Consider the following 133,251-nt stretch of genomic DNA (forward strand, 5'->3'; position numbering starts at 1 on the left):
GGTGAATGATGGGTGACATCAGGAGTTAGTATGTCCATTGTGTATTTGGGGCACCCCACTCCCCCTTAATATTGTCAGGGATTATTAATGACGACAGAGGGTCAGGTCCTAAGAAGGCCTGGAATGTGAACCAGATGGGATGAGTTATTTTCCTTTTACTTTACCACAATGAATCACCCTGAAATTCAGGTTTTAGGTCCCTTCGTTTGTCAGTTGTCATCGGAATCCCCGGACTTCCTGTCATCAGCAAATGGAAACCAGGGGCTTTTTGGCGCCAGGGTTTGGGGGGAGAGGGAGGGCAGGTTTCACTCCCCTCGGCCATGCATGCGCGGTGGGAAAAGAAAACACTGGAGGAGCGAGGCGTTTTCATAACGTCATTTATTTAGTCTAGGTAAGGAATGGTGCTCTTGAACTACAGGAAAGTTATAGATTCCCAACAGCCGAGAATCCCACCACAGTTCTCGTGCCAGCCAGCAGGAAGTAAATCACCTTCAGTTTATGTCTAAGGCGAGGAAGGAGGAAGGTGGAAGCCCCGACGTGACCGACTTTCTCCGTTGCAGCGTCCCAGGAAGGTCCCTGGGCAGGACAGCGGAGGCGATTTCCTCTCCTGTCCTCTTCTAATCTCCAGGAAGCTTTCGGGTCCCCCGGAGGGTGAGCGTGCGTGTGCCTGTGTGTGTCTGTGTATGTGTGTTAAGGCTGGTGGCAGGAGGTCCTCGGGCATGGAGAAGTGAGGGGCTGGCGGGAAGAGGCAGGAAGAGGCGGGATTCCTGTCTTTTGTCTCCCGGTTCTTGGTCCCCGTGCGGGCTGCAAGCAGCCGCCCGCCAGTGGCCCAGCGTGCTGGGAATCCGCTGGGCGAGGCGGGAGGTGGGCGTGGCCTATATAAGCCACGCCCCTCGAGGGGCTTTAAAAGGCTCCCGCCAGCGGCTGCTGGGCTCCGGGACTCTTCGCGCGTTCCTCCCTCTGGTCCAGCTTTCGCCGGCCCTGCGCTCCCGCCTCCGACTCGAGTAAGTGGCGGGGGGAGTGGGGAGAACCGGGGACGGGACTGTGAGGGGAGGATGTCTGCATCCCGAGCCCACTTTGCGGCTTGGGGTGAAGGTCCCGCCGGCTCCTGGGTCTTCGCTGCTGGTAGTCTCTGACTCCCCCCCCGCCCCCCCCCCCCCGCCACCAAAAAAGCAATCGGGCCCCCATTGTGTTCCCACCCAACCTCCTTCCTTGCGTCCCAAGTCTCTCCCTCCCTTCCCCGACACCCCAACACACCTGCTGCACTCCCCGCGGCCTCCCAGGTCTAGCCCGCGGGGCAGGTAAATAATCCTGCGTGACCTTTAATTTCTCCACCCTGTTTCATCCAGAGAGAGGCGGGGCCGGGAGTTTTTCGTTGCTGCTAAGCTGCGGTTTTGAGGCTTTTGGGCTCCCTTCCTCATGGCGTGGGTGCTCTCGGACTGAGGCCGAGGGGGTTCCGAGGTTCGCACCCCCTACCCCCGAAGTCAGGTGTGTGTGCGCGCCGAAGCCCACCTAAACACGGGCTGGATCAGTGCCATGAAGATTTAGGGGTTCCTCCAATCACCGATCCGGTGATCAGGACTGAGTTCCTGTTATCCCCATTGTTTGGTCTCTGCCCACGGTGCATTAAACCGTAAATGTTGAACAGAACAGCAGTGAAGTGTCAGTGGATCGCTTCCAGCTTTTGCCCGAACTTTCCACAAGGGCGCAAGAGTATTTGCTTATGAGATTCTGCAACAGGTTCTGGAAGTTGTTACCTGGGATCTGAGCTGGTTTCTGGAGCTCCACCTAGGTTTCTCCCCCTTGCGCCCCACCTGCCCCGCCCCGGAGGGGAGGGAAGAGGAGGGCTCTAAACCAGTGGTTCCCCTCCTCTTCCAGAACTTTTTTGAACTGTATTTGTCTAAATGGTCACTCAAAGGTTTATTTTGGGTAACCATTTATTTTATTTGCAGACGCATGCATCTTTTCCTTATACTTTCTCAGTAATCTATTCTGGGTAGTAATCTTTAAATTTAGGTAGTGAAAATAGTATCGTTATGGCCTTTATTACTGTTTCAGAGCTCTCCTTACTCCTCCCCCCTAACCCCATACAGCCAGCAAGAATAAGTTTCAAGAGGAATTCAAAACGAATTCAATTACAATATATACTCTGGCCCAACTTTTTCAAGGGAGGTTGGATGATAAATTTTAAGAAGGAGAATCACATAATCTCAAAACTACATACCAAAGTATAGACGATTTTGTAAAGTACTCCCTAGCTGCCGCCGTTGTCAACGCTTATCTTTTCATCACTGAATTCTCATCAGCATTTCCCATGATGTTTTCTCCTCTGCCTTCTAGTTAGAGCCTTGCTATCATAGGGGTACATATTCCCTGGTGTTTGCTTGGTTGCCTTGAATGTGGTTGGACCACATTTGGTAACTGAATGAGAGTGAATTGAGAAAATAAGACGTAATAAAGATTTGACTCCAGCAATTGATATTTTTTTTAGCAGTTTAGATTTAAAATTTGTATTGTACATTTTTAATGGCTTCCTCTTAATGCATTCAAAAGTTACCGTTCAGAAAATAATGTAGATTGAAGGCCTTTTCTGGTGAAGTTTGGTTAGGGGAAATTGTATTTCATCTGAAATCAGCAGGAATGTACAGAGAAAGTGGAAAGCTGTAAAGGAGCTTTCAAAAATGAATCGAGAGAGACAGCACTCTAAGGAGAAGGCATGGAATGGCAGAGAACTGAAGCCAGTCAGGTCCCAGTTGATATCCCACCTCCAGCCCCCATGGGTTTGGTAACGCCCTTGGGCAGGTTAATGTTACCTGTGGCTTACCTGTTACCTGGTAAGGTAAGTGATCTAGAAGACACTTTGCAACACCATTAGAAGGAATTCTTGTACAAAGTGAAGCCTGCCTGGAAGAAATTCAGGCAGTTGGGTGATATTCTGCACTTTTATGGATATATGGGGTAATGGCTATCAGTGAGAGTCTCTAGGAGAGTTCTGACTCAGACTTGAGCAATGTCTTTCAAACTTTGCCTCAAGGCCTGCTTTCTTCCTTGTGCAGATGTTCACAGCTTTTCTCCCAGCACTGTCATTAGCTGGGCTGGTGTCTGCAGGGCCCTCCCTTGACTTCTACCTGCAAAAGGATCAAGAGCTTCCCTTGGGGCCTGAATCACCAGGATGGAGATTTCTCTCCATCCTCTGTGTGTGTGTGTGTGTGTGTGTGTGTGTGTGTGTGTGTGTGTGTGTGTGACAGAGCTCTCACTAGTCTTGTGAAACCTCTGGATTCCTTCTCAAAGGTTCTCCCTCCCCTATTCTTCAGTTCTGGGAATCAAACCTATGGCCTCGTTCGTACAAGGAAAGATCTCCACCACTGAGCTACCTCCCCAGCCCTGTTGATTTTTCGTTTTGAGACAAGGTCTTGCGACTTTTCCCAGACTGGACTCAAAACTTGTGATGAGTCATTTGCAAAGTATGTTAGGTCCTGTATGTTTCTAGGGCCAAGGGACTTGAAAGATTACTAAAAGGAAAGGTTCTGTGGTGGCATCACAAGAGAAAGATGGAGAGTTGAATCCTTGTCAAGCACATACCAATGTAGGAAATACCTACTTTAAAAATGACTTTGGGGCTGGGAATATGGCCTAGTGGTAAAGTGCTCACCTCGTATACATGAAGCCCTAAGTTCGATTCCTCAGCACCACATAAAAGAAAACAACCAGAAGTGGCGCTGTGGCTCAAGTGGTAGAGTGCTAGCCTTGAGCAAAAGGAAGCCAGGGACAGTGCTCAGGCCCTGAGTTCAAGCCCCAGGACTGGCAAAAAAAAAAAAAAAAAAAGACCTTGGGTGATACTGTCCAAAAAGAAATATTCTCATTACTTAACTTTTCTAACTGTGACCCCTTTGTATATCACCTTTATAACAACAATTTAAAAAATATGACCTGTGTCACAAACAAAACGGGGGGAATACACTGGTTTCCTCTTAGCAGAACATTAGACAAATAACGTTGAATTTGAACTTTATCGGTATTTTTAAAGTTGATGATATGCAGTTATAAGGGGTTAAGATCTATGTCTCAGGTTCTCCATGCATAATATGAAAATAATAGTGTCCCCTCTTAGCTGAGCACTGGTAGCTCATGCCTGTAATTCTAGCTATTCAGGAGATTGAGATCTGAGGATCATGATTTGAAGCCAGCCTGGGCAGGAAAGTTCAAGTAGTAGGACCAACACCAACAACAAACAATGCCTCCTCTGTTGTTAAGAGAATTAAATCAATAAGAAAACTATTTAACAAAAATAAGGATAAACTTGATAGAAGTATTTGTAATTATTACCACCTGTCATGAGGCAAACACTATATTCTAAATGGCCACTTTAAAAATAATCATTTTTTTCTGTTAAAAAAAAAACTTAGCAGATCAAATAACCAGCCTATGATCATTTGGCAAATGGAGAGGAGTCTTGGCATTTGAATCAAGTTCTGGCTCTGTAAAATCATACATATGTGAAATGGTTTGAAGAAGTGGGTATTTTGTAGTTTGCACAGATTGTGGATTGCCATGGCAGGTGTTGGAGGCCAGGATTGCCAAGTTTATAGGATAGTTGCATTTTTATTTCAATATGTGATCTGGTGGGTAGTGATCCAAATCTGTGTCAAGGATTTTGCTAGAATCCATGTTGAAGACCTAAGTGGTAACATATAGAAACAGTTAAGATGGTGAGCCTGAAGGACAGTTTACTAGATTGGAGACTGTTCTCTGTAGTGAGAGCAGGCTTAGCAGAGACCAGTGGTAGAGACATTTCCGGTGGAGAGTAGCTGTTTGGGCGAGAGATTGACTAGTTTAGGACCCTTGCTAACTGCTTGCTTAGATAGATGAAGACTGTATGAAGAGGAAGGCATTCCTTGGAACCTGCCTGGATAACTCAAGGATTGATCATTCTCAGGGATGTGGATGGTCCCATCTCCTCGTTTTCTTACAGAAAATCAGATATGGTATGGTGGTTTTGGAATCAAAACATAAACATGATTTTCTGCTTTGGAGACCAGTGAACTCCATGTGCCTGTCACCTAACACATGAAGTTGGAGCCATGTTTGGCTGAGTGGTGTGTCCTGAAGGAAAAGGAAGCCAGCACTGTGGAGTACTGGCATTTCCCCAGGTACTTTACACATGCAGTCCCATTAAATTCTTTACTGTAAAACAGTTCTCATCCATTTCCAAATTACAGCTGAGGAAATGAAGGCCCAGAGGTCAAGGTACAAGTCTTGGCCAGGATGACAGGAATGATAGCTGTCTTTCAAACTGGAGTCCATCTAGTTCCAAATCCTCTCGTGCATTGCAGTTTCCATGTCAGACACTGTTAATCACGGCAATCTTCAGTGCAGAACCTGGAATGGAACTTTACAGTTTTTCTCAACATAGTTCCAGGAATCCTCTGCCAGTAGTTCTGCAGGATAAATCTGTTGGACCATCCCTGAAACATTTAACTCATGCAGAATGTAAAGCCCTACTATATGCTTCTTCATATTGTTGATTATGTTGTATTTTTCCTCTAAAATAAGCTCTCTAGAAAAGAGATCAAACCCAAGAGATCAAACCCATGGCCTCCTACATGCTAAGCAAGCACTCTACCACTAAGCTACATCTCTGGGCCCCAGGAGATAATTGTTGGATTACATTTATATATGAGAACTTCTTAAACAGTAAAGCATTATTATGTGTTTATATGCTGCCCCAATGTAGAAGAATTACTTGAGATTCAGAAAGTGCTCAGGAGTTTGCTGAGCGAGGAAGGGAGATTTGGCGAGTTGCCTAGATGGGGAATGAGAGAATGGATATGTTATGGGAGATGGAGAGGGGAAATGAGTGTTTCTTGGTTATGAAGGCTGAATGATGCAAAATACTGATGACAAATACTATTATTTAGTAGGGGCCTGCTGTGTAAGCATCTCACCCAATTCTTATAACTCTCTATACTGTCTAGTTTTACATTTGAGAGTAATGACTATCTGTTCACTGCAAAACTCATGCTCCAACTTTGCCTTGAGTTGATCTGTCTTAAAGGCCAGGATGAAGATTGAGCTCCAGAAGAAGGAGCCAGATTTAGCTAGTGGATCACCAAAAGTCACCACAATTCCTTCTTTGGCTCTGTAGTAGTCACTGGCTAAGGGAGAGTAGTATAAGTTAAGTAGTCTGTTTGGGTAAAAGAAGAAATTCTTTACTGCAGGCCTCATGTAAAGCTTAATTTCTAATAACTACAGCACTCAAAAACTTGCTGTGCTAAAATAATAACTGTAATTATGGACAATAAAACTAATTTATAATCTTTACAAGTTACTGTTTCCTGGATATAGCTGAAGATTAGATTGGTTTATAAAAATGTTCCCTTTTGAGAAATTCACTGTAGCCAGGCTCTGATCTAATGACAAAGACATATAAACTGAAAATTTCTGGAAGCAAAAACATCTGGGTTTATGGATTTGCTTGTTTATTGGATTTGCTTCAAACCTTTAGCATCTGATCAGGTAACTTCAACACTAAGTGGCTACATAAGACTTGAAATGCATATATTCGGGCCATGTAGTGGTATAAGGATGACCCACATGGTCATTTTGTAGCCCTCAATAATCTAGACAACAGTAACTTGACCACAAGATGGGTTGGAATTTGCACAGGTAACCCAGTCAATTCCCTGTAAAGTAAGATATTACGATTTGGGGTTGTGAGGTAGATAGGAGAGACTCAGGAAGGGGAGATTGAACATGTTAAAAAAAAAAAAAAACAAGCCTTTTAATCTAGCGGAGTGGCTAATTGCAAGTCGTACAGCTCTGTCAGACACTGAAAACCAAGGAAAACAAGATTTAAGAAGCAGAATAAGCCTTTGACCAGCCTGTGTTGCAAGATGGGTGTAAAGTGGGATTTCATTTCTGCTGTTCCCATTCTGGAAATGACTGCCTAGGATTTAGGAAAGGCATGCAGCCCAGACCGCTCAGCATAGATCCAGTCTGCTGTGATTAATGACAGCTGTTGTAGAGTGGCGCCGCCAAAGGCTTATAAGAAAACTGGGGGGGAGGAGGGGGAGACAGCAACGCCAATAGTGACAGAAATGGATTATCATCACATCCTCCTGCCAAATTTAGGGGTTCAGAATGAAAGGATAAATTTGAACTCCATCTCTTAGATGGTCATCCCTATAAGTGGAGCTATTGTTACACTTGCACTAATGAGCTAAGGTTTTATTTTATCTTGTTTGTGGCTCCGCAACTTTGTTGCTCTGTTGGTTTTCCCGCTGAAGTATTATTTCATTTCATGATATCTCTATAAGCAAGAGCTACCAGCTACCATTCCCCATTTACAAGATAAGAAAATTAAGAACAAGGTTGTAGAACCCTTAAAATAGTCACTAACCAAAGTCTGAATTAGCCAATCAGACCTCCTTCCCTCCCTTCCCCTCCCCTCCCTTCCTTTCCTTTCCTTCCATTAAGAAGTATTACTATATTACTATACATCAGAACAAAATTACTATCATTTTTAAGAACATACAAGTCTAGCTCAAGCTTTCTGAAGGTGCTCTATTACATGGACTAACATCACAGAAAAGGTTATTCCAAGACTCAGGAAAACACTTAAACAGGATGGGTTGGCCAAGTGTGTTTGCTCATACTTGTAATATCAGCTACTCTGGAGATAGAGCTAGTGAAGATTTCAGCCTGAGGCAATCCCAAGCAAAAATGTTCAATCTCATCTCAATAAGCTGGGCTTGGTGGTGCATGTCTGTTGTCTCAGATATAAAAGAGGCATATGCAGGAGTCTGAAATTGGCCTTGAGCAAAAGCACAAGAACACTGAAAAATAAAGCAAAAAAGGGACAGGTTCATGGAAGTTCTCTTGCCTAACAATTTTGAGGCCTGAATTCAAGTCTCAGTACTGCCAAATATATATACACACATATATGTATTATATATATGCATATATATGTATGAGTGTATGTGTAAATATATGTATGTATAATATACATAGATTTTCAAAATCAACATAGCTTGTCTTTGAAAAACATTGAAAAATATATATAGGTATGTATGTATGTGTATATATATGTATATGAATATACATACCTATACTTTTTTCAATGTTGTTCAAAGACAATGTAATTTTAGTCTTAATTGGAAATGGTTCCTTATTGGTGATTGTGCTAAAGTAACTATGTGTGGAAATGAGCCATAGTAGGTTGATATTAAAACAGTTCCCTTCAAGAAATGGCCTCAAGAATTGCCAAGTATTTTTTCAGTCAAATTTCTTCTTCATTCTTTAAAATTTTATTTATTGTCAAAGTGATGTACAGAGGGGTTACAGTTTCATACATAAGGCATTTTTTAAAAATCAAACTTGGTACTTCCTCCCTCATTTTTCTCTCACCTTCCCCCCCCATACTCCTTCCCCTCATGAGTTATACAGTTGGTTTACAGCATATAGTTTTGTAAGTATTGCTGTTACATTGGTGTGTCTTTTTATCCTTTGTCACTCCACTTTGATGTTCCCCTTCCCTTCCCTAATTCCAATAAATGTATATACAAATACCCAGAGTACCAAAATCAGTTACAGTGACATCAAGGGTAAAAACCATGGGGAAGAAAGACAAGAAAAGGCATAATTTCACATGGTATGTTGAAAATAACATCAACAATGTTGTTGCCAAGTATTTTCAAGGGCTGGCTAAGATTGGGATCCAAAACAAGTCATTGTAGTGTTATTACCTAAAGTCTTGGACTGACCTTTAGTTTCTTTAAGACTGGTGAGGGAATCCCCAGCAGATGCTGGAGTCTGTGAGCAGTGGGAACCTGGGTAGGTTTTGAGGGAAGGGCAAAGGCAATATGTGGCCAGGTGCACTCCAAACTCAAGCCAGAACAGGCTGTTGGAGGAGGCAGGACTTTGGTATTGGGGGTTTTACAGTCAGGCTCAAGTTTCATGGTGCTCCAGGAAACAATGGGACACCCGTCTCCCGGAAAAGGGAATAAAATATTAACACAGCAACAAAAGGAAAGCCTGCAAATATGTCCCACTGTGGCAAAACGTGACACTATGTGGATGCCTTCACAGTGAGCCTGCTAACATTTGTGGGGCCTTGGAAAGTACTTTGTTCCTGGGCAAGAGAAATAGGTTCTGTGCAAATAGATTCCAACAGTTTAATGATAACTACTTACACCATTCAGGTCTTGGAGTGGGGGTAGGAAGGCAGGTGTTGGTGTTTGTTCCAGAACAGAGGCTCAAATTTGGGGTGCTGGATGACGCACAGCTGAATCAGGGGCCTACACATGTATTCTTTATCCAATCCTTTAGATTCTTTTCTTACAGTGACTAGACAAGCATCTCCACCTTCATAGTCATAGTTCCAAATCACACACCTGGGTTTTGGTTTTTCTTCCTTTGAATGGGACTTGGGTTACCTTCCTAAGCTAATAACTGTGGCAAGAAACAGAAATGCGGTGATCTGACAGGACATTATTGAATGTGGCAGCTCTGGACGTGGAGGTTGCTATGGTTTGAGTGTTTTTTTCTTCTCCAGATCCTAGGTTGAAACTTTAATCCAATGCAATAGTGTTGGGAGGAGGGGCCTTGAAGGAATTTAGCAATGGTGGAGAACCAGTATCACTGTAAAAAGGGCTTGTGGGAGTGGTTCTCTCTGTCTCTCTGTGTATCCCTGTCTACCCTTCTCCTGCATGTAGGGACATGTTCCTTCTTTCTGTGGGATCAGGAATCAAAAACTCATCTTGGAAGTGGAGATCAGGCCCTTACCAGAAACCAAACCCAATGGTGCCTTGATCTTGGGCTTTTCCTGCTTCCAGAATTGTGAGAATTAAATTCCTATTCTCCATAAATGTTCCAGTCTCAATTATTCTGTTGGAGCATCAAAAAAAACAGGCTAAGGGTAGGGTCAATTAAACAAGTGTCTTTTGAGCTCCTTATGGTTGACTGTATAGAATTCATCTTGATATGATTATAGCCACCCTGATTACCAAGCCCATTTCACCTAACAGATGAGCCTGTTATTACGTCACAATCTTATTGGACAGACTTTAATATAGCTGAGTTGGACTTGACACCCAATCTGATTTTTAACTCACACTAGACATGGTAATAGCGTGAGAAAAAGGCCAGATACATTTTGTTGGCCACAACCCACTTTTGTCTAGTTTGGCATAAAAATACTTGCTTCTTGCCTTGGGAATTTGCGGGCCCTTATTTCTGTGGCTGCTCAAGAAAAGCTTCTGTCCTTAAGACCCCACTACATTGTATTTTATGCAACCCTAGGCTTGTCTGCCTCTTAGCCCCTCAACATCTTTGATGGCAGGGTTTGTTTTCTTGTTGTTGTTGCTGTTCTTGATTTGCTGCCTGTCCAAAGGCTTGAATGCAAAGCCTGGGCATTGTCCCTGAGCTTTTATGCTCAAGGCTAGTGTTCTACCACTTGAGTCACAGCTCTACTTCTAGCTTTTTGATGGCTAGTTGTAGGGAAGAAAGAGTCACAGATTGTCTTGCCCAGACTGTCTTTTAACGATGACTCTCAAATCTGAGTCCTGAGTTGCTAGGATTACAGGCTTGAGCCATCAACACCTGGCTGGCTGATGGCAGGTTCTTTCTTATACACCTCTCTGAAACAATGTTTTACTTCGTTTTGTTATTTCCACATACAGACTGACTCTTGATCCAACAAGATGAACTGCTGTTGGTGTTGAGGTATCAAATGATACAGAAGCTTTGCTTTAGTCCATTTTCTTGTGCTGTAACAGAGTACCTAAGACTGGGTTAATTTATTTAAGAAAAAAAAGATGTTTTGCTAACCATTGGAGAGACTAGGAAACATCTGCTTGGCTTCTGATGGCTATATGTTCTCCACCCATGGTGGAAGTGGTAGGACATGCAGGTGTGTCCAAACAGGTGAGCTAAGGGGAACTGAGTGCTTTATGACAGCTCTCCATTGTGACAATTATCCTGCTCTCAGAGGAACTACATTTAGCTCATGGAAGAGGAGCCTCCATTGAAGAATTAAGTTTTTAACATTCCTTGTTGAGGACAAGCAATATTCAAACCCTATGTTTTAAACTGCTTGCCTGAATTTTGGCTCAGCAATTATAGTGGACCATCCCTGGTGTTAAAAGTATTTCTAAATCATATGAGCTAGGAGAGATAGTGCCATTTCAAGAAAGAAAGCCTTGGAGAAAGGTATTACTTGTGAGGTGTGTTTAGTTCTATGGATTTTGTTTTTGGAATGGTCTCATCTTAGTGTTCAGGAAATTTGTTGGGTTCCAGATCATTGTAATGGAGTAGAATGGAAACTCGCTGTCCTCTTCTTTTTTTTTTTTTTGGCCAGTCCTGGGCCTTGGACTCAGGGCCTGAGCACTGTCCCTGGCTTCTTCCCGCTCAAGGCTAGCACTCTGCCACTTGAGCCACAGCGCCGCTTCTGGCCATTTTTTTTCTGTATATGTGGTGCTGGGGAATCGAACCTAGGGCCTCGTGTATCCGAGGCAGGCACTCTTGCCACTAGGCTATATCCCCAGCCCCCGCTGTCCTCTTCTTAGGGGGAGGATTGAAGATTCTTCAACCTCTTCTGCTTAAAAGCATTTATTTATCATCTTCTCCAGCCAGTGTTGCATGAGTTAAGAATCTGTTGTTGGGGCTGGGAATATGGCCTAGCGGTAGAGTGCTTGCCTAGCATGCATAAAGCCCTGGGTTTGATTCCTCAGCACCACATAAACAGAAAAAGCCAGAAGTGGCGCTGTGGCTCAAGAGGTGGAGTGTTAGCCTTGAGCAAACAGAAGCCAGGGACAGTGCTCGGCCCTGAGTTCAAGCCCCAGGACTGGCAAAAAAAAAAAAAATCTGTTTATTAAGCAGCTGTTTCTTAGGCAAGTATCTCAAGTGACTACCAGGTGAGGGCTGCAATACCACTCACAGAGTGTCAGTCTGAAACGGAACTGATTGGCTGTTTTGCACGTCTGTCCAGGCAGGTCAGGCACAATGCTTTGGTAATGGTGATTATCTGAGCTGGTGCAGGCAGCTGAGGATGCTGGCATTCACAATCAGGCATTAAAACGGTCCCAAGAAGGCTGATCTGGTACAGGAGGTTATTCTGACATAGTTTTACAGTTATTGCTTTGGGGAAAGGAATTTGCTAGCATATTTTTTTTTTTGACTTAACAGACCCATCAAAGAATAAAAACAACTGTTGGCTGAACCATTGGATCTTGGGATTAGGAAGACCTAGATATGGAATTGTTGCCATGTGCGTGGGGGGGTGTGAGGTGGTGACAGTGAGGTGTCATGCATGTAGTGTTCCCGGATGAAGACTTAGCTGTGTATGCTTGTGGTGGGGAGGACTCTAGCAGGCAAATGTAAAACTTGATCTTGTGAGACAACATGCTTGCTTTCTCCCTACCAAGTGCCAGTTTGTGTAGGTTAAATGTTCAGAATTCAGTGTTCTTCCAGTGAACTGAACGTGTGTAGTAAAAAACAAATAACCCCGAAGTGAAAATATCTCCAGCTAATTTTTTTGTTTTAAATGGTTATTAAAGACTGGAGGTATTTGGGAGGGGGATGATGTTTGCTTTTCCATTTCCCCACACTTTCTAACTCCTGTGGGTTCCTTTGCTTTGTGCTTGGTAACCTGTACTGTTCTATTGAATGCCACTCCTTTGTCTTGTATGGGGAAAGAAGCCTGGTGCAGCACAAGGCAGTTTCCTAATGAAAGAGCTGCAATTGAGAAGAAAAGTGGAGGTTATTTTGGAGAAACATTGGCTTTTGAGAGATATGGCTTGAATGATTCATAAAGGAACAAGATTTGCAGATGCTTCCTGGGTTAACACAGCCCTCTGGGGCACAGAGAACCTGTTAAGGAATCCCTTGTTCCCACAGAATGCCTGTCTGGGGAGGTGGAAATAAGTGTGGGGCCTGCGGAAGGACTGTGTACCATGCAGAAGAGGTGCAGTGCGACGGGAGGAGCTTCCACCGCTGCTGCTTTCTGTGCAGTGAGTATTGCCCTGGCCCTGGCTAGGCCTTTGACAAAACTTATGTGCAAAAAGCTGTAATTCACCTTTATTTGTTTGTTGTTTTCTTTTCCTGCTGGTCCCAGGGCTTGAATGCTCTCCCTGAGCTGTTGTTCTTTCCCACTAAAGCCACAGCTTCACTTTAAGTTTTTTGTTGGTTAATTGGAGATAACAGATTTTTCTGCCTGGGCTAGTTCTGAACTGTGATGGTCAGATTTCAGCCTCCTCTGTCGTAGCTAGGATTATAGGCAGGAGCCACTGGTGCTTGGCCCTATTCATTCTGTTTTTGTATCAGATCTTGTTAAACTCCAAAATAAATTTTGTAACATTTGCAGAATAATTCCTATGCTCCCATAATAGCTATTGCTTCTCAGATGAAGTCACTTAACCATTTTGTCTTGTAGGAGTAAGTAACTGGATTTTGTTTGTTTTGCTTTGTTTTCCCTAAGGAATCTTTTTTCAACAGAATTGCAACCAAAAAAATATGGAAACAACCAGAAATGAAGATAGTTTGGAAATGATTCTGGTTTTTACGTATTTTAAAGCCATGATGGCTGTACCATACTGAAGAAATTGTTCGTTAGACCTCAGGTTCTTAGTTTTATTATTTCTTCCTATTACTTGGCTTTACTGACTTGAATCTAAGTAGATTATACATCTATGATCATTTACCAGAGAGAACAGGAATGAGGACTGGGGAAACAGGGACATTATTTAGGAAAGTTTCTTTTTATCTATCTGCATGTGCCATAATGCAGGTTGTTTTTATATCGGGGGGGGGGGGTTTGGTCGTGGGGCTTGAATTCTGAGCACCATTCCTGAGCACTTCAGCTCAAAGCTATAGTGCTCTACCACTTGAACTACAGCGCCACTTCCGGTTTTCTGGTGGTTAATTGGAGATAAGTCTCATGGACTTTCCTGCTCAGGCTGGCTTTCAACTGCGACCCGCAGATCTCAGCCTCCTGAGTAGCTAGGGTTAGTGGCGTGAGCCACCAGCGCCTGGCTAATGCAGGTTTTTGAAGTCTTCTCTTTAGAGAATTTGTCCTTTAGTAGTGTATGGTTTTGAGTTAGCTCTTTGTATTTCAGTACTTGAGCCTCAATAGTTGGTTCCTCAATAGATGCCTAGAGAAGACTTTAAGACACTAGAATCTCCTAACTTAATTTTACACCAACCAGCTCATCTATCCTTCCCCATTTCCTTTTTTTTATAATTTGTTAAACAAATTTTTTGACAAGGTGTTGTGCAAAAGGAGTACAGTCACATAGTAGGGCAGTGTGTACATTTCTTGTGATATCTTACACCCTGTTTTTCTTTCCCTTCCCTTGGTCAGGTAGACATATATACAATACACAGTGTACCAAAAACATGTACAGTAGCCACGTGGCCATTTTCTAATCATTTTGTCCTCCTTCCTTTTAAAATCTTTTTTTTCTACTACACTAATCTTTATTTTTCAGCTGCCTAATTGTACTATACCAGTGGGTTTCCCTCACAACTTACTTTTTTCTCAAGCCTAACTGAAGTTTTAGAAAGTGAAATAATGTCTGGATAAAACATGATGACACTTGGCAGTTTTATGAAGTGGGATATGTGGAAATGTCTTGTGGCAAGAAATTCACCAAGAAGGAATGCATCCCTTTTGAGACAGGGAAAACAAATGCAGACTTCAAGCTTCTTGATGATTTTCAGACACACTTATTTAGCACTGCTGGACAAGCTGGAGGGGAATTGAGAGACTAATCCTTTTTCACTGAACTACTTAGTGATGAAAACTAGAATTGAGGTTATAACTTTCTATCCCAAGGAACACTTTGCTGAGGGAAGAGCTACAGTCAACTCCCATGGTGCTCACCTTCTCCCCTCCCCCCGTGTTGGTTGTCATGTAACAATACTTGGTATGAAAAGCCTAAACACAGTGTTCAAGGTTGAGAGCAAGGGTTTGGGTAATACAGCATTGCTAATTTTAGTCTTTCTTGAATGTAATTACAGAGATCTCCAAAATAACTTTCTTACCGAGAGAGATAATTGGGGAAAGTTTAAGACTTCCGATGTTAAAATTATGGATTTTTTGAAACAGCTATTATATTGTGAAAATAAACAAGCCTCAGGTGTAGCTGACCAGCCTAGACACTGTCGCATGGCTTCTGGGAAACCATAGGGCAAACTGAAGAAACTGTTGGGGGCTACAGTGGGTCTACACCATTACTGGACTGTGTCTTAACCTTCTTCCTATTTTAGTGGTTTGCAGGAAAAATTTAGATAGCACAACAGTGGCAATTCATGATGAAGAGATCTACTGCAAATCCTGCTATGGAAAAAAGTACGGGCCAAAAGGCTACGGATATGGCCAAGGTGCAGGTACACTCAACATGGACCGCGGTGAGAGGCTAGGCATAAAGCCAGAGAGGTAAGATAGGAGACTGTTACCTTCAGAAACTAGTTATAACAATGAATGCTGCTTGGTAGAGAGGAACCTCAAGTTTCCAGAATTTTAGCCTAAATTAAGCAAACAAAATGTGACTCAGGGGCTGGGAATATAGCCTAGTGGAAAAGAGTGCTTGCCTCGTATACATGAAGCCCTGGGTTTGATTCCCCAGCACCACATATATGGAAAACAGCCAGAAGTGGCGCTGTGGCTCAAGTGGCAGAGTGCTAGCCTTGAGCAAAGAGAAGCCAGGGACAGTGCTTAGGCCCTGAGTCCAAAGCCCAGGATTGGCAAAAAAAAAAATAAGTGACTCAGTAAAATGTAAACTGCTCTTTAACTAAAATTTGACTGTTTTGGACCTAACACAAAGTTCTTACTAATTATTAGTCCAGGGGTTTTAGTCCTGGTTTTGTAGACTTCAAGGCAGATGAGGAGTCAGGACATTCTGAAAAGCACTAGTTTTAATGTGCTTATCTTTTGTATTTTGGGAACCAGATACCGTGCAACTAAAGGGGACATGTCATGAAGCGATTAGTGGAAATTCCTCATTCTTCCCATGTAAGAATCACTCATCAAAAAACTACTTGTCTCAGCTTAACTGAAATTATTTCCTGATTTTTTTGAGAGACAAATATAAAACTTTAAAGGCTCCATTACTAAAGCTTCTGGGTGTCAAATCTGTACATACTCAGTATTTTATGTTTAGGCTAAATTAATTTTTCCATTTTGAATTTCTTCCCATTTTCATATCCATTTTGTATTCAAGAAAGCAGGATTGGCGTAATATTCTCAAACGAAGTGTCTTTCTTTGGAAATGGCTGTGAATCTACACCAGACACCATGCACTGTCAGCAGGTTAACTCTTGTAATCACCATAGTCCTACAGGGTTGGGTTTCCTGTTTTGAAATTCAATAAACTGAGAAAATAGGAATTAGGTAATTTGCCCTAGAGTTGCACCTAATTATAGAACCTGGAACTTAGCCCACCCTTATCCCTGAAGCTGGTGATGTGAAACACTCAGTACATTACAGCTAAAGTGGTAACTGGTATATGAACCCCCATTGTAGACAGCTCTTCTTTATTCTGTAGGGGTAGTCACTATTCTGTCCTTGTTTTACAGATGAAGACACTAAGGATTAGGTCAACAGAGGGAGCCAAGATTCTTTTTTCTCTCCAGCCTTTGGGCTCTCTGCACTGCACTGCATGCTATGTGGAGGCTTGCCTGCCTTCCTTCAGAACCCTCTCCTGCCACCAGGTCATGGTGCCTTATTGTGCACCAGTTGTATGTGTACCAATCCATTCATTGTAGCTTACCATCATTCACAGGAACAGCTTACTTTCCCTTCTGTTAAAATTTGTTCTTTTCTCCTTTCCCAACTTGCTAATAAACCCATTCTTGTTTCTAAAGGTTCTACTTCAAATTTTTCAAACTACACGTATCTGTGTACTCATTCTTCCAAGCTAAATTCACCCATGACCCCCAATGTCAGTGATTGTGGACATAATTAAAAGTCACAAAGAGCCTCTATACTCTTCTCCCGGAATTGGCAAACTCGTGTACCTATGTAACTGTCTTGGTATTCTTAGGCCACATACTCCTCTCCTTCAGGACTTCATTTCCCAAGAAGCCTTTCTTAATGACTATGAACAGCCAAGTGTCATATAATTGTACTCATGGAGAGTAAAATGTTTTCAAGGATCTTCTTGAGAGGCAGCACTGAATGGGAGGCCTTTTTCATTCAGGCTTACTTTTTTTTTGGCCAGTCCTAGGCCATGAACTCAGGGCCTCGGCACTGTCCCTGGCTTCTTTTTTGCTCAAGGCTAGCACTCTGCCACTTGAGCCACAGCGCCACTTCTGGCCATTATCTGTATATGTGGTGCTGAGGAATCAAACCCAGGGCTTCATGTATACGAGGAGCGCACTCTTGCCACTAGGCCATATTCCCAGCCCCCAGGCTTACAACTTTTACTAGTTTTCCACCCTTTGCAAGTTATTGAACATCTGAATTCCCATCTATCCATCTGAAATAAGAGGTTAGCAGTTACCTGTAATCTAAACAGATGAGAAATAATACAAGGGTCGTATATCACTTAACAGTCTCTTAAAAAAACATTTTAATAAGAATATTACCAGTAGGCCATACAGTATTCTTGAAAAGACAACCACACTAGGGACGTTTTATAACAAACACACTGTTAATACTTTGAATTGGCAACAAATGAATCAAGGACTGCTGTATATTCATGGGTATGAAAAAGTATTAAATAACAAAAACTGGAGATGAAGATAAGTGAAGATGCTTAATTTGCTTTTTTCTAAATTCTTTTATCTTTACACATGTATGTTTAATTTAATGCCAGAAAACTTTGTTGTTCCAGTAGGAAGTCTTGATACTCTACTTGCTCAATACTGTCAGTATGGTTAATGGCCTCAAAGCCTATATTCATATGCCAAGTATACCTACTTACTGAATGGAAAAAAAGGCCTACTAAAATAGGGTTTACCCTGGTGATGTGCAAACAGTGACAAATATACTATTCTATCTCAGAAAAAAAAAGTAGGGCAAAACAGCATGTAGTAGACAAATTTTCTAAAATTTCTTTCCATGAATAAAGTAACCTAATGTAGATGTATTGGGAAACTAAATATTTAAGAAATGTACTCTTTAGGCTCCTAAATTACCTGACCTGATTGTAGAATTTTTAAACTGCAGGGCTGCTTAACACTGATTTTTCTCTCTTCTGTGATTCCAGGGGTGTTAAGGAAATGAAATTGGTGTAAAAGTAATTGTTCAGTGGATAGGCCATTACTAGGGAGTAAATGAATTGTTTACACAATTTTAAGTTTGGGGGCTTGGCTACATTTTCATAGTAAAAAGCATGTTAAGTAAGTAACTATTGCCACATGTGAGAATAATTTCATCTTTAGTCTTTCCCCTATCTAAGCCTCAAAAACCTCTATTGCTGGTGTAGGGTAGCAACTGAGCCCCAGAGTTCCAGCATTCTGGCATATGGGCTTTGGGAAATCTTTGCCTCATTTTTTTCTTCTCCTTTCCACAAGTGCTCAGCCTCACAGGCCTACAACAAATCCAAACACTTCTAAATTTGCTCAGAAATTTGGAGGTGCTGAAAAATGTTCCAGATGTGGGGATTCTGTATATGCAGCTGAGAAGATAATTGGAGCTGGAAAGGTAAAATGCTGTTTTGAGTAAGTGAATGACTCCTCTCCACCCCTTTCTACTCGAACCTTCTGTATCCCGCTTGGGCACAGTCCTTTACTTTGAATTATTTAACGGAATTATCATCATAATCATTTATGAAAGTGATGCCTTTGACAACTAATTTTTAAGAATAGATAAGCAGCTCATGCCTATAGTGTTAGCTATTAAAGCGGATGAGGTAAGGAAGAGGCTAGCCTGGGCAGAAAAATCCATAAAACACTATCTAAAAAATAACCAGCAAAAGGCCAGGCTAGAGGCAAGGCTCAAATGGTAGAGCGCAAACTGAGCAAACAAGCAAGCTTAAAACCTTAAGTTTAGCCCCTACTCCCCTTATAGGCAAAAGCCAACAACAACTCTTTTTCATAAGGATGTTCCTGAAGGTTAATTTTAAAAGGCCATTCTGTTAAAAAAAAATCTGGAATCTGCAGGGTATTCAGTATAATCAAGATCAGGAAAGCAGATGCTAATTATGTGAAATGGATGTGAAGAGTAGTATCACCTTTGAATGCTTAGTTTTCAGTAAGAAACAACTGTTCTTAGGGAAACAGCCTTCCATGGTAGGTCTCCTCTGAATGGAGTCTGAAACCCTTGGTGGCTTGCCAGAATTCAAATACAAAAGAGGGCCAGTTTCCATATTCTAGCTGAGTCAAACTAGCACCATGGGTTTGCTGTGAGTTGATCTTCCCAAGTTACTTTCTTATCACATCTAAATCATACTGCAAGTAATAGGCCTCTTGAACCTGCTAACATATCTGTCTGTCTCTTCCAGCCCTGGCACAAAAACTGTTTCCGATGTGCCAAATGTGGCAAGAGTCTTGAGTCAACAACTCTGACTGAGAAAGAAGGTGAAATCTATTGCAAAGGTAAAGCATGCAAGTTTCTTATACTATGCATGTGGTATCTCACAGCATTATTTAGCAATGACACCATTAAAAAAAGTACTCTGCAAACAGAAAAGTAGACAAGGTATCATTAATTATCTGAAAAGAGATCAGAACCAGAGATGCTTACAAATTACAATCTTAAATTCCTGTGCATTTAAAACTGCCCACATGGGGCTGGGGATATAGCCTAGTGGCAAGAGTGCCTGCCTCGGTATACCCGAGGCCCTAGGTTCGATTCCCCAGCACCACATATACAGAAAACGGCCAGAAGCGGCGCTGTGGCTCAAGTGGTAGAGTGCTAGCCTTGAGCGGGAAGAAGCCAGGGACAGTACTGAGGCCCTGAGTCCAAGGCCCAGGACTGGCCCAAAAAATAAATAAATAAATAAATAAATAATAAAAAAAACTGCCCACAGGACTTGAATCTGTAGCTCAGTAGGTAAGAGTATTTGAGTAGAATTTGTGAAACCCTGGGCTTAATCTTCAGTACTATAAGGAAAAAAAAAAAGCCTCCAAACCTTGAAAACCTCCCACATATATGCCACAAATAGTCTTCTTCTGACTCTATGTTTTTAAAAAGAGCCTAATAGACGAAATACCTAACTTTCATGTTTTTAGCTCAGTGGGACCCTGAACTAAACACAGGAACCAGAGTGATTGGACATATCTATCTTAAATAATTTTGAACTCCTTACCATAGCCAATGGTTTTCTTAGTTTACAGGGATTTGTCATATGCAGGGCTAACAAAGCCTGATGATGGATTTATATTCTTCTTTTTCTTTTATAGGATGCTATGCAAAGAACTTTGGGCCTAAGGGATTTGGCTATGGTCAAGGAGCAGGAGCCCTTGTTCATGCTCAGTAAGGCATAAACCCAGAACCAAGCCATCACACACTGAGAACTCCTTCATAATCTACACACAGTCTGATCACATCAAACTACTGTGAAATTCTACCAGCCTTAAGTAGTATACATTACCCTGTACATATAGGTTGGTTAACTTTGTATCTTTTTGATTTATCCATCAACTTCTGGGGGACCATTTCTTTGGCATTTTAAATAAAATTCAGCTTGATATGAGTATTTGAATTACAATTAACTTTTTGGAGGAAATACTGTGATTTCTGTTCGTAGAAAATCATTTTGTTAACAGAATTCAGCCCCATTATCCAGTTGACTCACTGAGAATGTTTGCATTACAGGTGATGACAAGATCTCTGTTAAGCTGGCAAGTGTGCCTCAAGTGAGGGTTGCTAAGCAACAGCACCATTTCATCTCCTCAGAACTGGCATTCAGCAATACAGCATTTCATTCCTTCCTGCCCTATTATATATACACTTATGTAATATAGTCTGGTCACTCTTCTCTGTTGCAATCTGCATTCCCATCACCTAGGAGTACCTAAAAGGAAATCTAAAAGCCCAATTTAACTGTACCAAAGCACGATCTCTACAGGCAGGTCAGCCACAGAAACTGAGTAAGTTTCTCAGAAACGCAGTGACTCAGAGTTAAAAATCTGTTAAAACAAAAAACTAGGTTATTTTATCTGTATTTTAACATCATTACAGTTAACTACAGAATATGATGCTTAATAGGACTTTTTAGACTCCACTTAATTGGACAGATGTTACTTAACTACATCCTAGAAACTGAGGTGCTTAACTTCTACTCTGCATTTCCGTTCTGTGCAAGCAGCAAACAACTTTGCATTATCTAGAAACATTCAGTCTGGGATGAACACAAAGTGGATAATGGAAACAGCAAAGTACCCTACAGTATGAAAACTGGTGGCCTGTTTCACTTTATAAGTCATACAAAACATTGGGACTTAAGCTCTAGACAGGTTGGAAGGTATTTTTTTTCAATATCATAAAATAATTATGAATTGAGGATGAATCCATTCTGAAAATACTCTTGTCTAATACTACTGGTCCCCAAACTGAACAACCACATGGCTAATAACAAAGAGTACCTTAAAATTTTTTGTTTTTTGAATTCGTTTTAAATTTGATTGCTTTGCCATGCAGTATTTTTAGTATACTGCATTCTGACTTACACTTAAAACTCAGGTTCATATAGTCCCTGAGAAGCCTCACTCCAAAATTAACTTCAGAATTCATAAAGAAAAAATTACTTTTATTAAAACTTATACACATGCATACAGAGAGAACTGAAAATTCCAGATAGGGAATTTTTAGAATATGACCTACTTCTCCAAAGTCCTAAACCATATGCCACTTTACTCCTACTTTAATAGGATATAAATATATAGGATTAATATTCATATGGGTACCATGACCATGGTGTCATCAATTTCCTCACAGAACTGAGTGAAGTTACAAACAACCACAGCTTAAGAGTCAATATTTATTCTGATTAATATTTTACAAAATTCTGACAGATATACATAAGGAGAACTAATTTATTAAACACTTTACAGGTTTTTCTTTCCACAAAGTAACACAGTAAGTAGCAAAATAATACTTGGCACAGTTATAAATAAACACAAATTAAAAACATCCATAGCTTAAGTATGATGCTGTTTTATGTCTGTTAATATTTCAAATTAATTCCTACAAACAACAAAATGAATGAAAAACTCCAAAGAAGTAATTCTTGTTTACAGCTGAGAATTAAGTTCTTATTTCCCGAAAGAATCCAATTAATTTGTATCAACTATTCCCAAAAGGTTCACCTCATAGACAACTTTAGAGCTAGGTTAAACTGGTTCCACACAGGACCTACGAAATAATGAAGCAGACGGTACACTGCTGCATAGCTGGCTCCCAGCCATCTGACAATTCCGAATTGCAGATTGACTGCTGCTATGAAATGGTTAGTACTAAAAGGATTCTCCTTGCAAGTATTTTCAACTTATACAATTAGATATTTTTTTCCTGTTTAACTGAGAGGCATCTCTTTTGTACTGAAAAGAATATTGTACCACAAAGAAAGCACATGGTAACAACATTCTTATTCTGAGAAAACCATCACAGTCTTTAACTGTTGATAAAAATGTATTTGATAAAAATTACAACTGAGTCTTCATGTGAAGTGATCAAAATACAAAAATTAAAACGAATCCTACTATTTTATAAATAACTTTGAATTAAAAAATTATCTAAAATTTCCCCCAATTATTAATCAAAACTATCAGAGACATTTGTACAGTTAACCAATTTTTTTTACATCCTATGACAAAATGCCACGATGCTATTGCCACCCCACACCCATCTCTTCCCTTTTCAAAAATAAAGTACATATGCCAATTTTCTAATATTAAAACACTCAGGTACACTAAGGGTCATCTTTTTTGATGTCTCACTGTGGTGAAAGCAATTACTATATAAAAATGGTAGTGCTTGGAAATACTGAACATCAATTATATACATTTTCACTGCTCCTCTTACTAAGGCAAGGGGCGGGTATACCACTAGATTGCTTTAATACCTGTACTTTTTGCATTTTACAAGGAATAACTAATTTTATCAAGCATCAGGCATGCAGTGAACTTGCAGAGTATAATGCCTATTAACAGCAATATTGAACATCACTGGAAGCTCATTAATATCTCCCTTTTTTTTGGTTGGAAAAAATGAGATGAGCAGCATTAAAAATACTAATACACAGACACAAAAAGAAAACTACTTGATAAATTATTTATATACAGATACACATTCTTTACACTGGTATAGCATCTGTCATCAGTTTGACTTCTCCCCCCCTTCACCCTCCCCCTAACCCTAATCCCTCTCACAAGTTTCCCACAGGTTGCTGGAACCACAACTTGCTACAGCATTTAAACAGGACTAAACCAAGTCTCACTCTGTAAACAATATTCATGAAGCAGTGACTAGTAATTCACCATGACGATATGGAAATGCTGCAACAAAAACTGATCAGTGCATCACATTTAACAAGCAAGAAAATCTTCCTGAAATGGTTTCAGACAGCATTAACAAACTTCAGAACATTCAATACTGGAAAGAAAATTGAAATGATTTGGGGGATTAAATCCTACTTTCTCTTAGGTTATTTAAAAACACAGGAATATACCATTAGCTTTTCTTTTATTCACATGTGCTATGTACAGAGGTCATGCTCCATCTTTAGCTTAAACTGTTGGCTTTTCTATAATTTGTTTTTCAGCTTGCAGCTCAGAATCTGTAAAGTTTATCCATCTATCTCTATTACTAAGAATTTTGCACGAGCTTATTTATTTTGCCTTTTGTTGGAAATCCCAACTCTTAAAAATTGGAAGATTTGCACATTAAATTAAATGTAATTTATGCTTCACTGGATATTATCTGCTAATATACATTCTATGCAGTGTATCATGCACTTAGGGCTTTTAATTTCAAGAAAATAATATGACTTAGTATACTCATGCAAGTGCTTCATTATCAGACCATAAAACCTCAGAGCAAGGTTACTACAAATTATTTCACTGAACTAGAAATAGGCCAGCATTGCAACAGCTGATGGAAACAAAATAGCACATTTCTTTGTGAACATTATTTCCTGTGTCTTTGAAGACACATTATAGTAGATCCCTAATAAAACCACATGATTCTTATCACAGTATTCACATGTACATTCTAAAATGTACACAATACTAGTCAATCACTTTAAGACAATTTTCCTGGAATTAGATGAAATACTTCCTGGTATTGCATCATAAAGTTTATCCACATAACAAATTTAGTTTTGGTTAAAACGGAACATTTCGGATCAGTATGCCATGTCTATCAATAGAATAAGGTTTACTCTTCATGAAAAATGTTATGAGAACAAAAAACAAAAAGGAGTATGTTGTGAATTCCCACATTAAGAACCATTAAAATTATTTTTATGACCTTTATTCTTTCCAGAAGTGGCAGTGTGTTCTATCCATGTTTACCTTTATTAATAAAAGTGTTGAAAAATAAGACTGTAAAATTCACTGTTAGCTCTACACATAGCATGCTATTGTTCCAAGGATGTGGATTTGAGTGTGAGAGACACAGACAGACACAATTTTCAGGCACCACTCAGCAATATGCTTCATAGGATAAAGATGTTGCTACACAAGTTGGTACCCCGATCCTGATATTTGGTCATATTCTATTGTATATTGTCTGGTCCAGTCCACGATAACAGGACGAAAGAGGCCACAGCAACGAAATTCAAAGAAGTCTATAACATTCCTTACACATCCATGGCTAAAAACAACCCCCAACGGAGAAAAAAATTAATTAGTACAAATGCTTTGATTCAAATTCAACATAAATAATTTCAATATAGCTTATTTTAACAATTTTTCCTAAACTTCTGTTTTTGGCAAGGAGACAAATTATGTCTCTAAAATTGAGAAACAAAATATAAGATAAAATAAACACAACATGAACACTGGATCTAAGTAAGATTAACAATTTGAAGAAGTATCAAACAGCTTTACACCTTATATAATGATTGTACCTGTAAGAGAATTCTTTGTTTTTATGTAAAGATTTGATAGCTTCCCAGAAGTATGCAATAATTCATACTAAAAAGCCTGAGAGTAAAGAGTATTAGTATTTCATATAATTAGATACTACTATTTCTAAGCATCAAAGTAAATGTAAATTCTCAACATATACATAAAGCAGTACCATAAATATGTACAGCTAATGAAATGAATTCCATGTTATAGTATTAAGAACTAACCAATAGGGCTGGGAATATGGCCTAGTGGCAAGAGAGCTTGCCTCATATACATGAAGCCCTGGGTTCAATTCCCCAGTACCACATATATGGAAAACGGCCAGAAGTGGCGCTGTGGCTCAAGTGGCAGAGTGCTAGCCTTGAGCAAAAGGAAGCCAGGGATAGTGCTCAGGCCCTGAGTCCAAGGCCCAGGACTGGCAAAAAAAAAAAAAGAACTAACCAATACTACTTAGAAATCTGAAATTAAATAAGTTTTTGGGGGAGAATGGGAGGGCTGTTCCTGGGGCTTGAACTCTGGGCATGGGTGCTGTTCCTGAAGATCCTTTTCTCAAAGCTAGTGCTCTACACTTTAGCCACAGTGCCACTTCCGGCTTTTTCTGAGTAGTTTATTGGTGATAAGTCTCACGGACTTTCCTGACTAGACTGGCTTCGAACTTCAACCCTCAGCCTCCTAAGGAGGAGGCTGAAGTGAACTTGACTTCACATTCCCTCAAGGTTACTGAAGCTGGGTGCTAGTGGCTCATGCCTGTAATCCTAGCTACTAGGCAGGCACTAAGACAGGAGCTCACTTTTTGCCTGGGTTGGCCTGGACCCAATCCTATTTGTACTTCCCATGGAGTAGTAGAGATGACTGGTGTGCCAACAATGCTTAGCTTAGTATTGGTTGAGATTGGGCATTCTTGAGAAATTTCTAAGGTGACCTTAAACCTTGATCCTCCAACCTAAACCACATAGGTAGCTAAGATTATAGGGCATGAGCCACCATACCCAGGCTTAAGTTCAGTAATGTTTAAAAATTAGTTCACATATTGCTAGAGGAAAGACATAGTCCTTATTTCACATTCTATTGCCATCGCTAAAGAAAACACTTTCTTTGATGTATTCACTAGACAATTACTGAATTTGCTTACAAAGACTATGTATCAAGGGAAAATATAAAATTTATAATATGTACATACTTGAATGGGCTTTCAATAGATGTTGTTGTTACTTTAAAGTGCTTGTATCTTCTGGCATTCATTCTTTCATTTGTTGTAATGCCTAAACATGATATCTACAAAGAAAAAGAAAGGAACTCATTACTTCATTTTAATATTTAATGTAAAAAAGTTAACTGTCAAGGGGACTAGCATTGTAGTTTTCCATCAGAGAGCTAGTCTACATGATATCACTGACTGTGAAAATGAGTCGATTAAATATGAAAAATATTTTAAAACAAGTAACCAGTAATTATGCACATATATATATATATATATATATATATATATGGATGCTGTGTGTACACAGACAATATCACCACTGGCCTTTTTTATAATGAGCTTTCTTTAAAATCCACAATTTAGGTAGGTACCTATAATCTTAGCTACTCAGGAGGCTAAAATCTGAGAATCATGGTTCAAAGACATCCTAGACTTTAATTTCCAATCGTCATCAAAAAGGTAGAACTGGAGAAGTGGCTTAAGTGGTAGAATACCAGCTGTGATGGAAAAAGCTAAGGAGAAGAGCAAGGCCGTAGGTTCATGGCCCAGTACTGACACAAGAAAGAAAAAACCTGCAGCTCAGCCAAGCGTGGTGGCACTAGCCTTTCATTGTAGACAGCCAGTAGTGAAGGCAAGTTTGGGCAATATAGAGTTTCAAAAACCAAAATCCTTAGTTTGTAAAATCAGTGAGTAAATAATGATATATAGTAAAATAGTACAATAAAGTAAACATAAATGGCATCAATTTAAGCTTGCACATATCCAAGTGCATATATCTAAATTGTGAATACAAAATTTTCTGCTGAAAGCAATACAAAGTCAGAAATTCATAATACAGGAAGAGAAAGGAGGAAGAGAGGTTAAAATGTGTAATTTACATATATATACAAATATATGTATATATACGTGTGTGTGTGTGTGTGTGTGTGTGTTGCCACTTGGGACTCAGGGCCTGAGCACTGTCCCTGGCTTCTTTTTGCTCAAGGCTAGCACTCTACCTTTTGAGCCACAGCACCACATCCAGATTTTTGTGTTTATGTTCGATCCTGAAGAATTGAACCCAGGGCTTCATGCATGCTAGGGCAGCACTCTACCACTAAGCCATATTCCCAGCCCCAGAAAAATATTTTTTTTGAAAAAAATTAATCCTTAAAAAGCCAAAGAAGTTAAGAGAGAATACCTTTATTGTCATTTTGACAGGGAAGGAATTTTTCAAATATTTAAGCACTGAAGAAACAAAGAATGCATTTGCACATACCTGGTACATCTGACACATGAGTAACACAGCCACCCACATGAAATGAAAAACACTATTCAGAAACATCCAAAACATCCAAGGTGAACAAGTAGCAATCTGAGTAATATATGTCCAAAATCCATCCTTGTTGTAGGTGGTCTCACAGTGAAGGCCCCAGTCTAAAGCCAGAAGAAAGTGATTGAGACTTACTCAATAGTCATCCGACCAACTCAGAGAAGCATCTGTGCTGGTACCACTTAGATGGCACAATCTAACAGTCTATATGTAACTGATAACACATAAGAACAAATGTTTCTATGCTCTTGAATACTGCCAATGTCTATTAGCAAAAAAAGAAAAATAGAAAAGCAGAAATCTTAAAAAAAAAGTACCACAATTTGGAAATAAACTATGTTCTATGATATCACATCTACATAATAATTTAAAAAAAAGACGATACAAAGACAAAGTGAAAATGTTTTGGAGGACCTGTAACAGAATCACTTTAGGTGGAATTTTCCTGACACAAATCCTGCTCCTTAGCTAAGCACCAGTTGCTCATGCCTGTAATAATCCTAGCTACTCAGGAGGCTGTGATCTGAGGATCACAGTTCAAAGCCAGCCCAGGCAGGAAAGTTCATGATACTCTTCTCTCCAATGAAATACTCAAAAAAGCCGCAAGTGGCACAGTGGCTCAAGTTAGAACAGTGCTCACCACAGTGCTTGCTATGAGCAAAAGAAGCTCAGGGCCAGTACTCAGGCCGAGTTTAAGCCCCAGGGCTGGCAACACTCTCTCTCTCTCTCTCTCCCTCTCTCTCTCTCCCCTTGAGAACTGCTGCCAAAAGAAGTGGCAGGAAAGTGTTTATCTCTCAAATGATGTACCAAAATATTTTAGTGGGTAGGAGGACTAAGAAACAATCCAAGATATATTTTTAAGCCAGGATGTAGTACAGTTAACCTCCCAAGTCCTGAAGTACAGTTACTAACATCTTCATTTAAACTCTTGTCCAGCTTGGGTTCTCAATGCAACAAAACCCCATTTTCCCGTAAGATACTAAACTCATATTATCAAGAATGACAACTTAAGACAGTAACTTCTAAATATAAGACAATAATTATACCTTACTTTTCAGAACATCTCATGTACTGTACAAAGTTAGATTTATTTTTCCAACTGTTTGGTAAAAAAGAGGAATCAACACCATTGCTGCGTCTACATATTACTAGTCATGCAAGCATGTGTAGTGAAATGCTGGTGTATTTTACCCATAAGCTTTTCAATGCCTACTAAACAAACAGAAGATACACACACTAAGAAGGGCTTATACCATATGAAAAATATATTTAATCTATTTTATATATTTTTTATTCCCAGGTGCCGAAAACAAATATCTGTATCTATCTACTAATCTATCTTAAAAAAAAATTTTTTTTTATGGTCCTAGGACTTCAAATCTGGGAGCTGTCCTGAGCTTTTGTGTTCAAGGCTAGTACTCTACCATTTGAGCCACAGCTCCATTTCTGGCTTTCTTTGTGCAAACGATATTTTTTATTAAAAACTTTTATCATTCCATTAATTTGTTAATACAGTTAAGTATAACCTGAGCATGCAAACAATTGTTTTAAGAAAGCAAAAAACTAATTGTACTCACAAGAAACACAACCATAAATCATCCAGCAGATCATAAAAAGCAAGAAGAATAGGTAGCCCATAAAGTATCTATGGTTGCCTGCACCTAAAGAACAACACAGAAGCAATTTTTTTCCAGCTAAGAAAAAACAATTGGTAATACCTTTGAGGGGCATGCTATGAAAGGTGGGATACAATTTAGACAATAATAACATTATTTTAAAAACTGGTTTTCAGAAAATAAATGCTTTAGTAAGTTTTAAAATAAAAATGCTTATAATTACACACAGATGTGATGACTGTAATGATGTTTGTTCCAAAGGCAAGAGTCCCAAAAGAATCTGATGAACAGTTTTTACTTTAAATCCAAGTCTCTTTTTATTTTATTTTCAGAAAGATTCAAATAACCTTATCTTATAATACTTCTACTACTTTACAACCAAGTCTTCAGAGGCTTCTCTCCAACAGTCAAAGCTTTCATAATGCTTGCCTTCTATGGCCTCATACAATTTCCAAGGCCATCTCGTAGATAACTTCATTGTCACTTTAGATTACAATGAAGAATGATTATTCATGAACAATGAACTGTGCAGAATTCTTACCTTTCATCCCTCTGTCATTTGAAATATTACCTTACTTTCTGTAGTCTTAATGTAAAATAAGAAATATCTGCCTCTTTATTAGATAAGTGTCATTGTTACCCAATGGAGAAAGCATAACAAAGAAGGCAGCAGAGAGAATGGTAGCAAAACATCAATTTCTCTCTTTTTCTATTTTTCTGTCAGTCCTTGAGTTTGAACTCAGGGCCTGTGCACTGTCCCTGAGCTTCTTTTGCTCAAGGCTAACACAATACCTCTTGAGCTACATTACCACTTCTGGCCTTTTTTGTTTATGGGTACTGAGGAATCAAACCCAGGGCTTCATGCATGCTAGGCAAGCACTCTACCACTAAGCCACATTCCCAGCCCCCATCAATCTCGTTAAGACACTGATTTTCTAACTTTTTGTCTCTCCCAATTGAGTTGCTGTTTTAGGGCAATCAGTAACTTAAATGAACAATAATGTACTTAGAAATTACTACTTACCTACACAGTTACCCACCCATGGGCAATGGTGATCAAATTTTGCTATACAACGGTTACACACACCACAGTGTTTGGACCTCACTGGTTTCCGAATCTGTTAAGAGGCACAGTAAAGACATTTTTACCTTCTCAAAATACAATTATGAAAAAACAAAGTATGTTTTTAACCAGATTATATTATTGTTTCAAAAATCAACACAAACAAAAATTACTATTATCTTAATGTAAGAACAACTACAATGCAGATTTTTAAAAAGATGTTAGACCAATCTGATGTTTTGAGGAATGATACTATATTTATCTCTCTTAAACCTCTGATTTAAAAAAACACTCTGAAAGCTCATTAGTGACCATGATATTGATTGCTCTTACAAAGTAAAACTGTTCCTTAGTTTAAAAAAAATAGTGAGTGAAAGCATCTTTCACAACTCAAAATTATTAATAAAATTGCTTTCCTATAATTAGTCCTGTATGTGTACACTGATTTCTCCTTCAGTGTATCTTAAGATTTTGAAAGTTCATCATGTTCCCTTTTCAGAATTTAGATAGTCACTGTTTCTTGCAATTGAAAGAAACATAAATCCCTTATTTAGCTCTTGACAGGCAACAAAAAACTGTCTTTTAAAAGTGTCTTGAAATAATTTTTACCCTCTGTGCAAAATCAGACAAAATACAAAAATTCATTGGTGATTTTCAAAGGGATGCAGTGTCACTGCTAATTATATGACAAGAGCTAGAGTTTTAGCCCATGACAGAAGTAAATTTTTTCTAATATCCTCCACCAACCACATTGTTGTTTCAATAAAAGCAATGCCATGGGGCTGGGAGTGTAGCTTAGTGGTAGAGTGTTTGCCTACCTTGCATGAAGCCCTGGGTTCTATTCCTCAGCACTATATAAACAGAAAAAGCCCGAAGTGGCGCTGTGGCTCAAAAGGTAGAGTGCTAGCCTTGAGCAAAAAGAAGCCAGGGACAGTGCTCAGGCCCTGAGTCCAAGCCCCAGGACTGAAAAAAAACAAAAAACAGTGCCATTTCCTAACACTCAGTATCAAGTTTGCTCTATTCTGAAGTACCAGAAAAAGTTAGACGGTATAGTTATTATACCTATAGAAAAAAAAACAACACCCGGGGATCAAAGGAAAAGATGAGCTGTTGTTTATCCACAGATGTGAGGTTAAATCTATTTAAGAAAGAAGTGTGAACACCCTCACTTTCAACTTCATCTATATTTTCCCTTTGGGAAACAATAGCCAAAAATGTGAGCAAGAGACTAAATCGTGAAGAGGTGACTTGGTCTCCAGGTTTCTGAACATAATAGCTCACTAACATTCAATGCATTTTTAGAAAACTGATCAATATATTTTCTTAGGGGCTTGTCTATCAATGCAAAGGATGCCCATACAATGACAACTAACTCTTAGATTTAAATCATTTTATGGTAGAGAATAAGCTCCTTATAAGACAAAGCTATCCCAAAGAATGACTTGGTTTAAAATATATAGTAGACGGTTTCTGTTATAAAGACAAAATATTTTGATCTTATCAGATATATATTCAATAATAAAACTGCTACCTTGGCTGGGCACCAGTGGCTCATGCCTATAATCCTAACTACTCAGGAAGCTGAGATCAGAGGACTGCAGTTCAAAGCTAGTGTGAGAAGAGAGTCTGTGAGAATTTTATCTCCAACTAACCAGCAAAAAGACCTAAGTCAAACTGTGGTTCTAAGACAGTGCCCAAGTCCTGAGTTCAAGCACTGGTATCAGCCAGAACAACAACAACCCCCACTGCTACCTCTATCAAATGATTATGAAATATGTCATCATATGTGATGAGTACAGTAGTGCATAGAAACGTTCAAGAGTACTGAACTCATAAATTATTCATTGTAAAGCACAAAAACAAAACTTTCTAAGCAAATGCCTCAAAACAAAACTGAATCTAGTCAATACCCTAAAAATGCTTACAAAAGTAAAGCACTGTTTATTTTGAGCACCCAGTATCTGAACTAATCAAAGAACCATAAATGTAACCACCTAATCTAGGAAATTAGGGTTCTGTTACCAAAGACTATTTATAATTTTGAACAAAATCAACCACTTTATTATTAACCAATACTAAGATATTAGTTACTTGTGATGTATAAAATATATATATATATATATATATATATATGTGTGTGTGTGTGTGTGATCTGGGAATATATCCAATACGATTTAGGGATATTTCAATGGCAAAAAGTGATTTAATGCTGGGAACCAGGGGCTCACGTCTGCAATCCTAGCTACTCAGGAGGCTAAGATCTGAGGATTGTGGTTCAAAGCTAGCCTGGGCAGCAAAGTCCATGAGAATCATCTCCAGTTAACCACCAGAAAACCAGAAGTGGCTCTGTGTCTCAAACTGGTAGAGTGCTAGACTTGAGTGAAAAAATTCAAGGACACTGGCCAGGCCCTGAATTCAAGCCCCAGGACAGACCAAAAAAAAAAAAAAAAAGATTAAAACATTGTAACTCTCACATGTAAGAAGGAACATTATTCCTATTAGTTTGAAGTGATGGGGATACTGATACAAATGAGCTCTAAGAATGAAGATAATCACTTAAAAGCTTTTAACTGTATTTTTTTTTGTGTGTTTTCTTTTTTGGTACTGGGGATCGAACCCAGGACGTTGCACTTGCTAGGCAAGCACTTTTGCCACTGAGCTACATCCCAGCCCCACTTAAAAGCTTTTAAAAGAATCACCGCAACAATCTATTATTTCCTTCAAATACTTAAAAAGAAATTAAATAAAAGAGAAAAGTACTGTTTGATAAAAAATTGATGTCTACAACAAAAGTGTCAATATTACTAATATAGACTATAAAACAAATGTTACTCAATTTCATACTATTTGATTACATATGACTTAAGATGACTACTTTTAGAATCCACGACAAAATAATTCAGTTACATAAATAGTACCGAGGGCTGGGAATATGGCCTCGTGGCAAGAGTGCTTGCCTCGTATACATGAAGCCCTGGCTTCGATTCCTCAGCACCACATATATAGAAAAGGCCAGAAGTAGCACTGTGGCTCAAGTGGCAGAGTACTACCCTTGAGCAAAATGAAGCCAGGGACAGTGTACTCAGGCCCTGAGTCCCAAGCCCCAGGACTGGCCAAAAAGACAAACAAACCTGAAAATGAACTTGTTGGAAAGCTATCTTATCTGAAAAGTTATCTAATACATTTTCAATGTTTTAAATTCAAGAACTCTTAAAATGAAGTTAAAAATAATAAATTTTTAAAAATGTACTATTTTTCAAATTTATTGAGTTAAATTTTAAGACACAAGAAAGAGAATGAGTATAAACGAAAAGCAGTACTGAATGACAAATGTCAGGTCTACTATAAGGAAAAGGAACAATGGGAAAGAGAAATCCTGCCTCCTCTTTTACCAAGGACTAACAGGTATTTTGGAGGGGAGGGGTACAAAGAAACTTTCCTTGCTCCTCACATCCTGTGTACTAAACTACTGTCTGGAGGAAGGAGAGAAAAACAGAAAAGACAGTATTACCAAGCAGGTACTACAGAATATACTGAGGTCCAGACTTCCCGTCTCTGCAAGCTCAACTATTGTCTGTGAATTAAAAGAATATACATTATTTCACTACCATACATTAAACACGATGCTCATCTTTACATTCCCTGTGCTTTCAAGAAAGAAAAAAATAAAATAAAAATGACGTCTTTTGCTTACAATTTCATTATAATGTGAGTATAGTCAGAGTGGCAAATTCAAGTACACCAGAAGAAAAGGAGGTTAGACCATAAGAACTTGCTACTTCCCATTTATTCTGGACAAAATTTATTTAGTCTTTAGCTGCTGGTAAGAGAACAGTTCTTAAAACAACATAAAATGCTTTTAGTTCAATTCTCTATAAAACATATTTTTTGACTCTAGTTTCAAGCCTATGTGTTATACAAAAAATGTCCTGGATCATACATAGAAATATTTTATCTACTGGGATGGGATTTCTTTCTTTCTTTCTTTTTTTTTTTTGGTCAGTCCTGGGGCTTGGACTCAGGGCCTGAGCACTGTCCCTGGCTTCTTTTTGCTCAAAGCTAGCACTCTGCCACTTAAGCCACAGCACACTTCTGGCTGTTTTCTGTATATGTGGTGCTGGGGAATCGAACCCAGGGCCTCATGTATATGAGGCAGTGGGATGGGATTTCTAAAGTACTAATCAATTTGGTGGCCAGTTTATAAAGTCATTCAACAATCTGAATGCACAGGATTTGCTCAAGACTTACAAAGATTTTTTTACAAAGATAACACAGCATTTGTTTAAGTATTCAATCTCTGTATTCAATCCCTAGCAGTAAAGAATAAAAAAAAAGCAGTCAAAATAGTCTTGAAAGAAGCATAAACTTATAAAATATCACAAAAATGTAAGACAAGTATTGCAAGAGCCCAAAGGGTGAGTCGCAAATAAACTACACATAATCTTAATTTGATATGAAACTTCTTTATATTGTAAAGACAGATTCTTAACTATGTACTCTACTTATCTGCTATAAATATTATAAGCTGTACCTTTTTCTTTTGTTCTTCTGTAGCTTTAATAATCCCTGGATCTGATTTCCAAGATTTTCCAAAATTGTAGAAAAGTGCAATACTATTGGCAAGGAATGGAAGATGAATAGATAAAAAGTTGAGATGTACCTAAAGTTAAGGAATCTAAAGAAGCAACGATGAGTTATTATATATAATTTTAATTCATAAGATTTTACCATACAACATGTGTTACAACATTATGTTTTGTCAGGCACTGTGTGGTGGCTCCCACCTATGAAACTAGCTACTCAGGAGGCTGAGATCTGAGGATTGTGGTTCAAAGCCAGCATGAGCAGGAAATATCAGACTCTTGGATAAAACTTAAAGCCATGCATAAGTAACATCCATTTATAATACTATTTACATGTCAGGTGTATACTACTATTATCTATACTTTAGAAAAAAAGTGAAAAACAGAGTATTTAAAATAGATGAGGTAATGATAAACAAGAAGATTGGCTTTATTCATATTATATATATATATATTCAATAAGACATAACACTAAGAACTATTTTAAAAGTGCAAATAACAGTGCTTTAAAAAAATATTTACTCATTCCCCCTAAACTCAGGAACAAGACAAGGATGCCCACTCTCCCCACTTCTTTTCAACATAGTGCTGGAATCCCTAGCCATAGCAATAAGGCAAGAGGAGGACATCAAAGGGATCCACATTGGCAAGGAAGAAATCAAGTTATCCCTGTTCGCAGATGACATGATCTTATATCTGAAGGACCCAAAAAACTCAGTCCCCAAACTCCTACACCTAATAAACCATTTTGGCAAAGTAGCAGGATACAAAATCGATCCACAAAAGTCAGCAGCTTTTCTGTACACCAGCAATATACAAACAGAAAAGGAAATTATGGAAACAGTTCCATTTACAGTAGCCAAAAAAAGAATAAAGTACCTAGGGATCAACTTAACCAAGGTCGTGACGGACCTATTTAATGAAAACTATAAAAATCTAATAAGGGAAATCAAAGAAGACACAAGGAGATGGAAAGACCTCCCATGCTCATGGGTAGGCAGAATCAATATAGTGAAAATGGCCATATTGCCCAAATTGTTATACAATTTCAATGCAATCCCTATCAAAATCCCAGTCACATTCTTCACTGAAATAGAGAAAGCAATCCATAAATTCATATGGAACAGCAAAAGACCTAGAATAGCCAAAGCAATCCTAGGCAAAAAAAAGCAGTGCTGGAGGTATCACAATACCAGACTTCAAGCTCTACTATAGGGCCACCATAACAAAAACAGCCTGGTATTGGTATAAAAACAGACCGGAAGTCCAATGGATTCGAATTGAAGATCCAGAAATAAAACCGCACTCTTACAGTCAGCTGATATTCGACAAAGGAGCTAAAGACATACAATGGAATAAACATAGCCTCTTCAACTACTGGTGCTGGGAGAACTGGGCAGCCATATGCAGAAAACTCAAAGTAGACCCAAGCCTATCACTATGCACCAAGATCAACTCAAAATGGATCAACGACCTCAATATCAGACCTGAATCCTTGAAACTACTGAAGGACAGAGTAGGAAAGATGCTAGAACTTATAGGCACAGGAAGAAACTTCCTGAATAGAGTCCTAGGGGCACAACAAATAGGGGAGAGACACGACAAATGGGACTACTACAAATTAAAAAGTTTCTGCACAGCTAAGGACATAGCCACCAAAACAGAAAGACAGCCAACCATATGGGAAAGGATCTTTACCAGCACAGCAACAGACAAAGGCCTAATATCTGTCATCTACAGAGAACTCAAAAAACTAAGCCCCTCCAAGCCCAATAAACCAATTAGGAAATGGGCAAAGGAGCTAAAGAGAGACTTCACAAGAGAAGAAATAAAAATGGCAAAGAAACATATGAGGAAATGCTCAACATCCCTGGTAGTAAAGGAAATGCAAATAAAAACAACCCTGAGATACCACCTCACTCCAGTTAGAATTGGCCTATACTCTGAACTCAGGCAACAACAAATGCTGGAGGGGGTACGGGGAAAGAGGAACCCTTCTCCATTGTTGGTGGGAGTGCAAATTAGTACAACCACTTTGGAGAACAGTATGGAGGTTTCTCAAAAAGCTCAATATAGACCTACCCTATGACCCAGCCATACCACTCCTAGGCATCTATCCTAAACAGCAAGTCCCAAGATATCAAAAAGACATTTGTACTTCCATGTGTATTGCGGCACAATTCACAATAGCCAAAATATGGAAACAACCCAGATGCCCCTCCACAGATGAATGGATCCAAAAATATGGTACCTATACACAATGGAATACTACATAGCGATTAGGAATGGTGAAATATTGTTATTCGCAGGGAAATGGTCAGAACTCGAACAACAGAAAACAAAGAGGCATGATCTCCCTGATACATGACTGTTAAGAAAGGGAGATGGAGAGACAGTAGAGACCAGGTCTGTGAAACAAAAAACTGCTTGTCAAATGGTATTTCCCACAGGATTGGGGCAGCGACCCAACAGTATGTAACTAAAACCAAACAACTACTCAACATATAAAGGTCAAAAATCGACCTCTCAGTGGAATACAATAGCTCAAAAGCTATGTATGTATGTTCAAATAAGTCTACTGTCGACATATTGTCTAATATCAACATTACATTTAAAGCCCTAGGCGAATTTTCTTGGGCTTGGCCACGTGGCTACTGTATATGTTCTTGATAAATTGTATATTGTATATATGTCTACCTGACCTAGAGAAGGGAAAGAAAAACAGGGCGTAAGATATCACAAGAAATGTACACACTGCTCTACTATGTAACTGTACCCTTTTTGCACAACACCTTGTCAAAAAAATTTGTGTTCAATTAATAAAGAAATTAAATTAAAAAAAATTTACTTACTGACTTAGAAATATGAGAACTCCAAGTGTGGCTATGATTTTGGAACTCAAGTTTAAAAGAAAATTAAGCAAGGCCACAACAAAAAGTATATTATATAATATTAGTAACAATGGGTATTTTCTACTATTGTAACATAAGTTACTGAAAATTGTTACTTAAAACATGAAATGTGAAATGGTAATCCCTCTGGTACAATACCTTAATAATAATAAAAAAACTATTTTTCAATCTTATGTACTTTTTATTTTATCTATTTTAATTTTTATTTGTTTTAAAAATGAAATAACCATCCATGAGCCATGTGTATTCAATAATAAATCTATGTAAAAATACCAAATATTGATACTGGCTTTATTTTTTGATAGGGATATATATCCAATTCCAATTCCAAATCATATGGTTTTAAAAAGCATACTACACTGACAATTTAATGGAATCAGCAATTCTTGAAGACACATTATTACAAGTCTTTTAATGAAGCAAGAGATAAAGTCTCTAGAAAAGATTATATCTGAAGTGGAGCTGTAGCTTTAGTGGTAGGGCATCAATCTTGAATGGAAAATGCTAAGGGGAAAAAGCTAAATGCCCAGCCTTGAGTTCAAGCTCCCAAAAAAAGAGAATATTACATACCATCTACCAAAGTAAAATACATTGTGATATTAAGAAAATCCGTAGAAAACAAGTTTGCTACTGAAACATTTTTTTTAAAAATTCACTTTGACAGAACATTTGAAAACACGTTAAAAACAGAAATGGTTCAATCTCAGCTTTACCAGAGTACAGCTATGTAGCTTTGGACTATTTAAGCCTAAACTTTCCTTTCAATAAAATTGAGGCAATAATACTAACTTACAAAATATGAATAAACTGTTTTTAAACTCAGTAAACAGTAGTAATTCTTATTACCATTTAAGACTGTTGAAAGCAGCTTTCAAAAGCAACGTATCCAATGCCTAACGTATGAAACTGTAACCTCTCTGTACATCAGTTTGATAATAAAAATTTGAAAAAAAAAAGCAACCTACTAAAAATGAGTCATTCAAAAACATTATTTGTATTAGTTCACACTTATTCTGATTTATTGTAGCAAACAATGAACTATGATATGTAGTTCACTCCTATGGCAAATTATGATAATGTGCTTAAGTAATAAACAAAATTTGTTTTAAATATAGTCTTTATAACCAAAGGATATCATTCCAAAACCAAAAGAACCATGTCACATACATCCAGAATTTGGTTGCCAAATATATTCCAAGGGGCAATGCACTATGCATTGAATGATCAAAAAAAGACCTGTAAGACACAAATGTTATCAACTATTAAGACCTATGTTTCATTGTAAAATGAGTATGTACTTAATTAAATTTATACAAATTCTGTGTAGAAAGCATTAGCTTAACAAGCATACAAGGTTCTGAAATTCTTTTCAATTTACCAAGAATTAAAATTAAGTAGGGCACAATGGCTCACACCTATAATTCTAACTTCTTGAGAGGCTAAGATTGGGAGGACCATAGTTCAAAGCAAACCTATGCAGAAAAAGTCTGTTAGACCCCTTCTCAACTGAAAGCTAGACATGGTGGCTCAAGTCTGTTATCCTAGCTTAACATCTGAAAAACACACATGCACACATGCACACACACATGCACACACACACACACGCAAGGTCTGGGTCTAAATCTCAGTACCATATACATATTACACATATCCATGTACTGTTCACATTCAAAATTTCAGTGTACTCTAATTTCTTTAAGACAATACTTCATTTTAAGTATGTAGCAACAGAATCATATTATTCAAAGATGTATTATAATTTCAACAAATGAGTACAAAACAATGCTCAACTTTTTCTCTCTGTTTCATCACTTCTTTTAACCTACACACTTCAGTTAAGGTTAGGCACATCTTTTCAAACAGAATGAAGTGTCTCATTTATTGGAAATTCAAATTCATGTTTACACAGCTTAGAACTTAAGAAGAAGTATTAAGAAATGTTATTAAACACAAACAGATGCATTACTAATGCAGATTTAATAGTCTTGGTGAATTTCCATTCAGAATGTTAGAGAGCCTAGAATTTAGCTCCTCAAGAGTTAAAATATCTAGTGTATTTCTAGTTATTCCCTGTCCTACATGAATTATTCTTGTATGTCTTCTAAAAATGGTGGAATACATTGGGTGAAAATAAGACACTAAAGGAATAGGAATTAAGCCAGAAGTTCTGGATCATAGATACCTTCCTAGGTTTACTGAATGGGGAAACTTTTAGGGCTTTGGGACCCACAAATAATTAGAAAAAAAAAGCATTCTTGCTTCCTAATTATGCTTGCTAGTAAAATCAAATCTTTGCTTTGCTTTCTGCTTATGACCAAAGTTAATATGGAAAAGTGAGCTTAAGAGTCATAATTATCTAGAAGTACCATGTATATCAAATTTACAGTTCAATAAACTCAAGTTTACTTTTATTAAAATATAAATATTTCTAAAATTGTATTTTCGTTTCAAAACTACACAAAAGTTTTGTCTTTAGACCTCCAGAATCATGTGATAACAATGGGAAAAATTTAAAGATTTCATACAAAACATACTCATTACTGAATTTATGAAAGTTTTGTCTTTAGACCTCCAGAATCATGTGATAACAATGGGAAAAATTTAAAGATTTCATACAAAACATACTCATTACCGAATTTATGAAATGGTAGCCCCACTGTACAATAAATAATAACAATAAAATTATTTAAGAAAGATTTCACACAATAAAAGCTTTCACACATTAACTTATACAAAAACGTTAAGCAAAAATTTAAATACTCATGCTACATAAGGACAATTTTCTAAACACAAAACATTTTTTACATATCAGCATTATATTCTTTCATGTATAGTTAAAAACAACACACTTACTTTGAAAGAAATTGTACTGTAGCCCAAACGCCACCATACATTAGCCCTTTAATGAGCCAAGAATCAATATTTAGGTCTGCTATAAACCCAACCAGCCAAATAACTAGGAAAGGAGTTCCTAGCATTACTTTCTGCCGGAATTCCTGTACAGAAACAAACAATTAGAAAGCTTTTGAATATTTCAAGTATCCTCGATCTAAATCATGGCTATCTTTTTGAAAGCATGCAACTGGGGGTGAAATTAACTCATTTATTCAAATATGTCTTCTTGTGCAGATAGTATTCAAAATGCTGGGTCTCTTGATACATATGAAATGATTCAAAAGGATTTTGTTATGACTGTAAAAAGTGAGAAGTTATGAGTTGGGTCTATAAAGTCAGATACAGAAGATAGCAGTACCACATGCAAACACATAGACTAGTCAGAAGATGGTTCATGTCAAGTACTCTTCATTTTACTTCAGGTATTGTTATCTAGCGACAAAGACAATGAGAATGACTGTGTATGATCCAAGAACTCTATCAGATAAGGAAAGCTGAGGATCTTAATATGGACAAGACATTCCAAATTGCTTATGTTAACAGTATATTAAAATTTTTAAATCAGATACAGAACAAAATCAAACAATCTACAGAGTCCCAGAGCCTGGAGATATGTACCTCTGAATACCTATCCAGGCACAGTGCTCAAAACTTCAGAGGTAGTTAGCTCCAATTCACTTCTGTGCTGGTTGTTAGAAAACCAATACTTGGGGCTGGGGATATGGCCTAGTGGCGAGAGAGCTTGCCTCGTATACATGAGGCCCTGGGTTCGATTCCCCAGCACCACATATACAGAAAACGGCCAGAAGTGGCGCTGTGGCTCAAGTGGCAGAGTGCTAGCCTTGAGCAAAAAGGAAGCCAGGGACAGTGCTCAGGCCCTGAGTCCAAGGCCCAGGACTGGCCAAAAAAAAAAGAAAACCAATACTTATAAAGCTTAAAACTTATGTTCTTCCTTGTAACATCTACCACAAGTGCATCTTCAACAGTACAAAGTATTCTTGTCTCTTTCTCACAAAAGCCCTCCACAAATGTATCTGCTGTAGAATCTCTCCTGAATTACCTTCAGTGACAAAACTATGTGATTTTCGGTTGTGGACTATCACAGTTCAAAGTATGAATATTACGACTTCAAATATTTATCTTTCTGAGAACTAAGATTATAATACATATTTTTAGTACCCATTTCATATTGTAGGCTTCCAGTAAAATATTTTTTCATAAAAATGGCCATGATCTTCCCAACTCAATATATAATCTTAACTTAGCCTAATAATTTAAATCCCAAGTTTTAAGAGCCTAATTTTGTTACAGTACAATCACTAATCAGGCTTTGTCGGGGTATGGGCTTATATTAGAGATTTATAACTAAGAGGAGAGAGTATGTAAGCACTGGAGAGAAGGTAGATATGGTACAATCTGAAACAGTATTTTCTAAAATTAGTTTGAATTTGGTTTTTAGTTAAGGCATTGTTCATCATGAGCATTTATCACAGTTTTTCCTTTTTAAAAATTAAGATGTAAAATATTTTCACCATTTTTCATGTGTGCAATTCTTGGAGTTTTGATTAATAAGTATAGTCTTACAACCAAAATCAAAATACTTAACAGTTCTATCAAGCTGCAAAATTTCCCCCATCCTCTGGTTTTAGATCAACATAACTATGCATCCAATTTCCATCCCAGTAAGATTTTCTTCACAAGAATATCCTATAAATGGGATATAATGAATGTAACCTTGAAAGTTTGGTATTTGTCATTTATCTGTCACTAAAGAATGCACTTGACATTTAACTAGTGTGTCAATCATTTTGCTTTTCAGTGCTCAATAGAATTTTATTACATGAAGCTACCTATAATCCTAGCTATTCACCTATAATCCTAGCTATTCAAGAAGATCTGGGGCTGGGGATATGGCCTAGTGGCAAGAGAACTTGCCTCGTATATATGAGGCCCTGGGTTCAATTCCCCAGCACCACATATACAGAAAACGGCCAGAAGTGGTGCTGTGGCTCAAGTGGCAGGGTGCTAGTCTTGAGCAAAAAGAAAGCCAGTGCTCAGGGCCTGAGTCCAAGCCCCAGGACTGGCCAAAAAAAAAAAAAAAAATCAAGAAGATCAGTTTGAGTTCAGTCCAAGCAACAAGTCTGAGGCTGCATCTTAGCCAATAAAAACTGTAAGCAATAAAAAGCTGGGTGTAATGACATCTCGGGTACTTGGGGATCTAAATAGAAAGACTGTAGTCCAGGCTAGGAATAAACACAGACTGTATTTTAAAAAACAACCAAAGCAAAAAGGGTTGGGGGTGTGACTCAAAGGCAAAATACCAGTGCAAAGTCCTGAGTAAAAACTCCAAGACAACCACCAACCTCCTCACCCCCAAAAAGAAAAGAAAAATAATTATATTACATTCATATACCATATTTATCCATGCCCCATTTAAGAGATTAGAACTGGGGTGCTGGGGATATGGCCTAGTGGCAAGAGTGCTTGCCTTGTATACTGGAGGCCCTGGGTTCTGTTCCCCAGCACCACATATACAGAAAATGGCCAGAAGGGGCGCAGTGGCTCAAGTGGCAGAGTGCTAGCCTTGAGCAAGAAGAAGCCAGGGACAGTGCTCAGGCCCTGAGTCCAAAGCCCCAGGACTGGCCAAAAAAAAAAAAAAAAGAGATTAGAACTGTTCCTAATTTGGGAGAACAATCAATAAAGGCATCACAATCATTTTCATACGAGTTTTTTGCATGAAGATACTAAGTTTATCTCATTTTCTATGTAGGACTTTTAAGTCAGATTCAATCTTTCATAAAAATTTCAAACTACCATTTACTATACAAGGCATAATATTATAAAAATGGATTGGTGATATGTATTAAAAATCTATTTTCTTCCACATTTTATTATGGAAAATTTCAAAACTATAGTAATATGAAAGAATTATTATAATGAATTATATAATGGATTATAATTATAATGAATAATTATTATAATGAATTATAATGAATACCTGTATACCCATCACTTGGATTCTACAACTTAGTAACCTTTTTTTTTAGTGCCAGTCCTGGGTGCTTAAACTCAGGACCTAGAATTTTTGCTCAAGGCAAAAATGCTCTACCACTTAAGCAAGCCACAGCTCCACTTCTGGCTTTTTGATGGTTAATTGGAGATAAGAATCTTACCTTTCCTGCCTAGGCTGGCTTCAAACTGTGATCCTTAGATCTCAGCATCCTATAGCTAGGATTGCAGGTATGAATCACTGGCACCCAACTCAGTAACCATTTTTAAATCTATCTTTCATTTGAAATACAGATCCACAGGAAGTTATAATTACCTAGAATCTGTTCATAGATTCCAAGTAATCTATATCCAAGTTCCCCCAGTGGTAACTTGCTGTAATCAGGCATGCCATCACAACCAGAATATTATCCTTGATACAATGAGGATACAGAATATTCTATCACTACAAAGTTTCCAGTACCTCCTTGACCTGAAAAACCACTAATGTATAACCTTTCCACTTCTGTGATTTCAAGAATGTTACATAAACTATATCATATGTAGCCTATGACACTGGCTTTCTCATGCAAAAGATTATGCCCCGATATTTATCCAATACTACATTTTATCATCATCCAGTTCTCTATAACTTGGGGCTATTAAAAACATGTTATAAATAATATTAGTATATAGGTTTTTGTGTGAAGGTTTTTTTTTTAAGTTTTCCTGGAATGTATAGCAAATATGTTTGGTTTTTCTATTGTCTGTTTAGAAACTGCCAACCTGTTTACTCTTTTTCATTCCCATCAACAATGTCTGAGATTTTTACAGTCTCTGCATCCTCACTGGCATTTGTTGCTGCTAACAATTTTTAGCCATTCTGACACGTAAACCACTAGGATTTTAATTTGTATTCTCTTACTCCCTAAAGATACTGAATATCTCTATGTCTTTATCTGTCACCTGTATACTCTTAGCAAAATGTTTTTTTCACCCATTTTAAAATTGGATTTTTTGTTCTTTCCATTGTTGAATTTTGAAATTTCTTTATATAGCCTGGATACCAGTCATTTGTTCCATATATGTCCTGCCAATATTATTTCCCCCTCAATAGCAATTTTTTTTGGGGGGGGGTGAGAGTGTGGTACTACTAAATACCTTGTGCTTGCTAAGTAAATGTACTACCACTTTAATGCCCCTAGTCATACAGCTACTGTTTTATTTTGCTTCTCATGTTTTCCTCCAATTACTAAAGATCAAACACTTGATAGGCAAGTGCTCTACCACTGAACCATATCAATGGCTCTTGGTGTTTTGAGATAAGGTCTTAAGATATAGTTCAGGATAGCTTGAACTCCCTATGTAGTCCAGGCTGGTCTTGTACACTAGGGAATAAAGCCTCCTGATCGCTAGACAGCGTCTTCTGAAACTCTTAATAGGATCTTCAACAAAGAAAGAGGTTGTAAATTTCCATTAAGGCCAGTTTATGACTTGTTTTTCTTTGACGGATTGTGCTATAAAGATTTAACTTTAAACATTAATACAACTCTAGAATTTAAAAGTAATTTTGATCTGACTATATTAAAGCAAAAGTCCAGAATACTTACATTCAATAAGGAAATATAAAAATTATGGGATTTTTCCGAAGTAGCATTCTCATTTTTAGCCTACTTATAAGACATTAGCCATTTTTTTTACTCTGTTTAACAAATTGCTCTAAAGTTTGGATGACAGAACAAAATGAAAATCATTTGCCAGGTCATTCCTAATAGTTAATTAGATTATACAACATTCAAAAACTATTCATTATTCTCAGGCTTCGAAAACAGGGCAAGTTCATTAACTATTAATTCTAATCTGAAACAGAAGCCAATCACTCAACTAACTTTTCTTTTAGTAGATATATTTTAAGGAATCTAGACTCTGCTCTTGAGAAACGTTTTTTGAAGTTACATTACTATATATATTTAGGCAGCTGAGCCAACCGCCATGCAGGTTAAAACTAAAGGTGTGTGGAAAATCTATGAAACTGTCCTTAGTCAAAATTAATTTATTTCTCTAAAAAATTGAGCATGTCACAAGAATACGGAAAATTCACATTAACAGGAGCTATAAGTTGTTAGTTCCAAAAAGGACATATATATATATATATATCTCCATATATATATACATATGGATCGAAATAGTTTATATAATTTTCTACTACACTAAAAAATAAACATATACAGGAACAACTTTTATTAGTTTATCCACGTATCTATCTCTAGAGTATTTATTTTGTGGTACTAGGGGTTGAACTTAGGACTTGGTGGTTGCTAGGTCAGTGCTCTGCGACATGAGCCATTTATTCCTTTAGGCTTTTTTTTTTTTTTTTAACTTTTGTTATATTTAAGCCTCACATTTTTTGCCTGAGCCAGCCTGGAACAACCAAAATCTCTGATTTATGCTTTCCATGTAGTAGGCTGACAAGTGCATGCTACCACAACCAACTCTTAGGTGAAATAGGAGTCTTGCTAACTTCTTGACCACAATCATCCTGGTCACCTCACAAGTAGCTAGGATTACTTACATGTATGAGCCACTATGCTTTGCTGACAACCATTATTTTGACTATTATTTAACAAAAGCCAGGAGAGTCAATAAACTGAAACTTATGCTAGTAACCTATGAAAATTTAAATAATTTCATACCTTTCTATCTTTCTTAATTATGAAATAATTCAAGTAGACCACAAGCCAAGTAAACTCAGAAAAACTCTTATTTATCTTGACTTTATTCTGGTTGAAATAATATTTTAAAAATTATGTTGGGAAATTTCAAAATTGAAGTCTGTGAATATAAATGCTAGATAATATGGCTGACTCTTATTTGAAAGATTATAGACTGAAAATCTTCAGTCATGAGTTTACCTTATCAGCTTTTAGCTTTCTGAGGAAAGATGGATTGTCATATCCTTTTGCTTGCCTAGCCTCTTGCAAATGGTTAATCATCCACACATTTTTTCTCTGCTTTGCCAAATCAAGTGCTGATTCACCCTGACAATATAAGCAGACAAAATTCACATTAAAAATAAAACATTTTAGTAACTTTTAAAGAACTTCCACAAAAATAAGCTGAACACATGAATTCATTTACACTGTTTTGACACTGAGTAAAGTCAATATAAAGATTCTAAATAAAAATCTACTCATTACCATTTCCCAGCCCAAGTACAACACAAAATGTATTTCTTATCTAACTTTATAGTTATATTTTTCCTAGCATTTTGACATATTAGAGAGCAAATCAAAAAGTAGGTATTTTAGTACCTGCTGGATCAGAGGCTATCACTAAGGTTATGAGTTATTTTATACTCTTTACAGATTTTAGTACCAATACCTATTGCTGAAAACCACCCTGCAGTAAATCAAGTCGTAAAAAAAAACTCTCAGCTTTATTGTAGTGATGAGAAGAGCCTTAAGAAGAGAACATGGAAGAAAAGAGCATTTTCTATTAGTCTACTAACATTCTTGATATATCTTAAATTTATTCACTCATATAGAACATTTCCAAAGAGAACAAGAGAAGTAATAGTTTAGTTCACGTGAGAAACTAAAGGTCCCTTTAATACCAGGAAAAAGAACACCAGCGAGTATGAGTAAATAGGACTAATACATGTTTAAAATAAGAAATAACAAGTAAACATTCCAAACCCTATATCTATGCTTCATTTGCTTTTACTAATTTAAAATCACTATTTCTCCTTTTGCAAATTAGTCATACCTACACTTGGAATCTAATATTTAGTGCCTTCCATTATTTATCTACTTCTTTAAAGAGAAAATGAAAATGTTTGCTTAATTTTGAAGAATGTTAGGTGATATTCAAATTGCTTAAAAATTATATTTTATTTCAAAATACTAGATAAAAAAGAATGCAAGATTAAGAGATCTTAAGATGCTTTATTTATGAGGGATGATTACTTATCAAGTATGGAGTACAGTTTATTTTTAAAAAACACTAAAAAATGAAATAAAACATCACCACCACCAATGGCAACAGCTATTACAAGACAACAACAAAAGCTCAACCAATCTTTTAATTAAAAAAAACTAATAGTATTTAATAAAGAATGGGCTAATTTAAGTGAGTCTTCTAGAGATAGGGATATTTATTTTCAGTATTTCCTTGCTTATTCCAGAATTCCATATCTAAGTTGTCAGAACCAGCTAAATTAATCCAAACTATAAATATTACCTGAATAATAGCAATCCCTTGGGTAACAACTCCCAGAGAATATCCTGCAGTTGCCTCGGTCCAGCTGAGCATCCCTTCCACTAGAGGGCCATGTGACACCTAAGGATAGCCTAGACAAAAAGATTGAGGGAGCTTTAAAAAAATCTTTCAACTACTCCTCTAGTCATCTGACTGTTTTATTTTATTTTATACTTCTTTTATTCAGCTGGTAAAATAAACAAGCAGTTAACTTAAAGAATTATACTAAAACCGGGATTCTGATTCAAGTCTGTATTTGATCACTCCATGTCCTAGTCAAAGTAATAACAATAGTAACATCAATAAGAATCCACATGGAGTATTCATAGACCATGTTACTGGTAAAATAAATTATTCAAGGGTTTTGATCAGATCAACATCATAACTATGGTAGAAGATTATCTGAATTTTTTGCCTGAGATTGAATTTTATTGTCAAAACTAAGGAAAACTGATTAGAGACCATCTAGGTCAGGTATTTAAGAGGTAATAAAAAACTATTTTGTGAAATATTGCTTACCTCGTTTCAAGAAACTATGAGGGCTGGGGATATAGCCTAGCGGCAAGAGTGCCTGCCTCGGATACACGAGGCCCTAGGTTCGATTCCCCAGCACCACATATACAGAAAACGGCCAGAAGCGGCGCTGTGGCTCAAGTGGCAGAGTGCTAGCCTTGAGCGGGAAGAAGCCAGGGACAGTGCTCAGGCCCTGAGTCCAAGGCCCAGGACTGGCCAAAAAAAAAAAAAAAGAAACTATGAGATCTTTCAATATACTAATTAACAGAGCTCCATAATTTGTATTCCACACAAGCCAAAATTTATGTCCTTTAGTTTTTTTTTTTTAAAAAAGGCTTTGGAACACCCCCACCCAAGATTAACTGTGATCCCCAAACTCAATTCATCTAAATTTACCTTATATACCCCAAGTCATAAGGTATAGGATAAAATATTATCTTTTAGAAATTCACAAGTGAGGTATCACAAAAAAGGTGTCTACAAAGCATTGTTAATAATTTTATTTTTTATTCTTTGCCTATCAAGTAACTTTCCCCCTACTGTTGTGACTGAGCAAGACTCAAATTTATGCTAACTATTATCTTAGGGCCATGGTTCATATATTCTTTTGAGTTATATCCGATGAAAGCCAATAATCCTGACTACAGAAAAATGCAAGGTATTCATGGGTTCACCCTATCCAAAGTCAGAATCAAGAGGGACAATCTAGGGTTTTTAGCTATTCCTGATCCTCTCCCAAGGATCACAACAGATATCTTACGTCATCTATTATTTTAATATCAGTTGTTTTTAAAATTAGCTATATTTTATTTTGACTAAAGATTCATTAATTTATATACAGGAATGGAATTCGTTATACAGAAACTAACTTGCAGGGGTAAATCTCTAGTTAATACAAAGAAAGATTTCTAAGAAACTTAATAATCTCATTAAACATTTTTACTAAGAAAAAAAAATCATTTTAGTCAAGTGCCAGTGGTTCATGCCTGTAATCCTAGCTACTCAGGAGGCTGAGATCTGAGGATCGTGGTTCAAAGCTAGCCTGGGTAGGAAAGTCCATGAAACGTTTATCAACATCAAAAAAGCTGACAGTGGAGCTGTGACACAAATGGTAGAGAACTAGTCTTGACCACAAAAGCTCAGTGCCTGGCCCCAAGTTAAAGCCCCACAACTGGCACACACATGCGCACACACACACACACACACACACACAATCATTTTTAGAATAAATAGATGCTGAGCACTTGTGGCTAATGCCTATAAATCCTAGCTACTTGGTTTGACAAATATAACTTTTTGTAGTTCTTGCAATCAAACCCAGATTTGTAGCTTAGATTGTACATGATCATTTTTTTCCCCTTTTAATACTGGCACTAAAGCTTGAACTCTGGGGCCTCAAACTCTGGCTCAGCTTGCTTGGCTCATGGTTTGCTTTTTACAACGTGAGCCAGGCTTGCCTCCAGTCTAGTAAGTATCTTACAGGTTAAATGGAGATGGGAATCTTCAGAACTTTTCTGGCACTGCTGGCTTTGAAAATGCTTCCTTCAGGCAGGTCTCAGTCACCAAGTAGCTGGGATTACAAACCTGAACCACCAATGGCCCAACTCTATGCGACCTTTTTTTTTTTTTTTGCCAGTTCTGGGGCTTGAACTCAGGGGCTGAGCATTGTCCCTGGCTTCTTTTTGCTCAAGGCTAGCACCTTACCACTTGAGCCACAGCGCCATTCCTGGCTTTTTCTATATATGTGGTGCTGAGGGATAAAACCCAGGGCTTCATGTGTAAGAGGCAAGCACTCTACCACTAGGCCATATTCCCGGCCCGTCTGTTACACTCTCTATGTTATCTTAAAGTTTAAAAAATTAATTTTAAAGTGAAATTAAAAAAATATATACAAGTATAAGTATACTTTGTCAATTTTCTGAAGAAAGTAATACTTAAAATTGTTTCCTTTTCAAAATATGTTGATCTTAAATGTACTTCATTAATTTAATACAATGTAGGTTAAGAAAAACCACTTCAACTTAAATATTACCTAAACAAAACCAATTCCTATCATCTTTATTTCCAAATAATATTTCTCCTTCAGTCTTTACAACCTCAGCATATACCAAGACAATCAATAAAAATTAAGCCCACATCACCAGTGGCACTTTCTTTTATACCCAAATAAAAGCTGTCTTTTCATTTCTACTCCAAAATATGTCCAAATCCATTTATTTCTATCTCTAGTTTTGAATCCTAGGGCAAGCTAACATATCATTTACCTAACTTAATACAAGAGCCAGATTGACTGATCGTTCCATTTTCTTAATTCTCTAGTGCATTCTTCATTATGACCAAATAGTATTTTAAACAAAAAGCACATCATATAGTCATCCTATATAAGTATATCCTATCACTTGAAAACACAAAGCTCATATTGTGGCATTGCCTCATCTGGTTACCTGCTTCAAGTGACTTACACCTCCTTGCTCACTATACTCAGCTAAGCTGAACTTATTTCTATTTTTCACATGGCAACCGTATCGCACTTATAAGCCTATACTTGACTATACTTATCTACATGAAATTTTTTTCTTGTAATTTCCAAAGCACTATTCATAATTTTCAAGGCAAATATCATTTCCTCAAAGGCATTCTCAAATCATACGCTTACTTCCTAAGGCACTCAGTCCTTTCTTTCAAAGTTAGTTGTCTATTTCCTCAGGACCTTACCTGCCTTGAACATTGTCATTACCCACAAAAAAAAACAGTATTTGTAGAATACGGCTTTGTAGAATATTTGTAGAATACAGCTTTTCTTAGAAGATGGTGACTATATTTAACTATACTGGAAATGCTCTATTTCAGAAGAAAAAGCTGATACTTACTTCATCCTACCAATTACATAAAAAGTACATTTTAAAACAAAAATCTACCTATCAGCAAAGTTGATGAAAGATAATTTTCCCAAGAAAGTATACATATTGCCTGAAGAAGTACTTCCCTGGAATTCTTTTTCTTTGGAAGTCAACTCACTCCAGAAACTATCAGAGAATTACATTTTTAAAAATCCTCTTGGTGGATGGCACCTGCCTAGTAAGCCCAAGGCCCTGGGTTCAATTCCTAGTATTGTTCAAAAAAAGGGGAGAGGGGTGGGGTGGAGGAGAGCAACCCACCCTTTATTTGAAACATCCTGAAAATCTAACTTCAAAAATTAAAAATGTAGGGGATAGGAATGTGACTCAGAGGTAGAGTGTTTGCCTAGCATGCATGAAGCCCTGGGTTCAATTCCTGAGTACCAGATACACAGGAAAAGTTGAAAGTGGGGCTGTGGCTTAAGTGGTAGAGTGCTAGCCTTGAGCAAAAAGCAGCTCAGGGACAGTGCCCAGGCCCTGAGTTCAAGCCCCAGGACTGACAAAAAAATAAAAATTAAAAAATGTATAAAAAATAAAAAAATCTGTTAATAGCCAAACCTAAATATATATGAGATAATTAAATGAAAAGAATGTGTGTATGAAAAAGAATCATGAATTAAAAGATGTATAAGCAGAATTATGATTTCAATTACTGGACATAGTAGAACCCACAAGGAATTCTGGTCTTGGTACCATATAAATAACGTGTCTAAACCTAAAATGTACAAAAGCACCTGAATAATTTCAAATATCTTTTATCAATACCTTTCTGCTGAAATTAATTATGGATTAATTCTTTTACTAACATTAAAAACCTGTGCAATAATTTATGAGGATCACTCTTCATTATTCATTTGAAAAGTTATCAAATTTATAAACGATATTATATTTAAAGATTGTACGTAGGTTTATATAGATATACCACTGGTTTTAAATCACAGAACTCAATTACTGCTGTAATTGTTGGTATTCCGTTCATTTTAATATATTGATATGGGTATTGACACAAAGTATACAGAGATTATTATTTGCCATACTGATGATATACATTGGTTCTTTTTTCTGTTGTCTCAGCCAAGGCAACATTTACTTCTAGGGCTGGGAATAAGGCCCAATAGCAAGAGTGCTTGCCTCATATACATAAAGTCTTGGGTTTGATTTCCCAACACCACATATATAGAAAATGGCCAGAAGTAGAGCTGTGGCTCAAGTGGGAGAGTGCTAGACTTGAGCAAAAAGAAGCCAAGGACAGTGCTCAGGCCCTGAGTCCAAGGCCCAGGACTGGCAAAAAAATAAATAAATAAAAATAAAATGTTTAAAAAAATTTACTTCTATGCAGAAGAGTGCACCATTGGCAAGCTAGCATAACATTGAACCAATTTTTTTAAATAATGTAAAAACAAGTATTCTGAAATATATTCTTGACACATGATCACCTTAGGAAGATCTATTGGCAGCAAAAGAAAGCAATTTAGATACTGGAACATGACTGGTCAGGTTACTCAAACTTCCTTATTTTATCCTTTTGGAGTGGGGTCAGCCTAATACTAATCCAGTGTTGCAAAGTGATTCAAAGCCTACTATACAAAATTTTTTGGAAAAGCAACCATCTTTCTAAAAATACACAAAGCAGCAGAAAAGTAGACTGGCAGAGTCATAACAACCAGCGTAGGTAAAATTCAGGACTATGCAAAAATCTTCATTCAAACAATAAACTGACAGTGTCCATCATGTGCCACGCACTATGGTACACTGACTTTTCCTGTATTTAGCGGCAGATAGCGGGCCATTCTGATCACTTTCGGTAGGACAAGAAGACTTGAAGTTTTAAAAAGAAAGAAAATATATGATTTTTATCATTTTCTTAGTTTCCAATATTGATTTTTTAAGTACAAATAGTATTTATAATTAGATTCATTCTAAAATTATACTATACATAATCAAATACTAGTCTAGGTTATTTCATTTTATACCTTAACCTTCTCTTCTTAAAGAATCCAAATTGACGAATTACTCATTAGAACATAAAGAAATGCCCTGATCCAGCAAGAGATACCTACTTTTTGATTGGCCATTTCAGACTAGTTTGTGGCTTCAATTCCTTCATATGTTAACTAGCACATATTCTTTAGACATTTATGAAACATGGCTCCCAAAATACTATGAATTATAAACAAATTTAAAAAACATTACTCAATAGACACAGTTTTATCTTATATAACTAATATTTAAAGTCATTTCATAGATGTAGAGCAAGTTGTTAAAAGACATAATGGATTCTCAAACTTTAAGAGTAATGATTAATCAAACTTGAGACTACCAATAGAATCTTCTGTATGTATTCACAAAATGTCTACATATTTCTAAATACCCAGAGATTAAGTATTAATTGTGCTTCTCTTAGATAATTTATTATACTTATCCTGGGTTAGTTCATCATTTGGGTGGGGTGAGGGGGTTCTCTTAGAAACATCATAAAGGTATTTATCAAATATAAAGTCTTAACCTTTAAAAAAATAAGACAATAAAATGACCAAGTTAAAATGAGTACTAAAATACAAGTTATGTGATTTAAGTACAGTTACTATATTTTTCTGTAATGATCTTCTAAAGAAGCTATAAGCCTATTTTCTTTATCTACAAAAAATACCACTATATAATTTCTAAAACCTCATACAAATTCATTAATGAAAAGGCTATTGACAAATATTGCTAAAGTACTGTAAGATGAAACCAAGTGATCCAGTCTCTCAACAACTACTACATAGAAGCAAAGACTAGCATAAATAGTAAGTTTCCCAAACTTTCGGTTTTAAGAAAACCTGGGTAATTGGTCTACTAGGTGCATTTACTATAGCATCATCAATATAGGATATTTTTACCTTTATATTCTGGGCATCAACGTTAGCTCCAGCTTCCAGAAGAAGACTAATGACTGTGGTATTCCCTGCTAGTACTGCCCAGTGCAGAGCAGTGTTTTTGTGATACTTGTCACCAAGGTTAACTGAAACATTGAATGTTAAAAGCAATCTAGTTGGATCCACACTGAAAGGAAAAAGAACAAACAAACAACAAACAACAACCCTAATTTCAATTATCGAAATCATTACAAATACTAAGGTGATTGTGGGTGCATTCTCATTCCATCTTGGAACACTTTCAATCTAATCTACTCAAACAATAATGAGACAATTGTCTAGTATGAAGTATTAAGAATGCATGACCACAAATAAGATAATATGGTTCCAAGGGATAGCATTGCTACTGACATTTTTTTTAATTTTTACTCTAAGAATTGATGTCATGAATACTTATGTAATTAAAGAATTTAAACTTTTTATTTCAATTTGCACTGATCCAAAAAGGATTTAAGACAGTTTACCAATGTATTAAATTTGCCAATTTGTAAATCACATAAAAATTACTTTTTAAAAGATAATCTCTTTTCCATTCTTAGAAAATATTTAAAGAGGAATAGATTAAAGAAGCTATAATTACTGAAGTACAGGTAAGTATAAACACTGAAATATCCAAAGAGATAATTTCTTATATAATATTTATCATAAAACTTGCAAATATTAGTAAGCTTAACATTTACTGCTTTCTCTAATCATTGTTTTACAACGTATTATGCTGGAATGATCTGAGTATTTCATAATGGTTACATACCTATGTGTTCTATAAGCTGCCCACATTAAAGGTGTCATTCCATTCTGATCCATCATATCTACATCCTGATAGAGTAAAGTCAAACAGTAAGATTTTAAGATCCTAACCAAAATTATCTGGAAGCATCTAATTTATATATCATAGGAGAAGCTACTATAATACCACTCAATCAAGGATGATTTATAAAACTCTCTTCCTGAACTTTAGAACAAAACTAAGTATTGCCACTTCATATTCTGATTAATTTACATACTATTATATTTTAGAGTTGTCCTTTTCAATATGCAATATTTTGCATTTAAAGATGTTGGACCTATTCTGATCCTTCAGCCACAAAAAGAAAGTTAAGCGATTTAAGTTTTTGAAAAGCTTGTTTATATTAATGTGAATTGGAGAAATCAAAACCTTGTATATCCACAGGCATTACCAAACAAAAAGATCCCACTGTTTTAATTGACTCAGGACTGCTTACTGGATTTTTCTTTTGTTTGGTTTTTATTGCTACACCTGTACATTTTTAGAATTAAATATTCTGTAATGTTTGTATAAAAAACACTTTAATTCTCTGCTTCACCTTTCACCATTTTCTACTTTTTCTTAGCTTATTATTTCCAAAAATAGAATAAAATCTTTAAATGACTACTTCTTGATTTTTCAATATTGAGTGTTATTTTCTGTTCAGTGTTAAGAATTACCCAGCAGTAAAGGTACAACTCAGCAGTACAGAACCTGCCTGGCAAGTTCACAAAACAGTACTGCTGGGCATAGGTGGTACTACTGGGCATAGGTGGCTCACACCTGTAATCCTAGCTATTCAGGAGGATGAGATCTGAGGATCGTGATTAAAAGCCAGCCTGGGCAGAAAAGTCCATGAGCTTCATCTCCAATTAACCACCAACAGGCTTTGGCTCAGTGGAGCTGTGGCTCAAATGGTAGTGTGTAATGCTGAGCAAAAAAGCTCAGGAACTGTACCTGATAAGACACTCCTATCTATCTATAGTTAGTCTATGCTTAGGGAAATAATAAAATTTTGAGTGAGGCAAATATAGTTTAGAGTTTTTAATCACTATCAGATTGTGGGAAAATTAACTCTGGGCATGTTTATTTATCAAGAATATGAACACAGCCAGGGGCCGGTGGCCCATGCCTGTAATCCTAGCTACTCAGGAGGCTGAGATCTGAGGGTTGCAGTTCAAAGCCAGCCCCAGCAGGAAAGTCAATGAGACTTATCTCCAATTAACCACCAGAAAACAGGAAGTAGTGCTGTGGCTCAAGTGGCAGAGCTCAAGCCTTGAGGTGAAGAGCTCAGGGACAGTGCCGAGGCCCAGAGTTCAAGCCCCATGACAAACAAAACAAAAAACAAAACAAAAACACACAAATGATTTCCTAGGGGTCCTGCTATATAGAATAATGTGCTGAGTGTGGTGATACATACATTAATCCCAACACTCAAGAAACTAACGTAGGAGCAACAAATATACTCATTTCATAATCTAGAACATATATATAGACATTCAATAAATAATGCTTTTCTTCTGCTTCTTTTCCTTATCTCCTATATGGCAGTTCTAATCAAAGATAACATAGATGAGTAAGTACACTTTAAAACACTGCATGACTTCATGCCACAGTTCTCTGAAATACCATTACTTAAACATGTCTCAAATGTGCACATTACTCAAGTGAACTAAAGAAAAAAAAATTGAGAAACATTAGAAAACTAATGCCTCCTCTAATACCATTATTCTTCACCATGAATACTGCAACAGACACGTTCTCTGCCTTATGCATTTACAAGGATTAACTTATATTAACTTAGCAGTGTTACTGGGAGTATTTTCTATAACATCACTCAATAGTTCCAATACATAAGTGGATTGCTTTTTAATGATCATGTAAACTTAGAAAGTATTTTCTGAAGAAACAACGAATCTTGTTTCTTGCCTACTCCTATTACATTAATTTCAACGTGCAGCCAAATTTGATGGCTTAAAGCACTTTTGTGCTTAAAGTACTTTTTTTTTGGCAGGGTTGGGGATGAATGAAACCCAGGACTTCATTCATACATGCCAAGTAAGTGCCTATCTACTACCGAACTATAACCATAGCCCCTAAAATTACAAATTCTTGTGTTCCAATTTCTTCAAAATAGCTACAAATCTTTCTATATCCTTTTAAAAAATTAAAGGAACTTAAAATATCCACAGACAAAACCTCTTAAAATAGTACAAGAAGAGAGGGACGAGAGAAAGTGGTGAGAGGACTGATGGAAAACCTTGTACATATGTGTGAAAATGAGATTCCCCATTGTTTAGCTAATGTATGCTAGTTTAAAGACAGAATAAGAAATATAAAATTATATCACACCTGTAGAGCAGTATAAAAATATGAAACTCAAGTCTTTTCTCTCTTTGGGTTGGACCTTAAAATTCTGCATTTCCATTTCCAAGTTCAACCTGGATATACATGTATTCTTTATTAGGAAGAATAAGCCCAGGGCTCCTAGTGGTAGACTGCTTACATCGTATACATGAACCCCTGGGTTCGATTCCTCAGCACCACATATATAGAAAAAGCCAGAAGTGGTGTTGTGGTTCAAGTGGTAGAGTGCTAGCCCTGAGCAAAAAGAAGCCAGGGACAGTGCTCAGGACCTAAGTCCTGAGTCCCCAGGACTGACCAAAAAAAAAAAAAAAAATCTGTTTTCTTAAGCCTTTCTAGATATGAGTGAATACTGACCAAAAAAAAAAAAAAAAAAAGAATGAGCCCAGAGAAAAGCACTATGAAAAATCCATGATCAAGAGAGTCCATACATAGCATATTCCCCTTTCACCTGAAAACTATCCAGAAGAATTGGTAGTGAGCAGTGAACATATAAGTAACTTAAATAAAACCATTTAACAATGTGTCAAAACTGAGTGGAAATGTTATATACCCTAAGAATAGAAATGGATGCAACTAACCAAAATTTCAGTAAAAAGTGTCAGGGGAAAAAAAGAAGAAAAATGCTATAAGAATAGCTATGAGTCAAAAGGTAGTCTCTAAAGCTAAAAAACAAAGATATAAATGTAATTACATTTACACATTGAAAAATAATGTTGATTACAGTCAGTGATAGAGAAGAATTAAAAACACTAATCTTACTACTTAGAATTAGGAACTAAGAGAAATTAATAAACAGAGCAAGGAAGAGGAAAATTTAACTATACTAGGAAGAAAGGCTATCCTAGCAGTAGAAACAGCCTAACAAAAAGGTCCTGAGAGGAGAGCAAGTCAGAGCTGCTTCAGGAATCAAAAGAAAAGCACTGTGATTGAAGCAGAGTGAGGAGAAAAGATGACAGCAGGGGAACTTAAGGATATACAATGGCTACACCTACCAACTTCTCTGTAAGGCAGAGAAGAACTGTGACCCCATTTCAAGTACCATATAACACACACTGTTAAGAGTATCTTTGACAAAGTGTCAGTGTATATATGGAAAACATCTGAAAATACATAATTTGCCAAAGAATGTGATTTCAGCATGGCGCAGAGAAGGGGAGAAGGGAGATTTTACTTGCTACATCACACTCTTCTGTTAAACCTACAGGTTTTCAAATAAGTGTGTTGGGTTTTTATATGTAGAAAAGAATTACTCTGGAAAAACCTATTTGGCAGACACATCATTATCATCATGTACTTTTTATAGGAAAAGCACTATATGTAGAAAGTCTTCCCTTTGGTATTTTTATAGACTGGTAATAATCACCCAAACTCTGAAATCAATTAAGTTTTTTTTTTAAGACTAGAAAGATTAAAAAAATGTTTCTTTCCCAATTAAAACATGGAAAAAGTGAATATTTGCTGTAAAACTTTCAACCCATGGTCTAAAAAAAAAAATCGTAAGAGATCAAGGATAACTATCGTCTTCTGTGGTAGATGGTCCATAAGGATGATCTCAGTAGACCTCACCTAGTACTCACATCCATGTACTGTCCCTTCTTCACCCTGAATAGGAGCTAGACCTGTGCTAGCTGTGCCAGTTGGTAAGACTTAAGCAGGTATAACACAGATTTTATGCCTTTATTCAATGAGGCTGTACATAAGAAATCTAGTTTCCTGTTGGAAAGACAACATGGAGTACTAAATGCATTACAGTATTCCAATGCACGGATAAGGACTGAGGCACAAGAGTCCTAGCAGCTTAGCTAAGGACAGTCTTCTAAACATTTCTATCAACACAGTTTTCTAGACATTTCTTATAACACATATACAAGTGAGTACTCTTCATCCCAGTCAAGCTCACAAATGACTATAGTCCTCAACCATTATTACCAGGAAAAGAACCACCCATCCAAGCCCAAAGAAATTATATTTTACAAAGAAATGTAAGATTTAAGGAATGTGTGGTGCTGTTTTAATCATTAGATTGTCCTTTAAAAAAAATAATACTTGAGATTTAACTAAGAGCCTTCCACTTTCTAGATAGGCACTCTACCACTTGAGCCATATCCTCCAAGGCCTTTTGCTTTTAGTTAGGTTTTCAGAGTTTTTCTCTAACTCTCTTCCAACCTCTGCTCTAAGTAGATGTGTATTGCCATGACATGCTTGTTTTAGAACTGGTCTCACTAATCTTTGTGATACCACCTGTCTTGCCTTCATAGTAGATAGGACTTATCATTTGATTTTGTGGTTAGTTTGTTAATATGATAATTGATAATGAACTCTCTTCCAGCAATTAACTTAATCAATCTATGCCTCTTTTCCTAAGCTTATATGCACAATACACAATTGCTATTCCTTGACAATGTCAACAATACCTTTAAAAACTCATTTAAAGAGATACTGCTCAAATTCTAAACCAGTATAAAATTATAACTTAGAATAACAAAAAAAGTGTTGGTATCAATGAATTAAACTCATTTTTTCTTAGTTTTCCTTGTGACAGTCTTATAAAGAAAAACTGGACTAATACTCTCAACAAAATACAATTATTACAACATAATAACATAAACCAATAATATTTAATCTGATCATGGTCACTGCTGCATTCAGGAAAAATCAAAAGGAACTACTTCAAGAATTTTTCTTGTTCATTTTTTGACAAGAAGCTATAATTATTATAAGCAACAATGAGAAATCATATTAAAGAAATTATTCTCGAGAGGTATTAAAATAGAATATAACCAATAAATAACTTCAAAAGCCTTACATGAATTCAACATATTCAAAAAAGCATAGGTAAGGGAAAATAGGTATTTAAATTTCTCCCTTACCTTCTAGAGTTTATTTCCATCACAATCAACTTAATGAAACACTATCTGATTAGTGTTCATATCTGTTCTTGTGTTAAGAGCATTAGTCAAATTTATCCATAATGAAGTACTACTTAAATATCACAAGACTGTTACAAATGTAACACTAAGAATATTAGGCATTTAAGCCATGAAGAACAACCCTTTACAATCCACATTGTCATTTTTTTTACCTGTCCTTTTGCTATGAGATAAGCAACAATTGAGGTATGTCCAAACTGAGCAGCCAGGTGAATACAGCTACATCCTTCCCCGTCAATTAATGAAGGATCTGCACCGTATTTCATTAGCTGCACAACCATGGATAAATGGCCTTGTCTAAAACATAAAAAAGAATACTTAGATATGTAGTTATTTCAAACAAAGTCTTCTGAAAAGAGTAAACAAGATGATGGTGATAAGGAAACACACATTATCATTTTAATTAAGTTACTTAGTACTTTATTTTAAAACGAAATCTATGTCAAGGCAGAATTTTATAGTTCTCGAAAGTCTTTAACAGAATATGTGTATTCAATAACTTATGACTGTTCTATCAACATGATTCTAATCATCCTAAGAAATGAGCTTGTTCTGGAATTATGAGCACACACACACACATACACACACGAGCTGTAAAAGTAGTTTATGTAAAAATAAAAAATTTAAGCCATTATTAACTAGATTAGCATAGCTAATTCACTAAGGACATCTTAGACAATAAAGTTTATTTCAAAATACAAATAACACTGGATAGCACCATACTGGCATAATAATGCTATTAATTAATGACATATGTTACTCCATTTTAGCCTATCATAAAAAAAAAAGAAGAAGAGAAAAACCAAAGAGAAAAAGTAATCCAAAGCAATTTAAACCTTGTGGCCCAGTGCAATGGAGTTGAATTCAGGTCTCCTCCAAGTTGATCCACAATAGCACCTTTAGAAATATAGTACCTATAAGACAAAATTTGTAATAATTTAGGCAGCTTTTATTTTCAATTTTAAGAATTATATAAAAAACAATGTATCCTATTTTAGATCTTGATCAAACTAATGACCATCGATATTAAAAAAATCTGAGTTAAAAATGTATTTCCTAAAAATGCTTATCAAATATATCATATTGTTTAGTTCTAAAAGAGAAAAGTTTTTCTAAAGGTTAAAAAAATAGGAATGCCAAATAATTGTATTAAAAGAAAGGAGGGCTAGGCACTGGTGAGTCACGCCTATAATTCTAGCCACTGAGGAGTCTGAGATCTGAGGATCACAGTTCAAAGCTTGCTAGAACAGGAAAGTCTGAGAGACTCTTATCTCCAATTAAGCACCAGAAAACCAGACATGGAGCTGTGACTCAAAGTAGTAGAGCACTAGCCTTGAGCAGAAAGCTCAAGGACAGAGTGATCAGACCTGAGTTCAAGTCCCATGACTGACAAAATAAATAGAATAAACAGAATAGGTAGCATAAAATCTCCATTGGATAGGGGAATTTTTTAAGCTTTTTCTCCTAAGATTACTGTAGGTTAAATATATGTAAGAATTTTATAAACTGTATGTTATAACATAAAGATCCTTTGTTATGCCTTTAAAGTATGTTGTTCTAAAAAGGAAAAAGCAACCATGTTGCCCAATAAAATGAACATCGTCTATGACTCATTACAATGATCTCCTTGGGACTGATCAATACAATGAATTTTAGGCATCTGAAGTCAAACCTATGTATTTGAGGCTCTCCAGCTGTTCTAAATAATGACTGCTTTAGGCATATAGTTCAAAACATTTAATAAAATCATCTTTAATACAGAAATTTTCTGTTTCATGTAAGTATTTGTTAACTGGTGCTTTTAAAGCATTATACAATGAAGAGACCTACTGGAATCTGTCACGCAACACAGTTCAAAATAACTCTTAAAGTATTTTTAGTTTGGGCACAGGTAGCTCACACGTGATCCTAGCTACTCAGGAGACTTAAAATTTAAATTTTTTTTTTTGTAAGGGCTTGAACTCAGAACCTGGGCACTATCCCTGAGCTTTTATGCTCTAGCATAGTGCTCTACCACTTTCAGCTTTTTGCTGGTTAGTTGGAGATAAAAAGTCAGAGATAAAAGCCTGAAACCAGTAAAATATTGAAATAAACTTTCCTCAAAAAGATGAAATGAAAATATTTTGTAACAAAAACAAATTTGGTATGAGGAGATCCATATTGAAGGCAGTATGAAACACCTTCTTTGAAATAAAGCAAACTGGCATGGGATTCCATTCTTTAGATACTATTTGGTTAATATTTATTTGCCTAGGATTTTAAGGACAAATGCTTTTATCTGTCGTTAGGTACCTTAATTCCCTTTCCACTCTGCAGGCTATGCTTAACTGCATATTTGCAAACAGTTCAGCCTTTATCTGAAAAAATTTGCCAAGTACCAGACTATTAAGATGACTAGGAAAGACTTTCTAGTAATAGAAGGGAATAAAAACATTTCATATTTAGCATATGAAGTATTTGCTATGTACAGTGGTATGATTTAGTACTGTTTCAGTTTCTGGCTTTCCCTCTGCTGCTTCAAAAAATTCACATGTGGAGTACAAGTGAAATTGCCTAAATTTAATTCCAACTTTTATTAAACTTTTTATTGTGCTTCTGTCATTAGGCAATTTATTTTATTTTTGTTTGCTAGTTTGGTACTGGGGCTTTTCAATTTTTTTATTATTGTATATTAATTGTAAAAAGAGGTTTCATGGTGCTATTTGCATATATGCATATAATCCACTTTGATCAAACTTACCTGTTTCCTATCATTCTTCCTCCATTGTAAAAAAAATTGTTAATGAATTTCATTATGGGCAGCATATTTTATTTCTATACTTGTTTCCTCATCAGCAAAATAGAAATAACTTATATTTCACACAGTTATTTTAAGAATTAAGATTTTTAAGAAGTTACAGGAGAAATCATACAGTACAGTAACTAACACAGAAGCTGCCACTATGTATTAAAAGCATTTTTTATGAAAAAAAAAGATACACAGAATATGCAGTTTGAAGTGTTATTTTTATGACAAGCAACCTCAATGATTTTAAGATAAAGCCAACTACTAAGCAGTCAAATACACAAAGCACACATACTTGACTAAATCTATTCTGTTATTGATGGCAGCCCAGTGAAGGAGTGTTACATTTTCTTTGTCTGGTTGCCGTACATCATAACCTGCTTCCACCAATTCCCGGCAACGTTCGTATATCCCATACCTCAAAAAGAAAAAAAAAAATCAGTTACCATTTAACAACACATTTAAAGCTAAAATTAACATTTTTCAGAAGAAAATAATGTTCCCTTTCCATTTTTAGAAATTATGATGAATTTCTAATCATAAAACCTTTCTTTGAAAATACCAATTATTTCAGCAACTTTTACTCAACTATTTTAAAAGGTGTGTCTAGAGAGCAGTATGGAGGTTCCTCATATACAGCTCCCCTAAGACCCAGTAATGGCACTCCTGAGCATTTACCCAAATGACAACAAACAAGGCCACACGAAAGCTACCAGCACAACCATGTTCACTACAGCATTATTTACCATAGCTAAGATATGGAACTAAACCAGATGCCCCACAACAGATCAAGCAAATGTGGTATATATACACAATGGAGTTCTATGTTTCCATCAGAAAGGATTATATAGCCCCATTGGAAAGGAAGTGGAAAGACCTGGAAAAATTATATTAAGTGAAGCAAGCCAGGCCCAAAGAAATGTAGGTTGCATGTTTTCCCTCATTTGTAATAACTACAATATGTCTTTGATTTTCCCTAACAGAGGATCACAATCACTAGGTGCATATGACAACATATAATGAAGCATATCAAAGTGAATTCCAAGAATTAGAAACAAGGGCTGGGGATATGGCCTAGTGGCAAGAGTGCTTGCCTAATATACATAAGGCCCTGGGTTCAGTTCCCCAGCACCACATATACAGAAAATGGCCAGAAGTGGCGCTGTGGCTCAAGTGGCAGAGTGCTAGCCTTGAGCAAGAAGAAGCCAGGGACAGTGCTCAGGCCCTGAGTCCAAGCCCCAGGACTGGCCAAAAAAAAAAAAAAAAAAGAATTAGAAACAAGAGGTTTTTAATATGTTCTGTTTGCAGTTATTTCTATTTTTTTCTTTTAGTTTACCCGTTGTATTGTATATATGATTAGCTGATCCATAGAAGGGAAAGAGAATCACAAAAACAGCAGGACAAAAGATGAACTAATGATGCAACCATGATATTCACTAGACTATGTTGGAAATGAACTTTAGAACTTGGGAGATGTGGGAGTGGAGAGGGAAAAACAGGAGAAAAATGAGGGAGGGGTAACAGTGTTCAAAAAGTAAAGTAGTCATCCTCCCATTCACCTTTAAAATAAATATTAAAAAAAGTTGTGTGTGTATGTGAGAGAGAGAGAGAGAGAGAGACAGAGACAGAGACAGAGACAGAGAGAGAGACTCAGGGCCTTGGGACTGTCCCTGATATTCTTTTGCTTAATATTAGCATTCTACCTCTTGAGCTATAGCTCCACTTCTGGCTTTTTTTCTTTTTTGGTGATTAATTGAAGTGTCTCACAAACTTTCCTACCCAGGCTAGCTTCAAACTGCATTGCATTGGTTGCTCATGCCTATAATCCTATTCAGGAGACTGTCTGAAGATAACAGTTCAAAGCCAGCTCAGACAGGAAATGTCCATGAAACTCTTATCAGCAAATTCTTACTCAGCAAACAACTGGAAGTGGAGCTCTGGCTCAAGGGGCAGAGCCCTAGTCCTGAGCAAAAAACTAAAAGACAACACCCAGGTCCTGAGTTCAAGCCTCAGACCAGCATATACACACACACAGGCTCATGCACAGACACACACATATATACAAAATCTCATTTGCAAGAATGAAAAATCTCATGAGGTAGCAGTAAACAGAATATCAGAAATAAAATTTCAATATGTTATTTATTCATTTTCCTGTCACTACTTATTCTATAAAACACTGAAGGCAGATTATAAAAATACATACCACTAAAAATATCACACACATAAAAATAACAAACAAAAACATTTCAGTGATTAGAAGAACATCAAGAAATGGTGTATTATTAAGTCCTAGGATTTTCTGAAGGTAAATAAAAACAGGTGTTTGGGGGGAAAGAGAACATGCTCACATCTGGTAAGAGAGAGGCACATACAGAGAAGAAAACCTCATCCTTGCTTCTGATTTTTCTGTAATTTTTAACTTCTTAATTATGAAAATTTCAGCATAAATAGAAGTAGAAAAAGTAGCAGAAAATTTATTTTCAAACTGAGTCTGTCCAGTGTGATAAACAGATAAAAATAAAGAAAAGTAAACAATTTCAGAGCCATGGACATCATACATGACCAATATAATAATAGTTTCAGCTGGGGATAGGGACAGAAAAAATATTTCAAGAGTATTTGAAGTGCCCCAAACTCCCCAATTTTGATGAAAATCCAAGGTTTTTCTGCCTATAAAATGTATGTAAAATGAATACATCCACCAAGCTCAATAAATTCCAGTTGGATAAACAAAAAGACATCATAGCTAAACTATCAAAAAGACAAAAATATTTCAAGAGAAAACATTAGCATTGAGTATATACTCATAAAAAATTACCATTGAGTATATACTAAGCATATTAAACTTTTTATATACTAGGTTTTTTATATTGGAATGATTCAAATAATTATAATCAATCTTACTACTCTTAGAACAGAATAATAAACTACGAAGATTAGCAAATACTAAAAGCAAACAGACATATTCAATAAATTCATGAGGAAGAAGATAACTGATATGCTGACATTTTTTCCCAAGGCGACAGCAACTTGAAACTCATATTTCACTTAAAAAATGTCAAAGAAAACAATTACAACAAAATCCTTACTGTGTAGCTTTCACAATGTCCCATGTACTATAATCATCAATATGAGTTTTCCGCCCAAGAGGTTCACCATATCCATGGTTATAATGACTTTGGGGTTTGATTTCCTGTTTAAAGAGAAAAAAATCACACAAAAAGGAATGAAAAAGACGTATAAAAAACATTTCAAGATTTTTACTTCTGTGCTAGTTGGAAAATGTTTATAATTCAAATGAATAAGCTTTACCTTTACCTTAGTCTGTAATCTAGAGAAAAAGCATGATCAAATAGATCTACCCCTGGTTGACATTCCCAAAATTAAATGCTATGATTAGAAGTTAGTGATAATTTAGTACCTGAAATTCATCTTTAATGCTATAGAACTCTCCAAGAAATCAACTCTTATCCTTTCAGATCCATTTTTCTATTAGTGTTTCTACCCAGGTGTAAGATTCTAACCTACTTTGCCCTATGACCAATAACAAAAAAGAAAAAGTGGAGATTCTTAAAAAAATGTTAAATCCACTTGAATATAATCATGGTTCTCATAAACTTTCAGACAAGTAATTATATATAGGGTATATATAGGGTAGTACTGTAAAATTATACTAGATCTGAAAAAAATCCCAGCACCCAATATTTTTCTGTACTTCTCTTATATTTAGATATACAAGTACCTACTGTGTTACAAATGTCTACTGGATTTAGTTCAGTAACATGCTGTACAGATTTGTAACAAAAAATATATTAAGGACTATAATATGTACATAAATACATATATAAAATTTAGGCTGACAGAGAAAGAAGCATCCAATTCTCCCAACAGCACTCTGGCAGGGGTAAAGCACTAACAAGCATTAATAAATGCTGTTAAGTTTTGCATTGAGGTTTTTTTTGTTTGCCAGTCCTGGGGCTTGAACTCAGAGCCTGAGCACTGTCCCTGGCTTCTTTTTGCTCAAGGCTAGCACTCTACCACTTGAGCCACAGGGCCACTTCCGGCTTTTTCTATATATGTGGTGCTGAGGAATTGAACCCAGGACTTCATGCAAGGCAAGCACTCTACCAGTAGGCCATAGTCCCAACCCTTGCATTGAGTTTTGACTCTTCATTTGAATAAACATCCTATACTGTCTTTTGTGGAATGAAACAAACTGCTGGAAGTGGGGCCTTCAGGCTTTTGAAGGGCAGTGGATATGCTGTTAACTTTATGCTTGGTAGTCTTGAGTGGGGAAACAACAAAGCAGCCCCTTCAATGCCAACTGACCAAAATGACCTTGTGACAACCCAGATATTTTGGATACTTTATGATAACCACTTTGAGGACACTCTAATTCCAACACTACTTCAAATGTACCCCAAACCCTAAACCAAAAGGCCTTGCTCCAATCAGAATCATTCCAGAAAACTTGCCTTTGTGAACTGCAGTTGTGATCTGCAGTTACTCACAAGATGAGATATGGAAAACCTACTTTTTTTTTTAACCAAAAGGAGAGTAGGTTGAGCTACTAACAAAAAGAAGAGACAACAGAGCCACATAGGGTGGCAGCAACAAGTATTTACACTAGCAATAGCAGTGAAAGTTGTAGAAAGTAGCTGTTGAGCAGAAAAAATGGAAGAAGCATAAAGAAGGCAAGACAGGCAGGAAATCAAGATGGCAAAAGGTGGTGAGCTTAAGACTGAACCCCAATGATTGAAAGAATTCCTGGTAGTAGCGAAACTTTGAAGACTAATAGTCTCAAAGCCCAAACCTGCAACACTAGTGACAATGAGAAATGTGAACTCCTACTACCTTACAACTAATACTTAGAACAAAAAGATTTACTAGCTTCAAAGAGCTGTGCTACTGGCAATGGGAGCTCATAGTGAAAAGATTAACTACACACCTAAAGCTACAGGTATCTCACCTCTCTAATTGTAGAAAATGAAGCTATAACCCAGAGCCTCTTGGCTCAGTTCATAAGCCTCCAAACTAATTATAATAAAAGTAATTTGTTTAAAAAAGCTTTTATGCTCAAAACCAACTAAAGCTCTACCACTTGAGTCACAGCTCCACTTCCATCTTTTGGGCGGTTGATTGTAGATATGAGTTTCACAGACTTTCCTGCCTAGGATAGTTTTGAAACATGATCCTCAGATCTCAGCCTCCTGAGTAGCTAGGATTACAAGCGCATGAGCCACTGGCACCTGGCAAAAATTCCTTTTTGTTGAAAATAGTCATAATAATAATTATAGGTCAATTAAAAGGCAATATGGCTCAAAAGGCTCAATACGGTTCAGATTTGTTTTAGAATTTCTAGCACAAACTGAATAGTGAATAAAGCAAATAGATCTTCTACATTTTTCTGTTTTCACCAAATTAGATTTTTGTTTGCTGACATAGAAACCAAAGGCATTAGATCCATCTCAGCTTAATGATTTCTCAATTAAATCTCTTTCAGTTGCGCCTTTAAGTAGATTTCTTCAATTTGAAAAGATTCACTTGCTTTCTAAAAAGCTTCAGAAACTTAGCTGTGCATGTAGCTCAGTGATAAAACACTTCCCTGGCATTCAACCCAGCAAAACCCACAGAAATTTCTAGATTAGAAGTCTTCCTTTCTTAGACTTATATGCAATAATATATATTAAACAAAAGCTACTTGGAATATTTTTCATGTATCTAGTTGTCAGCCCAAGTTTTGTCAGCTGTTGAAGAGACTAGAAGGAGAATTTTTTTTTTTAGCTTTTTAAAAAAACAACAACAACTTATTGTCAAAGTGATACACAGAGGGGTTACAGTTTCATACGTAAGGCAGTGGGTACATTTCTTGTACAATTTGTTACCTCCTCCCTCATTTCCCCCCCTCCCCCTTCCCCTTTCCCCCCATGAGTTGTTCAGCTGGTTTACACCAAATGGTTTTGTAAGTATTGCTTTTGGAGTCATTTTTCTTTTTATCCTTTATCTCTCAATTTTGATATTCTCTTCCCCTTCCCTGGTTCTAATAACTGCATATATACAGTATCCAGGATACTCAGATGAGATACAGTGATAGCGCAGGGACAACCACAGGAAGAGAATACAAGAGGATCATCAACAACAAAAAAGAGCTACCGTTTCACATGGCATGTTGAAAGTAATTCAACAGTAACTTAACACTCATTTCCATAACATGGAGTTCATTTCACTTAGCATCATCTTATGTGTTCACAAGGGCATAGCTATTGGGCTCTTGTGATACTCTGTTGTGACTAGCCTAAACCTGTGCTAATTATTCCTTATGAAGGAAACAATAGAGTACATGTTTCTTTGGGTCTGGCTCACTTTACTTAGTATAATTTTTTCCGAGTTAGAAGGAGAAAATTTACCTCTAAAATATGCTACACTAAAATGTAGACAGAAATGACACAAGTCACCTGGTGTGTATGTTTGTTTATGTGTGCATGCACACACAAGGCTGCTGAAAGGAATCAACAGCCAAGTCCTGGTGGCTTAGGCCTATAGTTCTAGCTACTCAGGCTGAGATCTAAGGATCACAATTTGAGGCCGGCCTGGAAAGAGAAGTCTAAGGGACCATTACCTCCAATTGACCAGAAAAAAATCTGGAAGAAGAGGTGTAGCTCAAATGGTAGAGCACCAACCTTCAGCAAGAAAAGGCAATAGTGTAAAGCTCTGAGTTCAAACCCCAGTTTACTAATATGCACATGCATGAGTGTACATGCATGTGTGCACACACACAGACACAAAGAAATCAATTAACCAATATATTAGGATATGATTCAAACTCTCAAACTTACAGAGCAATTATGGAGCCAGTGCTGGTTTATGTGTCAAGATGATATTACAATCTTTATTCACATGCCCTGGTAGAAATGACACTGTATTTGTACCTGCTGCACAGTGGTACAATCTATGAGTCTTCACCCACAAATGTATGCCTAAAGTACTAGACAATAATGAACTCTATAGATACAGGTTTTTTTTTTCACATGTATACATACGTACACAAATTTAATGGCTTTTCCATCTTGACTAAGAACTTCTCACTTACAGCAATTGTGACTTGCCATCTAAGGTGCAATGGCAAAACTAGTACCAATTTCCATTTCCTTCTTTATAGCTTCACAGATGGAAAACTCCTTCTTACCATTTATCTTAACAATCTCAACATACAATCTTTTCCTATCCTTAGGAAGTTTTACTGTTTCCTTTATTTACTGCTTCTCTTTGCCATGATCTAATTGCCAACATTATAGCCACGTTCTTTGGGGCAATTATTAAATAAAGTAAGGGTAGTCTGAACACAATTACTTTCTGAGACACTTGATCTGGCAAATGAGATAGCTAAGAAGGGACCAAAGGCCACGTGATATATAAAGTATGGATCCACTAGACAAAGGGAGGAGATTTTGTACACACACACACACACACACACACACACACACAATGGAGCTAGATGACAGATTTTATCATGCTACTTAGAATAGAACACAATATAAAACTCATTGTCAGTTTATTTCCAGAAGGCAAAATATAACTAATTCAAAGACAGCAAAACATAATAACTGTTTAAGACACTGCAATTCTCAAATAAATAAATTCCAAAACCAAAACAAATAGAAAAATGATAGGGCTTGGCACCTTTCTAGGAAAGTTGTAGCCCTGAGTTCAAATCCAGTACTAGGGGGAAAATAAAGTAAAAAACAATCCAATAAAACAGTAGGCATATACATTTCACTCACAACATACCAGTTAGCTGCTTGCCCTTACAGCATGGCCCATGTGTACAGATAACTAAATAGTCAAAAGTATTCAGCTATGTGTTCATGACTTGCACTGTACAAATGGCTGCTGCAAGGTATCAGTCTAATAAGTTAGATTCTGAACAGAGAACCTAAATTTATTTGAGCTGTTCAAATTTAATCCTATTAAGTTTATAAGACTATTATAGTGCTATAAAACACTGTTGAATAGAACATAAAGAAAGAAAAAAAATGATTCATTTCTAAGTCACAGCTAATACTGAACCAAATGTGAGACCTTCTTAAAACAAAATGAAACAAAAAGCATACAGATGGATCTCACTGGAAGGAAAACTTTACATTCTTTTTACTGTAGAACAAATGCATTTTCTTATAATTAGGAATATGTAAACAATTTTCACAAGAAAAGAAAACTTTAGATAGTAATGAACCAAGCTCCGGAAATAATATATCAAGTTTTAAGAAGGAATAGTGGTCAGGTGCCTGTGGCACATGCCTTTGATCCTTGCTAATCAGGAGGCTGAAATCTAAGGATTGCAGTTCAAAGCCAGCCCAGCCAGCAAAGTCCATGAGACTCTTATCTCCAATAAATCACCAAATATGCCAGAACTGGAGCTGTGGCTTAAATGGTAGATCACTATCTTTGAGCAAAAAAGAAGCTCCTTGAGCAAAAAAGAAGCTCAGGGACAGTGTCCAGGACCTGAGCTCAAGCCCCAGAACCAGCAACAAAAAACAAATAATAAAAAAACAAACAAAAAACCCTCAAGGGACAACACGCAGGCCCTAAATTCAAGCCCCAAGAAAGATTTTGTATTCATATATATAAATATAAATAGCAAATAAATAGCAAAGAAAACAAGTTGCTACTATTTAAAAAAAACACAAAAACTTGCCTTTAAAATGTAATTTGTTTACTGTGTCAACAGATGGCACTACTTTCATGTCAAAAGCCTTCATTACCCCTGCTTATTAAGGGAGAATGGACAAAAATGACTTGGTTAATTGGGAATGCGTAATGGAAAGATTTAAATCAAAATTTTCAGTCAACATCCAACTCATATAATATATTCTTACCGTAATGCCACTCTCTCAATAAGAGTATTGGATAGTTGGTTCTAATAAGGAGTCCAAATTATGACACTGGTTCTCTTTATGTTTTAATACCAACATTGCCTCAATTCAAAATATCAAATTAACAAGAATGCTTGGCATGGTAATAATAAATAAAACTTTTGTACTAGGAAAATATTCATCAATTTCTAGCTTCTTTGAAAACTAGTTCTCAGCCTGTAGCTCTCATGTGTAATTTTCTAACTACTCAACAGGTGAGACTGAGGACCACGGTCTGAAGCCAGTTTAAGCAGAAAGTCTGACACTAATCTCTAAGCACCAAAAGCTAGAAGTAGAACTGTGACTCTAGTGACAGAGTGCCAGCCTTGAGTGAAAAAGGTAAGGGACCACCAATCCAAACTCAAGTCTTGGACACATTTCCAATTAGGTTCCAGAAAGCTGAGGCAGACAAAAATAAAATTTTGAAAAATTAAGAGGGAGCACCTTTTAAATATTGTAAAAACAATATGAGTAATGTGCACCTGTAAATGAAACTATTTAAATTTAGTTCCTAAAAGGTAGAGAAGCAGGGCTGAAAATCCTAAAAGGCAAAGGGAGTCTATGTAATTTCTTAGACTAATGCAAAAATCCTACCTTCAAATGAGAACACATTTAGCACTCTCATCAGTAGGGTTAGAGATCAGAAAGGTGTTTTTCTTTTCTCTTTTTGGTGCAGGTACTGGGGAACACATGGCCTAGGCACTGTCCCGCTTAGCTTTTTCACTCAAGACTAGCACTCTTATCACTTGAGACATGGCTCCATTTCTAGTTTTTTGCTGGTTAACTGGAGATAAGAGTAACATGGGACTTTTTGCGTGGGCTAGCTTCCAATGACAATCCTCAAATCTGTCTCCTAAGTAGCTAGGATTTACAGGTGGGAGCAAGCCACCTACGGCAGCTAGGTGATCAGGGAATTTTAAGTAAGGAGAAAACACAATTAGATATACAATTTTAAAGATCACTTAGGAGTCTTTAACTCTCATTTTCTGCATGGGGAACAGGAATTATTTTTTCTTCTCTATCTCTCCCAAACTTTAATCATTATTTGCAAAAACCTTTTCTTAATTGCCTAATGATTTTTATTTTCTGAACACCTCCAAAACTATTCTTTCTCTATTCTTTTTTTTTAACAAAGGAAGTGAGGTATGATGCTGGGAATAGAATCCAAAACTTTGTTCACATTGAGCAAACACTCTATCATTGAGTCCCTGTCCTGTTTATCAGAAGGCATTTATATACCACCAGTATGGTGGCACATACCTGCAATTCCTGCAAAATATGGAAGCAGATGCAGGCATTCTAAGCCAGCACTACATGAGTCTCCATCTCATTTTTTTAAAGGCATTTCTATTATCCAAGTTAAAAAATGTATTCAGCCTTTTTGACCTTGACTCTCTATCCCTCAAACCTTAGGTGCAATTATTTACAAATGTCCACTACACTCCTTTTCTCAAACAATTGGCCCCTTTCTCCCTATTGCTCTTTTAATATCCTTTCAAGTAGTTTGTCCATTATTACTGCCCTTATACCTTAAAATTCTTAAAATCACACATATAGGAAAAAAGAGACCACTGTAGCAGTAATTCAAAAGCGTTTATGAATCTGTCTCAATTTACCTTTTCCAGACTTAGTATGCACCATTCCCTCTACAAATGCTACACATTTAGAAGTGAAGCACTTTAAAAACCTCAGTATTTTTGTTCATAAATGCTATTCTTAAATGTACTACATCTCAAGGTAGATTATATAAATTCTTAGATTGACAATTCAAACTTCATCAGAGACTTCCTTGCTCCCCTCAAGAATCCTACTACTCTAAACCATTGCTAGAAACACGTCATTATAGTATTGTGTAATGACATGTGTGTAATTTATCATCACTGTCACAAGCTTAATAGCTGAAACAAATGCAAATTCATTATCTCACAGCTCTTAAGGTTAAAAGCCTAAAACTACTACCACTGACTAAAGTCAAGATAATGTCTCCATCTTGTAAGTCCTTTAGCATCATGGAAGAATTGATCGGAATTGGCAGTTAAACTAGAAAGTAAAAACAACAATAATAAAAATAACCTATAAACTTACATAGTAGAGGAATAAGGGTTTGACAATTAGAGAGTATAGGCTCTAAGACAAACTGCCAATTTCAATGATGTGAATCTGAACAAATTACTTCACCTCTGGGTCTATTTCTTAATCTGTAAATAGTTTAATAAAATGTACTTACTATGCAGAACTACAGTGAAAAGTAAAAGATTAAAGCTTAGAAGTAACGAAGCAACCTTCAGTAGATGAATGGCTAAATAAAAGTGTGGGAGATTCATGATTATTACTCAATGTTTTTTTAAAAATTGAGCTATCAAGACATAATGACACGAAAGAAAACTGAAAAGAAATATTACACCTAAGAAGCCAATAAGAAAAGCTACATGTTGGAGCAGTCTATGACATACAGTAAAAGTCAAAACTATAGAGAGTAAATATATTCAAGGTTAGCTGGAAATATCGGTGTACACTTGTAATACAAGCTACTTGAAGGACGATGGAAAGCTGAAGTCAAGCCAGGACAAAGTCAGTGAGACCCTTCCTCAAAACCAAATAGAAACAAAATAGCAGCTGGGTGCTGGTGGCTCACACTTATAATTCTGGCTACTCAGGAGGCTGAGATCTGAGGACTACAGTTCAAAGCCAACAGAGACAAGAAAACCCTTTAGATACTTATCTCTAATTAGTCACAAAAAAGCTATGGTTTAAGTGGTGGAGCTCTAACTTTCAACACAGAAGCTCAGGGACCACACCTGGTCCTGAGTTCAAGCCCCAGGACTGGCGCACACATACACACGTATGAGAATATAAATCATGTTGGATGTTTATATACCTTTTTGTTTTCATCAATGTGATAATGAAGATTAATTTTATTTCATTAATTATAAGCAATTCAAGCTCCAAGACTGACACACTGACACACACACACACACACACACACACACACACTCACACACAGCAAACATGGCTTCAATTCCCAATATTATGAAAATTTTAGACTAAAAATAATCAGTGCTTATCAGGGGTTAGGGAACCAGGACAAAATAACAGGCAGATTGGGAAAATGTGAGGGCAGTGAAACTTATTCTGTATAACAACATATAGATCAATTTAAGTTAAAAATGCACTTAACTCACCTAACCTAAAATATAGGTTAGGTGTATTCTTTTTTGTTTAACTGATAAAATTTTTTATTTCACTTTTGAATTTTTACACTTTTCCTGATTAGTGCAAGTAAGGTGAAACTACAACTGTTTAAAAGATATACACAAATCCAGTACATCAATAACTAGGAGTTTTCTTTTGTTTTTTTTCTATACTATTTTTCACAACCACAGGTGTGTTTGCTAGGCAATGTAACCATCACAGAAGCAAACAGTAGGCAGAATACTGGTAAGGAAAAACAAAGGGGTATACGTTAGGTATATTCTTATTATTATATTGCTGAGAGTTGTGGCCTTCTGCCTAACCCAACATTATAAAAAAAGTATCTGCATACTGCCATGCCAGAAAAACATCTAAGTACAAAATTATGAAGTATGGTTTCTTTTCCATGCACGTGTTAAGCAGAAAAAAATTAAGCAAGGGATCTGTTATGTTGGAAACACACTATTATACATTCACTAAAATTCACAGAATGCACAACACTGAGTGACAACTAATATAAAGTATGAATTTTGCATGACAGTGATACAACAATGTAGATCCGTCTATTTTAACCAATGTACCTACCACCCTGTTGCTAAATGCTGACAGTGAGAGGATCATGTTGTAATAGAAGTAGAAGGTATAGGGGAACTCCTTGTTCAACTTTGTTGCATAAAACTTAAAATGACTCTAAAACAATTGAAGTCTATAAGAAAATTTAAAACCATATCTAGTGGTACCTTCCAAATAATAATCAATTCTATATCATAAATCTCTACGATATTGTATTATGCTACTAAAAACAGGTAACCTGGATTTAATGCAATTCTACCACTTAACTAAAAGTTATTTGACCTCTCAATGTTTCAATTCCCTCAACTGTCAAATACAGAAAGTTTTAAGAATTTAATGTGTGTGTGTGTGTAGTATGTTTGGGATGCTCAGCTCATAGTTATAATTTGGCAAGTGTTAACATTATTATCAGTCATACAGAGGAGACAACTGTTAAAAATACTTCATACAAACCAGTGCTGGTTGCTCTTGCCTATAATCCTAGCTACTCAGGAAACTGAGATATGATGATCAAGGTTTGAAGCCAGCTCGAGCAGGAAAGTCCATAACTCTTATCTCCAGTTAACCAAAGAGCTGGAAGTGAAGCTGTAACACAAACTGATGAAATGCCAGCGTTGAGCAAAAAAGGTAAGGGACATCACCTAGACCCTGGATTCAAGCTGCAGGACTGGCATACACACAGACATCATTCACACACAAAAAAATACTTTACGGAACATCTCACACAAGAAATGTAAAATTAGTGCCATTTCTCCTCCTATAATGCAACTTTTCCTACATATTAAAGTGGTATTGGAGAAGGAAGCATAACATGGAGCAGTGCTTATCAGAATCCCCTTAGAACTTTTAAAGTGTGTAGGTATCACCAACCTACATGTTGAAAGGTTATGCATGGAAGAGTGTATATTCTAACAAAGCTACCCATAAGATTCTAATACAGGGACTGGGTACAGTGGCTCACATTTGCAATCCCAGCTACTCCAGAGGCAGAGATAAGGAGGATGAAGATTCAGGCCAAACTGGATAAAGTTAGTATGACATCACATGGGCAAACATGCTGCACGGTGGCACATCTAATCACAGATATATGAGAGAAATAGTAGAATAATTACAGTCAATTGTCCTGAAAAAAAAAAATGTGAGACCCCAATCTGGAAAATAAATAAAGCCACAAAGGACTAGGAATGTGGCTCAGGTTACACAGCACTTGCTTAGTGAGCACAAGACCAAGTACCACCAAAAAGAAAAAAATTAATATATACATATACTCTTACTCCATGAAGCTCATCTTCCACATGAGTATCTTTCTAAAGTTATATACCGGAGAGTAATAAAATTCAATGGGAATAAAATTCAATATCAATTTTTTAGTTTCTATTTGTTATCTAAATCAGAGGTTGACAAACCCTTGATCTATCACCTGGCTTTTTTTTTATCTTTAAATAGTTATACAAAAGGGTTGTAATTCAACATGTCAATTTATGAGTACTTTGATATATATCTTTCAATTTATCAAGATAGATCAATTTTACTCCTTCCATCATTCTTCTTCTACCTCCATATCTCAAATGCACCCATCCCCCTTCATTACCTGGTTCCATTTTCACATAAGTACACTGAGATTTGTGACTGTATTTGCCCAATCTTCCTCTTTCCATTTGCCTTTCTCTGCCCCCACCCCCCACCTTGAATCCCTATCTTCTGATTTTAGAAAGTTTTATAAAAAAAAAAAAAACAGCATGCCTATTCATTTCTACATTGCCTATGGCATAGTTTGGAAGTGGCTACAAAAATCATGACACATAAACCTGAAAATATTTACTATCTGATCTCACAAAAAAGTATACCAGTTTCTCATGTAGATTATTCACAGAGAATGCTTTTCAGACAGTACAGTAACATCTCAGCAAGAATTTATTTTTCACCTGATTTTTCAGGGCTGTAGGCCTGTCTTAGTAGTAGAGCACCTACTTATTAAGGCAAGCCCAAGGCTAAGTTCAAACTCTATTTCCACTAAAAACAAAACAAAGCAGAAGTGACAGAACTTTTTGGTATATTTGAAATATACCAAAAAATATGTTAAGTATATTCAGCCTTATATATCCATCTCCTCAAAAACCATCATTGATAAATCGAAAAGATCCTAAGAAGACACAATATTCTGATTTCTCCAACTATTAACTTTAATAGAGTAATAAATCTGGCAAATTTTCAACATGAAGAAATTAATGGCTTTAACCCTTTAAAAGTCAGGATTTAAAGTTTTACAGCCTTTACAGAAGGCTAAAGTTTCACTGTACTTTCAAAATTACTTGATTATAGCTCTCATTTTGAAAAAAAAAATTAAGATATCATCCCAGAGCTGGATGAATACCCACTGGAAGGTAATTTTATTTGTATATGCTTTATAAGAATAGTATTGCATGCCAGGCACTGGAGGCTCATGCCTGTAATCCTAGTTACCCAGGAGGCTGAGATGTGAGGATTGTGGTCTGAATCTGGCCCAGGCAGGAAAGTCTGTAAGACTTTTAACTCCAGTTAACTACCAAAAAGATGAAAGTAGAGTTGTGGTTCAAGTGGTAGAGCATAAGCCATAGCAAAAGAAGCTCAGGGACAGCACCCAGGCCATCAGTTCAAGCCTGAGGACTAACACACATACACACACACAAAAACTAATAGTAATAATAATAATAATGCAATGGGGGAGAATTATCAAAGGGGTGACCACTGACCAGATGCACTATATTCATAAGCCATTTTGTTAAATGGCAAATCCTTTGTATAACTACTAAAAATTTTAAAAAAACAGAACACTATAGTTTTGACATATTAACTGATCCATCCTTACTACCCTTACAAATTCTTAGGATACTCTAAGACATGATTAATAAATAGTATTTTGAACTCTAAGTTACAATTAGATGACCTGCAACATTAAAAAAGAAAATCAGGTCCTGAAGTCTTTAGAAAAATATGCTTTGAAGAAGTTACCAGTAACCTTTCAGAAAAACTCAACATTCTTTCAAAGAAATTTTATCTATTTTCCTTTTGAAAACATATATATGCATAAATAAATACATGCTATGCATATCACACATATACATATATGCATATATTTCTGTATAACTTACAGAAAAAATAGTAATGGAAAAAACAAAGTAACTGCCACTAAAGACAAGACCCAAAAAGTTGATTTTAGGAAATATATTAAGAAAATAGATCTTCAAGCAAGAAAAAATTGTGATGGGGCTGGGGATATGGCCTAGTGGCAAGAGTGCTTGCCTCGTATACATGAAGCCCTGGGTTCGATTCCCCAGCACCACGTATACAGAAAACGGCCAGAAGTGGCACTGTGGCTCAAGTGGGAGAATGTTGCCTTGAGCAAAAAGAAGCCAGGGACAGTGCTCAGGCCCTGAGTCCAAGGCCCAGGACTGGCCGAAAAAAAGAAAAGAAAAAATTGTGAGACAAGAATATGGGTAAAATGAATGGGAAATAAAAAGTGTAAGTTAAATAGGGGGCAGTTAGAAAAAAAGGCAAAAGTTTTGAAATTGAGGGAAAAAGAAAGCAAGAGATGAGAGTCTTAGATAATCTAAACAATCTAGTTCAAAGCTATGAGTCAGATCTTTCTGAAATACAGTGCATATACAATTCTGTGGCAGAAGGGGTATTGTGATCTCATTCTATAAAGAGCTGAAAGGCCTTACTGAGGATATGCTAGAGGTGAAAGAAGACTAATGAGAGCAAGTCTGCTGGACTGCAAACCACCATATGGTCTCTGTCCCTTCACTAAAATCTTTCCTCTAGCCATTCTAAATGATAGCAATGTGACAAGCTTATATGCAACACTATTCAATTCAGCATTTATTTGGATTCTGACAAAGTGTCATACGCATGTATGTTCTCAGTTAGCTTATCTTCTGGAAAATATATACTATCCTTTTCCTTCTATTTTAACCTATACCATCAAGCACAATGCTACGAATGTAGTGATTAGATGTTCAAGTTGATTATCTTGATAGATCACTATTTTCAATCAGAACATTAGTTGGAAGGCATCTTAGGGATCATTTGGTCTAACATCTTGATCTTACAAGCAAAAAACCAAAGAGCAGTTAATTATCTACTAGCTTAAGGTTACAGAGCTAGAACTATCAAAGTAATTTTCTAACAATAAGTTCATCCTTTTCCAAATAGCCTTTAATTCCTCCATTAGGATAAAAAAAAGACTAATCACCTATATCATCAGGAAACAAAGCAAAAAGGAAGTTCCCTTTCCCTATTCACTGTATACTGTAAACTTTAAAAGATCTGATTTACTTGACAGCCTAGATCTGTAATGGTTGCTTTATAAGCTATCTTTCTTGATGCATAAGGTTTCATAAGGTAGGCAGGAAAATGTTAATTTGATCATGACAGTAAATTGCAAAACTTGGATTCTCCATTTCCCATCAAAAAAAACTTGGCTCTTAATCAGTAGTCTGTGTTGTCTCAAACTTTACTATAAAAATTCTTAAATCCTACAGAGCCCCACACAATACCTGACTCAAACCTTATAAACAAATGTTTACCTGACTCACAAAATGGATTTATCTCATTAAAAAGTACTCTTATCCAGATGCCTCTAAAAAGAAGGCTACATTGTTCATCTAATTGCATAACCCTCTACAAAAAAAAATTTAACAGTAGCAGGCAGTTGGGAAAAGAACAGATTAAGTAATAGCTAATTTCTTTTTTTTTTTTTAAGAAAAAAAAAAAGGCGTGTCTCACTCTGTAGCCAGACTAGCCTTAAACTCTTTCTGCCTCAACTCCCAAGTGTTGGGTTTACAGGTATACTCCACAAAGGCACCACCATATCTGGCAATGCCTAATATCTTTATCCTCCCATAAAGTCATCTGTTCAACAATTATTTAATGAGAAACTAGTTTTGTGACAGTCTTAAACTGAAGACTAAAAGCAAACAAAATATTCCTGTAAGATACTACTCCACTAATTAAAACTCAAATTTCAAAATCACTCACCAAAACTAAAGTGTGCAACACTTATCTCTTTCTTCCAGAAAAAGAAATAGCATAATAACTAAGTATCTACAGTGTGTCCAATCATGAACCTTGACATAGTTTCATCTCAAACAACAAATTAAGGAACACTGTTTCCTAATAAAACAAGTGAAGCTTAAATAAATCAAGTTATTATTTCAAGTCACTTAACTAGCTATTGAAGATTTAAAACATTAGTCTGCTAACGATGTTTCTTTTCAAGGGCCACTACTTCTTATTATTATCATCCCACTATTATAAATATGAAACTAGAACTTAAAAAGTAGCATACCCAAGAACACACAGGTAGGAGCAGCAGCACAAAGTCAAATTTATACCAAGTGCAAGGAACTAACCATCAGAAAAATGAACAGAGGCTGGAGGCATGTCTAAAGCACCTGCTTAGTAAGCTCCAAGTCCTGAGTTCAAAACCAGTACCACCACAAACAACAACAACACTCAGTCCACATAGTTCTGGAGCTTAAGACCCAAAGCATTTAAACTAATTAGACCATGTGCTTGGGGGAGGGGGTGAGAAAGAACAGTATGTACATCATTAAAATCAACTCCTATTTTCAATGAAGATGACTTTGTAGTAATAGCTATTAAATGGCAACCTGAATTCTGGTCTCTAAACTTTCAGCTAACTGGCCACTCTATTATACCAACAAATCTCTGGATTTATTATAGTTCAAATTATTCTAAAAGTAGCAAACCGCATACTAGTTTACTAAGCAAAGGTTTATGAAACACAGTAAGGAATAGACAACAAAAATATTCCTTAGATGGGTGCTGGTGGCTTAAGCCTATAATCCTAGCTACCCAAGAGTCTGAGATCTGTACATCAAGGTTAGAAGGCCATAAACAAATCTGAAAGATTCATCTCCAACTAACCAGCAAAGCAAGCCAGAAGTGAGCCAGGCACTGGTAGCTCAGGACTGTAATTCTAGATACTCAGGAGGCTGAGATATGAGGACTGCAGTTTGAAGTCTGTGAGACTCTTTATCTCCAATCCACCAAAAAGCTGGAAGTCGTAAGCCAGGCATGTTTTCTTTCATCTGTGGAAACTAGATCTAAAATACTCCCAGACATGATAAATTACACAGAACTCTAGGCATCCATACACACTGACACCAAAGGAGGATATTTTTAGTACACAAAGGTGCAATGCCTATGTACTTCTGATCATATAAAATAATATTGATCAAAATGAACTGCAGAAAATGGAGAGTTTGCTCTGTTGTTTCTGGGTTTGGGCTTTTTGTTTGTTTGTTTTTTTGGTATCTTTTCTTTTTGTCTTGTTTGTTTCTGTCTTTAGGAGGGTAAGAAAGGGCCTAGAAAAAGAGGGACAAAGGGTGAACAAATGAAGCAGTGGTACTGACTAAACACATGTTTATATGAACTATACAACTTGTGGTTAGGGACAAGAGAGAAAAATTGGGTGAGGAAAAACAGAGAAGGAAGAGGTAACACTGTCCAGAAAGAAATGTACTCATTACCTGACTAAGTAACTGTAACCCCTCTGTACAACACCTTTATAATAACAATAAAAAAATTTAAGCTGGAAGTGGAGCTGTAGCTCGTGAGAAGTGCTAGATTTGAGAAAAAAAAAAAAAACCAACCCTAGGATAGCACCCAGGCAGGCCCAGAGTTCAAGACCCAGAATTGGTGTGCATGCATGAGTGCACACACATACACACACACACACCACAAGCCAAAATGGCTCGTGATGGAGCACAAGTGCCCAGGCCCCGCAGTTCAAACTCCAGCACCAACACACACACAAAAAACGAACAAACACCCTGAGTTCTTGAGGACGCTGTACCACAGCACCCCCGCCTCAACCACTGTGAATCATTAAGAACCAGAATCCATAAAAGAATCGCTTCTACCTCTGAATCAGCACTAGTTCAGCTCCAAAACTCAAAGGTAAACAAGTTTAGAATTTGACTGCTTCTGGAGCGGAGAACGGAACGCACAGAACGGCTTACTTGCACGGGGAGATAATGTGATGGGAAACGTGTTGCACTGTCCTCTCCTGATCCTTTGAAAATGATAATAACAATAACAACAACAACTGTGTGACAAGCTAATGTGGGCTTGAGTCTATTCCGCAAAGTTCTGACCTCTCTCTGCAATCGCTTAAGGACAAATGCTCAAATCAGGGCACCTAACACAAGGTGCTCCGAGTTTCTACCTATGGTATATCCTGGAAGGTCATCTCTTTGTCCAAGAAAGTGTCCCCCGCAGCTAGCTTAAACGGAAGGGGGCAGTGTCATTCGCCCCCTAGCAAAAAGGAAAAGAGAGGAAAAACAAAATCAAAACCAGACGCACTTCCTCCTGGTCCTGGAGAGGCTAGGAGCCAGACTAGGGGCTTCAGCTGCGGTTTCCAAGCAGCAGCAGGCCCCGGTGGCCTCCGCACTCGCCGCGCTGCGGCGGGACACAACCGCCCACATCCCCACCCCCGTCCCCCGGGCCCCGCCGGGAACCGCGTCCCCGAGTCCGCCCCGGCCGGGCCCGCCCCGCTATCTCCTCCCCGTTATCCGCTCGCCGCCGCTCGGGCCTGAATTCGCCTCCCCACCTTCCTCAAGTTCCGCTCTTCTCACTATCTCCCCACACACAAACCCACGTCGGCCAGCACCATCGGCGAGGCTGGAGGAGAGAGGCCTGGGGGTGCAGGGGTGGCGGAATGCGCCACGGAAGGCCGTCCCTCACCTCTGGATGAAGAAGGGGCACACAGCCCGCCTCGGTATCGTACTCATCCGGGCCGTCCGCCATCTTGGTGTTAAATCCCTCCTCCCGCTGCATGCCGGGAGAAAGCGTTTCACACTCGCGGGGCTCCGGCAAGGCGGAGGGCGAGCGTGAGGGTGAGCGCGAGCCCCGCCGGAGGCGACGCGGCCTCCCGCAGCCCCCGTGACGCCCCCCGCCCTCCCGCTCTTCTCCGCGGGAGGACGCACGCGCGTCCCTGTGCGCGTGCGCGCCGAGCTCGGGCCAGCCCCGTCCGGGGAGCGCGCTCTGCTGCACTGCGCTGAGGCGGCGGCCTCGGGGTGCGGTGGGGCGGAGCGGGGTGGGGCGGGCCCGGGCGCCTGCAGCTATCCAGGGAAAGCGGCGCAGGCTGATAGCGTCGCTATGGAAACCTGGCCGCGGTGGCGCTAGAGCAAAGATCGAGCTCCCGGGCCCCGGCGGCCCTGGCTCCCCGCGGTCCTCTCCCGGACCCCTAGTAGGGATCTAGGCGAACCATCACCACCCGGATACCCGAGGAAGGGTCTGAGCTCTAGGGCCCGGGTCCAGGGGTGCGTCCCACCCCCCCCCCGCCCCCTAGCACGAAGAAGCATCGGTTTTCCCCTCACTGAAAAAGGTCACTTGGAATCATACTAATACCATCTCGAAATTTCAGCGTACCGACACTGGCCAGTTATCCAGCTGTATTTCAAGAATAGAAGTAGGGGTTTTCAAGGAAGAAAGGAAGGGAGGGAGGGAGGGAGGGAGGGAGGGAGGGAGGGAGGGAGGGAAGGAAGGAAGAAAGAAAGGGAGGGCACCCACCTCCCAACTTTGCTAGCGCAGGGGCGGGAGTGTCATCAATAAAGCTTGGGGGCTTCCTCCTGAAAAACGATCAATTAAGAAAAATCTTATCTGCCTTCTATCAAAGACCGTGGGGAGGGAGCCTGAAGTCCAAGTACACTTGTAAATCAGGAGAAAGCAAAGGACATCACGGTAAAAGAGAAGAGCAGACATCTTTGTAAGGTTTAAAGTTCCTGCTACCGGGGTCTTAGAGGGAATCTAGGGAGAGAGTTGATCTGGTTGGCTTGGACTTGGATGTAATTTCGATAATTTAATAATGGGGTATATTGAGTAATCGATGAAAATAGCAAAATAGACCAGGGACTCGTTGGTGAGAGAGTAGCAATCACTGAGGGAGAAATGTACACCGCATTCTTCAGCTCCTTTACAATGGTGGTAGGAAAGAGAAGATGCTGGTTTCATTTGTGTGGGTCCTCCCAACACAAGTGCTTTTTCTCCTTTGATATTATTCCTTTTAGTTCTGTATGGAACCATGCAAAATGTAACAGAATTAGGATTTTACCTTTGAAACACTAGATTGTTTTAAGACACATGTTAACAAGGACAAAATGTTCACTATAAAAATTCAGTTGTCTTGTTCTTCCTTGCCCTGAGGCCATGCATATACTACAAATAGAGGAAAGAAGGAAGAAATAGAGGTTGCAGCATAGAGATAATACTGAAAGAAGTAGAGTTGAAGAAACTGGGTGTGGAGGATGAGAGAAAATATATCATAGGTAACATGTATTAGAAACATTAGAGGATTTTGTGGAGATACCCATAAAATGGAGATGTTCAGCCTTACCAAGTTCACCCAGGGCCTGAATGGAAAGATTAAGCCAAATTCAACCAGCAGAAACAAAGAAAGAAGGAAAGGAAGGAAGGAAGAGAGGGAGGGAGAGAATGGGGGGAGAGAAAGGGGAAAGGAAGGAAGGAAGGAAGGAAGGAAGGAAGGAAGGAAGGAAGGAAGGAAGGAAGGAAGGAAGGAAGGAAGGAAAGAAAGAAAAAGAGAAAAGGAAAGTAAAGAAAGATAGGAAGAGCTGTCATTTTTAACATAGTGATGGTGGCTCACAGCTGTAATCTTCACTACTCAGGAGGCTGAGATCTGAGGATCAAAGTTTAAAGCCAGACCAGGCAGAAAAGTTTATGAAACTCCGATCTCCAGTTAGTCACCAAAAACCTGGAAGCAGAGCTGTAGCTCTATCAGGCTTTGATAGCCAGAGTGCTATCCTTGAGCAAAAAAGTTCAGGGACAGTGCCCAGGGCCTGAGTTGAAGCCACAGGGCTGACAAAAAGAAAAAAAAATATGTGTGTGTGTGTGTGTGTGTGTGTGTGTGTGTGTGTGTGTGTGTGTAATTTATCCCTCATGGTAGTTTTTCAAAATAGATTTTAATACCAATATTTAATAAATCAGGCAATCTACATTAAAATCTAGATTTCTATTTTGTCTGGAAAATATGAAGAACACTTGACCTTCTTCAACCACTACTGGATCTAAAACCAGTCATCTTTATTCATTTTTATTACCTTTCTGGCTTCTGAAGACTTTTTATCTGTGACTTCTGGGAACTCTACAACTTAAACATTAAAAAAAATACAAAAAGTAGCTGGAAAGAAGATCAAACAAGTCAGGGTCTAGGTCTCCCATGATCGTGCTGTAAGATGGGAACAGTTACTGAAAGAAAAACTGGAGAAAGAAACCAGGAACAAGAGCATCCCTTCTTGGCTAGACATTGTGGCTTTGCCTTTAATTCCAGCACTTGGGAAACAGAGGCAAAGGGTTACAATTTCAAGGCTAGCTTGATCCTTTCTCAAAAATTAAATAAGTAGCCAAGAATGATGACACATACCTATTTTTAAAAGGCACTCAGAGGTAGAGACAGAAGAATCTCAATCTGAGTCCAAAGCCAGCCAGGGTCAAGTTAACTTGAGACCCTATCTGAAAAACAAATCAAAAGCAGAATGCTAAGCACATGGTGCTGAGTTCAATCCCCAGGACTGCAAGAAAAGAAAACGAGAGAAAGCAAAGATTTTTGGAAAACATGTTACATTGGGCTGCATTTGATACCAGACCATAACAAGCCTGTTCAACATAATTTTGATAATTATAGAAATCTACACAGGCCATATTCCAGACAGTATTTTCAGGGGACTATAAGGACAGCTCTGGTTGGGTAGACTGAGAAAGAATGACATCGAATTATGGAGAAATGCTAAACAGCATAGCTAAAAGGGAATAAAATTCTGAGAGAATAACCCTTTTTAAGGAATAATTGTGAAATAGGTTTAGAGACACAGTGGAAATAAGATTTCATAGGTAACATGGGAAAATGCTGAAGCCAAGGAGAGCCTAATCATCTAGGTCCAATTCTATTATTTTACTACTCTAAGAATGATTCAAATTTTTCCATGGTAGGAAGTGATATTAGGTTTCATTCTTTGACTTTTGACCTCCACTCTGCAATGTTTCAAGACCTTTGTAAACCCAAACAAGTCAGTTCCCAGAGAATCTGTAAGGGCAGAGATAGGAAGAACATCAGAGAAATGATCCACTAAGCTTAAGACCCTGTTCTCATCTCAACTGACACAGTGATTAATGAAAGCCCTTCTTATCTGCATGAGCACATTTTTCCTAGAGAGTTTACAGCTTTTATCAGATTTTTCCACCTAAATGTACACCTAAATATGTACCTAAGTTTCTATAAATGTTCAAGGATTCAGGAGCTCTTTTAGCATGTTTTATGGGCCCCAAGTGATTGTGATAAAATTATACCTTTGGTTAACTAATGTAGGTAACTTATAAAGGACTTTGGGACGTTATCTAATTTACCTTGCTATCTTCAGATAAAATAATTCTCAGCAAATGTAGTGAAGAAGCAAAACTGTTGTAAGATAATACTGGTTCTGGCTTTATAGCTAGCTAGTGGCATCGAAACTGGGTTTTTAGACATCAGGCCCATAGGCCAGGAATCCCAGGCTAGATCTGGCCAATTACCTCATATGCAAAATGAAGAAACACGGTAACAGGCAGAGAAAGCATATATATTACATGGCAGTACTTCTTCAGGCATCTTCCAGGTTATATACACTGGCCCCAGGCTAAGCAGGGAGAATAAGGGGCCGGGAGTACAAAGTTAAAATGGTAAGTCAGTGATGTGACCTGATCGACCATTGTCTTCATGTTTAACATAACGGGGATAAGGTGGTTTCCAGAGTTTTGGGCTGCTTTGCCTGATTGAGGGGTAGTTGACCTTCCTTCCATATAAGATGCTGATCGGTGAATCTTCTCTTTTCTGGGACCCAAGATGATCGCAAAGTTGACTGCAGCAGACAATAGCTCAAAACAAGGGCACAGACACAAAGTTGGGGGACTTTAATTAATTGAAAGCAAAACAAGGTTGCCTTTTACAGCATAATTCTTCCCATTTCACCAACTTCTCAGTCTCAATTTTGTCATCTGTAAAATAAAAGGCTGAAATAAGTGTTTTCCAAGGTTTCTTTGATCGCCATGATTCTAATAATAGCAATATCATCTAACACTGGTAATAGTTATCTTTTGTACTGGCATCATGACTACATTCTGTAGTCAACCTCTTCTCTGTCCTGACAGTTTTTTCTATTACATTGTTTTCATTTTTATCCTAAACCCTCATTCCGTGGATCTTGTTTTTCTTTCCATTTTTTCTTCTTCCCACCCAATCATCTTAATATTCTATTCCTTTACCACACCACTCTCTGTCAAGTTAAGTCTTACTAATTAAAACTCATGAAAGATTTCATTAAAACTCTCCTTTCAGCATTGTGAATCATTAATGTGCACACCAAGACACAGTAGTAACACCCTAAGGCAGTACATTAGCTATTCTGTCTTTTAGAGAGAGATAAGAGAACTAAACTCTTGTAGCTGCAGTATCTATAGTCCCTGTTTTTCTATCCTAGATTATACTTTTCTAAGCTTCACTCAGAGGAAAGGTGGCATGGCTAATGGTACCACCTGAGAAGAATAAACGTGAAATCATTTCTCTGAATATTCCATTCTAGGCATCAGCATTTAGTGGCCACAACCTCAGAATCCCATTACCTATCCATGTAAGAAGACAATAATTTTTCTTCTTTCAAATTCCAGAATAATTACATGTATTTAAGTGTGTTAAAGAATTACATAAGAATACAGTTAAGTTTAAATCTCTGTTCCTTCCTCATACATCCCAATAACATTTACCAGGATTAGTCATGGTCAATCATAATCTTTAAAAGATCTTAAGGTCTATATAGTTTTTTTTAACACAATATTTTAGTTATTGATGAACTACATATATGGCAGTGGTTCTATAAGATTATCGTGACACTGAAAATTTCTGACTAGTGACAGTGTAACCAATGTAATGTAATATTGCAATGTGTTACTCATGTGTTTGTGGTGATGCTGGTATAATCAACTTACTGCTTGGCCAGTCACGTAGAAGTATGACACACAATTATGTTCAATACATAATAGAGAAAAATCATAGTAAGTGATTATGCTGCTGGTTTATGAATTTACCATACTATAATTTTTTTTGTTGTTTTTGCCAGTCCTGGAACTTGAACTTAGAGGCTTTGCACTGTTCTTGAGCTTCTTTTGCTCAAGGCTAGTGCTTTAGTACCTGAGCCACAGAATCACTTATAGCTTTTTCTAAGTAAATTACTGGATATAATAGTCTCCATGGACTTTTCTGCCTCACCTGGCTTCCACTCTATACTTTTTCTCTAGTTATTCTATACTTTCTATTATTCTTTCAGAACATACTCCTAGTATTCTGGTCTGGGTCTGTGTGTGTGTGAGCCCGCGCATGCGTGCATGCACACACAGTTCCTGGGGCTTGAACTAAAAGTCTGGATACTGTCTCTAGCCAAAAACATCACTTTCGGCTTTTTGATGGATAAGTGGAGATAAGAATCTCATGGACTTTCCTGCTTAGGCTAGCTTCAAACTATGACCCTCAGGTCTCAGCCTCTTGAGTAGCTAGCTACAAGTACAGGCATGAGCCACCACCACCTGGCCTAGCACATTCTTTTTTAGGATTTGCCGCTACAGCATGCAAAGCTGTACCAGCAGCAGCCTCATAGTCTTGTATTCCTTGCATTTTTGATTGCCCAATTTTTCTTGAATATCATTTAATCTCAAGTTATCTCATTCAGAATGGCCCTAGGAATGCGAAGCTGTACCACATAGCTCAGCTGTGTAAAAAGCTACTCCATCCAGGATGGTGTAAGTATACTTTGCAATGTTCACATATTAATGAAATTATTTAATGATGCACTTTTATTTTTTTCAAATTTTTATTATCAAACTGATGTACAGAGAGGTTATAGTTTTATACATTAGGCATTGGATACATTTCTTGTACTGTTTGTTACTTTGACCCTCATACCCCCCTCTCTCCTCCCCCTTTCCCTTTCCCCCACTGAGGTGTTGAGTTCACTTTCACCAAACAGTTTTGCAAGTATTGCTTTTGTAGTTGTTTGTCTTTTTTTACCCTGTGTCTCTCAATTTTGGTATTCCCTTTCAATTTCCTACTTCTAATACCAGTATGAACGGTTTCCAATATACTCAGATAAGATTACAGAGATAGTGTAGGTACAACCACTGGAAGGTGATACAAGAACATCATCAATAATAGAAGCTACAGATACACATGGGACGTTGTAAGTAGTTACAACTATGATATAACAATCGTTTCCATAACATGGAGTTCATTTCACTTAGCAAATGATGCACTTTTAAATCTGAGAAATACATATATATCCATACATATATATTTTAAAACATGACTTTTTTTGCCAGTCCTGGGGCTTGAACTCAGGGCCTGGGCACTGCCCCCAAGCTTCTTTTTCTCAAGGCTTAGCACTCTACCACTTGAGCCACAGTCCTACTTCTGATTTTTTCTGTTTATGTGGTACTGAGGAATCAAACCCGGGGCTTCATGCATGCTATGCAGGCACTCTACCACTAAGCCACATTCCCAGCTCCCAAACATGACATCTTAACTTTGCAAAATGTTCCACACTTCTTTTTTTCACATTGTCTTAGAATATATCAGATAACTTTCTAAGGCAGCATTCCTAATGATTTACATAATATTCTTCTGTGTCCTTTATATCATTTATTATATTTTTGCTTTAAGTAACAAAAATTGACTAAGGTGATTTACACAACAAAAATTTCTTACAACAAGAAGTCACAAGTTAGCTTAATTGAACTCTAGGTCTTTGATAGTAACACCGACCTCTGCATTTCCTCTTAAGATGTTATATTGCTTTGGATTTGTTACTTTAGCCAGTGACAGTGTGCAGTTTCTCGGGTTTCCATTGGTCCTTCCTGTCATAAAAATTCTTTGTACTAAACAAGGAAATCAAGATGAAAGTTCTACCAGTCATACCTAGACATATTTCAGTTATTGACAGAGAGTGAGTCTGTGACTCGACTGCACTAGTATTCCATAAGTCGGGGTCTTCCGATCACCATGAACTTCTACTCTATGTGGAGGCTAAGATACTGCTTCTAGCTTCCACGTATTAATATCAGCTCAGACTCTGTAGTCAACAAGCCTTGAAATATCTCAGTGTTCTTGTTTTGTCAGTGTACTTTTCTTCATAAATGGATAAATGTCCTGTGGGGAATTACTGGAGAATTGTAGTTATAAACTTGTATTAATACTACAGGGTTTTTACTTTAAGTTTCCCCTTCAGATGCTGAGGTCTAGGTCTGAGAGCTGTAAACTAGGTAAGGAGTTGCAATTTTCCATCAAGACAGCTGGCATTAGCCTTCTGCTCACCAGCTGGCCACCTTTTTTGTTTTTTCTAGTTATACATCTAGGTCAAGTAACACCCTAGTGGATGCTCATTTAACTAGCCCCAAGGAACACTATGGTTTATTAGTCATTATCATAGACCCCTGCAAGTGAAGAGATCCTGCTTGCTACTCTGGCCTGATAGCCCATTATCGTAATTATATACACATACTTCCCTTCTGTTAGTCAAGTCCCACCATCTGGTCTCTGTTATTTTGGATGCTTATTGATTCAGTTGTATTAAGAAGTTCGGTTTCACAGCAGCATTTCTTTCTATTGACAATGAATAGCCACCACTGAGCAACCTAAAGATGCCAACAGCACCATGACCAGTGTATTCTGCCCTACAAATGAGTGTGGCTTGTGGGGTTTTTACAAGGAACATAGATGGCACATTCTCAGACCACATACTATGCCTTTTCTCTTACATTCTAATCTGCCTTATCTTTCTGACCTCTTCCTTAAGTCAAGGCATCCCTAAAATCTTTCCTTAACCTTCCCCTTCATCCCATCCAAGCTTCAGGGCACCTAGTGGACAGGACTGTATTAGAATGAACTCCATCTGTCCTTCCACATCATGCAACTGCAGGTTGACAATGTCAACTTTTGTCCATTTTTGTATTCTAACATTGTCAAGATCCATTTCCATGCTTATATCCTCTGTTGCTTCAAGTAAATGTTAACAACATCTTATTCTTTGTTATGTACACACCATTGCCTCCTCTGAATTTTTTTGCAAGGGTCTCTAGGCAAAGGAAGCTATTCTCTTCAGGCCAAACATAGAAAATTACCTCTGCCAACAGATTCCGAGGAATGTAGGAGTGGAAATTTCTCAGGCTTGTCCACCTGAACACTGCCATGACAGGTTTCAAGATTTCATTCTTCCCCTACCAGCACCTTACCTTTGACATAGAAGACTTGTCAAGATAGTACACTCATTTTCCTTTGTAGCTCTAGTACCCATAGTTCAATTGTGGTGCTGATTCAGTGGGTAAAGAAGATAAGAATCTCTTGAAATGCTGGCTTAGAGATTGTTTTTCAAAGCTTGCCTTGAATTAAAAGTTGGTTGCATGAGTCTTTTCTTTTCTTTTTTAATTCAGAATGCTCCCTTGACAAAGGTGAACCAACCCAAAGGTCTTACAATCATCATGGTCTTCAAATTGTTCAGTGGCTATCCCTGTTCTCCATAAACAAATTCATGTCTTCCTTCCTGTGCCTCATCCCTAACACTACACTTTCCACCAGCAGTGGGGATTAATTCTAGAGCCTTCCTGGAGTAGGGAGTGGGGTGGGGTGGTATCTGCTTTCTAAGCTACCCTGATATGAACTAGATTGTGATTGCCAAAGGACAATCTGAAATAAAGGCTGGGCACCTGGTTTATTGTGGGAAATGATTTCAAGGAACCAAAATGGAGATATGGGAGAAAATGATAAATGGGAGGAAAGAGAATCAATGCAAAGAGTAGGTTTCTGAACTGGTATCCATACCTGGCACCTGAAACTTGATCCTGGAGGAAGCCCTTGACAAGCTGTTCAAGTTGTGTCTCAGAGGTATCAAAATTTTATGGCACAGAAGAAGACACACTTGTATCAGGGGTTCTACCCAACAGTGAGAAAAGGTTGCACAGTGAATGTCAACTCCTTCACCCTTCCTAGTCTATGTAAATGCTAAAGTAACTAGATGAGCCCCTTTAGATTTTCTATGTGGCAGTGTCAAAGAAGCATCACTAAAAGAAGCAAGAGATACTCAGTGAAGCAAGCCTATGCGAGAGCACAATTGGCTGTAGCAGCAAAGGGCTAAGCAAAAGGGAAGCCAAGAGACTATGAGGAGAAAATAAAGGCTGTCAGTGTTTGCCTCTCCTACTGTACTGATCAGACCACATCACAGTCACTGCTCTGTGAGCCTGTCACTTCTCCTAGATACTCAGCGATCTAAAAATAGGAGCATGGGATAAATTACATCAGAAGCCTCCTGAAATGATTCACTGAGAAGACAACATGCATTTCTGCCAAAAGTCACATCCTGAATCTAGTCATGAAGAAAGATCTAACAAATCCAGATTAAAGGACATTCCATATAATGTATAACTTGTGCTCTGAAAAAATATGAATGTCATGAAAGACAAAAAAAGGAGGAAGGCATTATTCAAAGCTAAATAAAAATTGAATGTAATATCTGAACCAGAATTTTGTGTTGTTGAAACAGACATTGTTGGAACACTTGAGAAACTTTCAATATTATCTGAAAGTTAAATATTTTTGCATCGATGTTTATTTACTGATTTTGATCATTATACTTGGTGGCTAGAGAATGGCTTTGTTTTTAGAAAATATATGATAAAGATAATGGTGCATTTTCTTTTAAAAAGAAAATGATAACAAAATGCTAATATTTAAGAAAAGTGAAGGAATTTGAGAACGTGAAGGCTATATGGCAATCCTTTATATGATTATTGTACTAAAGTCTGAAATTATGTCCAATTGAGTTTTTAATTTTAAGTGAAATGCAAATGTATCTACATACACATATATGTACATAAATGTATATGTGCATAGACATATTGTTAGATCCACATGTATGGAATCTGTCTGTCTAAATGATTGGTCTGACTGCTTACTGTCATATAGTAGATATTCAATAAATATTCGAGATCGTAGGAGAAGAAAACTTTGAAACAAACCAAGACAAGGCTTTTAGGTGATCTAGCACTTTCTTTTCCTTTGATGAGAATTCAGGACTCTGTGCTTAGAATAAACTCTTTACCAATGTATATTTTCTAAAGGAAAACAATGCTTTGAAAAGGTATATAGAACCAATAGACAACTATGCAGCCATTAACACACACACCCACACACACACACACACACACACAGACAGAAATCACATTCTTAAACAAATACAAATGAAAAGTGAAGAGGGAGAAAACAGTATATATATATATACGTATATATATATATACGTATATATATGTATATATACGTATATATATACGTATATATATATATACTTAATCTGGGATTTACTACAATGCTTACATATGGAAAGAGATGGAAATGGACTAAGAAAAGATAGAAATAGTTGATTAAGTAATGGCATGGTGATAGAATTCTAGAATCCTGAGGAAATAGAATTAATATGTTTTTATTAAGTGAAAAAGAATATAGTTGATAGATTTTTACAAATATGTATTCAAAGCATTTAGGGACTTATCCAGCATTTATTTTTTGCTCCAAAGTAAGATCCACATGTAGCTACTGGCCATCTCCTCTACCATGTAGGGAGAGCTCATGGGAGAAGGAAGTTCACATCAGTAAAAAGTGGGTAAGCCAGGTACTGTTGGCCCACCTGAAATTCTAGCTACTCAGGAGGCTGAGATCTGAGGATCACAGTTCAAAGCCAGACCAAGCAAAAAAGTCCATGAGGCTCTTATCTCCAATAAACCACCAGAAAGCCAGAAGTGGCACTGTGGCTCAAAGCGGTGGAGTGCTGGCCTTGAGCTGAAGACCTCAGGGACAGTGCCCAGGCCCAGAATTCAAGCTCCATGACCAACAAAACAAAAAAAAAGAAAGAAAGAAAGAAAAAGAAAAAGAGAAGAAAAAAATGCTGGTAAAGGCTGGAGAATATAGGAGAACCCTAAAGAATCAGTTGTAGATTTATTGTTACTTGAAAATTGTCAATCCCAACTTCCTTTATGTAAAAGAAACTAGTATGTAAACTAGTAAATTCTATTTTAGTCTGAATTAGTTTGAGTCAGCTCTTAAGTTTGCATCCTCAAACAACTACCAACAATGCAAAAGCAAAAGCAATTGGTCTATCCTACTCAAGAGTTTCTCCGTCTTGGATAAGTATTTATCTTGGATTTAAACAAAGACTAAATAGAACCTTGAACTAACTTTTGTGTAACATCTCAGTATTCAAACTCTCTACATACAGAGACTATTGCCTTTTGTTTCTGTCACAGCTGCAGTTGAGTTCGGAGCCAATCCTAGTTTTTTAGTTTTACCTATGGCATAATCATTTTGTGCTTTACTTCTTTCTTATGTGACCTCTCATAAGTGGTTTTATGTGTTGTTGGCACTGGACCAACCATCCTCTATGATTTTTATATTTTGAGCCCTGGGGCTAAATGAAACCATATTGTTTTGCAGCTTTTGAAAGAGGATGTGAATCTTCTGCTTCAGTTCCCAGGTCTTAAGAATGACACTGCAGATACAAGTGAACTACAGCTTTGTGTTGTAGGAAAGATGAGGCTCTAAGGGGACCAATATGAAGAATATCTTTTCTGTTCTTTTCTTTTTTGGTGCCAGTCCTGGGCCTTGAACTCCTGGGCACTCCCTGCGATTTTATGCTCAAAGCTAGCACTCTAGCACTTGAGCCACAGCACCACTTCTGGATTTTTGCTGGTCAATTGGAGATAAGAGTCTTATGGGCTTTCCTGCCTGAGCTGCCTTCAATCCATTATCCTCAACTTCCTGAGTTTAGGATTATAGGCATTAGCCATCAGCACTTGGCTGAATATCTTTTCATATATAAAAAACCTATTATATATGACCCTATTTTCAATCTAATTCTAAATTCAATGATATGCTTTAAAATTTTCATGAGTATTAGTGTAAAACCCAGATTGTCTGCATTATTAGAACTAAATCCTTCTACAAAAAAAAATTCAGAGAAAAGGAAATATAAATGGTTGATAAGTATATGTTAAGGTACTAGATGTTGTTCATGATTAAAGAAATACATACTAAAATAATAATAATGATGCTACACTGTATTTTATTACAATATTGGCAAAGATTAAGAACAGACCACTAAGACGTATGCTGCTGATGACAGGTTGTTCCAAGCTGTTTGGCTGTCATTGTCATTGTATTTATTCAAGTTTCAAACATATCTACTTCTTGGTCCAACAATTCTATTTCTAGAAACATACCATAGAGGGTCATCACATCAGCATGCAAAAAACATTGTTACAAAGTTATTTGTTTATAGCACTGTTTGTCAAGTAAAAAACGACAATCATTCTCATTGTGGTTCAATAAAAAAACAGTTAAATGTTTTAGTACTGATGTATTATGTTGTCTTCATGGAGTGGACAAATAAGTACAAAATGCTAATCAGTGTATGTGTGTAATATAAACTCATTTGTAAGGAAAGTCTGTAAGTGCTTAAATATCTACAGTGACACATTTGAAGTGGTCTTGACTTTTGGGGAGTAGAATTTAAAGGAGAATAATGAACAAGATAAATTCTTTTCCCCCAAACTGTTCAGCTATTGCTCATTTTACACACATTTACTATCACTCTTTAGATAAAATATATTTTTTTATGTTTCAAATAGGGTTTGAACTCAGAGCTTCATTCTTTCTTGATAGGTACTATACTGCTTGACCAATGTTCCAACTCTGAAATATGCTTTTAAACTCAGTCATAATTTTGCATTGTTGTATAATACATAAAACAATATGATATATAATTAAGCTCTACTATGAAATCAGTAAGTATTAGAGGGTACAAACCACTTTTACAGTGACTGGGTAATAGTTTAAGATGCTAGTAAGTTGTAGTATAAAAGCAACTCAGCCAACAGTGTATTAAAGTGAAATTAAAGGCTAGTGACCTTTCAGTCTACATGGATACCATAAATACTAATATAAATGAACTACTGAATTCAAATTTATGTTACGAGGTCAAGCTTATTGTATAGAACTGTAGTTTCCCCACTCGTGTTCAGCTTGTTTTGCTCATGGCTGGTGCTCTATCACATGAGCCAATGCCTCTAGTCCAGCATTTTGCTAGGTAATTAGAGTCTCAAGGACTTTTCTTCCCTCGACTCAATCCTCAGATCTCAGCCTCCTGAGTAGGTAGGATTACAGGTATAACCCAGTGGTACCAGCTTTAGAGCTATATTTTTAGTAGTCAATAGAAATGACTTCAGAATTTTGTCTTCAAGTTAGTAATTTCTCCTGGTGTCCTTCCACTTCATCTTTTGTAGGTCAGTAGGACTTGTTTCACTGGATCAGGACTATGTAAATTTCCCATTCTTTCCTTCTAGGAAGCAGGGTTACCTGGAGTTACGGCCCATGATAATATATTGCTAAAATGTAGAGGAATCTCACCCAGAAACATGATTTTAAGTCAAATTCATCAACCTTTAGAAGCCTCTGAATTGATAGAGATATTCATTTCTATATGGGGACCTCAGTGAAACTTTTCAAGACTGAGTGAAAAATTAATTTTATTAACACTCAGAAGGACTACTTTTTTAAACATCCCCCTCATTTATGTCTGATAACAAAAAAAATCACTTTTAAATCTTGCCTAAAGTTATCAGATAGGTGTACCATTTTAACCATTACTGAAAGTCTAAGGTTGGTCAAGAGCAACAAAGTGCATGAACTTATTTCTGTTCATCCTTGATTTTGTGGTAACAAATGGTACAGTCAGGACACCCTACCCCTTATCCCACTAATTTTGTTCTGTAAATTTTTCTAAGAAGCATTTGAGAGACTGTAGAGTATGTATTCACTGTAAAAGGAAGAGTTAGTCATTTTGTAAGATGTTTTAAAAAGTCATTTTATTTTTAGAATGTTCCCTTTTGTCGTTGACATCTTAATGTACTGTAATTTGAAGTTTTTGCATGTTGAGTGAGTAGAGCACAGCATTTCACAACACTGAGAATAATTGCTACTTAAATGTGCTGTAAATCAATGTATAATGCAAGAATGCACAATAATGGCTCAGAGCATTTTCTGTTCCTTAGCAGTAATAGGAAATATTTTTAAAAACCAAGAAGCTGCTGAATAGAAGATTTATTTTAGGTATATCCTCCATTTTTTAATTCATTAGTTTAACATTCTAAATAATAAAATCTGTAATCTTTAATGATTTTTACAGAATCTCAGAAGATATAATTTCATATGTACAAGTACAAAGGAAAATTTAAAAGCAAACCAACCATATGGCTCCTAAATTTAAACATCACTGCGTGTCTTTAAAGATAAGATTTTTTTGCACAGTTGAACCCTTCCAAATCTAATGAGTAAGCACTAAGACACTACAAGGCGGGAAAAGCATTTTCTTGTTACCTGAAGCCTGAAAGTTGTAAAACTTGGAGGTGAGAAATAACTATTAGATCAGGTAAAATTTTCCTTGATTTTTTTAATGCAAAGATTAGTAGCTAAAGTTTAGAAAACATTTAAAATAAATAGGTTTTTCCCAACTCTTTTGTCACTGTTTTGGAGTCCTGTATAACAGACCATCAGAAGATAAATGTATGGGTTTTTTTTTTTTTGGCCAGTCCTGGGCCTTGGACTCAGGGCCTGAGCACTGTCCCTGGCTTCTTCCTGCTCAAGGCTAGCACTCTGCCACTTGAGCCACAGCGCCGCTTCTGGCCGTTTTCTGTATATGTGGTGCTGGGGAATCGAACCTAGGGCCTCGTGTATCCGAGGCAGGCACTCTTGCCACTAGGCTATATCCCCAGCCCTAAATGTATGGTTTTGTTGTGGCATAAGAATATTGAGGAAAGGTTAATGTAGATAGTGAAAAATCTTTAGTATTTTTCAGGTAATCTCTGTGGCTAATCAAGATAAAATCTTCATTGGTCTCCATACTGCTTTCTTGGCCAACTGCTCAGTGAAATCAGTCTCCAGTCTCTTTCTGTTCTCAGAGTCAAGTGTCATAATGTTTTCCCTCATTGGAACAAAATAGCTACTTCCCATCTAATCATCCCAATCTCAGCAACAAAGCCAAAAAAAAAAAAGCAAGAAAGAAGGCTGAAAGCTTCTCTTCATACATGTCTTTCTTTTTCAATCAGGAAGGAAAATATTTTCCAGAAATACTCTGACTGACTTTTCTTTTTCTTTGTGTGTCAGTGGCTCCAACTATGGCCAACCATCTTCCCTAAACCAATCATAACAAAAGTAAATGGATATTCCAACTGAATTAGGGCACTCATCACCTGGTGCTAAAAATGGGACTCACATTCCTTGAGAACATTGCCCCTAAATCGTTGAATGAAATTGAATTTATGTTAGGTCAGTAACAAACAATGCCTATTATATGCCACATAGTCTGGTATACTTATCTGAATGCCAATTTAGACATTTGCACTGAAAAATGTAATTGCCAAAAGAATTGGCACTCATGTTCTCTGACCAACATATTCACTTCTTTATTCCTTCAATTGTAATGAGAAAGCTGCCAGGTGATGCAAAATCAGCCTAGAAAAGGAATTATTTCCCTATGCGCCAGTTATCTTTTCTCCCAGCAGCACCTTTTCCTTTAACTCCCACATAACTTTGAAATTCTACTTTAAACATTACCCCTTTCTAGAAAGCGTTCCTTTGTCATGACCTTCTTCCCCATCTGAATTTCCTAACCCCGGGCTACATCATTTGCTTCTATGCTGTTACTATAGCATACTGTGTACAATGAAATCATTGCATCTACTCTATTATATTGCAGTTACCCTATCTGAATCTTAAGTGCTGCTGTCTACAATGCTAACATGTAGAAACTGCATTACTCTAAGTGATGGATGCAAGATTCCAAGTATGGATAGCAAGAAAAAGATATTTGTGGGTAGTCAGAATAATGGATCTCACCCCCCAAAAAAGTCTTCATTCAACACCTTAATCTTTGAAAACTGTTGGCATGTTAATTTTATGCCTCAAGTTGTAGACTGGGGTTGAGATTAACATTTAAGTAAGTGAACACAGAATAAAACAGACTGCCCTTCAGTGGGTCTCATCCACTCAGTTGAAGGCCTGAATAAAACCAAAAGTTTGTCACAATAGAAGACGCGAATGGATGGCAATCTACCTACTCTACACAGCAAGCCATTGGGAGGGTAGAGAGGGGAGTAGTAGGACATTTTAGTTTACATTTTAGCATAATCACGGTCACTGCTATGTAAGGAATACTTGCTAGGTAGGAGGCCGATAGAAACAGCAATAATTAACTGCTATGGCAATACTGGCTTAGACAAGAGTTCTAGAGCCTTAGACCACAAAAAAGTGAGAGATGGTAAAATTATTTATTTTGTAGGAGAGGCCTAAAGGACTTGCTGGTGGATCAGGATATGGCACAATTAAAGTCAGGAATTTAGCAAAGCTCTAGGATTTGGGCCTGAACATGCATCAACAGTAGTGATACGCCAAGAGTAGTGGGGAAGATTTAGATTGGAGGGAAATACTTGCCTTTATCTTAAGGAATAAGGAATATATCAAAGTTCTTTGAAAAGTGCTTGCCATATAGTATTTATTACAAGTTACTGCTTTGCATTAAAATATCACTTTTTGGCTAACATTTTGCAATTAAGTATGGCTAGGTGACTGAGTTCTAGTCAAAGTTGAAGAGATATATAATCCCTCCAGAACTGACCTATAAAAATCTTCCCTGCTCTTCTATTTTCTTTGGTTTGATCCAAACAAACACAAAACCCTAAAAAGGTCATTTGATGAAAATGAAAGAGCCACAAAATAGGCTGGGTCTGAGTTATAGGGGACTCACTTGATATCAGGAACATTCCCTGTGAACCTCATGTATGTGAGAGTCCAATTTATACTATATTTCAGATGTTGAATATTTGGGGTTGTTTCTTAGGGGCAGCTAAACTAATATGGCAAAGATCTAAAAACCATTTGTTACTGATAATGACACACTAGCTAATTTCAAAGGTCCTCACCAAGAATTGTTGCTACATCCTACTTTTATCCAAATCTATACACCCATCCCTAAAATTAATGTAGGTACTGGCCAATAGTGGAAGTAAATCAAGTCATATTAAATACCATGAAGTCTTCAATCAGTTAGCCAGAGGTTGAGTCTTAGCTCTGTAATTACTAACTAGCTATGTTATTTTCAGTGTCTGTCTTAGGAAAGTCAAAGACAGCTGGACAAAGGGATGACATTTTAAGATGCTAAGTTGAAGTGATGGAGAAAGATTTCTAAAATAGCAGAAGAAAAGGCAAGGGATTTTGCTTTGGATAACAGACACACACACACACAAAAATCCCTGAGTGGTAAGATGCTTCCCGAATGTCTGTAACACATCAACCAATAACCATTACTAGGTGGCCTTCTGCAGAGTAAAATGAAAACTCAGTGAGAAAAATATGTGATTTGTTCCTAACAGACTGAAAATCTGCCAGAGGAGCTTGAATCCAAATGGAAACTTCCATTCCATTGAATTCTCATGTTTCTACATTTACTGCACTGCTACATATTTAGCTGGACATGAATTCTCTGGTGAGCAAAAATATTTGGGCAGCAGATGCAGGATTTCCCACATCTAGAGCTTTCCTTCTCTCTCTCTCTCTCTTTTCTTCCATCACTCTCTGGTCTCACATAAAACTAGAAGTAAAAATTTCCCCATTCCCATATACTTGTTACCTTTATAATATTTCACTCCTATGATATTTCCATAATTAAGACCTGATTTCTAATCGAAAGGCTTTCCACTCATTGTATGAATGTAGTCTTTGTCCAATATGAACCTCTTGATCCCTAATTTGAACCAATATAGAATGGATATAAAAAGAGGCCTTTGTGGAAATTACATTTTACCAGGGGGAATACATTGCCATTCAATGTGGTTCTTAGTTACTTTGATGCCTTGTTTTTTCACTGTGGTGGTCTGGCTTTGAATAGATTCATTCTACATAGGAGTCTGGTAGTAGAGAGCAAGTACAGAACAAGGGAGAGGTTTTGGTATCCCTCTCTCTCAGCTAGTTCAACCCTTCTCAGGTCATAGAGTTTAATGACCTGAATGCAAGCTTGATGCCAACCTCCACTTGCACCTTGCCAGGGCTTGTGCCCTTGTACAAGGCATCATTTGTATAGATGTCCACAAGAGCTTGAATAATATATGGGTAAGAAGACTTTTGAATTTCATCTACAACCTATTACAGTATTCTGTCAAATCAGTAGTAAACATTCGGAAGAGAAAGAACTCTACAAAACTCAATCTTTTCCTGAGCATTTTTTTCAGGACCCAATGGCTTAGGCCTGTGATCCTAGCCACTCAGGAGGTGGAGATTAGAGGACTGAAGTGTGAGGCCAGCTGGAGGAAAAAGTTTATGAGACACTCATCTCAACTAGTAACTGGGCATGATGGTACATGCCTGTTATCCCAGATACACAGGAGGGTGAGATTGTGGTGGAATGCATACAGTACCAACCAAGCCAATGCAGGAAAAGAGTTCTTGAGCCCCTAAGCTGGGTATGGTGGTTTGCATCTGTCACTAGCTATTGTAATGAGCCTAAACAAGAAGGATGTGGCCTTGAGCAGAAAAAGCTCAAGGATTGAGCCCAGACCCTGAGTTCAAACCCTAGGACTGGTACAAAAAAAAATCTGAATTACTGAATGAGCAGCCTTCTATATTATCAAATATGCTAGCTCATTCCTTTAAATGACCATATGCCGTTCATTTTGCACAGAAAACCTATGTACAGTATATTTTCAATACTAGCAAAATCTAACTAGCAAATTTAATTTTAAAATGTTCTGATAAGTAACACTCAAAGAACAGTGTGAATTCTGTACAGTGACTAACCCTAAACACAGTTGTTCTTCCTATTCTAAAACTCTTTCCAAAAAGATTGATGAGCTGTAACTGAGCTGTTAAAATTCTTTATAAAGGCCAGGCGCTGGTGGCTCACACCTATAATCGTAACTACTTAGGAGTCTGAGATCTGAGGATTGAGGTTCAAAGCCAGCCCAGACAAAGCCTGTGAAACTCATATCTCCAGTTAACCTCCAGAAAAAAAAAGGAAGCAGTGCTATGGCTCAAATGGTAGAGAAATAGCTTTAAGCTGGAGAGCTCAGGGACAGCACTCAGGCCCAGAGTTTAAGTACCAAGACCAACAAAAAAAATTTCTTATAGAAAGAAAAAGTTGTTGCTGACCTTCAGTTCCTGTAACTATTCTCTATAAGCTTAAAGACCACCCCTCCTGAACACCCTCTACTCCTATAAGGAGACTTACTCCATTTTTATATTGGAAAATTAAAATGGCAATAGTCTGAGATCTCTTCACTACTTTAATAACATTCAGAGGGAGCCTGGAAATCTGGAAAACAGTAAGGAATAAAATTGTAAGAAAACAAGTTTTCCAGCCCCACTAGGAACAGCACACTTGCGTTAAGAGAAGCCATTGAAGGGCTGGTAGCACATCTCAAGTGGTTAGTAGAGCACCTGCCTAGTAAACATGAGTTCAAACTCCAGAAAGGCCAAAAATATGAAAATATCCTAAAATTGTTAAGGATAGTGCTTGCTCCAATATTATGAAGTGTCTAATAACTGATTATCCTTCTCTGTAAGACAGTGAAGTAACTACCGGAAGGAACTTCATGCGATGAAAATAACCCTGAGCCAGGAGCCAATTAATTTACATTCTAGTTTCATCTTTGATAACGGTTAAACATTTTGACTTTTGTGAGCCCCAGATGAAATAAGTATTAAGTGGATGGTTCCTGAAGTGCTTTTCTCTTGTAAAATGAAAAGAACATGAAAAAACTTTGTATTATACTGGACTTTCTATCATTTATGTACAATGTCTTCAAAAATAGCTTTATGACAGTGCTCAGGCCCTGAGTCCAAGGCCCACGACTGGCCAAAAAAAAAAAAAATAGCTTTATAATAGAAATACCATAGAATACAATTTTTCTACATTTGTGGAGATATTTATTTTTCTATGTCTATTTCCCATTGAAATCTATCTAAAAATATTTTCCAAATACAAGAGGGGGGGGGGCTGGGAATATGGCCTCGTGGCAAGAGTGCTTGCCTCACATACATGAAGCCCTGGGTTTGATTCCCCAGCACCACATATATAGAAAAGGCCAGAAGTGGTGCTGTGGCTCAAGTGGCAGAGTGCTAGCCTTGAGCATAAAGAAGCTAGGGACAGTGCTCAGGCCCTGTGTCCAAAGCCCCAGGACTGGTTAAAAACAAAAAAAAAGAATGATGTGCCAAATACAAGAGGGCCAAATGTCACGATGTGTTTAATGATAAAAATTCCCCAAACACTGCATTCTTCCAAAAGAGTAAAAACTTTGTGGTAAGCTCATTGTAATTTTCCATCTCATGTTTCTCAGAGGGTTAGCAATAAATGTTTCCTGAATGGTTTTCTTCTCCCTTTGCATAGTTACAGATATTTCTACCCACTATGAATATGTTCATGAATGTTTTTCTTTTTAAAAAATTCCCCTGTTCTTGGGGTTGGGGCTATGGCCTAGTGGCAAGAGTACTTGCCTTGTATACATGAGGCCCTGGGTTCAATTCCCCAGCACCACATATACAGAAAACTGCCAGAAGTGGCGCTGTGGCTCAAGTGGCAGAGTGCTAGCCTTGAGCAAAAAGAAGCCAGGGACAGTGCTCAGGCCCTGAGTCCAAGCTCCAGGACTGGCCAAAAAAAATCCCCTGTTCTTTAGTCAGTTTGCCCAACCAGGCCATCCAGCAAAACTTCAAAGAGGAAATGGTTTCTCGAGTACCTTTTTACTGCCTTCTTATACATAGAAAAAGAAGTCTCCTCTCTGTAAGTTTCTTGCCAGTTCTTTTCCCCTTTCCTTTTTCTCATCAAAACTATCAAGGAAAAGTTGCAACAGCAACCATTTTGGAGTAACCTTTAACTCACTGCAGAAATAAAGGCTTTTGTTTTTTGAACATACCTTTCCCCCCCCCCCCCCCCCCCGAGACATTATCCTCCTGTCTCAGCCTCCTGAGAAGCTTGGATTATCTATGGTTGTGAGCCACTGGCATTTGTTAACATCTTGGGGTTGAAGGAAAACATATTTATTTTTCTTTCCTGCATATTTGGTAAGGACATTTCTGCAATGAAGTCATTAGTATTTGAGGACTGAAATTCACCAACACTTTTCTCCTGTTGCATATCATCTGCAGATGGTGAAAATCTCAAGGGACAGGCACACACACACACACACACACACACACTCACACTGGGGGAGACTGTGACCCACACAAACCTTTTTAGTACTACAGAAGGACAACAGAGCTGCTGGGTCAGATCTGTGTTTGTGATAGCCTTACACATTTGGCAGAGAAAAAGAATATACAAGAGTGAATAAAATACTGGATATACAAATGAGTATCTATAATGAGAAAAGAATTCACAACACATTATGAATTTAAAAAGCTTACAAATACTACAAGTATGAAATCCAGAAAACAACTCAGTATTCCTATTAGTTATTTGTCACACAGCCATAATTATTTGCTAGGCTGTTTTAGCTGAATTTTTTTTATGTAGTGCTAGAGTTTAAACCCAGGGCCTTATGCATGCTAGGTAAGTGCTCTACCACCAACTACATCCTCTTTGTATTTTATAATTGAAGAAAATTGAAAATTTAACCTGTCCCCTATCATGGTTCATCCCTATTTGTTTTACTATGTTTTAGATAAGCTTCTTTCGGTTTGATAACTCCATTAGCAAAGATGTATACAGTTTAAGATTATCAATTTTGGAAAAATCTCTATGAAGTTTCATTCATTTATGAATCATAAGTTTCTAGGAACATTTAAGATTTCTTGAACAGCGAGTAATTTTAAATACTCAGAATTAACGGCAAGCCAGTGCTCATGCCTATAATCCTAGATACTCAGGAGGATGAAATTTGATTATCAAGATTCAAAACAAACCTGTGCAGAAAAGTCAGAGACTCTAATTAGCCAGTAAAATTCCAAACTGAAGGTGTGGCTGGATGAGTACCAGCGATGAACAAAAAAGCTGAGCAAGAGCTCAAAGTCCTGAGTTCAAGCCCTCGTACTGGCATACATATACATACATATACAAAATTAATAACCACTAACAAGTTTGTCATTAATGTTCTTATTTACATTAAATATAATGACTTGATTGATTAATTGGTTGAGTTGGTTCTGGAGCTTGAACTCAGGGCCTGGGTTCTGTCTCTGAGCTTTTTGCTCAAGGCTAGTGCTCTACCACTTGAGCCACAGCTCTACTTCTGGCTATTTGGGTACTTAATTAGAAATAAGAGTCTCAGACTTTCCTGCCTATACTGGCTTCAAACCCGAACCTTAGACCTCAGCATCCTGAGTATCTAGGATTGCAGGTGTGAGCCACTAGCACCCAGCAAATATAATGACTTTTATGTGATTTTTTAAAAAATAGATATTGATTGGTGTTTCATATTGTCTCAGCGTAATTGGATAGGAATTGCAGTTTGAAAAACAAAGAAGACAGTAAAAACTCAAAACAATGTAGTCATAGTAGTGTACCTCCTACCTTTAGAGCTGATAGGGTGCCTAGGATTCCATCACATACAACCAGAACTGTGACACTGTTAAGAGGGTATGGCTGAGACTTTCTGTGTAATTTGGAAGAACTTGTTAGAACTCTGCCCTTACAGAGACAGAGGGCTGGTCCAGGAAGGTGTCTCATCCACAGCACTTCTTTAGTAAAGTAGCCAAGGAACTTGCCATAGAAATCTGGAGACTACAGAATGTGCTGCAGAAGCCAGGCACTGGAGAAACTCCTAGGCCTATAGGGTATGGGGGGAGGGTATAGAGACCAGGGAACCTTATACACTGTAGGAGTCCAATGCTGGAGAAGCTGTAGGTTGCAGTCTCCTGTCCAGATCTCATTAGAACCAGAAAGTAAACCATTTTCCTCATGATCATTAGAAAGGGAAAACTTAAGGGTTAGCAATTGCAGCTATTTCTCCAGTAATGATCAGAAGAGAAGCCACCAATCTGGATAGATCAGGCCTGCTTAATCTAACAATTCATGATTAAAAATATGTGACTTGCTCCCTTTGTTCTAATCCCATACTAAGCAAGCAATCCTCTCTGGCTTCCTACAGAGGTTTGCAGTCCCAAAGCACATCTGGTTCTCAGCCTGAACTGTCCATCAGAATTACCAGAGGAACTATTTAAAAATAATGATGCTGGAGCCTCTCCCGGGGCCAACTGAATCAGAGTATATGAAAGTAGGGCCTGGCATAGGTATTCTAAAAACTTCCCTTAGTGATTGTTTAATGCAGCTGAGGTTGAAAAAAAACTCTGGCCTAGAGTAGAAAATGTGTTGATCCGATTTCCTTACTAAAAATCCTTCAGTGAAGTAAAATCCCAAATCTTCATATAATCCTGTATTACCTGGGCTCTGAACACATAATCTGTCACACTCACTGTGCCCTTATAGTCCAGGCATGTGTTACCTATTGCTGCCTAACGAGTTACCCCAAAATTTAGAGGGAAAAATCCCCAGACATACATTATCTCACAGTTTTTGTAGGCTAGAAATTTGAAGCCAGATTAAATGGTGCCTCTGGTTTAAGACTTCTGAGGCTCAAGCTAGGCATGCCAGAGATCTCATTTGAAGGATCAGTAGGAGCAGTGTTCACTTTTAGTCTCATTCACATGGACTTTAGTTCCAATTGACCAATTGCATTGATGACCTCAGTTCCTCCTTGCTGGCTGTAAGCCAGAGGTTTCTTCTCTGTTTCTCACCACATGGAATAATCCATAGGCAGCTTATGGCAGACAAGCATGCATAGTTTACCCAAGTCCACTCCTACTTCAGAGATGTCCTAGAAGAACTCACAAGATTCTCTCAAAGTACTCCCTGAATATTTTGCATGATGATTTACTAAAGCAATTCTGTCAGGGTGTGCAGAAATCTGTTTGCAGGTTCCCTTAAGCTCTCACTCTGCCTTACCGCTGTGGGACAAAGTAATCATACTCTAATAATCATTCTCTAATAATCATACTCTAGTAATTTTTCTCTAAGTAACAAAAGTGCAGCAGTGTGGGGGGGAGGGCTGGGAATATGGCCTAGTGGCAAGAGTGCTTGCCCCTTACACATGAAGCCCTGGGTTAGATTCCCCAGCATCAGATATATAGAAAATGGCCAGAAGTGGTTTTGTGGCTCAAGTGGCACAGTGCTAGCCTCGAGCAAAAAGAAGCAGTGCTTAGGTCTTGAGTCCAAGCCCAGGACTGATGGGGGGGGGGGGGAAGAGGGAGGAGGAGGAGGAGGAGGAGGACGAGGACGAGGACGAGGACAAGGACGAGGACGAGGACGAGGAGGGAGAAGAGGAGAGAGAAGAGAGGAAGAAGAAGAAGAAGAAGAGAAGAGAAATTGAGAGAAAGAGAGAGAGAGAGGAGGCAATTAAATTCAGCACCCAAAGGTTCTATTGGGAGCTGGTTACACAGGAGCCCTCTGCTTAACACTTGCAAAGATTCCAGACTTTCAAGCACAAAAGCAGATATTCAGCAGAAGTCCTAATGTTTGTACAACAGTCTAGACATAGCGAACTTCCCTTACATTAAGGGAAGTTTTATATTCACATAGAGAATATTTACCAGTCAAGTTCCCAAATGCCAGCCAAGGGACAATCTTATAAGCTGACCTTTCCAAGAAAAGCAGCCTCAGACCTGTCACGTTAATTGCTTTTCTTGGCAGCTAGAAAATGATGCATGCATGTGTGCATGCGTGCTCACACACATAGAAGTGTGTGTCTAAGACAGAAGCCCCTGTCTCTTTGCAATTAATATTTACAGTGACATTTCATCATCTCTACCACATTCTGTTCATTAGAAGCTAGTTATCAAATCCAGTCCATACTCAAGCAGAGGGAATTTCGCAAGGATATAAATACCAGCATCCAAACATCACTGGGAGCTGTGTTAGAGGACATCGACCACATTGGCCTACTTTTTATTTCTCAACCCCTCCCCAAATGATTTCTGCCTCAAAGTTTTTCATGTTATGTTCCCCTGCTTATTATATTCATCCCTCACTTTATTCAGGTTGCAATTGAAATGTCACCTCTTGAGGGACTCATTCCCTGATCATTCGGTTTAAAATAGCATAACATACAGCCCTCTCCTACAGTCATTTCCTTATTCTGCTTGCCCTCCTTTCTCTCTCTCTCTCTCTCTCTCTCTCTCTCTCTCTCTCTCTCTCTCTCTCTCTTTCCTTTCCCCACCCATTCTTTCCTTAATTCCTTTCTTTTGTTGCATTATAGCTGGCATGCATATGTGATCAGACCTTGGATGACTGCATCTATATTAAACACATATGAACATTTTCTTGTTGGTAATTAGTTATTTAGCATTTACACTGTATTAAGTATTATAAGTAGTCAAGTGATGATGTGAAGTATGTGGGAGTATATAAGTTTGGGTGTAGATTGTAAACAAACATAATTCTATCTTATCTAAGAGCTATGAACATTCATGGATTTTGCATCCACGTGAGTTCTGAAACTAGTCTTCCTTGGATATGAACGAATGGCTGTAGTCTACAAATTTAAGTTAGGGTCAGGCACCAGCGGCTCATGCCTTTAATCCTAGCTACTCGGGAGGCTGATATCTGAGAATCAAGGTTCAAAGCTAGATCAGGCAAGAAAAGTCTGTGAGGCTCTTTGTTTTGTTTTGTTTTGCCAATCCTGGGCCTTGGACTCAGGGCCTGAGCACTGTCCCTGGCTTCTTTTTGCTCAAGGCTAGCACTGTGCCACTTGAGCCACAGTACCACTTCTGGCCATTTTCTGTATACGTGGTGCTGGGGAATTGAACCCAGGGCTTCATGTATACGAGGCAAGCACTCTTGCCAATAGGCCATATCCCCAGCCCCTCTGTGAGGCTCTTATCTCCAATTAACAACTGGAAAACCAGATGTGGCACTGTGGCTCAAAGTGGTAGAGCACTAGCCTTGAGTTGAAGAGCTCAGGGATAGAGCCCAGGCCCAGAGTTCAAGCCCCATCACAAAAAAAAAAAAAAATCAGGCTAGGAACATGTTATTATAATTGCCACTAAGAGTTCCTGTGTTGGTCCCTGTGATGAGAGTACAGGTGTAGATTCAACTACAGTTCTTGGTAGCCAACAACCAAAGCTGATTCTAGCTGACAAAGACTTTAAACAAAGGATATCAGTTGCTCTTAGAATTGCCAGAGAAATCTGGAGAAACAGGCTTTAAGCTGCATTCCCAGGAGTAATCCTGCAGACCTGGGCTGATGAGGAAGCTCTTGTCATTGTTACAAAACAACAACAACAAAAACCAACCAGATGGTACATTATGTCCTGATGTCTTTCTGTATCAAGAATTACGATCAACACAACAAGTGTTACATACACTGATGTCACTTTCTGCACCAGAAACTCAACTGATAGCCACCTCTGTAGCCACTGTCACAGCTGCCTTAAAAAAAAGCTCTTCATTGTTTCAGGCCCATGTTATTAACTGCTTCTGAGTACAATAGAATGGTGAAGGTCAAAGTTGCATGTTTTCCTGAGCAAATAAGCTCAGGAAAAGAAATACTGAGCACTCAACACATGCAGGGGAAATAGGATCATTATCCCATTCAATACTCAGGAATGGGAGATTCCATAATAGAAAAATGTTAGATACTGAGAAACCTAAAGAAATGATAGTGTTTCATAAGAAGTCTGAGCACAGGTGTTATTTTCTGAGAAAATTTCTTACCCATGCTCAGCAGGTAAGCTCATGCTTGTAACTCTACAAATGGGGAGGGGGAGATCTAGAGGATCATGTTTTGGGGCCAGCCTGGTAGGGGTGGTGACACATGCCTATCATCCCAGCTATATGGGAGAGTAAATAGGATTTGGATCCAGGCTAGCTCGAGCAAAAATGGAGAACATATTTGAAACTTGAGAGCAAAAAGCATTGGGACTAGGGTTCAAGTGGTTAGAGCACCTGCCCAGCAAATGCAAAGCCTTTAGTTTAATCCTGAGTACCACAAGAAAGAAGGAAAAGAGATAGGCACTGGTGACTCCTGCTTGTAATCCTCGCTACTCAGGAGGCTGAGATCTGAGGATCATGGTTTGAAGCCAGCCCTGGCAAGAAAGTCTGTGAGACTTGTCTCACAGTGAAACTATGGTTCAAAGTGGCAGAGTGCTAATCTTGGGCAAAAAAAGCTCAGGGATAGTGCCCAGGTCCCGAGTTCAAGCCCCACGACCACCATCACCAACAACAAGAAAAGAGTGTGGGGGAGGGGACAGAAAGAAAGAAGAAAAGAAACAAAAGAAGGAAAGAGAAGAATTCCTTAACCAAGAGTATGCATTAGTGAATGGCATCTTGGAACTCAAAACTCTGGAATGTGGCTCCAAAGCCATATTCTTAATCTAGCATTCTATATGCCTCCTTCTCTAGAGGAATAGTTGCTTCCTGGAAAGTTTTTTGTAATGAGATGAGAAGTTATATAAATAGAATATTGCAATGGTAATTATCAACATTATCATTTCTAAACTTGATACTTATTAACATAAAAATTCCTTTCACATATTATCTTGTTTTATACAATGATAATGTTACAGACAAAACAAGCACAGTACCTATTTCTTTGTAATTACTTTCTAGTAGTGGTGACAGATTGATATTGGATTGTATACACAGAATTACCCAAACTCTTCCACAGCAAAAGGCACCAATAAAACAAATAGATGCTATTACTGTAACTACCACATCATAATGCAAGCATGATTTGTGGCTACAGAATGCCACAAAATTTTAGTGGCCTGCACTGTGCCTGCGTCCATATACCTCAACAACGTTCTTTAACCTAAGTTTCTTTGACAGCACCTAAAAACAGAACCCTCTACTAGCCATGTGTGAACGTAGGCAGTATGGAATGAGCACTTCATCTCCTTTGTGTACTAGGTAGGGATCGCATTGAGAATTCAGAGATGAATGAGCTGGGGAAGAATTCCCAGTCTAGAATGAGGAGATAAGTCATCACAGATAGTCTCTCCTCTGCCCAAGCTTGAGCCTTATTGAAATTGTGCCCAATTTTGTGGCTTATACTCTTGTTTAAATGGGCATCTGTTCATCAAAATGCAGGCACCTAAATGAACTTTTCAAAACTGGTCATATTATGTTCTCTGCCCTCTTCCCTACCCCTGCTGCATACTTTCCAGTATTTTCCATAGTATTTTGATTAACATTCAAACTCCTTACCTTAGCCTATAATGGAGCAGGTAGATCTGGACCCTGCTTACTTCCCCAAATTCAACAAATACGCTCCTATCACTTACCTGGTACTGGGCACCAAGTCGACTTTATGACCCTTGAAAACACAAAACAGGCTATTCTTGCTATTCTTTTTACCTGGTTTTCTGTCCTTCTGCCTGGATTCCTTGTCATTCAGCTCCTCTCTTCAGCCACTTTGTGTAAGTCCTCACTCATCACCACCATTGCCCTGTGCCCATCAACGCTGTGCCATTTCCTTACAGAACCTACAGTTATCTCAAATTAACTTACATGTTCACCTGTCGTGTATTTCATTTTAATGAACTAGAATATAAGTTCATATTCACAGCGCCTGGCTTATGGTAGGTACTCAACATTTTTTAATAGGTGAAGAACAAACTGCAGTAATTTACCTTTTTTTCTTTTGTTTTTTCTTCTTTAAAAAAATTAACTTAGAGCCTTGTGCTTGCTAAGCAGGCTCTCTACTGTAGATCCATAATTCCAGCCCTTTTATGCTGGTTGATTTTGAGATTGGGTCTTGCTTCCTGCCTGGATTCACACCTGGACTGTAACCTACCTATTTGCCTGTTTTAGTATTTGCTATAATAGCCGAGATGACAGTCATGTGCTACCAGAGTGATCCTTTTCCATTGAGATGGAATCTCATGTTTTCTTTTGCCTGGGTTGGCCTGGATCTATGATCCTCTCAATCTTAACCTCCCATAAAGCTGTTATAGGGACATTGCACCACTGTACTCAGCTACTGGTTGAGCAGACATCTTGTGAACTTTTCTTCCTGGGCTAGCCTCAAAGCATAGTCCTTTTCTTTCAGCCTCCTAAGTAGCTATGACTGTAGAAACGAACCATCAGTGCCACCCTTCTCCCCTTAAGGTAAGTTCTCACTTTGTAACCCAGGTTGGCTTCAAATGCATAACCTCCCTATCTCAGCCTCACAGGTCCTGCGATCAAAGGTGAGCATTACCATACCCTGTTATCTCACCTTCTTTTCCTGCTTTTAGTATTGTTTGTCCTGACCCACTCACCATGTTCTACCCGAGTTTATCTAAAGTATAAAATTAGTCATATTGCTTCCCTCTGAGTGACTCATAATCACTTAATGAGATAAAAGCAAATGGGCCCACCATGTAGCCTTTGTATACAGATTGCTGATATTATTTATTCGTGTGTGTTGTGTATGACTGTAGCATTGGCACTCTTAGTTCATTTGGGATTCTATAACAAAATATCTTAGAGTAATTTATAAACAATAGAAATTCGTTGCTCATAAGTCTGCAGGCCAAAATCCCCAAGATCAAAGTGCCCCTTATAAGTGATACCTTCCATGTGTCCTTACATAGAAGACAGGACAAATAAGTTCTCTTGGCCCCTCTGATAGGGAATTAATTCACTTCAGAAGGGATCTACCTTCATGGCAATCATCTCCAAGGAGGCTGAATCTCTTAATGCTGAGGATTCGGTTTCAATGTAAGAGCTTAGGGAAACACAGATATTCAAATCATAGCAGCTGGGTGCAGGTGGCTCACGCCTATAATCCTAGCTCTACAGAAGGCCAAGATGTGAGGATCAAAGCCAGCCTGAGCGGCAGATTCCGCCCTTACAAAAGTCATGCTTTTATCCTCACAGAGCTGTTTCTCTCTGCTCACAAGGTAGCCTGTCATATTACTGACATTAAATTCCTTTGCCTTTGTATGTGACCATGTATGTGGTTTTCAGTGATTTTCTTGGGGAAGCCTTTAAGCCTTGTCATGCTTGACTTATGACAAGGATGATATTGTAAAGTGAGTATAGGATGTGATATTCAATAAGCAAAACTCAGACAATAATTAAAAGTTTAAAAATGTAATTGGCTCATACCATACATAAGCTAATTATAGAATAAAATTTTAAGAATGATGAGCAAAACTGTAAAGCACTCCAAGCATCTGGGGGGAAAAGAAACTTTTCCAAATTGAGGCAGGATGGATAGACAAGAAAACATGGAAATGGTAGTAATTTTAACAAATACCAAAAGGGCCAAATTCAGAAGTTAAAATCAAAAACAGGGTGTAAGATATCACAAGAAATGTACACACTGCCCTACTATGTAGCTGTACCCTTTTTTGCACAACACCTTGTCAAAAAAATTGGGTTCAATTAATAAATAAATTAAATTTTAAAAAAAGAAGTTAAAATCAGGAAGTAAACTGAAAATGCAGATAAACTCCTCACACATCATATCTCCCCTTTAATGTTAAATTTCAGGATTAGGATATATAACCCAGACAATCTAAATCTGTCTCTGATGGGAAGAAGCTGAAAAGAACTGAAGAGAATTTTGGCAGAAGTAAGATCTGAAGGCTACCTTTGTTTAGGGTAGCCCTACCCTATTTTTTTTGCTAGGAGTTGCTAGACTTTCTGTATTTCCCTAGCTCAAAAAGAATAAAAGCTACAAATAGAAACCAGCATTTTGAATCTTGAATTCCTATTTCTTATATGGGGAACCAGAAGTGGTTCTGTTTTTCTATTTCTCCCTACTTTACCTGTTACACTAAAAGAAATACTTGTTTTTCATCTTGTGAGACTCCTTTTTGTGATTCACTCTAGCTAGATTTTTTTAATGCCTCAATCTCAAGAACTTGTGGTTTTTGTGGAAGCTGGAAAACTAAGGGTCACACATTCATTCTCCAGTGACAAATGGCACCTCGGTCCCTTTCTTTTCATGGGAAGCCTCATGTCCTACATCACCTAAAAGTCTTACATTTAGTATTTCATTCAATCCTCATAAATAAGCAGATGAGATAGCCATGGATTAGCCCACACAGATGGGCAAATAGAAGTACAGAGAGGTTAAGGAACTTGCCCTCTACTCACAGCATTTATAAGTAACAAGGCCAGGATTTAATCTAAACATTTTGGCTCCAAATTCTAATATAGGCTTTGGAATTTGGTCTTGTATTGTCTGGCTCCAAATAGCAAATTCTTAATTGCTGTGTTATGCTGAAAAACAACAACAACAACAACAACAAAAACCCCAGAAGATCACAGCAACTCCTTGCTTTATTGTTTCATTTGTGGCTATGCAAATCCCATTGTCTAATATCTCAGCACCTCACAGGTTAATATAGGAAGTTAGGTAGGCATGAGGAAGAATGAGGAAATGTCCCAGGTACAGAATTTCATTCTAAAATGTGATGACTCACATCCTGGACCAACACTTGAAGATTATGGAGCACAGGCCCAATATCAAGGTTGAGTATGTGCCTGGAGAGTATAATAACTACATGATCTTCCCCCAGTGGTCATAAACAAGGAAGGGCAAAGAGTATGTCCAAACATAGAGGCATACATCTTCCCACACCCACGCAGCTACTACACTGCTGCCAAACTATTTGAGGAGGGCTCATATGGAGCGTCTTAGGTTTGCATGGTCTAATAATCCACCCCCTAATAGTAAAACTCCAACCACTGACAGATGCCATGCAACTGGCCTATTCTGGAACCAGACTGTGGCACAAGGATACTCATCGACACATCTCTGGAACCAGACCTCACCTCTGTGTGTATGCATTTTTGGCTCATAAGTTCCAGCAACTAAATACCAGAAGGGAGACCATTTTACTCTCCCTCTCTTTCCAAGACCATCCCTTCTCCCTGCCTACCCCAGCTGAGAGCACTCACAGAGAATTCACTGCAGAGAACAGAGAGACAACATGTCCTATGACAGTCAGCCTCTCCCTTTGCCTCTCTTATTGCCTGAGAGAAAAGTGGTTTAATGTGTCTGGACATCACCATTAATTGTCTTTGAGCACATTTCACTCATGGAAATCAGTGTGTGTTGAGTTCTCACTATATGTCTGGCTCTGCTAAGTGTAGCTGAATAGGCTTTCATACCATATAGATTTCCAAGATCTTATAAAAATAAAGCTTTCTTTTCATATGTCACCTTAGAGGCTTCAGGCATTTAAGACAACAGCACACAGTGAGATTAAATAAACAAATTAAATGTTGCCATGGAATGCTACATGAAGCCCAGTTTGGAAATTCACGTAAGCCCATTCTATCTATAAGACTTATTTTCTTTTTGAAAATTATACTGTGAGAAGCAAACTGTAGAGACAAGAGGCTATTTTCTCTCAGCAGGTTTCAGGGAGCACACCTTGGGCTCATTGTTTCTGGTAAAAAAAAAAAAAAAGGCACAAGATTTCATGTGAAAGCAACATACAGCCTACCTAATCTGAAATGACTAATAAGACATCCCAACTAGCTACAAGAAAGTTAACAAGGGCAGTTGAGGACCTAGGAGAGGAGTTGACAGAGCAGAGACAAGCAGCAGTAGCAGGAACAGTTAGTTCCCACAGAATGGAGTATAGGGAGGAATAGGCACCAAAGGACAGAAAAAGAAGCAGAAACAAAAACATTGAAAAGAGTCCAATAAAGATTCCATAGAACCACAACACCACACAAATGTGAGGAATACTCGAAGACCCTTAGATATCTCTGCCACTTTGTAGCCCATCAAAAAAGACAGAATTGATAGGCCATTTGTGCAAAGTGTCACAAAGGCTTCTATCAGACCTAAATGTGCATCAGAAAATGCACATAAAAATAAGCCTTTTACCTGAAGCTCAAAATTAAAACCCTTCATCCATAAAACCAACCACTGGGCTCATGGAAACGACACAGGAGAGATTATACATGCTCCTTTGCCAATGCAGATGCTACTGATCATCCACATACCATTACCACCAGAGGATCCACTAAAAAAAATCAGACTCAAATATGTTTTTTACCCACCAGAAGCTTCCTCTGCCATTGCCCTAATGTGATTGGAGCAATGTGATATATTCCATGCATGAATGTTCCTCTAGCACTCATGCATTGACAATATGCCGTGTAGTTCCTTGATAATGCTGTCTGTTTATTGACCCACTCCACTATGGCTGAAGCATGGCATGGCATTTGTTGTTTTATGTTCACTAAAGTTTTCCATATCCCTAGAAATGGGTTGATATTTCATATCCAGGAAATATCTGTTGAATAGGTGGGAGGAAGGAACAAGAGAAACACAGAAAAGAGAGAAAGAATGCAACAAGCTTCACAGGATCAAAAAAAAGCCTATGGTGGAATTAATAACTGGATTTTGTTCTCTGAAGGGAATTTTGAAAACCTTGGAAACAGGCATAATAAAGACCCAGTAAGAGAAAATATCTGCTCATGCAGGTCAACAACAAAAACAAGGAGGGGAATAAAAGAAGTAGATTGCAGACATGACTGATCAAGACCCAAAGTCTACAAGTCCCATGCAATTTAAGGAACACTAAGTTTGTTTGTTATTGGGTTAGAGGCCTGGCTCAGGTGGTACAGCGCCATCCAATGAACAAAAATAAGCATCAAATAGTGAATTTGAGTCCTGGTCTCAAACCAAAAACAGAATATTAGTTGAAAACAAATGCAAGTGTCTTGGTTTTCTTTTCTTTCTTTCTTTCTTTCTTTCTTCCTTTCTTTCTTTCTTTCTTTCTTTCTTTCTTTCTTTCTTTCTTTCTTTCTTTCTTTCTTTCTTTCTTTCTTTCTTTCTTTCTTTCTTTTTTTTTTTTTGCCAGTCCTGGGCCTTGAACTCAGGGCCTGAGCACTATCCCTGGCTTCTTTTTGCTGAGGGCTAGCACTCTGCCACTTGAGCCACAGCACCACTTCTGGCCATTTTCTATATATGTGGTGCTGAGGAATCGAACTCAGGGCTTCATGTATATGAGGCAAGCACTCTTGCCACTAGGCAATATTCCCAGCCCACAATTGTCTTGGTGAATTGCAGTGTAATTTTATCAACAGAATGTACATGAAATATTAATCTCTACTTGGGTAGTCTTTCCTTATCCTCTCAATAGTGTAAAATAGGTATCCCCAGGGAGAAATTATTTTATCAAAACAAAGCTGAAATTGGAGTGAATCTTACCAGCTACCTAGTCACTATACCAATGCTCAGATGAAAGACAGATGATGGTGGTTGTTTGTCTGACTAGAGAGGTGGGAAGAGGGCCAAGGGGATCAGAAAATGAGGTAGACATTGAAAAAGTGTCTCTTGATTTTAGTTCTAAAAATGATTATTTTCATTAGTTTAAAAAAATGACTATGAAGAAAATTGTTGAGACTGCAGTGAATAATGAAGCAGTGCCAAGGTCAAGGGGAATATTAAAAACATTCCAAGGGATGAATCTTCTCTAGTGTGCCTAGGCCCCTAACCCACTCCCCAATCTCTGTGCAAACCGTCTTCTTCTTCATGATGAATCCTTATTAAGTCTGCTTAGTAGCTTAAAAAATGGAAAATGTTTGTTAACATCCCAAAGGACATGGCCTCGACTTGCACTTTAAAAACAACAAAAAAAGAGATATCAAACCTATTAAAAAATCAGAGTAGACACAAGCATTGTTTAATTGCATTTAAGTTTGTGAAAGGAGAGAAACTGAAGTTAAGCAAGAGGACCTTTTTGACAACAGAATGCCCTTGGTGTCACCGAATTCAATACTCAGGTAATAAAATTTCCATTGAGTAAACATTATTCTCTATAGGAAGCAGCTCTAATTCTATTTGGGGAATATAGATCGTTGATGAAATTCGGGAACCATTATCTCTTCTCCCTATTTAAAGGATTCAGCTTCCCTCATCTGCTAAAGCTTCCAGTACAATCCTTTATAATCCTCAGAGGAGGAAAGTAGCAAAGCTTTCAGAGCAGGTAAAATTGCTTTTATTGTGCTTTGTTGCTATGAAGGGGCATTATGTATTCAGCTCTAAATGCTGAATTAATTAACATGGTGCTTTTCTTCCTCACCAGGAATAACACAATGATTTCAATCATTATTTACTTCCTATCAGCTAAGTGTCCTTGTTGCCCTGATCAGCTGAATGAACCATGGAATCATTCCTTGGAAAGAGTGCAAGGCAGAAGTGCAAGTGGTTAAACACTAGCAGATGCTGGGCTCTAAAAGCTCACAGCTGATTACATAGTCACTGTTCAAAATTTATTGCCCACATCTGTTGCCATTTGCTGCATTGCTAATGGATCACTTTTGGGAGTTCCAGCAACACTCTCTGGATAAGTCACTTCTAAAATCTTCTAAGCAAGTAAAGTCATTTTTATTTGCCAGCATGAATAATGCCACTGTGGAAAGTCATTAATCCATATGGTTAATGTAACGTGTTCATCTAAGGTAGATTTACTCTAACCTCCTCATAACTCTTAGCTAGCAGCAGGGATGTCAGGCTCCAGATACCAGCAGCTTTGTAATCATCTCAGAGGAGAGCTGCTGAAGTCAGTGCTGACTACCAAAGGGCCCATCAACAGGAAAGGGATGAAACAGAAGGCTTTTAAAATCTCTATTTTGCCTTTGCCAGCTCACCTGAGGAAGCAGATTTTTCTGTGTGCTTTCTTTTTTTCCTGTCTTGTCTGACAGGAATTTTACACACACACATACACACACTTGCATGCACACACACGCATGCATGAGAATGCACGCACACATGTACACACACATTTGACTGGGATTGAAACAACAAAGAGGAGAGGGAAGATTAAGAAAAGGGAGCGGCAGGAAGCTAAAATGTGAGAATCAAGGCTCGAAACCAGCCCAAGCAACAAAGTCTTTAAGACTTTGACCTCCAATTAACCACTAAAGAGCTGTAAGTAGAGCTTTGGCTAGAGTGCTAGCCTTAAGCAAAAACAAAACAAAAAAATCCAAATATCAAAAAACTGAGGGCTGGGAATATGGCTTAGGAGTAGAGTGCTTGTCTAGCATGCACAAAGCCCTGAGTTCGATTCCTTAGCACAACATAAACACAAAAAGCTGGGCGCTGTGACTCAAGAGGTAGAGTGCTAGCCTTGAGCAAAAAGAAACCAGGGACATTGCTTAGGCCCTGAGTCCCAGCCCTAGTACTGGCAAAGAAAGCAAGAGAGAGAGAGAGAGAGAGAGAGAGAGAGAGAGAGAGAGAGAGAGAGAGAGAGAGAGAGAGAGAGAGAGAGGAAGGAAGGAAGGAAGGAAGGGAGGAAGGGAGGAAGGGAGGGAGGGAGGGAGGGAGGGAGGGAAGGAGGGAGGGAAGAAGAAAGAGAGAAAGAGACAAAGAGAGGAAGAAAGAAAGAAAGAAAGAAAGAAAGAAAGAAAGAAAGAAAGAAAAAAGAAAGGAAGGAAGGAAGGAAGGAAGGAAGGAAGGAAGGAAGGAAGGAAGGAAGGAAGGAAGGAAGGAAGGAAGGAAACTATCAGCAAGATTATTCCCTGGAACTAGTCCATGTTATTTTTTTCCCTCCTTATTGTACTTTGTAGCTGCTCTTGGTATGGACTTACAGAACAAGTTTAACACCAGACAATATATAACCACATTAAGTTAGTAGGTGGCAGGCTCCCTGGTATAAAATATGAAAGTTCTAATATGTTAAGTCTTTTTGTTTACTCCTAATTGTGAAAGAAAGGAAGAACCTCTGCTTCAGCATTCATTCCTTCCACAGTACATTTGTCTGCTCTTTAGATAGACACTGGCCCAATTCCATGGGGGCTGACACCATATTTTCTATTTCCTGTTCTTCTTAGGTCAATCAAAGTAGAGCTATCTCCCTCAGCTTCAACACACTTAACTGTGAAACACAAAGATCACATGCTGAGCACTGACAAATCTTTTTTATTTTTTCTTCCCTGGGAATTGAACCCAGGATCTTGTGCTGGCTAGGCAAAGTGCTCTTCCACTTGTGCTACACCTACATTCTGAGAAACAAAATTTTAGTTTCTTTCACAGTTACCTCCTTCTCTCATTTTATTTTGCTCTCTTCATGCCTTCCTCTTCTACCTCCTACACTACAATAACTTCTATTCCATTTGTTACAATATCCCAGCGAGACTTTTGTTATCTCCAATTATGTGACTTCTGCTCCCCTACCAAGTCCCTCTCCAGGAGTTGTGTAGTTCCATTTGGAGGTCCTTATATTCTGGCCACAATGCCATTCAACAGGACTGCAGCAGACTTGTTAAGCCCTGACAGGCCAGGATAATCCTATTTCAAAATAGTAGGAAATTTGTGCAGATACTCATCACACGGCTGTCTGTCTAAGTCAGCAGAGTTGATTCCACACATCTTGTAAAATTCCTCTTATCCTCCCACTCATACCCCTAGATTTGGAGGTGCCTAGGATTCTGTGTTAACAACTGCAAAGGAACTAAGATTTTTTTTTACTCACTCTGCTTGTCACAATTGCATGGATATTGCCATAAGACGAGGCTCCAAAGTCAGAGACAAAGGACAGTTTGTTTTTCATGGCAATAGCAGTGGCCAGGGTATGAATCATATTTCCTGTGCCAGTGCCCTGAAATCCAATTTCTACTGGGATGCAAATAAAGGTCAGGTGAAACCTTACATACATACGATGCATCCCTGCAGAGGAACCCTGAACTTGGAAAACACAAATCTTCTCAAATGGCTGTTAAACCCTACCTACTTTTGAACCTAAAGGAAGATGTTTTTAGTAAAACGGACAGCAAAACAAAACATACCCTTTGTCATTTTTGTCTTCCAAAGATGGAAGACAACATCCTTAAAAACGTAGTCCATAACAAATGCCATCTGCCTGAAAGATATGAGAAAAATTAAAATGCCCTTGCAAGAAGTTTCTCAAATCTCTTTCTACATAATATTCTCTACCTGAAACACTCATCTGTGAAGTTTGAGCCATTAGATAACCCTTTCTGGCTGCAATTATCCACAGACCTTAGGTCCGTCTTGTAGATTTCTGAAGAAATCAGTGTATTCATTATCCCTTTAATACCCTGGCCTTTTGGTTCCATGATCTCTTTTCTTGGGAGCTTAACTTCTATGCCATTTTCTGATTGCTTGTGAAGTTGATTGCTATTGTGAATGACATCAGAGAACCTGGCAGACTTCTAGTTGGTTATCGCTGATGTGGAGGAACATCATTGATTTGGGTTAGTGGTTCTTATAGCTGGCATTCTTGCTTAATTCTCTGATTGCTTTCAGTTGATGCAGTGGTGATTATCTTATCTGCAAAAAGTAAAAGAAGAAAGGAAGAAGGGAGGGAGGGAAGAAGAAAAGAGAAAGAGAGTAAGTGAAAAAATGAATTATTGGCTGGGAATATGGCCTAGTGGTAGAGTGCTTGCCTCGTATACATAAAGCCCTGGGTTCAATCCTCAGCCCCATGTATATAGAAAAAGCCATGAAAGGGAGTTGTGGTTCAAGTGGTAGAGTGCTAGCCTTGAGCAAAAAGAATCCAGTGACAGTGCTCAGGCCCTGAGTTCAAGCCCCAGGACTGGCAAAAAAGAAAAAAGAAAAGAAAAAATGAATTATGTGCTTTCTCTGAAACAGATAAGGAGAAACCTTAATCCAGAGCCCAATATATAACAGCAACAGCATACTGAATCCTGGTGGAAAATAGTATAATAGTCATTTAGAGTAATTTAATGTCACAGTTTCTGCTTTGCATTTCAATCATCAATATATTCAATTCTACCAAAGAAATACCTACAATTACCCCTTACCTTCTGCTTCTTTATTCATTTGCTGATTTGTGGGGATTTTTTTGGCTGGAATTATAAATTTTTAGGAATGTGTTGTTACAAAAGGGTAGAACCATTTGCTGGGCTTTCTCTCCATAAACAGAACAGTAACCAGTACTGCTTAGCTTTTTTTTTCTTTTTTTAATAGCTGTACTTAAACTTTGAACACTCTCACCAGTATTCACAATAAGAAAAAAATTAAGTATATGCATTAGAGAGGGAAAAAAATCTCCAGTGGTTTTCTAAATGGTGATTTAATAAAATGTAAATAAGTCGAAGTGATTATTGCTGCCTCCATGATCCAAATTTGTCACTTAATAGGAGTTTTGCCAGATGCACATCAAGTACACACATTTCCTGAACTGAAATATAAATACAAAATCAAATTATGCCCTTTCAGATAAACTGGGAAAAGATTATTGTCTTTTTTTGAAATCTTATTAGGAAAGGAATATATTTAATACATTTCCAATAGAGAAAAAAGTAGGTCATCTAAAAAATAATAATGATTTGGAAAATTTTTCTGTATAAACACGTAATTGTAGAGGCTGAAAACTTCTCACGATTGATAAGAAATCTAGAGAAATTGTTTTTAGACTGAGTACATGTGGCTCATGCCTGTAATCCTAGCTACTCAGAAGGCTGAATTCTGAGTACTGCAATTTATTGCCAGCCTGGGCAGGAAAGTCCATGAGACTCTTATCTTCAGATAACCAAAGAAACAGAAGCAGAGCCATGGCTCAAATGGTAAAGTGTCAGCCTTGAGTGAAAAGGGTAGGGAATAGCACACAGATCCTGAAGTCAAGCCCAATTACTGACCACACACACACACACACACACACACACACACACACACACATACACACACACTTTTTCTCTTTTCTTTTTATTTTCAAGGTTATGTACAGATGGATTACGATTACATATATAAGGTAGTGAGTACATTTCTTGTCAAACTTGTTACCACCTCCCTCATTTTTCTCCCACCTTCCTTCCTCCTCAATTTCCCCTGCCCCTGAGTTGTACAGTTAGTTTACAATTTATTGTCTTGAAAGTATTGCTGTTGCATTGGTTTGCCTTTTACCCTTTGTCTCTCCATTTTGATGTTCCCCTTCCCTTCCCTAATTCAGACAAACAAATATACAATACCCAGGGTACAAAAATCAAAACAGTGACAACAGGGGCTAAGCCACAGATAAGCAAAAGAAAAAAGAAATCATTTCACATAGTATGTTAAAAATAACAACAATGATAAACCACTTGTTTCCATATCTTTGAGTTCATTTCACTTAGCATCATTTTATCTGATCATATGTGCATAGCTATTGAGCTATTGTGATTTTCTGCTAGGACTATCCTAGACATATACTAATTATTACCAATGAAAGAAACCATAGAGTCTATGTTCTTTGGGTCTGGCTCACTTCACTTAGTATGATTTTTTTCAAGCCTTTCCATTTCCTTACGAATGGGGCAGCATCATTCTTTCTGATAGAAGCATAAAATTCCATTGCACACAAACATTTTGAAAATTATTTTAAATTTTGTGTTTATTTATTTCTGTCAGAACTGGAGTTTGAACTCAGGGCCTCTCATTGCAAGGTTGTCTGTACCACTTAAACTAAGGCCTTCCCTTTTTTGGCTTAGTTATTTTACGGATAGGCTCTCATGTTTGGGCTGGGGACCAGCCTCAAGTCTTACTCTTCTACCTATGTTTCCCAGTATCTGGCATTCCATATGTGACCCACCAAAGCAGGCTTATTGGTTGAGATTGGGTCTTACTAACTTTTTGTCTGGGCTGACCTCAAACTACAATCCTCCATGTCTCCACCTTCTAAATACCTAAGATTAAGATGTGATCCTGTAACTCAGGATACCCAAATCTAGAAAAAGTTTAGAAAATGAGAAAATTCTTTGGAAATAAATTTTCTTCACAACAAAGAAATACAAGAAACCATTTAGACAATTCCTACCAGAATATCAGCATGCCACTGGGTAAATTTTGACAACCCATACTTTTTTGACATTCATGCTTTAAACACTGCCAAATAGATTTCTACATATAGCCTTTCATAAGATATGTAGAATTAAGCCATATGCCTGGAGCACTAGGATTAACCCTATTGAAGACAACAGAATTCTCTGTGTTCATTGTATGGAACAGAGAGAAAGACAAATTTGTAATAGTAGTGTTCTTAAAGTAGGCTGGTCACAATACAAAATACAATGGCTTAGCAGAGGTCAACATTTGTAACAAAAGGTGATCCTACGTTATTCTATCAGGAAAACATGAGCTTTAGTGGCAACACTCTTAAAAAATAGTAGAATATTAATATTAAGACATCAGTAAAGAGAACAGAGCTCTCAGTGGTGTTGTTAATTCATTGGATGTAGATACACAGATAGATACATACACATCATTTCCCAATGTCAATTACAAAATGATCTTTGGCATGCAGTGTGTTACACAGGCCTGTAGTGAGTAGTCAATCCTAGAAATGCCTTGTGTCTTAGAGTAACTGACGTGACTTAAACTATTTCTAGTTATGGTTATTATTATCACATTTGTCTATTTAATAGACAGATGACTTATTCTGCTTGAGCCACAGTGCCTTGAATTAGTTCAGTCTAGACCAATTACTCTAACCCCAAGTTCGACTTTTAACTCTGCCAGATGCTGTTTGACAGTAGATACTCCAATACTGAAAAATCTTGCCAAGTGCACATTATGTTGTTGTATAATTACAGCTTTCTAGTACTCAGTATGGTATTATTAGCTCAAGCTGTAGCTCATTTAGTGTACATAATTATAATACACTCAGCAGTGGGCACTGACCTACCAAGGCAGGGTGGGGTTCTAGTCTTATTTTTGTCTTCTTCAATTGGCAAGATATGTAGTGATTATTAGGACTCTAAATTTTTGAGAGTTTGATATTCATACTGCATTTGCAAGAACCTTTGAAATATCTAATGTCACACTGTTTGGGTAGAGCTATTATTCCTTCTAATGATGATTGAATATTAATGTCATTTAGACAATAATTCTTTCAATTCTTTTCTCTTATGAGTGCCTTCTGGGAAAATAACAAGGGACATACTGGTACAAAAGGGTGCCAGTGTTAAAGAATTATCCAGTTACAGAGTTATATAGCTCATTAAATGTTTATAATGCCTAAGATGCAGTAATACTTCATGAAATAATGTTGCTTGTCATCATTACATTTAATGTCTTTTATACCTTCAAACACTTCCTTTAACCAGCACAGGTAAGAAACTGGCACCTAGGAGAAAATTCCCAAAGGGGGAACTTGGAACTGGGAATGAAGAAGGCTCCAGCGGCTAATGTTTCTTCTAGAATGTTCCTTCTCTGCTTCTTTCTGCTCCCCAGTTGCTATTACACACTTCAGTTGGACCACTTTCATTTTGCTTGAATTTCTTCTTAGAGATAATTGCATTGTAAGAGTTTAAAGCTTAGCCCATACAGCAATTAACTGAAACACTCAATAGCAATAATTGGAAAACTTTTGTTTTTTAGAGAAAGTGTTTTGAAGTCCATTGTTTTACCTTCCCATAAATAATTGTCATAAATATCTCACACTTAAGAGTTCTGTGAGTCTCAAGATGCAATCTCTTTATTTGTACAGTATATATCCTATTTAACTTCAAAGCAATGGACACTTTAGTTCAGTTAATTTAAAGAAAGAAACTTCAGCATTAAAACTATCCATAATTTACATTATAACAATGTACATTTAAATGTTCTGAATAAACTATGGCTATTTCAATATCAAGGATCTCTTCCTATCTTCAAGTATTTGTAAGAGTAATTTCATTTATGTGCTTCAAATTTTATATGCTAATATAGATAAGAGAATTATTTCAATTCAGTAAAAGGCAGAAGAAATATGTAAAAGGGTATTTACTAGTATAATCAGCTATGGGGGGATTGTATTTTATGTGAGCACTTTTCGGAGACTTTGGCTTGACCAGTGGCAATACACACACACAGACAGACAGACACACACACACACACACACACACAATTTTCTTAATTCTATTTTTTTTTTTTTTTTTTTTTGGCCAGTCCTAGGCCGTGAACTCAGGGTCTGAGCACTGTCCCTGGCTTCTTTTTTGATCAAGGCTAGCACTCTGCCACTTGAGCCACAGCGCCCCTTCTGGCCATTTTCTGTATATGTGGTGCTGAGGAATCGAACTCAGGGCCTCATGTATACGAGGCAAGCACTCTTGCTACTAGGCCATATTCCCAGCCCCCGATTTTCTTAATTCTAAACACATTATAATAGTTAAAATATCTTGACATTTCCCTTGTGCAAAACTCATGAAATTGAGTTCTGGGCTACTGAAGTGTTAAAGAAGTGTAGAAATGCTAGAATTATTTGGGACCTTTTTGATTACCTATCCCATCAATGGCATTTACAAACATACTAACTTTATAAAAAACCAGTCTGATTTAAAACTCTTAGTTGTCTCTACAAGTTAAATCTTGTATTATAATACTCGAAGTGATTCTTAAAGGACAATCATTTAATTTGAACAAAGTCAAGAATTCTTGCAAAGAGAATTTCTCACAGTGTGCAGCTAAACATACATCAAATACTACCTAATTATTAAAGCCCACAATCTTGAAATGTTTTGTGAGAATATTTAACTTCACCAAATTCACTTGAAATTTATTAGTAATTTCCTATAGGAAGCATATGTTAAGTGGTATGAATTGTTTGAAGAAAAACAAAAAGGAAGGAGGCAATCGGGTGGAGGGGAGGAAAGAAAATTGGTAATTCCTGCCTCCCAAAAGTTACTTCTGGCTACAAAGAAGATAATATTATTATAACAGTGTTTAATCCTCCATAATCATCAAATTATTGTCTGCCTTACTATGAAGTGAAAAATTCTTAAGAGCAGATAGCATAGCTTGTTTAGTGATTTATCTCTTAGAGCTGATTTGTTTTTGTTTCACTTATCTTTTGATTTATTTTCTCAGAGACTTTTCACTGATTTCTCTTCTGTTTGCAGCATTTGCTCTGCAAAGCCTTCTTTATATAGCATTATTTTCTATATAGTATTTCAGGTACATGAATGTACACCAAATAAACATTTTGGTTAAAGAATAAGTGTGGGTTTGTTTTGTATCAGTCCTACAGATTGAGCTAATTTTGCCCAAGGCTCTTGCTCTACCATTTGAGCCACAGCTCTACTTCCAGCTTTTTGGTGGCTGATTGGAGGTAAGAGTCTCATGGACTTTCCAGCTCTTAGCTGGCTTCAAACTGTGATCCTTAGACTTCAGCCACTCAGCTTCTTGAGTACCTGGGATTACAAGCATGAGCCAGTGGCACTCAGGTGACATTTGGATTTTGATAGGCATTGCATTGTCTTAGTAGATTTCCTTTGGTAGTATAGCCATTTTCACAATATTACTTCTGCCAATCCATGAACATGGGAAGTCTTCCCACCTTCTAATGTCTTCTTCAGTTTCTTTCTTCAAAATTTCATAGTTTCATTGTAAGAGGTTCTTTACCTTCTTGGTTAGGCTTATTCCACTTTCTATCTCTTTTTCTTTCTTTTCTTTTCCTCCCTTCCTCCCTCTCTCCCTTCCTTCATTTCTATTGCAAATGAAGTTGTTCTCCCTCTCCATCTGCTCATGGTTGGTATATGGAAAGACTACTGAGTATTGTGGGGTGATGGAATATCCTGCTCCTTTGCCGAAGCTATTTACCAGCTCTCAAAATATGGAGGGTGAAGTCTTAGGAACCTTTAGGATCATATCATCTACAAATAATGATGTATTTGCTTTTCTTCCCTATTTGAATCCCTTTTATATCTTTTTCTTGCCCTATTACTCTGCCTAGGAATTATACTACTTGTAATGAATAGGATTGCAGAAAGTGGACAACCTTGTTGTGTTCTTGATTTCAGAAGAAATAATTTCAGCTTTTCACCATTTATTTTTAATTTTTAGTTTTATTAGCCTACTAATTACATGAGGGGATTGCACTGTTAAAGTTTCACACATGTGGAATGGCAATATAATCCAACCAATCTCACCCTATCCCAGTAGTTTTCTTTGAAATGAGTAAAGACTAACTTAGACATACATTCATTGAGAATCACACTGAAACCATTTTATTGTAATTCTATAGGAAACCTGGCAATCTCAAAGACATACTCTGATTTTGCATGGCTTTGTTAAATCTTATGCAGTTTAGAGGAGAAAATTATTGTAAATCAGATGAAGTTCCAGAAGGCCAAGGAGCTTGTTGAAAGGAGGAGATGTGGTTTAGGTATCACTGGAGAAAGCTCTTGAGAATCAGCCAGAAGAAAAGCATGGGCAAAACTAGAGAGGTAAAAAGGCTGGAGTTCACTTTCCTTGGTGTAGAGACTAGAGCTTCTTTGGAGCTATAGGTTCTGATATGTGGTTTTTGTTGTATATCCTGGCCTCGTGGTGTCTTCTCTAACTCCCAAGGTCACTTTAGAACTAAGGTCTCATTTGGTTCCTATCTGTACTACTTCCATACTCCACCAAATAGCTGAAATCATTCCACCACACCCCAGAGCATACTTACCAGTGAATTGGATTTTCCAAGAGCATTCCACCTTCACCCTTGTGGGCATCTGGGTAAACTATAGTAAGTTAGGTTAATCTTTTCTGACCTTAGGTTCACTCAGAGAATTGGAGGTTGAAAATCCATCACAATGTTTTCTGTGAAAGTAAAACGAGAAATGTGTGTAAATTGCCTCACACAATGCTTGATATGTGTGATTTCTGTTCCCCTTCTGATTCCTATCTAGCACCTGAGACTTCTGTGCTAGCTGGTGTTACTACTAACCTTACTTTATCCTCCCATATACATCCAAGAGCAAAGACTACAGCCTTGGAATGCCACTGTCTTTGTTAGCCATCTCTTCATCACTTGTGCTCTGCTGGGGATACATAGTATAGGTGCCAGCACTTAGTAGCTGGCCATGTGCCTGCAGAGCCTGCTCCTTCTCTGAGTAGGAGGATCTGCTTTCCTGTGTTAGCCCCTCCCAGCCTGCAGCTTCCTGATGACAAATCATGTCCTGAAATAGAACAGTAGGAACTTTAAATCTGGCAAAGAGAAAGTTTAGGAATACTTAGAGTTGCTTTCAAATAAAAAAACAAAAACCCGAAAGCCTGACTCACAAATGAAACTGTATAAAGTCCTTTGATGGTCAAGTGAGCAGCTGGACTCTCTCTTGGAATAATATACATACTATAACACAAGGATTAAAAATAAATCAATTATGGACAAATGGGACTGCATCAAACTGCAGAGCTTTGGCAGAGCAAAGGACATAGCTCGCAAGATAAACAGAAAGCCCACAGATTGGGAAAAGATCTTTACCGGCCATACAATGGATAAAGGCCTCATATCTAAAATATATGCAGAACTAAAAAAATTACATTCCTCCAAAACAAAACTGCAAAGAACCAATAGCCCCCCTCAACAAGTGGGCTAAAGACTTAAAAAGAGACTTCACTGATGAGGAAATGAGAACAGCCAAGAGACATATGAAAAAGTGCTCTACATCACTGGCCATGAAAGAAATGCAAATCAAAACAACAATGAGATTCCACCTCACCCCAGTAAGAATGTCCTTTGCCAAGAAAGCTAACAATAATAAATGTTGGAGGGCCTGTGGCCAAAAGGGAACTCTACTTAATTGTTGGTGGGAATGTAAACTGGTTCAGCCACTCTGGAAAGTGGTAGGGAGATTCCTCAGAAGGCTAAACATAGAGCTCCCCTATGACCCAGCAGCCCCACTTTTGGGCAGCTACCCAAAAGATCACAAACAAGAACACGCTAAAGCCACCAGAACAGCAATGTTCATCGCAGCACAATTTGTCATAGCTAAAATATGGAACCAACCGAGATGCCCCTCAGTAAACGAATGGATCAGGAAAATGTGGTACATATACACAATGGAATTTTATGCCTCTATCCGAAAGAATGACATTGTCCCATTCGTAAGGAAATGGAAGGACTAGGAAAAAATTATACTAAGTGAAGTGAGCCAGACCCAAAGAAACATGGACTCTATGGTCTCCCTCATAGGGAATAATTAACACAGGTTTAGGCTAGTCACAGCAGAGGATCACAAGAGCCTAATAGCTATGCCCTTATGAACGCATAAGATGATGCTAAGTGAATGAACTCCATGTTATGGAAACGAGTGTTAAATTATTGTTGAATTACTTTCAACATGCCATGTGAAACCATAGCTTCTATTATTGATGATCCTCTTGTATCCCCTTCCTGTGGTTGTACACGCACTAACACTGTATCTCATCTGAGTACCCTGGATACTGTATATACTGGTATTAGAACTAGGGAAGTGAAAGGGAATATCAAAATCGAGAGACAAAGGATAAAAAGACAAATGACTCCAAAAGTAATACTTACAAAACCATTTGGTGTAAACCAACTGAACAACTCATGGGGGGGCGGAGAGGGAAAGGGGAAGGGGGAGGGGGAAATGAGGGAGGAGGTAACAAACAGTACAAGAAATGTACCCAAGGCCTAATGTATGAAACTGTAACCTCTCTGTACATCACTTTGACAACACATAAGAAAAATAAATAAATAACACTGAAATGCAAGTATTGAATTATTTTTAAAAAACAAGCTTGTGATAGAGTAATGTATATTTGTTTAATATATTTTAATATGCTTATTAATATATATTCTTTATTATTAGGAAATAATAAGGTATATCTTAGGCCTAATAGTCTGTGAAATTAGTTATACTATGCTTGAAAGATAGTTTAATAGTTCTGGGATATGACATAAAAATATAAAAAATGATATAAAAACTGTTATCTCTGTAATTGATGAAGTTGAGCTTCCATTCAATAATTGAGGGAAAGGAAATTTAGGGAATAAAAATAAAGATGGCATTTTTCTCTATATATATATTCACATACACACATGAGCGCGCACACACACACACACACACACACACACACTCTCACACACAAAGATTTTCTTGATATCTCACCATGAGTACTTTTCGCCTCCTGTTCATCCACTCTTCATAAGAACTATGGCTACCTTACATTATGTTTATTTTGTATAATTCAAAAGAACAGAACTAGTCTCAGTGGTCTATGTTACTCAGATTCCAGAGTGAGTGGTGGAAACCATGGGTTGTGCTGAACTGAGATGTAGTATTAACAATTGGTTTTATGTGTATGAAAGATTTCTCTCCCCAACAAGACACTTGCTGCTCAGGGATTTATTTTTAAGCTAAAATAAGTGTTGAAAGGGCATATAAATTCAGCAAGGTGTTCCGTTTTGTTCATCAGTATTTAACCCAGGGGTTGGAGGCATGACTCAATTGTAGGTCTAGCCAATGAGTGAAAGCATACAGTACCAAGTTTGAGTCTCAGTCTTGGACATTAAAAAAAAAAAGAAAATGTATAACCCATAACTATTAGATATAGAGCTCTGACTGTGGCCCTAATCACCATTTATTTCATGTAGTAATACTTAAGCAAGAAAGAGAGAATTTCCTGCTTCTTGATTCTTATGCCTTAATTCCCAGTTCTGTTGATGCTGCAGGATGAATAAAAAAAATTTAACTCAGCCAGGCACCAATGGCTCACACCTGTAATCCTAGCTACTCAAGAAACTTAGATCTGAAGATCTGGATCAAAGCCAGCCCAGGTAGGAAAGTTCATGAGACTCTTATCTTGAGTTAATCACCACCAATTGAAGATACCACAAAAACTGAAAGTGGCACTAGGGCTCAAAGTGATAGAGTGCTACCTTTGAGCAGAAAAATCTCAGGGACATCACTAGGCCCTTAGTTTCAGCCCCATGACTGACAAAAAGAAAAGAAAAGACAAAAAACTCCAAACCTAGTAACTCAGAGCGAAAGCAAAAAGATCTGGACAGAGTCTCATCCTATCTGACTCTCTTTGAGGGAAATCAGCAACAAAAAATATGAGTTTGACATAAGCCCTTTCACAATTTCACTTGTAGACAACTCTCTCCCAGGAAGAATCCTAAAAAGGAAATACAATATAATAAAAAAACATGATTTTTCACTATCTTTCTCTGCCAATTGTTCGGCCTCTGTTGACATTAGAAAATGATTAAATTATTTCTAATCTCAGGATTTTTCCTTGATAGTTAGCCACTGACAATGTGCTCCAAGGATCAAGCAAAAACCACCCACTCAGGCAGGCTTTTAAAGCTCCACTTGATTATTGCTAAACCAGATTCTCTGCACCCTGCAATAGAGTACTCTGAGGTTGAGATTTGCAGCTGATTTTATGACTGCTATGCTCAAAGATGTAAACAAAATGTTTATTTCTGGAATTTCTCCTGAGATGAATTTCTCCTGCTCATAATTCTCCCTCTCTTGGTATCTAAACAGCTATATTTTAAAATATGAATATGCTAATCTTCCTAAGTAGATTATAGGGTAATCGATATGTTAGATTAACCCATTATGACCCTTATTATATATCTGTGAAATACCATTACCATAGAAATTCTTCTCATTTTCTAGAGAGGGATAAAATAAGCACAAGGGGATTATAGCTACCTACCAAAACGTCTATGCCTG

At 37.6% G+C, this 133,251-nt stretch overlaps 2 protein-coding genes across 3 annotated transcripts; one reads left to right on the forward strand and one right to left on the reverse strand.

Moving 5' to 3' along the window:
- Positions 1-853: 853 nt before the first annotated feature.
- Csrp2 (cysteine and glycine rich protein 2) lies at positions 854-20,636 on the forward strand. The gene is made up of 6 exons (XM_048359179.1): positions 854-1,004; positions 12,895-13,007; positions 15,265-15,433; positions 18,514-18,643; positions 19,443-19,536; positions 20,344-20,636. Exons 2-6 carry the CDS (start codon positions 12,896-12,898, stop codon positions 20,418-20,420), a joined length of 582 nt encoding a protein of 193 aa, XP_048215136.1. The 5' UTR covers positions 854-1,004; position 12,895; the 3' UTR covers positions 20,421-20,636.
- A 1,273-nt stretch (positions 20,637-21,909) lies between these two features.
- Positions 21,910-83,691, reverse strand: Zdhhc17 (zinc finger DHHC-type palmitoyltransferase 17). Of its 2 annotated transcripts, XM_048359161.1 has the most exons (17): positions 83,453-83,690; positions 66,113-66,216; positions 63,316-63,438; positions 61,072-61,149; positions 60,388-60,532; positions 54,924-54,988; positions 54,137-54,299; positions 46,500-46,625; positions 40,558-40,700; positions 38,840-38,940; positions 34,741-34,865; positions 33,721-33,783; positions 30,171-30,264; positions 29,108-29,191; positions 27,477-27,634; positions 26,198-26,292; positions 21,910-24,757 (listed from the first exon to the last, which is right to left on the reverse strand). In XM_048359161.1, the coding sequence occupies exons 1-17, from the start codon at positions 83,543-83,545 to the stop codon at positions 24,619-24,621; spliced, it is 1,899 nt and encodes a 632-aa protein (XP_048215118.1). In that variant the 5' UTR covers positions 83,546-83,690; the 3' UTR covers positions 21,910-24,618. The 2 variants fall into 2 exon arrangements, with proteins under 2 accessions (XP_048215118.1, XP_048215125.1); XM_048359168.1 differs by lacking the exon at positions 29,108-29,191 and having other exon boundaries at positions 83,453-83,691.
- Positions 83,692-133,251: the final 49,560 nt, after the last annotated feature.

Source organism: Perognathus longimembris, chromosome 1 (assembly GCF_023159225.1).
Source record: "Perognathus longimembris pacificus isolate PPM17 chromosome 1, ASM2315922v1, whole genome shotgun sequence".
NCBI classification, from domain to species: domain Eukaryota; kingdom Metazoa; phylum Chordata; class Mammalia; order Rodentia; family Heteromyidae; genus Perognathus; species Perognathus longimembris.

What these genes read in the sequence shown, in the direction of transcription:
- Csrp2 (XM_048359179.1), top strand. Translation starts at nt 12,896, where the DNA reads ATGCCTGTCTGGGGAGGTGGAAATAAGTGTGGGGCCTGCGGAAGGACT. An exon ending in AGATAATTGGAGCTGGAAAG is followed by an intron (nt 18,644 to 19,442) that starts GTAAAATGCTGT and finishes TGTCTCTTCCAG; the next exon opens with CCCTGGCACAAAAACTGTTT. An exon ending in AGGTGAAATCTATTGCAAAG is followed by an intron (nt 19,537 to 20,343) that starts GTAAAGCATGCA and finishes TTTCTTTTATAG; the next exon opens with GATGCTATGCAAAGAACTTT.
- Zdhhc17 (XM_048359161.1), bottom strand. Translation starts at nt 83,545, where the DNA reads ATGCAGCGGGAGGAGGGATTTAACACCAAGATGGCGGACGGCCCGGAT. An exon ending in AACAGAATAGATTTAGTCAA is followed by an intron (nt 61,150 to 63,315) that starts GTATGTGTGCTT and finishes TTTGTCTTATAG; the next exon opens with GTACTATATTTCTAAAGGTG. An exon ending in GATTTATGGTTGTGTTTCTT is followed by an intron (nt 27,635 to 29,107) that starts GTGAGTACAATT and finishes TTCTGGCTTTAG; the next exon opens with ACTGGGGCCTTCACTGTGAG.